Genomic DNA, 144,179 nt, shown 5'->3' with positions numbered 1-144,179 from the left:
TGATGATGGAGGTGGTTGGCCTCCCCCGAAAAAAAATCCTGGGTACGTGCCTGCCTCAAGGATCGCATTCTTTCTTTTGGTTGAGCCCAACTCAATGCCCAACTCCTCACAAATTTCGAGAAGTTCCTTCACCTTGTACTTCTCCATCGTTCACACTGTCCTCCTGCTGTTTACCCTTTTTGAATATACCTGCCGTACGCTACTATAACACTACTAGTAAGACATATGCAAGTATTTCACACACTGCCCCGTTTACCCCCTCAGCATCCCCTGGTTTTCAAAACACTCTTACTAGGCTTGAAACACACAAGGTTATCACAACGCAACACCAAATCCTTCCCTAAGCTGCTATAACCTGTGTCAGAGAAAGTCTGGTGTTTGAGGTAAACTTCAGGCACTCACCGTGCCGAGGTAGCTGATGCCGGTCAATCCCGTAGCTGCCATCCACTGTTACGACTTTGCACCGCTGCACCATTATTACGACTTTGTGGTCCCGTAGCGCTCGTCACCCGTTTCGTGACAGAGCGTTGGTAGTGAAGACTCCGAGCCAGGCGTCGATGAGAATAACGAAAGGGATTTTATACATTATATACAGGTCATTGTACAGGACAAGATCGGATCGGCACTGGGGCCGAGAGCTCACACGAACGCGACTGTTCCCGCACGGTGACGTCCGGCGAAAACGCGTGACACATCTCACCCCAGTCGGGAGCGACACGGTCTCCCGGTGGGTCGGCGGATCCGGTTTTTCAGGCGGCGTGTCGCGTCTTTTATAATCCCCGAGGAACCATTGTCACTCAAACGGCCCAATACAAAGTCAGCACTGGACGGTCGTCCGAGGGGTCCAACCAGCGACCGCGCTGGCCACCCGGTTCAAAGTTCGCGCGCGCGGTGACCTCCAGGCAAAAGGAGGTGCGGCGCCGGGCTGTCTGGCACTAGCTAACACGTCCGAACACGTTGCCTGCCGATGCTTCTCCCGCAGGACACCGCTGCCTGACGGCTCAGCATCTTGACTTTTCAAGGGAGAATTTGGGCGCTCGCAGGATAAATTCTGCATCCTGCAGATTCGGAATCCGGGCTTGTGGTAATGGCACAACAACGGCCAGTAGCAGTGGCTATGCAGTCTTCGTTTTTAAAAGAGTAATGCAGGCACTTAGCAATATATTTATTCGCATATGCAATGCACAAAATACGATTAGGATATTGGAAATGACTTTTTGGACATGTTGTAAAGCGCAGTTAACAACGCGCGCACAAACACAGGAAAGTGTAAAAGTAGAATTTGCTGCTGAATTTTATTTTTTATCGCACGTAACGCAATGCGGATATTTGCCAGCGAGTTAATGCGTTTCTGCCCCACTATTTACTTGCATACTAGGTCATACTGCACTTGCTAAGTCAACGGGCTCGTAATGCACTAAAATCAGTAATATCCACAAACTTCGGCCGTCAACATTCATGTGCGCGAATGAAGTAATAGTGCAGCTCTGTACACACAGGTGTATACATTTTATCGCACCTTTGTATCGTTGTATGTTACTTGCCTCGCATAGTGGTTCTCTTACCGACGGTTCAAACTCCATCCGTGCAATGCTGTGTAACCATACTTTTCGTCTGGTTAGGTTCTGGTTGCCGCGCGCGATGCAAAATCACTTCTTGCCATCCTTCGTCCGGTTTCGGCACCCAACCGCACAGCAACAAGGCATTTCGGGCTTCCCGCAACGAAATTATCGCAGCGATGTGCATAGCACAACAGACGAAACGCGCGCACTTCGCCCGGCGCGCAGGAACTTTCATGGCGGCAAAGGGGCGGAGCAAGGTCACATGTCACCGATCAGCCTATCGCAGGCGTTGTCGGCTGGATCAAAGCCTGGCGGTACATTTAGATGATTGAGGGACTTTAGGTTGTTGGTTTGGATTTTGTGGCGAATGGACGTGCTTTTCGGGGCTCCGTGGCGGCGACGAAATGATAAGTTTTTCTGCATGCTTTGAGCTTGCTTCTGTTTTTGATGTGCTGATTTTTTTGCCTTTAAATAGTAATTGGGTGGTTTTCTCTTTCTTTCCTTTTTTTCTTTGTCTCTTGCATTTCGGGTGAGCGGATGTATATCGTGTACATTTGGTTTTGCAGGATGCTTAAAGCGTCCTTTCGCGCCACGTGCTTGTACACGTGCGGTCGGATGTGACGTTGAGAATTTGTAGTCTTTAAAGGCACACTAAAGGTTACTATGAAGTCAAGTTAACGTGATAAAGCAATGCTATAGAACGTCTAAGGCGTCAATATAATCGCGAACAGAGCTTTAATAACCGCGAAATTGAGGTAAATGCATGACACGATTTGAGACCCCCCAGCGACATTCCGGTACTAGCCCGATGACGAAGGCACTGCTCATCATAAATTATGTCACTAGTACTCAACTACTCGTATTAAAAAGATAATTTCATTAGGTTATAAGACGGAACAAAATGCTGCTTGTCTACTTCTATTCGATTCTAAGAAAAAATAGCATATTGTAGTTACCCCTGAGTAGTATGGGTGGTCGAAAGGTTTCGTTTTCGCTCGACTCTCCGCTCTCGACTCTGCACCGCGCGCGCTTGGGAGTTCCAGTTGTTTTGTTATCGCGTCGTGCTGCGCTGGTTCTGCTGGCTGGCGAAACTTTCATTTGGAACAAGCAGCGAGAATGTCACGCCCATGTGATTTCGTGGGATGCGCGAACGGTCCGCGGAACTTGGCCAAAGGCAGTTGCAGCGGCGAATCCAACGTTACTTATCACTGTGTGCCAACGAGTGAACCTCTCCGTTCGAAGTGGTTAAGTGCCGTTCCTTTGCCACAGCGCGTTGGCAAAGAGCCGAAAAATCGAATATTGTGCTCACTGCACTTTCATCCAGAGGATTACGCGTTCAACGACGGCTTACTGAAGTCGTGTGGAGTGCCTTTCAGAGCCATGCTTTCCCGTAGCGCTGTTCCGTCGGCCGTGCCTGCATTCTCCGAAACGCAATAACAACTGCAGGTCGAAGGTGAGTGCGGCATTTGGTTTTCACGAAAGAAAAGCTACAAATGTGTGAATATGTACAGCCATAACATACAGTTGCCGTCGTAGTAGTACGCAACGACGCCGGCAGCGCGAGCCCTCAGCAGCAGGTCACGTTCATCAGTGCTTAAATCGCTGAAGTTGAGCCCAGCATCGCGAGTCAATGTCAATCGTCTATTGCAACGACCGCCAAAGTTGGCATCATAAAATAAAGAACCAGCTTATCGTCGCGCGCTTTCCCTTTCGCTAGCCACCATAGTTCCGCTTTCGCGCTGCTGTCGGCTCTGTCTTGGCTTTGTTTCTGGCCGCGCGTTTGCGTTTTGCAAACGCGCTAGGAACAGGAACGCGCTAATGAACTAGGAACAAAAAGTAAGGAAGCTCTGGTGAAAGCAGTGGAAAAAACTTTAAAAGATAGACGAATACCAGACAGTTGGTGACTAAGTAGAATGAATTTAATTTATAAAGGTAAGGGCGAGAAACATAGAATTCACTCGTATAGACCGTTGACAATTACATGGGTAATATACAGTCTAGCAATGCAGGCAATCTAATTAAAGCTTCAAGCATGGACAGAGAATAATGGCATTTTGTGAGAGCTTCACAATAGCTTCAGAATAGGTAGGCGTTTGATGATAGCTTGTTTGTTCTTACACAGTGTATTGAAATATCAAAAGTAGAAAACAGACCATTGTATGTGGCCTTTTTAGACATTACAGGAGCCTATGACAACGTAGACCGCAACATTTTGTGAGACATTCTGGAAGGGGAAGGCTTAGGTGACGATTGTCTACAGCTTTTGAGAGAGATTTACCTAGAAAATACCGTTTGCGTTGAATGGGAAGGGACGAGGAGCGAGGAGAAAGTCCATATCAACAAGGGACAGAGGAAGGGGTGCCCTTTATCCCCGCTGCTGTTTATGGTGTACATGGTGAGGGTGGAGAGGGCGCTAGAAGGAAGTAATATTGGGTTTAATCTCTTATACAAACAGGCGGGAACAGTAGTAGAGCAGCAGCTCCCAGGTTTATTTTATGCGGACGACATTGTGTTGCTAGCTAACAAGCAAAGTGATTTGCAACGTCTGGCTAATATCTGTGGACAGGAAGGCAACAATTTAGGTTTGAAATTTAGTGTTAGAAAATTAGGTGTTATGATATTAAATGAAAACAGTGAACAGACAGTGGAGATACAGGGCCAGGAAATACCTCGTGTAACAGAATATAAATACCTTGGCATATGGATAAACGAAGGCTATATATATATATATGGAAACACAGGAAAAAAAATAACAGTGAAGGGGAAGAAATATTCAGTCATAATGAAGCACATAGCGCTATGGGGATACAATAGGTGCGAGGTCCTCCGAGGTATGTGGAAAGGTGTAATGGTTACAGAACTTACTTTTGGAAATGCGGTTGTTTGCTTTAAATCAGGGGTACAATCAGGACTCGACGGGTACCAAAGGTCAGTGGGTCGCCTCGCATTGGGCGCTCAAGGGAAGACTACAAATGAAGCTGTGCAGGGTGATATGGGCTGGAGTAGTTTTGAAGTGAGGGAAGCTCGCAGTAAAATTGAGTATGAAGAACGGCTGAGGAATGTGGAAGAAAGTAAATGGGCTGGGAGAGTGTTCAGGTATCTCTACAGAAAAAACATTGATTCACAGTGGAGGAAAAGAACTAGGAAGCTTACCAGCAAGTATGCGGCCTATAGGGTGGGCAACACAGCAACAAAGAAGGTCAAGTGGAAAGTCAGAGAGGCTGAAATAATTTCATGGGTGGCGGCAATGGAAAAAAAAAAACCTGCCCTGAGTAACTACTTAAGAGGAAAAAAAGAAATCAGGAAAGAAACAATTTATGATAACGCAAAGGGAAGCTCATTACTTTTCGAAGCGAAATCGGTATGCCTTAGAACACGCACCTATAAATCGAGATATAAGAAGGAAGAAGAAGCATGTGCTCCCTGCGGTAAAGCTAGGGAAACGACGGAGCATGTTTTATTACCCAGCGGTCGATTTAGGCACCACTGGCCTCCTTGAAGCCCTTGGGTTCAGCGGGAGCAGTGCTAAAGTAATCATGTCCGCAATAGGCATTAGTAAGAGGCGATTGGAGGATTGATGGAAGAAAAGTAGGGAAACGACAAAAAACGGAGACGTACAAGAACGCAGTTCGCAATAGGGGATCAGAAAATTTGGACGTGGTAGTTCATAGTGTCTTTTTTTTCTTTTTTTATTGTTTAACCTAGGTAGGACATCAGGCAGCAAGAGCTTGGTGATGCAACCCCCCGCCCCGTTCCAAAGAAGACTCTCATAACATCCATCCATCCATCCATCCATCCATCCATCCATCCATCCATCCATCCATCCATCCATCCATCCATCCATCCATCCATCCATCCATCCATCCATCCTTTCATCCATCCATCCATCCATCCATCCATCCATCCATCCATCCATCCATCCATCCATCCATCCATCCATCCATCCATCCATCCATCCATCCATCCATCCATCCAGAAGCGCGAGAGAGAAGCCCAGTTTGCCGCATGACGAGTTTCTCGCCATTCGCCCGCAACGGCACGCTATGCATTTCGAAGCCCACGTGCAGGCTTCGCGGCGGCGGCCCTAGATGGCGCTGAGTGTTCATAAGGGATAAAGCCCCTCAATTTTCCAAAAGTAGCGCCATTCTTAGAGCTTTCCGCCACCCCACTCACCTTGGCGTTTCGTCCTCCACGCATCCTGTCGCCCCAGCCTCCTCCGCTCCCCCATTGGCTAATATGTGTCACGTGAAAGCAGGCGCAACGCTTTTGTATATTTTTTTCTTTCCAGCGCGGAGGCAGGCGCCGCGCTTTTGTATATTTGTTCTTTCCAGCGCCGAAGCAGGCGCCGCGCTTTTGTATATTTTGGAAGAAGTATTCAACTGCTTGGAAGAAGTATTCAACTATTAAACTGGGAAGCTTTAGGAGTAAGGATCGAAGGCGAATATCTCAGCAACCTTTGGTTTGCCATGACATTGTTCTATTCAGCAACAGTGCAGACGAATTACAACAAATGATTGAGGACCTTAACAGAGAGAGTGTAAGAGAGGAGTTGAAGATTAATATGCAGAAAACAAAGATAATTATGAATAACCTGGTAAGGGAACAAGAGTTCAAGATCGCCAGTCAGCGTCTAGAGTCTGTGAAGGAGTACGTTTGCCTAGTTCAACTAATCACAAGGAACCCTGATTATGAGAAGGAAACTCATAGAAGAATAAAAATGGGTTGGATCGCATACGGCAGTCATTGTCAGCTCGTGCCCAGAAGCTTACCATTATTATTGAAAAGGAAGGTTACAATCAGTGCATTTTACCGGTGCTGCCATATGGGGGCAGGGACTTGGTTATTGTCAAAGAAGCTTGAGACCAAGTTAAGGACCGTGAAAGGTGCGATGGAACGAAGAATGCTAGGCATAATGTTAACAAACAGAAATAGAGCGGTTTGGATCAGAGAGCAAACGGGTATAGACGATATTCTAATTGAGATCAAGACAAAAAAATAGAGCTGGGCAGGTCATGTAATGCGCAGGTTTGATAACCGTTGCACCATTAGGGTGACCGAATGGGTACCAAGAGAAGGGAAGCGCAATCGAGGACGTCAGAAGACTACGTGGAGCGATGAAATTGGGAAATTCGTGGCGCTAGTTGGAATCGGTGGGCGCAGGCTACCAAAATACACAAAATAGGCTGATGGTATATATATATATATATATATATATATATATATATATATATATATATATATATATATATATATATATAAAATCTGTGGCGTAATGTCCGTTCTTCCATTTTACTCTTTATTTTATTCTTTCTTCTTTTATCGCAAATCTCACGATATAAAAAGAATATAATAAACGGTCCCAAATAATAAGTGTGTGGCATGTAGGAAAGCTTAATTGCTAGTTGGCGTACGTTCACATTAGCGAACAGCGGCGAGATCAGACGAGGACTACGAAAGAGACACGCATGAGCGAAGCATCACACAACTACAAAGTTATGATGGAGCCTGAGAAACAAGAAATATATATATATATATATATATATATATATATATATATACATATATATATATATATATATATATATATATATATATATATATATATATATATATATATACTGTTGGAGGCGCGGGGTACGGTTCATCCGATGCCACAAACCCCTCCTGGTAGCAGGAGTACCAGCCCTATACTAGTGGACACCCCTGTTCACCGGGCCAGCAGGAGAATCCGAGGATTGCCTCCAGAGCTTGATCATCTCTGCGCAACAACATCGACGCCCCCACGGACCAGTATAGAAGGAGCATCGACGTCTCTATCGACCATTATGCAAGGCACGGCCACAACGGCAACTCAGTACCTGCTGCAGAATCTCCGAGTGCCGAAAGTGTTCCACGGGGATATCTTCGAGGATGTGGAAGACTGGTTAGTCCAGTTTGAACGCGTTGTCAAGATGAACGAATGGAGCTACGCGGCGAAGTTGAGAAATGTATACTTCAGCTTGGAGGATGGTGCTCGCACTTGGTACGAGAACCGAGAAGGGCTCCTCAAATCGTGGCTCGAGTTCCGCCGTGCCTTGCTAGAGACATACACCAATGCTGATCGCCATGAACGAGCCGAACGGGCGCTCCTAGCCCGCATTCGTCTCCCGAATGAGAGCGTGACGTCGTACGTAGAGGATATGACGCGCCTCTTCCGTCGGGTGGACCCTACCATGTCAGAGGAAAAGAAGCTACGCCATCTAATGCGGGGAGTTAAAGGGACACTAAAGGTTACTATTAAGTCAACGTGGACTGTTGAAACACCATCACAGAAACCTCGAAACGCTTGTTTCGTGCCAATGAGAGACTTATTTTAAGAGAAAATGCGTTCTGAAGCGTCCGCGTACCTCTAGCGCAGTTCAAATCGCCCGCCCTCCGATCGAGGAGTACTGACATCATGGTCTCATAGTGACGTTGCGCCATCGGTGAGTAGAACGGCGTTCGCAGACGACGCTACGGCTTTTCTGCGCAAAACGCAAACGCGCGGCCAGAAACAGAGCCAAGACAGAGCCGACAGCAGAGCGAAAGCGGGAGTATGGTGGCTAGCGGAAGGAGAAACGAATCACGTCCCACATTACGTCCCACGGCACAGGGAGAGTCCGTTTTCGTTAAACTATAGGCTGCGGCGAGCTCGCAGCGTGGTCGGCGTGGTCTGTGAGAAGTGACGAGCCTTTGCGCACTCGGAACAGGGCATAAAAAAGTGCGAATCGACGCAAAACTCGGCCTAGAAACGTGCTTCGCCACAGCCGGCCCAGATGTCGTTTCCCGCACCGCCACCAGGCGCCGCTACTATACCTCAAGCTCCAGCGCAAGACGCCCATAAGCTGGTACTTCATTCTATGACGCAAACTTCGACGCTCGTCGCAATGGACCCTGACACCGACAGATTGGCTCGCGATGGTGTGCTCAACTTCAGCGATTTGACCACCGACGAGCGCGACCTGCTGCTGAGGGCTCGCACTGCCGGCGTCGTTGCGTACTACGACGGCGGCCTCGACACCGGCTCTCCGGAGCGGGAAAGCCATGAGGGCTTCCCACGACATCACATGGACGTGGCATTCTCGCTGCTTGTTCCAAATGAAAGTTTCGCGAGCCAGCAGAACCCTCACAGCACGACGCGATAACGAAAGTACTGAAACTCCAAAGCATGCGCAGCGCAGAGTCGAGCGCGCAGAGTCGAGCGAAAACGAAACCTTTCGAACACCCATATTACTGAAGGGTAACGTCAAAATGTTATTTTTTTTTAGAATCGAATAGACGTAGACAAGCAGCATTTTTTCCCGTCTTATAATCGAATGAAATGATATTTTAATACGAGTAGTTGAGTATTAGTAACACAAATTATGAGGAGTCCTTTCGTCATCGGGGTAGTACCGGAATGTCGCTGGGGGGTCTCAAATCGTGTCATGCATTTACCTCAATTTCTCGGTTACTAAAGCTCTGTTCGCGATTAAATTGACGCCTTAAGCCTGTTTCACATGATGCGATTTTCTTCGCACCGGAAGTGCGATTTCCGTCGTTTGCGATGAAAATCGCAGTCGCAGTGCCGACCCCCCGATTTTCGGCTGCGACCAACCGGTTGGTCGCACAGTCGCACCGTCGCACCGATCGCTGCGATTTTCCGTCGAAATTGCGCGGAGAGCAGTCAACGGAGCTATTTCGCCGGTTTGTTTTGGAAAAAGGCGCCTCGCACGACAAGTGCAATGCGCGGAGACGTGGATCGTCGAATTCGGTACGTACGCGGAGGGAGAATAAAAAACTTGTTCCGCAGATTGCATTCTCCGATTGCTATGCGTTTGTTGACACGCTACACAGCAAATGAAGTGCATTTTCACGTTTGCTTCGTACGCCTTTGCGAGTTGTCAGTGCTAGGAGGTGTTCGATCCCCAGCAGACGACGAGGTCGTCACAATTTTCTTTTGTTGAGTAGCATGCAAAAATCGCGCTTACGGAGCAGCTTGAATTATTTCAACCTCGGCGAGGGCAAATGACAAGACAACAAAGTACCCGAAGTTTCAACGTTGCGCTGAACGCGGTACCGTTCAGTTGCATTTTCTTGTCGGTTTTCAAGCACGAATTTCCCGATGCATCTTGAAAGCTTATCTTGCCTCTTATTAAATTTGACAGAGCAAAAGTGTAGGCTATCGTAATGAATTCGCTCCGATAGCATTAAATCCGTGGCTTGAATAAAATATTACATGCACGTTAAGTTGCACCTCTTCTCTGGAGAATTTTTTTTTTCTTGCACAGAAACCAATACACATTGACTATGTTGCGGACTTTGTATCCTTACTGCATCTGTATGAACACTTGCTCAGCAAGGTAATTAACTGTACAGCTAGTAGATTAAGTAAATTGTTGCTATAGTGGCACAGTGACAACGTACCCTCCTGCACAATTATGTAGAACTCGTGCAACAATGCGAAAAGCAGGCAAACGGCCTGTTCTTGTGGGGATAAAACAGTATAAAACGACACGCTGAAGAAAAGTAAATGAAAACTGTGCAGTGAAGTCAGCCAGTACAAGCAGTTCTTGCACGTTCACAGCTGATCAAGGGTGCAGAAACATTCATGCCTTACATGTTTCTAGTAAGTTTCTAATAAGTTTGTGATCGCATATATTAGTGTGAAACCATATAACGATATCCGCTGCGATTACTATCTCTATAAGTAATGAAATACCATGCTACTTGCAAGAACATGCATCACCTGAGGATTTTAGAACAAATTTCTGCATTTCAACTATACACAATATATGTGGTTTATTCAATAAAAGACCACAAACTGGGCTTTCTTGCAATGACAAACTTATTCCAAACTTTACTTACATACAGGCAAGAAAAAATATTATAGACAGAAATATTGTTCTTCAATTTGCTCACCTGCCCCACTGTGGCTATAGCATTCTGCTGCTAACACAAGGCGAGGGATTGATCTGCCAGCCATGGAAGTCGCATTTCGATGGGAGTCATAGGTGAGAAAAAAAGCTCTTGCACTTAGATTTAGTTCATCACCTTTTATTGAACCCTTACACTTCGAGACACTACTGCATAGGGGGGGGGGGGGGGGCATGCTAATGCAAAATCTAACACCAATAGAAAGCAAAGGGCAGAATTGTAAAACAACCATCTTTCGTGATAATTCGAGTGTGTAAATATTCATTACATCAATATGTATTGTTCAACAGCACTGCACAAATAAGCATGATCAGGTATAGCAAGTACTCTGTCAGGAAGCTGGTTCTACAGATGTATAAATGTCAAGGCATGAATGCTCATACTATGTCGCACACATAGCACAAAGAAAACTTTCTTCAAGAGTTGTCCCTTCTGGCAGATATGAGTGGGCCATAAGCAGCAGAAACTTTATTGCAGGACATTGTGTAATACCGCTTATGAAAGAATGAAGAGAGTGAAGAGGCTTTTAACAGCAGTACCTCATGCTGCTCTAATAAGAGGAACGATGAGCAAAAACATTTCTGGTAGAGCACTTAAACAGTACCTTTCTGAAAGACAGAAAATTCCAGGTGAGAGTTGGAGATACATTTGGCCCACACACACCAACAACACGGGCATAGTACAAGAAACACTACAGCCTATGGTGTATTACAGTCTATGGGAAAGCTATCTTATACAGAAATCAAGAATGATGCAACAAGCCCTCGACAACACTGCAGACTTTCTTGGCCACTCTGGTCTCTCGCTTTCTGATAAGTCAGCTCATATCGACGTCGGAAAAAAAAGAAAGACTAGAATCAAGAACTACCCCAGATTGCACATCGTGATCCACATAGCCGGACAAATGTGCCCGCAAGTCAACATCCACAAATCCTCAGCTAGTGTAAGCCCATGACAGCAGAGCCAGCAAGTGGGTAAAACAATTATACAATGCCTGGACGCAACTTCCACACCTGGTAAAAAGAATAATCTCGAAATAATGGGGGTGGACGAGTGGATACTATAGAAAATCGCAGATGCTGTGCTTGTGTCCAAGGTATGGTACGGTATGAATTACCAGCAGCACACAAAAAAGACAACTCATCGAATACAGGCATCGGGCAGTAATAACAGGTCTTTCCAACTGTACCATGCTTGAAGACCTCTATGAGAAAGCACCTAGACCGAGTAGAGTTGCAGCCTGCAGCACAAATTCTTTGTCTCAAGAGCTCAGAACCTCGTCCCAAGATACTATGCCAGCTAGCATATGAGATGCAAAGACGACTACCCCTCCCTTCAGAAACACAACAGGCCCATACCGTGGAATACGGAGGCAAACAATTAGGCCAGGAGACTATATGCAACTGCCAAACACATAGAGGATGTTGCTAATCATGAAGATGCAAGCAAACATAAGGCATATATAGTACACTGATCTGGCAATAGCAGTGTAACAGCAGTATGACACTAGATAAAACTAAACCCCATATAAGTGAGTACCATTCCAGGTCATCCTACACCTATAAAAGCTGAACTGAAAGCAATCAAAGCAGCACTTGTAGTGCAGATTACACCCTGCACAACACTCTGCATGGATTCACCAGAAACTGTCTGGGCCTGCACATCACCCAAGATTGTCAGGAAAATCAGGAGATTAATTTCTAGCCATGTCAGGACATGGCCAGAAATTAAATTACAGGGTACATAGCCATGCAGATATTCCAGGACACAAGCGGGCTTATAAGCCTGACATAATAACTGAAAACTAGATGAGTTTGTGTGTATTCATTATTAACTAAAGTGCAACAGATAGACAACAGACAAGAACAAAGCGCTCTGTGTGTTCACTTCGTTCCTGTCCATCGCATTTCTGTTGCACTATAGTTAATGAATTCATAAGGCTGCACAGGAGAAGAATGATACCTCTGCCCAAGGGCCCGATCTCACATCCAAATCCATGCGTGCGCACACACACGCACGCGCACACACACACACACACACACACACACACACACACACACACACACACACACACACACACACACACACGCACACACACACACACACACACACACACACACACACACACACACACACACACACACAAACAAATGTTGCAAGAGTGCATAACATGAAGCAGTATCAACAGGTTGTCACTAGATATGGATGAGGACTAACTTTCAAATGAGGTTCATATGCAAAAATGTGGTGAGTTATATAAATTACCAGAAAAAAAAGGACGATGTGCAAAACAAGAACGAGGTGAAAGCAGGAGCCAACGTTTCGACAAATGGACTTGTCTTCTTCAAGGTCCACGTGTGGAAACGTTGGCTCCTACTTTCACCTTGTTCTCATGTTGCTCATCGTCTTGAATTTCCATCTCCTGCCTTCCCCGAGTTTTCCCCAGAAAAAGAAAGACATCTTTGAAGGATAGATAAAAATTGGTGCTTGATGCAGCCAAACATAAATAAAAATGCTACAGAAAGAAAATAGAGAAAAATTCCAAGTGCAGGAAAAAATTATTACAATTGCCAATCCTGCATGCCAGCACCTTTCAAGAAACACTGTTGTTATTCCAATAGACAGACTGACAGCTTGCTTATGCAAGCACATTCTTCCAGTTCCATGCCATTGGGAACAAAATGAATTTCCTGGAAGGTAGCCACATGCACACTTGGTGATCACAATGTTTTTTTTTTCCCTGGACTTGTATACCTATATGTATTTTCTCCCTTTCCCGATTTCATGTTTGGTTGCATCAAGCACTAGCCTTTATCAGGTTTTATTGCTGTACTACTTTGTGGTAACCTTTATATATCACTGCATTTTCACAATAAACCTTTTAATTAGAAATTAGCGTACCGTGTTCTTACTGCTTCACACTGTACATTCTTGCTACATTGGCCAAATAAAAGATTTTATAAGGTATCATGAGGGCCATTAAAGTGACTTGTTGCAGTCTAACGAAAAAAAAAAGAAACGAATAGCCTGGCTGCAAATGGCACCAGAGAACACATAGGACAAACAAGAAAACCGAGATGATCTAACAATCAAAAGTTTAATGTACACACCGAGTAAATGCTCGCTGACAAGCAATAGACTGAACATACACAAAAAGGAGAAGCAAAAATTCATGTGCGTTTCCTGACAGGAAATGCATCCATTTCTAACGGAGGCCGTGATGACAAGATTAACCCAGCATTTTTAGATCTACAGCTTCCGTAATTTCTCTAGGCAGCCGATCTGCACAGAATGCTAGCTTCTTCCTCTACAATGCACGCTCAAATGTGGAGAGTGCATTGTAAAGGAAGAAGCTATCATTCTGTGGAGATCGGCTGCCTAGAGAAATTATGGATGCTGTAGATGCAAATACACTGGGAGAATCTTGTGTCAGCATGGCCGCTGTTACACTTTCAGCGATGGATGCATTTCCTGTTGGGATCTGTATGGACACACATCAGATCTTGCTTCTGCTTTTTGTGTAAATTCGATTTATTGCTTGTCGAACAGCATTTACTCGGCATGTTCAATAAACTTTCATTTGTTAATACACCTCATGATTGTCTTGGTCTCTAGCAGAAAGGTGTTCATTCTTTTTACAGTGAAGCTGTGTATGCCTAGGCGAAACACTCATGGTCCGATCCCAAAAACCCAAGTGTAGTGGTATGAGCCATTGTTTAAGGGGGTGTGAGCCATTGCATTCGTCTTGGTTAAGAAAGATCATGATGTCATTATTATCTCACAGCAAAGGTGTGGTGGGCCATTGGCTAGACCGATAGTGACGTCGTTTTTCTCTAGCAGCAGAGCGCGCGTGCAGCAGTCTCTCTCCGACTTCCCAATAGGTGCGAAAATGTGTCCCTGTATTTAATTAAATGAAATGTGCAGCCCCGGTGTGTCACTTCGTAACTACAGTGCATAACTGAGTCATAGACATTATGATTAACACATTGCAAAACACAAGTGCGTAACATAATTCAGAAAGACTTTGATGGACCCGCTGGATTAACACAATGAACTACTCATTGCACTTTCCATGATGGTGATCTTGCGAAGTGCAATGTGTGGCATTCCAAATAAACAATGTGATAAACTCAAGCCAAACATGTGCATAACCTCATTAAGAAACACAGAGATAACCAATAATATAGAAAGACTTGAATAAACCATTGCAATTAACCCAGTGATAAACACCGGGGCTGCACATTTCAGCTTCGCTGGTTTACCGTCTGTACAGGGTGCATGGGCAGTAACTTTTTCTGTTATTGTTTGTTAAGTATTGTATAATGTTGTGCCAGTAAAACACGTTGGGCTAGTTGGTGCAACGTATTGGTACTGCTTTTTTTGCTGGTTTTTTTCTTAATGTTGTGCCCTTCTTCCTTTTGTAACAACTTTTTTATTTCCCCTTGCATAATACTCCAACCTTGCAGCCTGCGAGGTATATAAATAAATAAGTACATAAGCACGTCATTCATTCATCAGCATACACCTCGCACCATTCCTTGCTCAACAAACGTCACTGCGTTGATGTCTCGCAGCATGCATCTACATTAACTGCCGTTTGCATTTCGGTATGGTTTGTGAACAGTGTAATGCATAATGATTACATGACATTAAGGTTGTGACCTATGTGGTGCATAAGCAAACCTTGCAAAAGATAACATGTTGGATTGTTGAAAATAAGACAAAGTGTATATATCGCAGTTACATTAATAGCATTTAACTGACCACTTGACAAAAACTTCACTTCGCATAGATTCCAACACGTACACTGAATCTGCAGTTTTCTTTTTTGCTTATTAATGCAGTCGTTACTGCATGGCCACATTGTAGATTTGAAAAGAAAGTTAAATAAATTTGTTTGTTGCAACATAACAATATGTGTAGATCACTGCGATTGTAACACCAGAACTTGATACAAACATGCACACTATAGGATGCAGACAAATGCTCAGGACAAACTCCAGAATGTTTGCATCCGGATACTTATGAAAGTGAACGGTTTCATTCCATGGCTGTCAATGAGAGGGAGAGAGAAAACTTAATTGTGTTCGTGGAACTAAAATGCATTGATAAGCTTCGACATATAGTCATTGCTTAACACTTTGGAAATGAATAATTACAGCTTGCTATCGACTATCTGAACATTGAATTGCAGGAAATGCAAGCAGGCATAAAATTCTGCGAATATAATCTGTTTAGGAATACCAAATTGGAATAAACATTGAGGCTTGCATTTGTACTTTCTCTGGCTGAGCAATCTAGTTTGAAATGACTCCCATAAGCATGTTGTAACAATGTTGATCTAATACAGGTTAAATGCATGACTAGCTTAAGAAATCTGGATGATTGCTATAAATTACAGTGAAGAAACTACGATATCTAATAACATTAATAATATAATAATAATATTTATTTCCTTTAGAAATATTTAGAGAGGGCTCCCATATATATATTCGCAGCGCAAGCACGGCGATGGACGAACCAGGCTAGCGCTAAGGTTGAATTTCACAACACAATTTTCATTCCATGTCGTAATCACACAGATCGTTTGAGGCTTCGTTCAGAGGCACACACGGGCGTTCGGGTTGGTGCTTCTTGTTGCGTTTGGCGTAAGAATATGGCTAGGACCAGGCACCACATATGCGCAATGACAGCAATATACACGCATCACTTCTTCAGAAGCTGACGCCGAGCACGGGTAGCGCGAGGACCTTGTTGGGCTGACACGACAACTTCGTGGCAGCCGAATTCCGAATACCGCATATACGGTGAGGGTAGCTATATGAACTTGTCGATAGGTCATCTTGTAGATTTTTGTAGCGCAGGCAGAACGAAACGGCCATAGAAGGTAGATAAGACAACACACAGCGCTGAACCATAGAATAATCGCTGAACAGCTGTTTACCCACCCGCGAACAGCTGTTTACGTGCGCGATGTCGCACTGAACTACAGAAACCGCCGTCGCGCACCCCAAGACAAATCTTAACTAACGTTTTTAAATTAGTAAACGTACATATTATTTGCTTTTAATCGAGAGTAGTCAATAATATTATAGTGTAAACGTTTTATTCACTACAATAAAAGAATTATGCAGCGTGTGCCACGAAACCTGGCACTAAGCAACCCTGGGCGTCGCACCAGTCGCATTGTTGAAATCGCAATCATGTGAAATGAGCCCTCAAAAAATCGCATTGCGACGCGTGCGACAGCACCGATTTTCGTCGTTGCAGTAGCATCATGTGAAACAGGCTTTAGATGTTCTAGAACATTGCTCTACCACTTTAACTTGAGTTTCTGGTAACCTTTAGTGTCCCTTTAAGGAACAGCTATTTGCTGGCCTGGTTCGAAGCCCGCCGAAGACCGTGGCTGAATTCTTAGCCGAAGCCACCAGGATGGAAAAGATGCTGCAGCGCTCAGCTTTCTGTGAAAGGCAAATGAACGCTACTTCACCTTAGGACCAGCGCTCAGCTACGTACGACAGGCACGCTAATGCTGCTTCACTGACGGACGTTGTTGCCTTTGGAAGCCTGGACGTTTTCCGAGACCTTAGCCACTCGGTGGTGCGTGATGAGCTTCAACGGCTCAGCTGCCCGCGCCTCAGCCCACGCTGGGTTCCATTTCTGCCCTCGTGAGAAGTGAAGTGCAGCAAACGATCCAAGGTCCCATTCCAAGCAGCAATCCGCCGCCTGTGACAGCACAGTTGCAGCGGCCGTCGTATGCGGAAGTTTTGGGGCGAGTCCCTGTCCCCGCTCCAACCCATTTCATCCCCGCCAAGTCTTACGCCGCGTCATGCGTCCCACGGCTCCCATCAGTGCAACCGATCCAACGTATGAAGGCTCGGCGCCCGCTCGAAAGGAAATCTGACGTCTGGCGTACGCCGGACAGAAGGCCTCTGTGTTATCACTGTGGAGAAGCAGGTCACGTATACCACGAGTGGACATACTGCCGCCTCGGACTGCAAGGTTTTGCCGCGGATTCACCATGGCCCAGAAATGGCGAAATGCCTAGGATGATTGAAGATCACCTGAACCAGCAGGGTATGCCACTGTTCCCGCGGCGGCAGTCGCGCTTGCCGTCCCCGAGGCGCTCTTCCCCAGCTCCTAAAAGCCCTCCAATGGCAGCGCAGGGACGTTCGCCAAGCCCTCGCCGGGAAAACTAAGAACAGCGACGTTCGGGGGAGAGGTCACTGATAATCGCCCTTCCGAAGACCTCCCATCGACGCGAGTACGGTCTGTTCAGCACGATTCAGCGACGACAGCAGACGAACTCAGCAACATACTCTCGCTAGACATACCGGTTGTGCTCGACGGCGGCCACGTTAGTGCGTTATTGGACACCGGTGCCGACTACTCAATCTTGTGCGGAAAACCAGCGACGGAACTGAGAACAGTTTCTGGGATGCAAGTTCGTACTGCTGGCGGGCATATCGTAACACCGTTGGGCATGTGCACGGTCAGAGTACAAATTCGTTGGTGTGCGTTTCCAGCCAGCTGCCTTATACCCCGCGATTGTTCTCGGGACCTCATCTTGGGCGTCGACTTTCTGCGAGAGTATGGTGCCATTTTAGACCTCCGGGGGCGCACAGTGACTTTTTCGACAGAGAGAGCCGCGAAGAGCCGCGACAATTGCCGACGTAACGCGCTTCGGGTTTACGCCGACAGTGTAACTTTACCAACATGCGCAACTGTCCTGGTAGCAGTCGTTTGCGACGATCTGCGTGACAGCCAAGCTGTTGCAGAGGGCAATTCCTCCCTTATGCTGACTCATGGTGTATGTGCAGTGCGCAGTCTCATTATGCTTCGAGGTGGACATTCTTCGCTCCTCTTGACGAACTTCAGTCAGGAACATCGGCACCTGTTTCGTCGTACTACTATCGCTTTTGCTGAGCCCATAGCAGACGTTGCTGAATGCTTTGCGTCTATGACACTCAGCAATGCCGACATCAATTCAGACCTTTCGGAGGAAAAGCAAAAAGCTCTGCGCGAGTTGCTACTACGGTTCGAAGAGTGCTTCGCATCTTCTTCTAAGGTTCGCCAGACGCCCATCACGAGACACCGAATAATCACGTATGACGATTCTCGTCCCATACGACAACTGCCGTATCGTGTATCGGCGATAAAGCGCAACGTGATTAATGCACAAGTGAAAGAAATGCTTGACGATGACGTCATACAACCATCCCAAAGCCCTTGGTCGTCTCCAGTGGTCCTTGTCAAAAAGAAAGACGGAACGCTTCAGTTCTGTGTTGACTATAGAAAGTTGAATAACGTCACAAAAAAAGACGTTTATCCGCTTCCGCGGATCGACGATTCGTTAGATCGACTGCGGCGAACCAGGTATTTTTCATCCATAGATTTGAAGAGTGGATATTGGCAAATCGAAGTTGACGAATGAGATCGCGAAAAAAAACTTCCTGTGTCACCCCGGAGGGACTGTATGAATTTAAAGTACTTCCATTCGGCCTTTGTTCTGCACCGGCCACATTCCAGAGAATGATGGACACTTTTCTGACGGGTCTGAAGCGGCACAGTTGTTTAGTATACTTAGATGACGTCGTCGTGTTTGCGGCGACCTTCGAAGAACATCTGAAGCGTTTAGTGGCGGTACTTGAGGCGTTCCGCTCCGCTTATCTCACACTAAAGCCAGAAAAATGTCACTTCGGTTACGAAGAGTTGAAGTTTCTCGAGCATGTCGTGAACGCCGATGGCGTCCAGCCTGACCCAGACAAAACATCTGCTGTTGCTGCTTTTCCAACTCCTCATGACAAGAAAGCAGTACGCCGCTTTCTCGGTCTGTGTGCGTACTATCGTCGCTTCACCGCTAATTTCTCCCGGATCGCCGAACCACTCATACGCCTCACGCGAGAAGACACACCCTTCGTTTGGACGGATGAGCAGGACGCAGCTTTCACCGAGTTACGGCAACGCCTGCAGGAATCACCCGTCCTCGCTCACTTTGACGAGGACGCTGACCCCGAGGTACATACCGACGCAAGCAACATCGGTCTTGGCGCTGTACTCGTTCAACACCAGGAAGACGTCGAGCAAGTGATTGCTTACGCCAGTCGCACCCTTTCACGCGCCGAAATCAACTACTCCACTTCCGAGAAAGAGTGTCTAGCGGTTGTGTGGGCCATCATGAAATTTCGGCCTTATCTCTACGGTCGCCCTTTCAAGGTGGTGACAGACCACCATTCCTTGTGTTGGTTTGCCAACTTACGAGACCCGTCCGGGCGACTAGCTCGATGGAGTCTTCGTCTGCAGTAGTTCGGGCCGCAAACACGAAGATGCGGACAGGTTGTCGCGCGCTCCCGTCAAAACTTGCGATAAGGACATGGACGAAGACGGCGCATTCCTTGGGGCCCTCACCGCATCTGACCTGATCACACGGCAGCGCGAGGACGCCGAAATACGCCCTCTCATCGATCACCAAGAAGGCATGAATGTTACAATCCCACGACACATTTCTCGCAATCTATCGACCTTCTGCCGCCGAAATGGTGTCCTCTACAAGAAAAACTCGAGTGCCAGTGACAAAGAGTATCTGTTGGTCGTACCTGCCGCCCTCCGTGATGACATTTTCCAAGCCTGCCATGATGAGCCCACGTCTGGACACTTGGGATTTTCACGTACTCTTGCAAGAGTACGCCAGACGTACTACTGGCCCAGACTTTCTACTACGGTGAAGCGTTATGTGCAAAGCTGCCGTATGTGTCAACGCAGGAAATCGCCGTCTTTGAAGCCCGGGGGATTACTCCAACCCATCGCACCACCTAGCGCGCCGTTTGATCAAATCGGCATGGATTTTCTGGGACTCTATCCCTTGTCAGCCAGCGGAAACAAGTGGATTATAGTCGCCACAGACTATCTAACACGCTACGCCGAGACGAAAGCTGTACAACGTGCCACAGCCCACGAAGTTGCCCAGTTCTTTATCGATCATATAGTCCTCAGACATGGTGCCCCATAATATGCCATCACCGACAGAGGAACTACCTTTACGGCCCAACTGATAGAGGACATATTCGAGCTGAGCTGCATGCAACACCGCAAGGCCACTGCCTATCATCCGCAGACCAACGGACTGACGGAACGGCTAAACGAAACCATTGCTGACATGCTGTCTATGTATGTAGACGTCCAGCATAAAACATGGGATCAAGTCCTGCCGTGCTTTACATTCGTGTACAACACCGCCATTTAGGAAACAACACGATTCACACCGTTCCGTCTTGTCTAGGGGCACGAGGTCCAGACCACGCTAGACGCAATGCTTCCGCACGACACCGACGCATCACTTACTTCCGATGCCGAGCAACTTGCCCAACACGCAGAGGAAGCTTGTCAACTCGCGCCCGTACACATCACGAAGAAGCAGAGTACAGACGCACGACGCTACAACCTTCGACATCGGCAAGTCGAGTACCAGCCAGGTGACCAAGTCTGGGTGTGGACTTATATCCGTCGCCGGGGGTTGTCTGAGAAGTTGCTTAGTAGATACTTTGGACCCTACAAAGGGATACGCCGCGTTAGTGAAGTGAACTATGAGGTGATTCCCGACGGTGCCGCGTCGCCTCGGCGTCGACAGCACCACTCAGGATAGTGCATGTTATTCGCCTCAAACCGTATTTCGCCGTTAAGGCGGCGCCAACCCGGTGTCATACGACTTCCACACTTCCACTTTCTTTTAGTAAGCATCGTAGTTTAGTAAGCATCGGGTCGATGCTTTTCTTTTGGCGGGGGAATAATGCCGCTAGGAATGCCGCTAGGTGTCACGTGCCAGCGCCGAGGAAGAAGTGACTGGAACGCGCGCTCGGCAAGAGGTGGGCGCTGAAGAAGTAGAGGCTGGGGACGCCGGCTTGAGTTTTGTGTACGCCATCTTGTAGAACTGCCTGTCTCGCCAACGCCGGGTTTATCTTCAATTGACTTTTCGTGACAATATATATATATATATATATATATATATATATATATATATGTAAGTGAGATACGAAAGGCAGGGAGGTCAACCGGAAAATAGATATCCGATTCACTACCCTGCACTAGGGAAGAGGTAAAGGGGGACAGAACCATAAAGAAAAATGCACATACATAGAAAGAGTGGGAGATTACCGAAAAAAAAGGAAACACACACACACTGTTAGGATCGGCCTGCAGCTATTTCAACCAGCTGCACGTGTTCCGATCCAACCGGGACGGGGCGCGCTTTAGATAACTGCGGATAACCGGCAGCCACGTGGCGCGGGGTCAGCTCAGGGGAGTTCTCGAGGGGAGCTAATTGGCGGAACCTCTCCACGAGCTTTTCGAGACACCAGACAATGTGTTACCCGAACGCGCCACCCGGGACAGCTCCGTGTTCGACGAAGCAGGCTTTGTGCGCAACGCAACAACGCCGCCCTGTTCTGCTATGAGTGGGGGAGTTGCCGCGGGGACGCCGACAGGGGCACCTTCCCGCGTTCCGACCAAGACGCAAGACAATGTGCAAACCGGGACGGCTCAGAGTTCTACGAAGCCCCTTTGACGTCGGCTCCGGACCATTACACCTGTGTGCTTGTGCGGCACGTGCATGTGAGTCCTCATCCTCCTCCAAGTCGACAGTCCTCATCCTCCTCCAAAAGGGCGGATCATCTTCAATGACGTCGAACTATGACGTCAGCAGAGTTCATATAAGCAGCGATTGTCGGCTGCTAGAGTGTGCTCGTCGTCGTGCTCGTTGTCGTGCTAGAAATGTACCCGTGAGCTGTGTGCTCGTAAGCTGTTTCCTGTATGCTCGTCTTGCGGGCTCCATTTGAGAGTCACGCTAGACTGTCAATGTATGTCTTGTCTAAGATGTAAATAATGTAAGTAAATCCTGTTCACCTAGTTCCTCCCAAGTTCATCCCTACAGCCACGACTGCCAAATCTTACATCTGAATGGCAGCGGTGAGATCGGCCTACCGCTCGTAGATCGTCCGACAACTCTAACAAATGGTGGCAGCCGCGAGATCGTCCGGCGAATCTAATATCTGATTGACAGCGGTGGAATCGGCTTACGGTTCCTAGATCGGCCTACGACTCGGAGACAGCAACGGCAGCTGACGGACGTTGGCACATGGTGTCCGACCGGTATCCTGATCAAGTTTGAGGCGACTTGGGATTGACCACCTCTTGCAACTGACTGGGTACGGCGGAGAAGGAGTGGTGGTATGGTGCTGCTTCAGTGGGTAAGCGTTTCGTTTTGGCTGTAAGATTTACCAGGCTTCAATTTCTCTGTGTTTTTGGATTTGATTGGCTGGTATCTTTTACTTGTATTCTGATTTGCGTGAGTATCGCAGCAAGTATTGTGTGACAGCAGAGCCAAAACTTAATGTAGCGACCATGGTCCTAATGTGTTTGACCTGTTGTGGTTGTGTGAAGAGATCGAGGTAGACGTAGTGGAGGACTTGACGGAATCAGAAATTCGTAAGGCCATTCTGCAAAGTGGCTATGATTTGAAATTCATAGAACAAATTGGCAAACGAATTCCAAGCTAAAGACAGGAACAGGAATCAATTAGGCAAGATCGCCAAGAGCGCGAGCGAAAACGCCATGAGCGTGAGCAAAAACTGCAAGAGGTTGAAAGAGAAATTACAGCAGTGAAGAAATAGATACAGGATTTACAGCAGTTAAACGAACGAAGTCAACAGCGGCTTGAGAAATCTGTAGGCTGGACGCAGCGAAAGTGGGAAGTAGATAGCAGATTTCAGTCGAAAGCCGAGGCAAGTAGTAGTACCTGTGAGAGTAGCCACACGTTCACAGGTGAACTCGAAGTGCTAGCAGCTAACGACGCCTTTGTGGCAGCAGAGGCCGTTAAAGGCCAGAGTGAGAGCGACGAGGTGCTGTGCCAACAAAGGACTGTAGAGACAGCTAGGCCTGCTGCGAACAAATTGGCGCAGTTACCGCGCGTGTGCGTCGCATCTCATGGTAGCGAGGTCGTTAGCGAGGTACAGAATACTGCGGACTTGACAGACGCGAGCACCCATGTCGAGTCAGATCTACGTGCCAAAGTAAAATGCGAGCTGAACGATGCAGTTGAGAGCAGTTCTCAGGATGGCGAGCTCCGTAGCTCAAGGAAAGACCACTGCATGGTTCAGGGATCAGTGCCGCTCTCCACCAGTCTAGGTAGCCACGAGAGCGATGGTTTAGTTAGGAATCACTCAGACTGTGCGGGTAAGAGACCGATCCGGGCCGACGAAATGTGTAACGGCCAGCACGAGGCGCGAGAAGGCGACATGAAAGCGAGATCAAAGAGAAAGCGCCGTAGAAGGAAGCGCGGTAAAGACCGAAAGACGGTGAATAAGGTAGCGCAGCCAAACACGGCGACAGAGGCAAAAAGCCAAGGCGCGAGCAAAAGAAAGGTGCGGTCATCGTTGACGATGTTGACGCATTCAACACGTTTTAGCCACCGGTCAAAAAGACACCGAGAAGCATGTTCTGCACGGACGCGGACAAAGGGCACAGGGCAGTTAAATTCCTCGTCGTTCCGTCGTTCGTTTCGAAGCTCAGCGTGTAGAGCGAGGAAGCGCAAGGTGGCAAGACGAGAGGAGGTGATGAGGAGTCGCGACGCGGTCAATCAAGTTCGTGAGGAAAGCGTGGCGCCAGGACGCAAATTTGCATTATGCCCCAACCACTGGCACGCGCTGGAAAGCTTCGGCGCGCGCCGAAGGGTCAAATGCGTCAAAGCGTCGGTCGCAAACGCGGTGAAGCGGAACGTCGCGCAGCGATTATGTCTACTGCCGATGCTAGAAGTTTGCCGACGCGCGCCGAAGTTGCGCCGGCGTGCACCAATGAGAAGCTGCGACGCCTCGCAGGCGTCAACCAATCGGAGGCTGCGGAGTCTCCGGCTGCCTAGACCTGTAATGGCCGACCGTGGGAAGACGCCGGCACCAACGATCGTCCGAGTTTTTTGGACGCACGACGCGTCTTTCTTCATTTCGTCTGAACAAGTGGTCAGCACAGCCTGAGCCCTCATCACGCCTCTATGGCCCGACATCACAACTCCATGATTATATCTGGCATGCAGAGCTTTCTCGTCACCCCCCTGGCGATTTGGATTCTCCTTCCTTGGAACCAGACTTCATTGGCACTCCTGTGTGTTGTGCACCTGTCGAATGTGTGCGTGTGTGCCGTGCTGTGTTATTGAGCAAGTGTGTGTGCACGTGGAGGGGAAGGAAGTGTCTTCTGCATCCTGCAGATTCCTGCTTTAGATGGCTGGTAATCAGATGCTCTAACATACAGACATCAGCCTTCTTTTTAGTCTAGTGTGCCAAGTTACCACTAAGATTATTATTATTATTATTATTAGAATCATCACTTTTACCACATTGATTGTGTTGAAGCCAGCGTGACACATAATTCAAAATATTTCTGGAGCTTCGTGGGCTCTCTCTTCTAAAAGGAGTGCCAAAGATGTACGTCTTCTTCATGAAAATAGTGGTGTTGTCTCGAACACTGCTGATGCCTTTGCAGAACATTTCTGTTTGCTATATGGTGTGAAATATGCTTCAAGTAACCTTCCTCCTCAGTCTGGCGCAGTGTATGCTAACAGTCAATGAAAACCTCGTTTCCAAGTATATGAAGTGCCTTAAGCTTTGCCTTAAACTTTCCCTTTCTTGTGGTGCTGATGGTATTTCCTCCACAGAGCTTAACCCGTAGAGAAGCTGTCTACACAATTGGGCACAGCAGGAGCGTGCATCAATAGCAAAAGCACTGATGAAAGTAATGGTATTTAAGATGTGTTTCATACATCTTGAAACACTTGTTATTGGAACTGTGCTGCAATTTTGAATAACGTGCAGAATGTGTTAACAAAATGAGTGGAAGGTAGACTGCTGGGTGTTGTTACTCGGTGTCAGTATGTTGTATGTAGCGGGTTCACTTTTTTCATTGTTTTTTACAATGTCGTGCACCAGGCATAATTGTCAAGTGGCTGGATAAGTGCTTTTCAAGCTTTTCAAAACACGAAATAGTACATGTTTTCATATATTGTGTTCATGTAGTGAGTTTTCGCATGGAGTCGAAATTTTGTAAACTTGACGAAACTCGCTAAACAATTAAAAATTCTTAATATTTGCTGCAGCTGTACACTTTCTACGATTCTGAGGATGCAAGAGATGTGGTGAAAGCAACTTTTCAATCAACGGGATAAAGTGGTGTCTGAAAGGGTTAAGACGTATGGAAGCATACTTGTTCCTCGTTCTCACAAGCATCTTCAATAGTTCCCTAAAGTCTAGTACCTTTTCTAGCACTCGGATGGTAGCATGAACATTGCCCATGCACAAATCAGGTGCTAGATGTGCAGTTACTAACTGCCGACCTATATCTATCCTCTTCAGTGCGTCAGGTGTTTGAATCGATATGGGATTCCTCGCTTTCTGTTAGTGCTAAGAGCATTTTAATAAATGAACAGCATGACTTTGTGTGCCGACATTTCAGACTTCCAGACTATTTCAGACTGTCAACAGTATTCACCACTGCATCGACTTCCAAAAAGACATTTTGTCACTCTCAATCTGGTTCAGAAGCAATAAGTACTCTTAAATGCTTCCAACACTATGGCATTAAGTTATATGCACAAAACGCACCATGTGAAATTTTGATACACCCTACGTGATGCTCCACTCCTTAAGGTCGATGACATGAAAGATCTTGGTGTGTACTTCGACAAAATGCTTAGCTTCTCTTCATATAGATAATTACACAAGATGCCCTTCACGCTCTTGGAATTGCATGCCGTATATTGCATGATTTCCACTCACCTGTTGTGTTTCTGAAATTCTACTGTGTGCCTCCAACTACTAGAGTATGCCTCTGTAGGGGGGGGGGGGGGTGCAATGAGCAAATCTAATTCTGACCTCATTGAACGCATCCAGAATAAATTGATGTCTATCTTCAAGCACCACTTTTGCCATTCTGGCGACCACAGTTGAGCCTTCTCAAATATACTTCAACTCGCACCTCTAGATTCAAGTCTTAATTAATCGCACCTTTTGTTCCTGTATAAGGTGGTCCATGACATTATACATTCCTTAAAGCTTCTTGATCATATGCATTTGTTTGTGCCGCAACAGTACACCAGGTAGCATTCCACGTTCGTTGCCTGGGCTTGTTACAAGATTGTGCTAATAAGACTCGACTCCAAAACACACTTCAGAGTTCATTTCCTGTGTTTTGTGTATCTGTAGATAATCACGTAGGATTAACTCCCTTTTACTTTTCCGCGTTTCCTTTTTTCCCTATTTGTTTCTCTATCTTCCATTTTTTGTCTACTGCATTCATGTTTTCTCTACATTTTGTCTCACATAGTGCTCGTTAAGTGCACCAGTACAAAGGCTCTCTAGCTGTTCCTGGGCACTACAATAAAAATTTGAATGATTGACTATTATCGTAGTATAAAATTGTGCTTTTTAAGTATGTACTAGTATACTATTTTAGTGCAGTAGCTTTCGTGCAATTAAAAAAAAGGGCATGAATTAAGAAGAGAGAGAGAAAATGATAAATGAAAGGTAGGGAGGTTAACCAGGACTGAGCCCGGTTGGCTACCCTACACTGGGGAAAGGGAAAAGGGAACGGAAAGATTAAAAGAAGAGAAAGTCCACTGGGGATATCAGTCGGTCACTCAGTCTGGATCACAGACGCTGACTCAGTCCGGTATCTTTTAAATATCGCAGCAACACTTTTGTGGCCTTTTGTAGCTGTGATATGCGAGGCCATGGTCCCAAGATCTTGTTCAAGGTGAACGGCTTTCCATCTAGCTGATTGATTGCTCAGCAGAGGTCTTGCCTTTCATCTTCAAAAGATGGGCAGTAGCACATTAGGTGTTCTATGGTTTCCTCGACACCGCAGGCATTGCACTCGGCGCTATCAGCCATTCCAGTCAAAAATGCATATGCACTGGTGAATGCGATGCCCAAACGTAAGCGGCACAGCACTGTTTCCTCATTTCGCAGAATACCTGGTAACAGCCGCAGTTGCATAGAGGGATCGAGTGAATGCAATCGATGTTGAGTGAATTCAGGTGTGTGCCACTTTTCCAATGTCAAAAGAGTGCGCTAGCTTGCCTAAGTGTTGGGCTGCGTCGGTCCGCGATAAAGGTACAGAAACAAGGGTTGCTCCTTCGTGGGCTTTCCTAGCAGCTTCGTCGGCGAGGTCGTTGCCGGAGATACCGCAATGACCAGGCAGCCACTGAAACACGACGTCGTGTCCTTTCATGATCATGTGATGGTGCATTTCTCGTATCTCCGACACGAGTTGTTCACATGACCCGTGACGAAGAGATGACGGAAGACATTGCGAGGCCGCCTTTGAATCGCAGAATATTGCCCACCGATTAGCCGGTTGGTTATTCATATAATTAACGGCACCTCGGAGGGCAACAAGCTCCGAACCGGTCGATGTTGTCAAGTGAGAAATCTTGTATTGGATGCTTAGTGATCGTGATGGTATAACCACTGCGCTGGTGGAGCTGGTCTGAGTGGAAGAACCATCCGTATATATGTGGACTCTATCAAAGTAGAAAGTGTGCAAACAATCCAGAGCTGCTTGCTTCAAGGCCAAGGTAGGCAGGACGGTCTTCTTTCTTATCCCTGGAACCGTAAGACGCACTTGAGGTTGTTTTAAACACCACAAAGCTGAGATTGAACGTGCTGAGGGTATGAAGCCCGATGGTAAGGAGGCACGATGGATGCTGACCTTGTTGGAGAAGGACGCCTGTGGTCGTCGTTCTGGCATGAATTAAGAAAGTGCAATAATATGTTATGTGCCTGATCATATGCATTGGGCTATTAATTTCTTCTGAGTTTTAATAATGGCTGGCTACTGTATGCAGTGTCGTGCAATAAAATATTATGCCACAGCAATTATTGCGTGCCTCGCAGAACAAATTGAATATATCTTTCTCAGTCAAAACATCATAACAGGCTGAAAACAATAAACTGCAATTTTTCTTTTTGTGGTGACGAAGTGTATAAATTGTGAAAATAACCTGTTTATATATTTCTTATACTATGCAAATGAGCTGCTCCCATACATTCGAATAAGTGCTTCAATAGTACGACTTGGCAAAGGGCAACGAAAGACTCCTATTAAAACCCTCTAATTCTCAAGCTTGTATTATCTGAGAGTATGTCATTTCATTAATGTAAAGAAAGGCAAACTTGATATGTGGAAACCAGTTACAATAGAACATGGCCCTTACACTGCGAAAATGTTTTGTAGCAATACACTCAATGTGAAGGCCTCCGGATGCGGTGTTGATGCATCAAAACAACCTAGAATAATAGAGGTGCTCCATGGGCTAGATTTGGCAGAATCGAGAATTGGGGGGGAGACAAGATACGAATTACATACATTTTAGCTATTCTAGTTTCTTTCTTTTTTGTGAGTGCTACAGGTGTTTCAATTCTGGTTTGCTGATTTTCTCAGAACCCACTTTTTCACGTTTCTCTCATGCACCAACAAGCATAATTATATTGACACGGATGCTTTATCTGTATCCGGTTACCGTATTTCACCGGCTAAAAAATGTTAAACGTTATCGCTCGGTGCAGGATGCGCCTGAACGTATCGGCAGTTTCGCGAATGTTATCGATGGTTCTGTCTGTTGTCGACGAACCTTGCTAATCTGATTGCATGCGCGACACGAATTGTGTTGTAGTTTCTGGAAGGCGCGCGGGCACCACCGAATAGGCTGTAACTTTCGACGACTGCCGTATGCAAACCGAGGCGCTTGACCCGCAGATGAGATTTTCTACGATTGCCGACATTGCTCGCCGCTGTCGTTGCGATTGAGCCGGCACTATTCATTTACCGTCACTACTACGTGGCAATATTTCCAACACAGATTTTTTTCAGTTACACATTGCACGCCCAATTCTTACATAGTTGGCTGTGCAATGAGCTACCAAAAAATGAAATGGTGCAACAGTTTTTGATATATGGCATCGTCGAGCAGGTGTTTGCAAAGCGATCTTGCAGACAGACGACGCGCGAGCGCTGATGTCGATATTTTGTACACTATTGTTACTTCAAAAATAAAAAAGACTGTTGCGGCAGGTGTATATTCATTATTCAAACGTGTTTTTTATATATAAAAGCACATACAGATCACTAACTTATTGTTTCAAGCTTAGTTTACAGCAGGCTGTTTTAGGCCGGACTTTGACGGATGAAGACGGAATAGTCCAGCAACAGTGCGCCGCAGCCGAGGAGCGAGCTTCAGCGCGCGTTGGAGCTTGTCTCCAGTGGTTGCGCGCCCTTTCCCTCCAGTTGTTGTTGTTAAAAACTTTATTTAAACAGAGGTGTTCGGGCCACGTAGGCCCTTGGGCCCCCGCACGACCGTAGTCCACTCAAGTGTTTATGTTCCGTAGGTCCATAACACTGGCAGCCCGGCTGGTCGCGATGGTCTGCGTTGCCGGGTCCTCAGAGCGGAGCATGGTCTCCCAGTCCTCCCACGATGTCAGGTGCTCCAGGCCCCGCGGGGGAGGGTCCGCCGGGCAAAGCGAGAGGATGTGGATGGCGGATGCGAACGGTTCGGGACAGAGGGCGCAGGCGGGCGTGGGGAAAGAGGGATGGTAATGGGATAGGGTGACAGGGGAGGGGAGTGTTTGGGTCTGGAGTCGCCTCCACAGTGTCGCATGCCTGTTGTCTAGGGATGGGTGAGGTGGGGGGTAGATCTGATGTGCTGCCCTATAAGCCTGCGTCAGATCGCTGAAAGAGTGCATGCGCTCCTTCGTGAATCCCGGATCGGAGGCCACCTGAGCCCGGTTAATAGAACCTCGGGCTAAAAGGTTGGCAGCCTCGTTTCCGGGATTCCCGGAGTGCGCAGGCACCCATATCAGCTCCACATGGCGGGGTGGAGGTGCAACGGGCGAGTCCAGTATGCAAAAAGCAGGAACATGGACTCGGCCTCGTGCTAAATTTAGTATAGCTGTTTTTGAATCTGTTATTATGTACCGGGCTTCCGTATGGGTGATGGAAATGGCAATCGCAGCTTCCTCTGCAGCTTCTGGGGAAGTGTGTGGGGGGAGGGGTAGTGTGATGAGTGGGGAGAGGGAGGAGTCCACCACGGCGGCAACCGCTTGCTCTCCCATGCATGCGGCGTCCACCCATACGGCGTCCGGTTCGGGGCCGTAATAGCGATGGAGCGCCTTAGCTCGAGCTCGGCGGCGCGCCTCGTGGTGTTGTGGATGCATGTTCCTCGGGAGCGGCTTAATAAGCAGCTCCCGGTGGATGTGGCGTGGGGTGGCGAGTTGTGTAGGGTCGTTGGCCGGTATCCGGATCCCGAGGGAGTCCAGGATGTGCCGCCCAGTGGATGTTCGTGTCAGGCGAATGTATTGCGCCTGTCGGTGGGCTTCCACAAGTTCCCCGATAGTGTTGTGGAGGCCCAGGCCGAGTAGTCTGTCTGTGGGTGTATTAATGGGTAGTTTTAATGCTACTTTGTACGCCTTGCGTATTAATGCATCTAGGGCATTAGTATCGTGTCGGGATAAGTGTAAATATGGGGTTGTGTAAAGCACACGGCTGAGGACGAAGGCATGGATGAGGCGACATAGGTTGCGCTCCTTCATGCCTCTGTGGTGGGCTGAAACCCGGCGAATGAGGTGCGAAATCGCACCTGCAATCTGCTTGAGTTTCTTCAGGTTGGTGGTGTTTTTACCATCACTCTGGATATGGAGTCCCAGTACTCGGAGGGTTTCAACCTCCGGCACTGGGCGTCCGTCCAGCTCGATCGTGATGGGGGAGCATGGGGAGCAGCGATACGAGGTCTGATTAGTAGCAGTTCGGATTTTTCTGGGGAGCAAGAAAGACCAATACTGGCAGCGTAATTTTGGGTCAGGGTGGCTGCAGATTAGAGAGTGTCCTCTATGCCGCCGTCACTGCCGTGGGTAGTCCACAGCGTGATGTCGTCGGCATAGAGGGTGTGTTTGAGATGGGGTATGGTTGCCAATTGTCGGGCCAGGGGGATTAGGGTGATATTAAATAGAAAGGGGGACAGAACGGACCCTTGCGGGGTGCCAACACTCCGTAAAGTAAAAGAGAGGGAGGTGAGTGGGCCAAAGTGTATCTGAGCCGTGCGGTCGGTCAGGAATGCCTGAATGTAGGTGTACGTACGTGCACCCACATTCAGTGGCGAGAGGGCAGTCATGATCGCATGGTGTTCTACGCGATCAAAGGCTTTGGAGAGGTCCAAAGCCAAGACTGCCTTTGTGTGACCCGGAATAAGGGGGTCGAAAATGTCGTGCGTAAGTTGTAGCATGGCATCCTGTGCGGATAAATGGGGGCGGAAGCCCACCATGCTGTGAGGGTAAAGGTCGTTTTCCGCCATGTGTTGTGTGAGTCTCGATAATACTACATGCTCGAAAAGCTTTCCGAGGCATGAGGTTAGCGAGATCGGGCGAAGGTTTTGGAGTGTAAGTGGTTTGTTAGGTTTGGGTATGAAAATAACCTTCGCATGACGCCAGGACTGGGGGAGGGTGCCCTCCCTCCAACACTGGTTGAAGTAGTCCGTAATCTGTGTGATGGATTGATCATCCAGATTACGAAGCATAGATTTGGTTACCTGGTCGGCGCCAGGTGCGGAGCTGGTACGGAGAGTCAGGAGGGCCGCTCTGACTTCCGTCTCCGTTGTGTCCGTGTCGAGTGTGGAGTTGGGCTGCCCTGTGTAGGGAGGTAAGCGAGTCGGTGTGCCTGGGGAGGTGTAGGTTTTTTGAAGTGTATCTATAAGGCTGTCAGGGTTGTCCATGTGTGCGTGGACGAGTCTTGTTACATGGTGTTGTGTTGCTGTTTTTGTCTGCGTCGGATCTATAAGGTGGCGGAGAAGTTGCCAGGCCCGCTTGGTGGACAGGTTCCCAGCAATGCCGTCGCATATCTGGCCCCAGTTGGACCGGCAGAGCTCCTCAGAATGTTGTTGGATTTGGGTTTGCAGCGCGGCCAGCCGCTTTTTAAGTGTTCTGTTTAGCTTATTCCTCTTCCACCGTTCTAGGAGGCTGTGATAGGCCTCCCAGAGGTGGGCCAGTCGGGTGTCTAATGTAGGGGTTTCTGCAGGGGTTTCAATGAGTTTTGTGTTGCATTGGACGTCATCCTGGAGTGATTTCACCCAAGTGTCGATATCGGAAATAGGGGTGTCAGAGCGGGCCGCCCGAGTGGTGCGGAGAGAGTCCCAGTTTATGAGTTTGTGTGTCATGTAAGTGTGACGGGGTTGTTTGTATGGGACAGTGACCTGTATAATGTAATGATCGCTGCCTAGTGTGTATTGTGTTCTGGTCCAGGTGACGCCTCGGAGGGAGTGGGTCAGCACCAGGTCCGGGCTGGTGTCCATGCTGACGCTATTTCCGATCCGAGTGGGCGTCAGGAAGTTGTTGTGTACGGTGAGGTGGAGGCTCTGGAGGAGCAGCCAGAGCCTGCGACCTCGGTGTGTTGTTGTTTTGTATCCCCAGTCTGTATGTTGACTGTTGAAGTCTCCGCCGACTAACAGGGGGTGCTTTCCTGCCAGCCGGTGCACCGATCGAAGTAGGGACTCTAGAGACGCCATCGGGTGTGATGGGAGGTGATAAATGTTGACAATAAATATGGATGGTAACGTGTGTTTATGGTGTATGATTTCAGTGATCACGCAGGGCGTCTCTGAAGCGATATGGTGTACCCTGTGAGTGATGCTACGGTGTATGAGTGTGGACGCCCTGGGTTTGTCTGTGGCGTCCGAATGTACCGAGGTGTAGCTGGGAAGGGTTGCGCAATGTGCAGCGTCTTGGAGTAAAAGTATTTGGGGCTGAGGAGTAAGTGTGGGAAGTAAAAGCTGCAGAGGTGCACGCTTGCCCCGGAAGCCACGGCAATTCCAAGTTAGAATTTGTAGGTAATTATTTCCCCGCGCCGCCATACTGGAGCGTGGGGGGGCGGAGAGGGGGGGTTAGTTGCGCGTCCATTGGAATGTGTTGGACGGGAGGGGTGAATTGTGTAGGCTGAAGGGTGGGTTGCGAGGGTATGGAAGGACGCATTTGTGTGAAGCGGTGTTCTATGTTTTCGAGCATCTTGTTAAGCATAACATCCATGCGGTGCTCTAATTTCTCCGTGAGGGTTTCTACGAGGTGAGTGAGTTTAGTCTCGAGGCGTGTTTCGAGTTCTTGTAGTTTACGATCGAATTTAGCCTCAAGCGCTCCGAGTTTGGCATCTATGTCTGTCATCTGAGGGGGTGGTATTTCCTGTGTGGTTCGCTGTTTTTTCGTGGGAGGTGTGCTGGGAGATTCCGTCTCGTGGGGTGGAGTGGAGTTAGGGAGGCCTGATTGTGTCGGGGGTTGGGTATGGACGAGGGAAGCAAGGCGACCTACCTCTTCCTTGAGGGCCTGGAGCTCCCGTTCCTGTTGCAGCGCTTCGGGAGTCTTGGTGAGCGGGGGGGTATGTCTTCCGGCGACCAGGTCGGCCCATGTGAGATGTCGAGCGTCCGAAGGGCGAGAAGCTGGGCTGCCGGAGCGTCGACGCGGGCTGGGACTGGATCGATGGTGTTGTCGATGTTCTGTCTTCTTTTGAGTGGATCGCGGCTGGCGTGTAGTAGGACTTCGATTTGCTTTGCATCCACTTGTTCCGGTCATGTGTCCTCCACCGCAGAGAATGCATTGTGGAGCGCAGGTTGGGGGGTCCACTCTTTCATGAGTTTCGCCACATCTTGGGCATCGGTGGGAGCGGGGCAGGGTACATACATCTGCTCGATGTCCTGGTTTTCTGCAGTTCGCACAGGCGTCGATGTGCCCCCGGTAGACCGTGCATAGGTGGACACCGCCGCCGTAGATGATTTTCCTTGGAACTGGTCCGTAGGCGAAGGTGATAAGGATTGAGCGTGTTTTCCCCATACGTCGGGCATCAATGATGGGGACTTCGGAATTTCGGGCCTCAAGGTCTGCGATGACCTCGCTGGGGGTTTCATCCCAAAATGCGTTCGTGATCACTCCGCGCACCGCCCCGGCTGGTGGGGCGATGTAGGCTGTGATAGCATATTTTCGGTCGCGTAGTGTAATTTCCTTGAGATTGACGAGTTTGAGGGCGGTCTCTTGGCACGTGGTGGCGATGGTGCACGTGTTGTTGGTGGGATGTACTCGGATCTGGATGTCTTGTTGGCCTTGTAGCTGCGCTGCTTGCATGATTGTGGCGAGTAGCGAGCGCGGTGGGATGTCGAGAAGCGCGAGCCCTCCCTGCGATCGGTAGACAATTTTGTAAGCGTCGGCAGGCAACGGCGCGAGTTGGCGACCTTTGAACGCTGCTGCTCTCGCAGCGCGCAGCTGTTCTTGGCGAGGCTGGAACGTGGGCGGCGATGGCGTCGTGGCGTTTGCGTTTTGTGGCGTCCCCATGCTGGATCCTGGGCATGCGGGAGACGATTTGGAGGCTCCGGTTGTGTTCCGACGGGACGCGTGCATGGACAGGACATGCTTCCAGTCCCGGGGGTTGTATTCGGACGGGTTCAAGTCCTCTGCAGACACTGTGACCTGCATGCTGGAGTCTGGGAAGTGGCCGCGCGAGCCTAGTACGGCGGCTGCGCCGCTGCCAGAGAGGAAGGCTGTCGGCTCAGCCGGAGAGCGTCGGATCTCCAAAAATGTGGGGGAGCTCGGGAAGCTCTCACCTTGCTGCGTTGATTGAGGTAGGCAGTGGAGCTCCACAGCGCGTTCGCTGACCACTGAACAGGTCTGTGTGCCTGGTGTAGTCGTGCGCACTCGAGATAGCAGCGACCGGTAGTTTTCGCCGTCGCGGCGGCCGAGCGTCTCCTTTCCCTCCAGCCGAAGCGAAGCGACGCGTTCGCTTGCCAGCGCGCGCCGAAGCTTTCGGCGCGTGCCAGTGGTTGGGGCATTAGACTGTAACGTCTTGGGGGAGCTGATAGTGAGTCAGCCCTTTTGTTGTTCCTCGGTAGCCAGAGTAGCTTTCGGACCGCGATCACCTCGGGTAAGCTCAAAGTATCAGTCAGACGTAAGCGTTTGGTACGGGAGGCCAAGAGAGCTTCCGTAGAAGTAAAAAGTGCTGTTTTGTTTTATTTTGAGCATTTGAAAAATGTCGCGATTTAAGACTGCAGTTTCTTTCAGATGTAAGGTATGAGCTTTGTTTATGTTTTGTTTGAAAAGCTCCGAGAGTTGAAAGACGCGTTTTAAGTAAACCTGTAGTTTAGCGAGTTGTTAGTTAATAAGTGGATAGGCTTTCTTTTTTTTGTGTGTGTGAGTGAGTAACCTGAAGGACAAGGTTATCGTTGAGAGGCCTATGGTAACGCGCGTGTGTTTTAGTTAATCTTCTTTCTTTATAAGTGTTTTTTTATTTTCTAAGGTTAAGCGCGTAGGTTTTCAGTAAGAGCATCATTTGCACTGAGAAGCGTTCTTAGTTCCATTAGCGCATGTCCTGTATGGACGGAGCGAAGCAGAAGATTTATGACTGGGTTGCTCGTGTGTGTTGAGGGCAGCCGTATTCTGACTTCTCTGATAAGCATGCGTGGAACGAGTTATTAAAAGACGCATTATTTTAAGTGTTCTGCGGAGTGTGTAAGTCCCGCAAGTTTAATTGTTCGTTTAAGTCACGTGTCCTGTAGGGACTATCAGGGAAGAAACGTGAGTAAGCGTGATAAAAACTTTGTGTATGACGCAAGCACGTGTTCTGTATAGAGACCACAAAGCTAGCGCGTTTGTGATTGCGCACCTGTGGAGTTGGCCAGACGGTTCGGTGGCAACAATACATGAGATAAGTACGCCACTGTGATAGGGTAAGAATAGGCTGTTCGGGAACTTAGGCTGCTTAAGTTATGTTTGGGTATTGGTAGTTGAGAGCCTTCGGTTCAGTTCTGCGTAAACGTTTACTCTTGTGCAGCGCGACGGTCGGGTTTGGTCGAACTCAAGAGGAACGTGAACGCTCGCTTTGGCGGCACGAAATTTTGGGGCTAAATTTGGGGATTCTATTTGTAGACGCGGCCCAGTACGGGCGCAGCGACCGGTACGCGGCCGTCTCGGTACGCTGGGATGGTACGATCATCAACGCAGCATCGGTCAAGGGGGTAACGTCCGAGGGGGCCGAACAGGTGGCAATAGCCATGGTAATGAGGGACCCCGAACGTCCTTGCGTATACACAGATTCGCGATCGGCGGCCAGAGCATTCGCCTCGGGCTCGATATCGCGGAAAGCGGCGGCCGTCCTCGGCAGTGAGGGAGCCGCGGGTCATCACATCCTCAAATAGTTTCCCGCCCACATGGGGGCCGACGTGCACCCCGACTTTCCCAACGCCAACGAGCTGGCACACGGACGCGCGCGAGGACTCACGCACCGCGGCGATCGTGGCGAGCGAAGCGGCGGGGAGGGAGGGGAGCACCGAGACCCGCTGCTCACCTTCAACGAAATAACAACACACTATCAGCTGTCGAGGAGGACCTTCCCGCTCCCCCACGCTAAACTTACTAGACCACAGTCATCTATATTCAGAATGCTGCAAACAAGGTCGTTCCCCTCGAGAGGCAGAATGAGCCTTTATTCACCGGACGTAGAGCCGCAATGTCCGGATTGCGGCGAATCGTACTGCTCGCTATCGCACATGCTTTGGCAATGCTCCGCGTTAAGCGGCACCATGTTCAGCGAAGAAGAAGACTGGAGGGACGCCCTGCGAAGCGACGACCACCAGACCCAGCTTCGGGCCGTCCAGAGGGCTCACGAAAGGGCGGAGGCTCACGGACTTCCCGTCCCAACGTGGGTGCGGCCCGCGACCCCTGCCGACCACTAAACCAAGAGTGGGTGGGAAGGGGTTCCTCAGGACCCAATAAAGTTCTTTCCTCCTCCTCCCCAGTTGAGTGACTTGCACTGAAATTTTGATAGGAAGCCTGGTGGGTTAACAGCTAATTCCGGGCGTTTGCACGCTGAGTGGTATTGTGTTGCCGGGTCGACTCTTCTGTGCCAGTTGTTGTGAGATGGTTGAAGGCATTCCAAGTGCGCAGGGGTCGCAGAGAGCAAAGCCATCGTCTTGCTCGCCAGCCATTCTCTTCCTGCCATGCGGTTGCCAGTACTGGCCAGGCGAGATTTTCCGGGCCATGGAGGAGGTGTTAGGATCGGCCTGCAGCTATTTCAGCCAGCTGCACGTGTTCCGATCCAACCGGGATGGGGCGCACTTCAGAGAACTGCGGATAACCGGCAGCCACGTGGCGCGGGGTCAGCTCAGGGGAGTTCTCGAGGGGAGCTAATTGGCGGAACCTCTCCACGAGCTTTTCGAGACACCAGACAATGTGTTACCCGAACGCGCCACCCGGGACAGCTCCGTGTTCGACGAAGCAGGCTTTGTGCGCAACGCAACAACGCCGCCCTGTTCTGCTATGAGTGGGGGAGTTGCCGCGGGGACGCCGACAGGGGCACCTTCCCGCGTTCCGACCAAGACGCAAGACAATGTGCAAACCGGGACGGCTCAGAGTTCTACGAAGCCCCTTTGACGTCGGCTCCGGACCATTACACCTGTGTGCTTGTGCGGCACGTGCATGTGAGTCCTCATCCTCCTCCAAGTCGACAGTCCTCATCCTCCTCCAAAAGGGCGGATCATCTTCAATGACGTCGAACTATGACGTCAGCAGAGTTCATATAAGCAGCGATTGTCGGCTGCTAGAGTGTGCTCGTCGTCGTGCTCGTTGTCGTGCTAGAAATGTACTCATGAGCTGTGTGCTCGTAAGCTGTTTGCTGTATGCTCGTCTTGCGGGCTTCATTTAGGAGTCTAGCCGTGGAAACTCGCAGGTTCTTTTTTGGACGCCAAGCAACTAACACGCGGACTTAGTCGTTATCGACTGCGCAACCCCGTGGAATTAAGCACACTCTTTGTTTTACCCCTCCACTATAACCACGGGAAATCTCCTGCTGTTCAAATATAGTAGACCTGTGCGTCCCATAAAAAGACGTAGACTACACGTAAGGACATTTCCAAAACTCAAAATCTCCCTATTTTGACGAATTGGCTGCAAATGCGTGTTGTTGCAGAATGTACCTACAATGTTGCCACGCAAACAGTTAGGCGCGGAGTTCGAGATCATTGCTTTCACCGACCACGTGAAGGCCTCGTCGTCCATCTAAAATAAAGCGCCTTACTTATCAGGGGCGACTTCCCTGACTCATCAGGAAATGCATAAAATTCCCTGCAGTTCATTCAGCTCTTGAGCAACACGAGTGCACTTGCCATGTACAATAGGGACACGATAACCCGATTCAACTTGTGCGGAGACTGGCCCTCCACTATCACGATCGCACCACCGTCCGTCCTCTCCGACAACCACGTGGTGCTATCCGCGCAGTTGCGCGAGCAAGGCGGAAAAAAAAAGAGGGGGTATAGGTGTGGTGGTGGGGAGGGAAGACGTTTAGTGCGCTAGTATTCATTTTTTGGTGGGGGGGAGGGGGAGTGCATCACTGTCTCCCATGAGGATGCTACCCGACACCTGAGTGATGGGGCACACGTCCCTTTGTGCAATATACTTCGACAGCTGTTTACAGTCGAGCGCCTCTACGACGAAATTACCTGTATAACGAAAGAATAGTTCGGTCCCGGTGCTATTGTGAGCTGTGCAATGCGGGACCTTTACAACGAAGTGACCTGTATCGCTAATGATCTTGGAGACCCCAATAATTTTGTTATTGACCCTCTTCACGGCGATTCTGTGGGCGCTGCCATGTCAAAGGGGATACCCAGATATTCAACCGTTGGCTCTATTTTCATGACTTCGCAGTCACAAGGGTAACAACGGGACGTGTTGTGTTGATCCCACCACTGTATAGTGGCTGGGTTAAAGCAACTATTTTGCGTTTCTTTTTAAGCATGCCAGTTTTGTGAAGGCCTAAAAAAATGGGATATAATGGGATATAATAGGGCTCAGCGAAGCTAGGAGGCCAAAAGAAGCATATACAGTGCTAAGAAGCGGGCACGTCCTGTGCTACCGGGGCTTAGCAGAGAGAAGGGAACTAGGCGTCGGATTCCTGATTAATAAGAATATAGCTGGTAACATACAGGAATTCTATAGCATTAACGAGAGGGTGGCAGGTCTTGTTGTGAAACTTAATAAGAGGTACAAAATGAAGATTGTACAGGTCTACGCCCCTACATCCAGTCATGATGACCAGGAAGTCGAAAGCTTCTATGAAGACGTGGAATCGGCGATGGGTAGAGTGAAAACTAAATACACTATACTAATGGGTGACTTTAATGCCAAGGTAGGCAAAAAGGAGGCTGGAGACAAGGCAGTGGGGGAATATGGCATAGGCACTAGGAATATCAGGGGGGAGTTATTGGTAGAGTTTGCGGAACAGAATAATATGAGGATGATGAATACCTTCTTCCGCAAACGGGATAGCCGAAAGTGGACGTGGAGGGGCCCGAACGGTGAATTGAAATAGACTTCATACTCTGCGCTAACCCTGGCATCATAAAAGATGTGGACGTGCTCGGCAAGGTGCGCTGCAGTGACCACAGGATGGTAAGAACTCGAATTAGCCTAGACCTGAGAAGGGAACGGAAGAAACTGGTACATAAGAAGCCGATCAATGAGTTAGCGGTAAGAGGGAAAATAGAGCAATTCCAGATCAAGCTACAGAACAGGTATTCGGCTTTAACTCAGGAAGAGGACCTTAGTGTTGAAGCAATGAACGACAATCTTGTGGACATCATTAAGGAGTGTGCAATGGAAGTCGGTCGTAACGCCGGTAGGCAGGATACCAGTAAACTATCGCAGGAGACGAAAGATCTGATCAAGAAACGCCAATGTATGAAAGCCTCTAACCCTACAGCTAGAATAGAACTGGCAGAACTTTCGAAGTTAATCAACAAGCGTAAGACAGCTGATATAAGGAAGTATAATATGGATAGAATTGAACATGCTCTCAGGAACGGAGGAAGCCTAAAAAAAGTGAAGAAGAAACTAGGAATTGGCAAGAATCAGATGTATGCGTTAAGAGACAAAGCCGGCAATATCATTACTAATATGGATGAGATAGTACAAGTGGCTGAGGAGTTCTATAGAGATTTGTACAGTACCAGTGCCACCCACGATGATAATGGAAGAGAAAGTAGTCTAGAGGAATTCGAAATACCACAGGTAACGCCGGAAGAAGTAAAGAAAGCCTTGGGAGATATGCAAAGGGGGAAGGCAGCTGGGGAGGATCAGGTAACAGCAGATTTGTTGAAGGATGGTGGGCAGATTGTTCTAGAGAAACTGGCCACCCTTTATACGCAATGCCTCATAACGTCGAGCGTACCGGAGTCTTGGAAAAACGCTAACATAATCCTAATCCATAAGAAAGGGGACGCCAAAGACTTGAAAAATTATAGACCAATCAGCTTACTGTCCGTTGCCTACAAACTATTTACTAAGGTAATCGCAAATAGAATCAGGAACACCTTAGACTTCTGTCAAGCAAAGGACCAGGCAGGATTCCGTAAAGGCTACTCAACAATAGATCATATTCACACTATCAATCAGGTGATAGAAAAATGTGCGGAATATAACCAACCCTTATATATAGCTTTCATTGATTACGAGAAAGCATTTGATTCTGTCGAAACCTCAGCAGTCATGGAGGCATTACGGAATCAGGGTGTAGACGAGCCATATGTAAATATACTGAAAAATATCTATAGCGGCTCCACAGCCACCGTAGTCCTCCATAAAGAAAGCAACAAAATCCCAATAAAGAAAGGCGTCAGGCAGGGAGATACGATCTCTCCAATGCTATTCACAGCGTGTTTACAGGAGGTATTCAGAGACCTGGATTGGGAAGAAATGGGGATAAAAGTTAATGGAGAATACCTTAGTAACTTGCGATTCGCTGATGATATTGCCTTGCTTAGTAACTCAGGGGACCAACTGCAATGCATGCTCACTGACCTGGAGAGGCAAAGTAGAAGAGTGGGTCTAAAAATTAATCTGCAGAAAACTAAAGTAATGTTTAACAGTCTCGGAAGAGAACAGCAGTTTACAATAGGCAGCGAGGCACTGGAAGTCGTAAGGGAATACATATACTTAGGGCAGGTAGTGACTGCGGATCCGGATCATGAGACAGAAATAATCAGAAGAATAAGAATGGACTGGGGTGCGTTTGGCAGGCATTCTCAGATCATGAACAGCAGGTTGCCATTATCCCTCAAGAGAAAAGTGTATAATAGCTGTGTCTTACCAGTACTCACCTACGGGGCAGAAACCTGGAGGCTTACGAAAAGGGTTCTACTCAAATTGAGGACGACGCAACGAGCTATGGAAAGAAGAATGATAGGTGTAACGTTAAGGGATAAGAAAAGAGCAGATTGGGTGAGGGAACAAACGCGAGTTAATGACATCTTAGTTGAAATCAAGAAAAAGAAATGGGCATGGGCAGGACATGTAATGAGGAGGGAAGATAACCGGTGGTCATTAAGGGTTACGGACTGGATTCCAAGGGAAGGGAAGCGTAGCAGGGGACGGCAGAAAGTTAGGTGGGCGGATGAGATTAAGAAGTTTGCAGGGACGGCATGGCCACAATTAGTACATGACCGGGGTTGTTGGAGAAATATGGGAGAGGCCTTTGCCCTGCAGTGGGCGTAACCAGGCTGATGATGATGATGATGATGAAAAAAATAAAATTTTGCGAGAACCAGTCAACTGCTTTAGCTATATGTGTCTGAAACATATCAACGCCTGTACAATATTCAGTGGCTGTATCGTCAGCGTAGTGAAATATTTTTTACTTCATCTGCAATAGACTAAGATCAGACACATACAAATTAAAAAGCTGTGGGCCGAGTGTGCTTCCTTGAGGTGCAGCGTGGAACAGTCGTTACGGACGTGCCAATAACACCCAATACAAGCGTGCACTCTCGTGTGCATAATTATGCCTGCCCTCTCGAGCATATCTCGGCAAGCGTTACACGTATAGCAGCGTTGTTGCAAGAGTAAATTTATATGGCGAAAGTATGATAAGCACGGGCGTTCGCGAACAGAGTTCAGTGATGCGTATTAGTAGATGGCTGGGAGATGTTCGGAGCCCTCAGCAAAAATTGCTCGGGCAACCTCTCATCCCTGGAACGGCGTCCCTTGGACGCCCTTGACGGGGCCCCTGGGCAGTCGAGCCAACGAGGCTTGAAGCGCGCCCCTCAACTCGTCGCCCTCGAAGTGACTGCTTCTTCTGGAGCGAGTCGACATTGATGCGGGCGCCAAGACGACGCTGGGGACTCTCGGCGGCAGGTACTCCGTTGCCATGGAGGCCAGCGCCATTACGATAGCAACGACGGCGATCATGGTATCTCGGCGGTGTTCGGGAGCCAGCCGGAACACAACTTCGCCCAAAGAACCGGTCAGTCTGCCGAGTGCGAAACCCACACAAATGCCCGTACAGCGCACTTTGACCGGATAGTATCGCACGGTCACAACGAAGGCAAGCACCACAAACAGATTGGCCAGCATGCGGAGAAGCACGACGAGCACGCTGTTGAGCAGTGACTGTTCGCCGCCGTACACAGCAGTCAGGACGACGGCGAGAATGCTGAAGAGAAGCATCGCCACCATGCAAGAGCGCTTTGCGCCGTACCGCGACATAAAAAGGTATGCCACGGCGTACATTGGCAGCATTCCCAGTATACCGGCCGCGTCGATCGCCTTCTTGACGGGGAAGATGTCGTTCAGATTCACTTGGTTGAAGGCGAACGACAGCGCAGACCACATGTAGCACAACAGCAGGAAGCGCCTTTTCTGCTGCTTAAGGATCGTAGAGAGGACATTGCGCTCGGAGGGCTGCTCGCTGTGCAGACGCTCAGGCCTGAGCGCCTCGGAGGCAAACCAGGTGCGGCAGAAATCGGCGTCGGCGTTGTTCATGCGGGTGGCTTTCAGGGCGACACGCTCGGCTTCCCGGGTGTCCATCGTGGTTAGGAGCCAGGCAGGCGACTCGTCGCGCACCGTGGAAAGCACGGCTGCCAGCATGGTCGTGGGCACCATGAGGACGAGGTGGGTCGTGTCCCAGGCCAGTCGCATCCGCGAGATGCCGCGCACACAGAGGGGCATGGCGACCGAGGCTACCGCCATGGAGAGGAAGCAGTAGTAATCTCTGCTCGCTGGCGTCGAGACCTCGTAGAGGACCGAGTACTGGACGAGCCAAAGAGAGTTGCTCGTCACAGACACGACGATGCGCAGCGCCACGAAAAGCAGGTACGAGTTGGCGAAACTGGTGGTGAATCCGGCCACGAGCAGCGCAGCGAGCGAGACGTTAATGACGGCCTTTCGGCCAATGCGGTCGGCGGTGACTCCTGCAATGGGGAGGGCGATGACGCAAGCGACCATGTAGGTCAGCACGGCCAGCTCGATGAGCCACCGCCGGTCGCACACCAGGCGCCACTCGCTTACGATGTTGTTGCCGTAAGGCGCGTAGTCGAAGTCCCAGGCTTCACAGCTCACTATGTACGCCTTAGTGCCGCCGTCGGGGGGGTCGCGACGCGCGCAGTGACTCCGGCTACCGTCCTCTTCGATGGGCGTGGCCAGGTTGCGCCACTCCTCGACGCTCAAATTGGCGAATGCGTCCGGCGGCCGACACCAGTGGTCCATGATGCGCGTCGTGAGTCGAAAGCTCACCAGGTGCAACAGGAACGTAGTTCCGGCGAGCATCGAGGCCATCAGCACTTGCTTCTGGAAACGGCCGTCGCCCAACGGCACTTCTTCGTCCCGATCTGCGCCTCGCGGAAGCTGGACGGGATTCGGGCCTAGAACGTTCTTCCCGAATGAGTACGACGGCGGAGGCGCAGCACCTCTCTTCTGCGAAGTCATGGCGGTTTGGTTTGGTTCCCCCTCTATTGATGGCGCGCATACCCACTACGCAGTATTGGCCGAGCGTCGGATGGCATTGGAAGAAAAGGATGTTTATGATGATGATGATGATGATGTTGATGTCCTTGAGTTTGGCGCTTACCCACTCGCGGGGATTGGCCAAGTGTCGGGCAGACTTTGCTTATGTGTTCAGAAAATGGAGGTAAAGATCTATAATTTTTTTACATGAATTTAGGCGAGGAAAAATCGAAAGGGTTCAGTAGACTGTCATGCTATGAAGAGGAAAAAAATAATTATCTATAATATATAAATGAGGCAATAGAGGGGGAATGAAAAGAATAATACGGTCATCAATGAAATCGGTTTGATTCAATAATAATTTTTTCTAAGGTGAAGCACACATTCCTGTGTCAGTGCCCAAGCACAGACGCTCCGAAAGACAGTAGTACCGGAGTGTTCAATGGCAGGCCAAGCTGTCGCACTGTAATTTCTAATGTCATTTTCCTCATGGAGGAGAAACGCCGGCATTCCAGTAAGTAGTGCTCAATCGTCTCTAATGCATTGCAAAAATGGCACAACGGGGATATTGCCAGACCAGATCGGTGCATGTAAAAATTTAGAGGTGGGACTCGACAACGTAGTCTCGTTAATGTAACTTCCGTTTGTCTTGTTTTGCAAAAGTTCCTGCTCCAAGGGAATCGTAAGTGGTGTAGTTCCAAGGATGATTTAAGGTTTGATTGGGATGTTAAAAGGATGTATCTTCTGAACCTGGCGGACGTGATAAAACCCATCGTTGGAAGAAGGGGAAGCACTGGGCCACTGATAGGAGCCTTGGCCAAGCTGTCTGCCACCTCATTTATAAATATGCCTTTGTGCCCAGGTACCCATATTAATCGTAAACTTCTCAAATGACTTGGAGCCAGTGACTACAAAGTTTTCAATATGTGTGACTCGCCGGGAGCAGTAAGTAAGGTGCACAACGACAAAGAATCTGTGAATATTACCGCGTTTGTCCTGGAAGATTGTAGCTTTCATAAAGCTAGGACAACAACTAGGAATTCCGCTAGGTATATTGGAGTGAAGTTCCAGCGTAGGTTAGACTTTTCTCGCTCTGTCGCATTCTTTTTTTTTTCATTTCCAACCAATCTATTTCATTTCAATTTACATTCATTGACATAAACATCTTCCGCGACCCAACAATATTGTTTAATGGTTCCTAACTAGTATAACGAAAAATTATACAAAAATATATGAGCAGGATTGACAGCAACCAGGAAGGCGAGCAATTTTATTGCAGCTTAGATTTAATGAGTGACTTCTTTAGATTGTAATGTTTTAGCATCCTTAGGGTACTTTACGCACTTTCCGGGGGCTATAGGTTTGTAGCCATGTATGTTTGTATCTAACCATTTTCCCGTCTACCTGAGTCACTGGGTAGTTTATGGTCCAATGGGCAGCGCATAGGGCTGCAGTGCTGAGGGAGCAGGGCTTGAATTCAACCATCGGGTATGTGGCGTGTACATATGTGCCGATCTTCAACGAATGTCTCTAAAGCCGACGTGAGTCACTTGACGTGGGGCTGGGTAGGTATCGCTGTTCGAAGCTCTTTGTGGCCGACTTAGAGCACTGGATATGGGCCACTAGGTCTATGCCGGTCTGCAAGAAACTCCTTCAAAAAAATGATGGTGTTTTGCGTGCCAAGACCACGACCTGATTATGAGGCACGCCGTAATGGGGGAACTGCAAAAATATGGACCACCTCGGACTCTTCAACGTGCACCTAAATCTAAGTACACGGATGTTTTCGCATTTAACCCCCATCGATATGCGGCTGCCGTGGCCGGGATTCGATCGCGCGACCTCGTGCTTGCCAGCCCAACACCGTAGCCACTAAGCAACCGTGGCGGGTTAGAAACTCTTTGACGCCGACTTGGAGCTCTGGGTATGTGCCGTTGGGAATGTGACACTGTGCAATGAAGAAAAAGTTATCTTAAATTTTCCCGATGTTGAGCGGAATCCAACCCGCATCACAATAGTTCCTCAAGGACAGCAACTTGGCGCATTAGGAGGCTGCGCCACAAATGCACTGGGTATTGCCGCTTTTCTGTAAAACGATTTAGAGAACGGCGCCATGAATGCACTAGGTATTGTAAGAGTTGAGGAGGACGTCGGGATGAAAAACTTGGGAGGTGTATTTACATTATGTACAGTGAGCCGACCAAGAAATTAACAGTCATAGAAGTGATTACGGGCCGGCAGCAACTCGGACGCTGCGGCCCGTGGCAAGAAGCTCGAAAGAGATTAATCAAGGAATGCTCTAGGAGTGCTCTCGGTCTGTGTCTCGGCCAATGGGAGAGCCCGCTCAGGTGACGCCATTTTCGGCCAATCGGCGAGCCCGCTCAGGTGTCGTCATTTTCGGCGAATGGTAGGCGCCCGTGCGATGGTGTCACACCCGGCGGAGAGGGTCGCTGCTTGGTCCCCAATTGTCCGAGGGCTTACTTCTCCCTGCAGTCTTGCCTTGCTGACTTGCAATGCGCCGTCACAATAGGCGGATGGGGGCGACGCTGCCAGGGTTTCACGGTGCATTACACCCGTCTTGCCTCTTGGACCCAAGTTACCTGGAACAGTTCCAGGCTCTCGCTTCACTTTCGGGAAGAGTCAAGCAGTGAATAGCTCCACCTGCGGCGTACGAGGTGGGGTCCGCCAACTTGTTTGCACATGCCGCGCCTCGGGAATGTGGTACCCGTGCTTCTGCGCTCCTTAATTAGCTGTGGCGCGATTCGATGGGGTCTGGTGAACTCGAAGGAGGCTCAGGAAAAGGTCCCGTATCTAACAATATGTGTAGCTGTTCAATGAACCTCTCGCTAACTTAATTGGCCGACCGAATATAGTCCTCAGACTCTGCCCAGGCGGCGCTGCGGAAAAAGCCGTCACCAGCGCCCCCATCGCAGCCTTGGCGCGAACTAAGTAGTGCAAGAAGAGCTGTCCGCAAGCGAAGGTGCATAGGCCACAATGGACCCTGCTCTTTGGTTTGTGTCGAGGCACGGTTTCCTAAAAATCAAGGACCTGGAAAGCTTTTTCCACCCATACACGCCTCGGAAAGGAAGCTCAGCAGGGCGAAGTACGTGTACAATATAAAAGAAGTCTCAGGTGTTATTTCGGCGTGCTGCAACTCGCAAGTATAGAGAGCATCAGGTTTGTTTATAGGCATATCAGCATAAAAATCTAAGAATATCAAATTGGTTCATATTGAATATGTCCTGAACACAAGACTTCAGTATCTCCTATATTTTATGCATTTTATCGTAATGTTTTTTCTCGCAATTATTTACAGAGAGTAAATCCTTCCATAGCATTTTTTAGGACAGCAAACAGAAAACGTTTTCGAAGGCAGTAACCAGCGTGCGAACATAACGAAAGTAAGCTTCCTACGATGCCTGCGCACTGCATCTTTCAGTCTCGCAGGATCTACAGCATCGCTCAGTACCTCTGAACTTTTCGCAGACGCTTCAAGCAACACACGCGCACAAGTAAGTGTAAATAAACGAGACGTTCTTTTTTTTTTTCACACACGTGCGTTACTTCGCAATTACTCATCCGGTGCTCCTACAGCAACTTTATTGCTCACATTTGAAAAACGCAGTCGAGCAGGCTCAGCACATTGCGAATTGTGCTTGTTGTATCGGCGCAGGACGTACAAAATACCGAAACTAGAAATGAGCTCGCGATACAGCGCTGCTCTAAAACACGATTTCGAATTCATAAACGAACAAATGTTTGGTTAAATTGACCAGCCAAATCTCTCCGTTCCAATTGTTGAGTCAAGCGGAAGCGGACGGAAAATATCGATGGCACATACGCAGGATGGTTCGCAACGTTGTTTTTTCTGTTGCCAACGAAGTGGCGGCTGCAGATTCTTGAGTTTTCGCTTGGTTGCCACGGTCCTCCGTCAGGGCTACGCAACACAATTAAAGCAGAACAACATTATCGCGCTTTCTCATGCGAGCCACTGTGTTGTGGGGAATGCAAATAATTTGATTACCCAACACATTGACCGGCCCGTATCCAGCGCTCTCGCCTTTCTTCTTCATACGATCGCGATAGAAATCGGGAAAACTAAATATTGTTATTCAGTCCTTCACGTTCAAGGCAATTTACAACACAAGTGTAGCGTCGATTACGGTGTTTCTTCTTAGGCCGCGCAGCTATCGAGGATGCCGTCGCTTCCACCATCAGTCAGACGAGTGAGCCAGCAAACGCTTTATGGCAGTTCGGCCACAGAACACCTATACAAACTTGTTCGACGGTGCGTCCGACTAGCGGAGAAATTCATAGCTCTCAGTCTGGGTGTTAAATGCGCAGAACATTCGCAATATGGACCAAAATCTAGTTAAATCGGTGTTTCGCAGTCGCTAGCTGCATAGGCAACTTAGCAAGGGAGTCGGGCTTCGCACTACTCAATTACTGCCTGTTCGCACCGGCAGGTGGCGCTACATGTCTTGCAAAACTCCAGAGTCTGACGTCTATACGCCACTGAGCGTGCGGCAAGAGAGGGAACAATTCTCTGCGTTCGCAGGCAACGGTACGTGCGTCACGCTTCTCGTCTCGGAGGCCGCGCGCAGACTTCTCAGCAGCGCCACTAGATGACGCAGCGGGCTCAGAAAGAATAGGGAGCCTCCGTGTACCGCGTGAAAACGCGGTACATGGAGGCTCCCTAAGAAAGAAGCGCGAGAGAGAAGCCCAGGTTTGCCGCATGACGCGCTTCTCGCCATTGGCCCGCAATGGCACGCCATGCATTTCGAAAGGCCACGCGCAAGCTTCGCGGCGGCGGCCCTAGACGGCGCCGAGTGTTCGTGTGGGAGCGCGAAAGCGGAATCCCGCCGCAGTACACGCATCATGCATAACTCGTTCCGAAGGTAGTAATGCGTGGTGTCGCTATGTTGATGCAATCCGAAACGCAATACTGTCGACGGTCATCGCGATATGGGTTCTGCCGATATTCTTTTTTAAACAAGTGCAAGGAATGAAGATATCTCAAGGTAGAATTAAAGTTATTGCATATCGAAGTTCTAGAAAACTCCAAGGTAAATCAACTGTTATTACAGCGTACTTTTTTTGTAATACGAAACGATGTCTAGAACGTTCATTATTTAGTGCAGACTGACGCAGTACTTGATCCAATTTAAACAGTATTCAAACAGTATTCAAACACAATTCAAACAGTATTTAATTCAATTTTACAGCGTATATGTTCAAACAACTAGGAGGCTAGCAGCGTTATATCTGATTAGATCATAGACATTTAATGCACTGAGTGTTTTAATTACGTCTGCTGGGTTTGTGGTGGCGCGGATTGCGTTAATACACGAAAAGCCCGTTTCTATAAATTCAACATGGGTAATAAGCGTGTTTTATAGGTGATTAACTAGAATGTCTAGAATAGATTAACTAGAATGTCTTGAGCAAATGAAATGACTGCATCGAGTGCGAGAGCGTGTAGTCCATCAGAAGCCTTTTCTGTTACAGAGCGCCCATGACATGAGAATTTCAAGTTACACTCAACTAACACACCCATAAACATCGTCTGGTCTGCAGGACAGATATGATAGGGTGGCTATCATGCAGAACTACCTATAAATATGGGACTTATTTGTTGAGCGGAACACAATAAAACAGTTTTACTCGGGTTCAGTCTTACACAGCGTTTGCTTTGCACCAGTCATGCAGAACCTCTTCGTCTTTGTTAACTTTAGTAACCAGAGTTATTTGTTCATGGCTTGTAATGAGCAGGTTAGTATCTCCTGCATAAAGGACATGACGAGCATGATGTGACTGAGAGGGCAGGTCGTTAATATATATTAAGATCATACGTCCAATAATTGAGCCTGGCCAACACTTTGGTTAATAGCTTTAATATCAGACTGGCGCTTCACCAATGTCGACAAGTTGTCAACGGTCTGTTAGGTAACTCTGAAAAAGTTCCAAGGGTGTTCCCTTGATGCTGTGTTATGATACTTTAGCTGTTAGCATATCGTGATGTAATGAGTCGAACGCTTTTGCAAAATCTATGAGAACGCCTGCTACCAATATTCCAGCCTCAATAGATTTCCGAAGAAAGTTCATCACCGTTGATATTGCAGCGGTAGTAGAGAAGGCTTTCCTAAAGCCAAATTTGTGAGGTGAAGGAATGTTGTGTTTTTCTAAGAATGAGTTTAACCGAATAGTTAGCAACCTTTCAACAAACGCAATGAGGAGGGGAAGTATGGAAATTTTACGATAATTTTCTACTTTTTCCTTATCTCTACCCTGATATATTGGTAATACTTTTGCTAAATTCATTAGCGTTGGAAATATACCTGCCAAAAAATTGTGTAACAGACAGGAAAAAAGTACCCGTAAAATGATATCGTTAACTAACTTTAACATGTAAGCCGATGTATTGTCAATACCACAAGCAGCCATACGTACGCCAGATATTAATGATGGAACTTCAGGTTCGTCTGTCGGATTAAGGTAGAATGAAAACTATGAACGCGGTATACGTGAGTCACATCATACACAACTCGCATATGACTTTCAGAGCAAGAGAACTAAACACTAAGACCAGTGTTTACATTGTGAGGGGTGACATAACAAACATCACTGCACATTATTCTACCCGTTGTATATTGTTTTACTTGTATTCAAAGGTGCTTATTTTAAATATCCCGGTTATTTTCCACGTCTTCCCGCTGTGCATCTGCCCGTCTGCCGCGTTGAAGACCTCGTTCCACTGTTGCGTGCAGAGAGCGCGGCAGTGATCCTCGATCGCTCGGTTCAGCTCCGCCACCTTCTTTCTGAGTCTGCGGTGAAGCCGTTGTTTGTGCCAGCGATAGAGTATCGACTGTTTGGCTTCGATGAGATGCGCAAGCCGGCTGTCTACTTTGTCGATTTCCGCGCCCGTTTCAATTTCTTTGTTCGCGTCGCGTACGCTCTTGGTGATTTCGGCCGTCCACGAGTCGATGTCTTCGATCTCGTCGTCACCGTCGCTCTTCTGGCTTCTGGCGTCTCGAGAGGCATCCCATTCTATCCATCTGTGTGTTTTGATGCTGGTGTCGTTGTGTTCCGGTATGCCGATTTCCACGATGGTGTCGTCCATCGTCCATTCCACGATGACGTCAGTCCCCGTTTTTTTCCATGTGATCGCGCCCTGGATGTCGTTCTTGACGAACGTGAGGTCCGGAGTGGTGTCTCGGGACACGGAGTTACCGATTCTCGTCGGATGTGTCGGGTCCGTGATGAGGGTGAAGTCGAGTTCCATGGCGTCTTGGTACAGGTCGCGGCCCTTTGCTGTGTACTTGTTGTAGCCCCAGGCAGGGTTCATGGCGTTGAAGTCATCGCAACCGGCCCCACGAGGACGGCAGCGAGCGTGAGAAGCGCCGGAGCGGAACAAGCGGAGGAGGTAGCCATCGCCCTGGCCATCGCCGATGCAGACTGCCACACGGTGCTGAGTTACTCGACGCAGGCGGTGCGAAACTTCGCCAAAGGCCAAATCTGCAGGGAGGCTGAGCGCGTACTGCGAGCGGTCAAACTACAAGAACGAAAAGTACGACTCAAGTGGTTTCCGGCGCACGCGGGTGACGCGTCGGAAGGCAATGAGAACCACAATGAGACGGCACACGCAGCGGCGCGAGAGCTATCCAACCGCGCACCGGCGACAGACCATCCGACGTGGTTCGAAACCAAGGACCGCATGACGGATTACAATGAAATAACGAAGGCCTACCGCCTGGCTCGCAGGACTCTCGCACCCCCGCACCCGAGGCTGAGTCGAGCGGAGGCGGTAGTACTGAGACAGCTCCAGACCGGATCGCTACCGAGCCCAAGACTGATGAATCGCATGTGCCCCGAGATATATCCGACCGATAAGTGCAGAGTCTCCCGGAGGGAGACCGCAGACTACACGCACGTTTTGTGGGACTGCTTTAAAAATACAGAAGATGCAAAATCAAGAACGCTCCCACCACGGCTGGAGGCAGACGCGAAGAGCTACGACCTAGACGAACAGCTCTGGGCCGTCCAGCAGGTCCTCGAGGCACTCGAAAGGCAGGGACCCAGCGAGCCGGCAACGGCGAGCGGAGACCCGCGCCAAGTAACTTCTGTTAAGAATGGCGAGCTGCAAGACAAAATTGCCACCCAATTACGACAAGGGGGGCAAGACGCGCATTCCGCACTCTCCGTCGCTACAGCTAGGAGGCGTTCGAAGAAGGGGCTTTGTGCTGAAAGCCACCTCCTTCCACCCGCCCCATCGACATTGTGACGGAACAAGTTCGGTGTGTGAACAATGGTTCCGGAGTTTCCCAACGCGGAGCTGATTTGACACGCATGGACAAGCTGCCACGGGAACGACGTAATTTGGTGCTTCTCACGCTTCGGCGTGACGCAAAACAACGAGTGACCCACGATTGGCACCGATAGTTCCCGGAACGGCACCCCTCCAACGCCGTCGTTTGGGCATCGGAATGTGTGTGCCTTTGTGTATGTAAACTGATCTGCGGAGCAGCGGCGAGGTGGTGATGAGTAAACGAACAGTCTCCGCCTCGTTTGGCCGGCGGACCGAGTGTATAAAAACTGTTGTTATGCAAATGCTGGACACACTTCTCTTGAGCAGTCATGTTAGACTGAGTCACTTCTCTCATGCAGTCATGTTGGACTGATACTCTTTTTCTCAAGCAGTCATGTTAGACTGATTTAATTTCTGTAAATAAACCCATTTTCCTCGTTCTCGATGAGAAGCAGTTCTTCACTTCATCAACAACCTCAGCGTAAATAAGTTGGACGACGGCATGGGCCAGCTACGTTCGAATTCATGCCGTACTCCAATCTTGGCAAAGGACCACGAGCGATGGGATTGAGCCCCCAATCCTGACAACTGGCTGACAGCGGTGAGATGGACTTTGCGACATGGTGCTGTATCTGCGGTGAGTGCTTGGTTTTTGCTTTGACTCTCTAGGCTTCATTTTGTGGTTGTTCTGTTTAGAACAGTAGGGAAGCTAGATTGTTGTGTGTTAGCTAGGTTGTGTTTTCCTAGCTAGATTTAGAGAGCAGAATCAAGGCAGTAAAGCAGCAGTCATGGAGTTAAGGACACTGCTGAGAGACGAGTTGTTGATTGTTCGTGAGGAACTGGGCCTAGATGTACGCAAGGAAATGCTCAAATCGGAATTATTGGAGCTAATTTCCAATCAGGCCAGTGAGGAAGATATTGAAATGGGTTTGGAACTTCTCAAAAAGAGAGAGAAACGGGAAAGAGAAAGAGAAGAACGGAACAGAGAAGAACGGGAAAGAGAAAGAGAGGAACGCGATAAAGATCGCTAGTTAAGAAAAATGCAACTGGAACTTGAAAGCAAACGTTTGGAGATGTCTCAAGGAAGTGAAGGCGCTCTGGGACGATCAAGTGAGGCAGAATCATACCGCATGGACAGGCTATTAAAGCCATTTGAGGTCGGGACCGACATAGGCTTGTTCCTAAGCAATTTTGAAAGGACTTGCGACAAGATGAACTTCGGCCCGAGTACATGGCCACAGTGGTTGTTGTCTATGTTGCCGTGTGAGGCGGCGGAAGTAATCGCCAGATTGAGTGTGCAGGATGTATATGATTATGCAAAAGTTAAGGCTAGTCTCCTGAAGAAATACCGCCTTTCAGCCGAAGCTTTTCGGGAAAGGTTTAGGAGCACAGGCAAGAAAGATAGCGAGGGCTATCCGGAGTTTGCATATAGCTTAAAGGCCAACCTAGTCGAGTGGCTTAAAAGCGCGGAAGCGTACGACAGCAGAGACATGATCATTGAATGCATGTGTCTAGAGCAGTTTTACAAAACCATCCCCCAAGCTGTGAAACTGTGGGTACAAGACAGAGGTAATGTAAACACTGTGGAAAGGGCGGCTGAATTAGCCGAAGAGTACGCAACCCGAAGAAAGTTGAACGCCGAGGAGGGAAACTGGGACGGTCGAAATGGACCGCGGAAACCATTTCCGTTCAAAAAGGGTGCGCAAACTAGACAATCAGAGCCTGTAGACATGGCGGGAAAGCCCGCAGAAAAGAGCGAGGAGAAACTTAAAGGGACCCTGAAACGATTTTGGCGATTTTCTACAAACGTACTGAGTCGTTAGAGTAGGTTCTTCTGATCATTAATTGATGCATCTAAGTGCTCTGCGTAAAGCGTGTAATTTATTATAAGGTTTTAAAAATACACATCGCTGCCGATCGCAGCGCACTGCTCGGCGGAATTTTAAGCCGCCCCTACCCATATGATGCAAATAACCCATATTACGTCACATGGGCGAGCTATCTGATTGGCTGACCAGGGCGCGTGGTCGATAATTTTTCCAACTTTATGGTGAACAAATGATGCTCGTAATAGTTGGAATGTTAGTTACTTTGTTTTTGTAAAAAGAAAATAACTTAAAGAGAATACACAAGAATAGTTTTTTAGTACACTTCAGCACTTCCGGCACACAGCAAGTGTCGTCTGCTTGTGTTACAACGTACTCCCTTTTGACGAGAGCTCCGCGGTCAGAGTCGGTCTCAGTCTTTTCGCGAGCACTATGATTCGACTTTGTTGCCTCGTGGACTGCGAACCTAGAGACCTGCAAACCGCGAGTCCAGTATTAGGGCAAACGCAAGCGCAAGGGGACAGGGTCTGGCCGCTTGACTGTGCCGGGATGAGCCACGAGATGAGCAGAAGGGCAAATGTGAACGGTCTGCACGGTGCAGCCACCTGGTAGCACAGAGCTCAACCATACACAGTAGCAGCAACGAAGTGTATTCTTTGCTGCTGGTGTGTATTTTTCGCAGGAGTGTAATCATCAACACGTTGATTTATAAATGTTTAAAATGCTTTACACTTGGTTAGAGCAATATTAGCGCTCTGTTTGACTGGTTAAGTGCTGCGCCAGCAAGTGTCTGGACCGTGCAGACCGATCAGGCTGCTCACGTACGTCTACGCTAAAGTTCCTTCATCAGCTTGAGTTTATGCCTCCAGTCATTTGCCGAAATGACCAGCTTGCCTGTTTTTAGCGGAGTACCGGACACGTTCAGCGCTACGACAGAATGCTCGCAACGCACGCTGCTTCGATAGCTCTCGGTCGACGGCCAAGCGGCTAGCGGAGGTCTCGCGCGGGAGGGGGCGTGCTCCTAAACAACCGGAAGTGAGCGATGTGACGTCGCATCGTGACGCTGAACAAGTGAAGGCGGAGCTTAGCGCCGCTCGCTCGGCGAGCGAGTTGAGGAGGAAAAGCATAGCTAGGGAGGAGGGTAACTTCTAATCGCTTGCAGCTCCATTAATACGTAACGCTTCACTTAAATTGTGGTGCGAATGTTCTACTTAAGCTGTACCCTACGCGCCTACAAAATTTGTCCGAACCGTTTCAGGGGCCCTTTAACGGAGAAACCGCACAAAAAGAACAGAAAAAAAAATTCGAATCTGTTAGACCAATTCGCTGTTACAAATGCCACAAACTGGGACATATAGCTGTAAACTGCGAGAAGTCTAGCGTAGTTTTTTCCTACGTGGAGGAAAAAGATGAGAATATGGAACTTTTAAGTCCATATCTCCACGACCTGAAAGTTAATGGAAAACCATGCCGAGTGCTAAGAGACAGTGCCGCCACGCTGGACATTGTCCATCCGTCTTAAGTGACGGTAGATGACTTCACCGGAGAAGTAGCATGGATAAAACAGGTTGTAGAAGAACACAGCGCGTGTCTGCCCATGGCCAAAGTCAAAGTCAGTGGACCATTCGGGGAACTAGAAACTGAGGCTGCAGTTTCCAAATTTTTGTCACTGCAGTATCCCTACATCTTTTCGAATCGTTCGAATCAGTTACTGCGTGACAGAGGGCTCAAACTGGGAGAGGGCATAGTACAGGCATTGACCCGAGGCCAAGCTCGTAAGATCGCGGCGCTTTCGGCTGAAAATGCTCAAGCTCCTCCAGCGGAAGCAGAAAAGGGGATAGCTTCAATACCCGAATCCGAGCTAGGCCCGAGGGACAAAAGAACAGTTGAGGAGAGCCTGCCAGCTGACCAGCTCAACGAGAGCGTAGCACTAGAGTGTCAGAGTTCTAGCCTGCAGGAAGAGCAAGTAGACGCGCTCACAAGCGAGACAGGGTCGTTATTATCACCGGCCTCAAAGAACTTTGATCAACTCTTACGCGTGGATAGAGAGTCCCTGGCAGCTCAGCAAAAGAATGATGAAAGCTTAGCTAAATTACATGACACGGCTAAAGAAGGCATTGCTAGGCGCAACGTAACGATACATGAGAGAGGAGGATTGTTGTATCGGCATTACAGAGATCGAAAGGGTAGGATTTTAGATCAGTTAGTCATACCTACTAAGTATAGGGAGGACCTTTTGAGTCTTTGTCATGGAAATGGGTGGTCCGGCCACCTGGGCATAAACAAATCAAAGGAAAGATTGCTTATGGAATACTACTGGCCTGGCTGTTTCAAAGATGTAGAAAACTTTGTAAGATCATGCGACGCCTGCCAGCGTTCTGGTAAACCAGGTGAGACATGGAAAGCTCCACTGAAGGTAGTGCCCTTAATAACAGAGCCTTTCAAACGACTTGTAATAGACACGGTAGGGCCTCTTCCAAAAACAAAATCAGGCTACAGGTACTTGTTTACCATGCTGTGTCCGGCTACCAAGTTTCCAGAAGCAATCCCTTTGAAAGAGCTCAGCTCCACCGAAGTAGTAGACACGCTTTTGACAGTGTTTGCACGAGTTGGGTTTCCAGCCGAAATTCAGGCAGATCAAGGGTCAGTATTCACGAGCGCACTGACTTCCACATTCTTGCAAAAGTGCGGGGTAAAGTTAATACACAGTTCTGTCTATCACCCTCAGTCAAACAGTGTAGAGAGGTGGCATTCGGTGCTTAAGCGAGTTTTGCGTGCGCTCTGTTACGAGCACAAGGAGGACTGGGAGAACTGTCTGCCGGCAACTTTGTTTGCTTTGCGAACGGTTCCACATGAGGCGACAGGGTTCTCACCAGCAGAACTAGTGTATGAGAGGACACTCCGTTCTCCACTGAGAATGTTAAGAGAGATGTGGAAGGAAAGAGGGGAGAGTCCAACAGTGGTTGAATACGTGCCAAATTTACTGGAACGGCTAAGCGCAACCCAAGAACTAGTCGGAAAGAACATGGCAATAGCTCAAAAGAACGCCAGTCTATTACGACAAGAATGCGAGGCTTCGTACGTTTAAATTCGACTTAACGATGAAAGCGGAAAAGTGTGGGTTTGGTTGTTCGCAGGTTACTTATCTGGGCCATGTTGTCGGTCAGGACATGAGACGGCCGGCTGAGCTGAAGATAGCTACGATTGGAGAATTTTCTCAGCCGCGCACGAAAACGGACCTTCGTTCATTTTTGGGACTTGTGGGGTACTATCAACGGTACATTCCGAGTTACTCGCAATTGGCAAGTTCATTAACAGACGCCCTCCGAAAGGGAGCACCGAGTAGCGTACACTGGGATAAGGACAAAGAGAACGCTTTCCAAAGTTTGAAAACGCTATTGGTTTCTCGCCCTGTGCTTCGCGCGCCAGACTACACAAAGGAATTCATAGTTCAGTGCGACGCAAGCGACAGAGGTATGGGAGTGGTACTTAGTCAGGTCGGCGACGATAACGAGGAGCATCCTATCCTCTATGCCAGCCGTAAACTAAATGTAAGGGAGGAAGTCTACAGCGCTTCAGAGAAGGAATGCGCTTGTTTGGTTTGGGCCGCCCAGAAGTTGTCGTGTTACTTGTATGGAGCGAAGTTCATCTTTGAGACCGACCACTGTCCTCTGACGTGGCTCAATCAAATGTCACACAAAAACGGCCGCTTGCTCCGATGGAGTCTCACTCTCCAAGAGTACAACTTCTCCGTTAGATATAAGAATGGAAAGTTGCATAGCAATGCGGATGGTTTGAGCAGGCTAATTTGAATTCTGCGTTTGAGGGTCCCGCCTAAATTTTAGGGTTACTAGTGTTAACTTTTCTTTAGGCGAAGAAGATCCCCTCTCATTTAGCAGAATTCCCTCCATGATTGCTGAATTTGTCAGAAGGAATTTGCTTCAGAAATTGGCATTGCGAAATGTAGCATTTTTGTTTCTGCACTTATGTTGTTGTTGTTTTTTTTTGAAGCCTAGCGAGTCTAAAGTGAGAGCCAATGCGCGTCATCTCGGCGCAGAGCCGTGTTGTGGGGTTCATTTTGCAGTTGCCTGTCCTTGTTGGATGTTTTGGGGCGGTGACATCTGGTCGCTGCGAGCCAAGACATCAATCCCCCCCTGACCAGCAGCCGTTCTCTTCCTGCCTAGCGGTTGTCAGCGCTAGACAGTCGAGATTTTTCGGGCCATGGTGGCGCTGTTAAGAATGGCGAGCTGCAAGACAAAATTGCCACCCAATTACGACAAGGGGGGCAAGACGCGCATTCCGCACTCTCCGTCGCTACAGCTAGGAGGCGTTCGAAGAAGCGGCTTTGTGCTGAAAGCCGCCTCCTTCCACCCGCCCCATCGACATTGTGACGGAACAAGTTCGGTGTGTGAACAATGGTTCCGGAGTTCCCCAACACGGAGCTGATTTGACACGCATGGACAAGCTGCCACGGGAACGACGTATTTTGGTGCTTCTCACGCTTCGGCGTGACGCAAAACAACGAGTGACCCACGATTGGCACCGATAGTTCCCGGAACGGCACCCCTCCAACGCCGTCGTTTGGGCATCGGAATGTGTGTGCCTTTGTGTATGTAACTGATTTGCGGAGCAGCGGCGAGGTGGTGATGAGTAAACGAACAGTCTCCGCCTCGTTTGGCCGGCGGACCGAGTGTATAAAAACTGTTGTTGTGCAAATGCTGGACACACTTCTCTTGAGCAGTCATGTTAGACTGAGTCACTTCTCTCATGCAGTCATGTTGGACTGATACTCTTTTTCTCAAGCAGTCATGTTAGACTGATTGAATTTCTGTAAATAAACCCATTTTCCTCGTTCTCGATGAGAAGCAGTTCTTCACTTCATCAACAACCTCAGCGTAAATAAGTTGGACGACGGCATGGGCCAGCTACGTTCGAATTCATGCCGTACTCGAATCTTGGCGAAGGACCACGAGCGATGGGATTGAGCCCCCAATCCTGACACTTCGTAGATGACGTAGGCCCTCGTCGGGGCGCGCGAGCGCCCAACTGCAGGCATAAATAAAGTTCACTCCAATCCAATCCAATCTAGAGTCGTCCCTATTTTGACTTGCGAATTTAAAAGTAAGCTTTTGTTTTCTTTTTTTTGCCATAAAGATTACATTTTTCAACATAGAATAACACTTGGAGTACCTCTTTCGCAATAAAAGATTGAAAGGTTGCCTTTTAAGTTACTTATATATATGTTATATCTATTTTTAATGCAACTCAATATTGAGCGTATTATCCACGGTTCCTTTGAAATGTTTTAGACACCCAGTAGCAGTAACTCTAGTTGCCGCTGACGCAGCCCACCTCGGAAATAAGTTTCACAAACAAGTCATAACACTCGCTTGGAGAAACCAGTGCATAAAGAGGAGATCAATCGATGTCCCACACATTAGGGATATATAAGGATGAGTCAAACAAATTATATGTTCTATGCCCTTTTGCCTAGGTTTTAGACAATTTGACAAAACGAGCAGTACGGGATAATGATTGCACTCATCAGTTTCTAAAACCAGAGCTAATTTATACAAGGAGTCATTTGACAAAACATGATCTATGGTAGTGTTACTATGATCTATGGTTGCTATACCGTAAGTCCTAACCGGAGGAGCGTAGAAGAGAAAGAAGAAGTAGCGTGAGCTTTCGGTGATCGGCTCTTTCAGACCGTCCCACGTCTTCTCTACCCTTTTCACCGCAAATAAATCCGTTCTGCGAGAATTATTCTAACAATGGTGCTCCACTGCTGCGCGTCGGCGTACAATCACTGCGCCTTGGAGTACTTCGGGCCGTGCACGACGACTTCACATCGGGACGCCTTGGATTCGCTCGAACGCTCCACCACCTCCGACCACGTTTCCATTGCCCTCATTCGTGGAATACAGCCAAGGAGTACATCGCCAGCTGTGATGCCTGCCAACACCGCAAACAACCGACTACGGCTCCTGTTGGCACTCTGCAACCAGTTCGATCCGCCGACTTCATCTTTTGAGAAAGTGGGTATACATTTACTGGGTCCCTTCCCCAAGTCTTTCACCGGCTGCCACTGGATAATCGTATGCGTGAATTATTTAACATGTTATACTGAAACAATGACACTTGTCTCCGCCACAGCATCGATGTTTCGTGGCTTCTTCTGCATTCGATCATTTCCTCTCACGGAGCTCCTCCTGTGGTGATTAAAGATCGTGGCCGGCCGTTCAGCTTGGACGGTGACAAGGCGATAGCCGCTGTCAAAAAGAACTTCAAACCTGTGCCAGTGAAATCCGCAGAGATAAAGGGTAAGTCTGTTTACACGTTCAGGGAGTTGTAACTGCAGACACTGGCTACCTCAGTCAACAAAAGCAAAGGTGATAGATTGATCCTGGTTTTTACTGCCAAGAGAGAGAGAGAGAGAGAATTTATTTGAAAGAAGGCAGAGAAGGTCGGCCTGAGCTAACGCGTTCTAGCCTGTTACTCTGCATGGGGGGAGGGGGAACGGGGACATAAAGTTGTGATGAGGAATGATGATGACATAGAAAGAGGGATGCACAACGGTCAAACGAAGTTCAACATTCTGATGACAAACATTCAGACATCTCATCCATGAAGCCACATACCAGGTTCCGTATCCTGTCATATCTTGTGCACCTTTTGCTCCGGTCCGGTCTATCCTGAGTGAAAGAGGAACTTGCCAGAATGACGTAACCAGGTTTTTGCAGAAGTTTTTGTCGCACCCAGAAGGAAACGACTCGTTTGAAACGAAAAACTCGGAAGCTGTTACTAAGTTCATACAGTCGAACGAGGACATTGGTCATACTTTTTCATTGACATAGATTTGTTTATTCTATACTTCACGTTTCATTGTTTCAGGCTGTTCGAAAATGTATTGAAGTTAATGGCAAAGCGTCCTTTCAGAATTCTGCCGAGTTGACTTTTGATAGGTTTTTAGCGTTGCTTGAGTTTTACTTCAACTCTACCTTCGTCTAGTTTGAAGAAGAATTTTACGTACGGAAACAGAGCGTATGCATAGGTTCCTGTGTTGCTCCTATCTTGTGTAATATATTCTTACCGAAATTTGACAGAGCGGTGAACGAAGGGATCGACCGTGAACAGGCTGTTACTGTTTTGTTATGTCGTAATTTAGTAATTTAGTAATACAGCGCTGTTCTTTTTAGCTGCGGTTTATTTCTGTGAAAACCTAAGTTCATCCGCTGGCCCTCGCTCCCTGCTCGGTCGTGATGGAAGTGGACGACCCTGCACGTCTGCCGGCGACGGCGGCGTCAGCGGCGGCCGCCTCCAGGAAGCGGATCGATCAGCAGAGCGACACCGACAGCGAGGACACCCATGTCTACTCTCTCAGCGGTGAGGACACTTCCGATGACGACTTCCAGCTTGTGCGAAGCCGCAGAGCGAAGAGAAGGAACACCAGGATGTGCTCATCGTCAAGCACGCAAACAGAGAGACAGACGCAGAGGCCGGACGCCAATACCATCATATTTGTGCCCCCGCTTTCCACCATCAACATGAAGCTACTTAACAGGCAATCTGTGTCGATGTCACTGGAAGCCCTGGTGCCAAATGAAATATCGGACATTCGAGTGAACACCCGAAAAAATCTACTGGCGGTTGATGTCCAGCATGCGGCTGGTTTGACCACTCTACGGGGCGTAATGGAGCTCGACGGCATTCAGGTGCGCTCTTACGTTCCTCTGGGATCTGACGTAGTCACCAGCGTTATCTACGACGTAGACGTCGCCATCCTCAACAACGATTTGCCGATTCTTATCAAGCCAGCCAATGATGAGGTCATCGTTGATGTTAAGCGGCTAGGCAGTTCACGCTGCGGGAAAATAGCATTCAAGGGTAAATATATACCCTCGCTTGTTAAGGTGGGACACTTCAGACATGCAGTGTGGCCTTTCATTGCAAAACCTCTTCAGTGCCGCAAATGCATGAAACTGGGACACGAGCAGCGTCTGCGAAAATCAGGCAGCATGCCCCCGCTGCGGAGAGCCCCACGCTGCAGATAAATGTGGTGCGACTGTAATGAAGTGTTCAAACTGCGGAGGATCACATGAAGCTTCATCGAAGAAATGCCCACATATTAAGAAGGAAATGGCCATCTTGAAAGAGATGGCGAGAGATCATTCATCTCATCGCGAAGCCGCCGATAAAATGAGGAAGTGACATTCACGTCGCTGGCGCTCATCAAGGAAGGCTCCTCAAGGAAGGCGCATGCCACTTCCTACAACACCACCTCCTCCCCCACCGCCTAGGCCAGACAATGTGGAAAGGACCGCGAAGAGCAAGTCTACTGAGAAGACCACATCTGCCGAATATTGGCCAGCTCTACCGAAACGACAACATTCACCAACAGAATCACAGCAAACTTTTGCTGGACAACCCCCGACGTCTACTGTCGGCGATTTGTGCGACCAATACAGGCAGGTGGCTGATATGCTGCAATCGGTAATTAATACAATGCGCGTTATACTGAACAAGCTGCAAACACCAGCAGCTCGAAGCGCTCTGCAAATACTGGATGCACTAAATGCTAGCAGTGCTTGCTAGCATCGTTTAAGCATCATGGCTCAACCAATAGTCCCCTTCCGCACTGAACTTAAGAGTGCGTCGATCTTTCAGTGTAATGCCAGGGGTCTAAGGACCCGTATATCAGATTTTCGCCAATTCATTCTTACAAATCGCTTCCCCATACTGGTCATTTACGAACCAAATACATCAACTCCACTCAGTCTGTCCGGTTATGAATCTTTCGTCTCGTCCACATGCGGTGCGAGCACGAAAGTGATCATCTACATCCGCACGGACTTAACATAAGGCGTAGAGCCTCATAACGAGAACCAATATGTCTGCCTAAATGTCCAAAAGAAGAATGTGTCATTTACACTAATTGGAGCCTACATATCCCCAGCGGGTCACTTTGACGGCGAACGACTTAAGAAAATATTACTAATGAACAATGGCCCCTGGATTATCATAGGTGACTTCAACGCGCATCACCAGCTATGGGGAAGCACTAAAATTTACTCCAAAGGCAGGATTCTTGCCTCCTTTGCTGCCGACCATGATTTGTGCTGTGTGAATGACGGCAGCCCTATCATTTCTGCGAGGAACGACCTATAGTAGCTGCTTGGACTTAACTTTGGTGTCACGGCGCTTTGCCTCGAGCGTCCAATGGTTTGCGAATATAGAAACACATGGAAGCGACCATATTACAACATACATAAAGATGAGAGGAGTTGAGCAACGCTCCTCTACTGTTTTGCGTACAGTTGATTGGTCAAAGTTTAAGAAGGATATGAATGACGCATGTCGGGAAGGCCTTTCACACACTATCGAAGAAGCAATCGCAGAGGCATTCAAAACATCCATCTGCTCGCTTACAAGGTCACCAAGGCGAACAGACTTGGACATGGAACTGGAGAGGCTGCGTGCGGCACGCCGACAGGCGAAGAGGAAGTATCGGCGCACGAAGTCCGTCTTGGATCTGAGGGCTTCACGACGAATACAAATTGGAAGATAAACGATGGAAAAGTTGCTGTCAGTCACTTGATCCCCGAAAATCGCTCTCGCACATATGGAGAACGGATAGGGGTCTTCGCTCCTCTCCGCGTCAAAGGAAGCCATTCGCTGCTCTGGCCCTCTACCAACTCCGCTCGGAACTTCAAGTGGCTGAAGAGTTCTGTGCACGGGTCGCTGGGTCCGTGGCCATCATTACTGACGCAGCATTGAATGACATCCCTGAGGCACGTGTACCAGAAATGAACGTGCTATTTTCACTCGAAGAGCTCGATGCTGCGTTGGCGACCTGCAGGCGTTCTTCGTCACCAGGACCTGATGGCATCACGTATGCTGCCCTATGCCACCTTGGACATGACGCACGTGATGAGCTGCTCAACTATTACAATGAGTCTTGGCAGAACGGCGTCGTTCCTAAACAATGGAAATCGAGCCGCTTGATCCCCATTCTGAAACCTGGATAGTCTCCGCTTGAGCTCTCATCATATCGTCCGATTGCGCTTTCGAGCTGCGTCGGCAAAGTGATGGAAAGAATGATTCTTGCGCGCTTGGAATGGTACCTAAAACGATTCAACATCTATCCGGACGCCATGACAGGCTTTCGTTGAGGTCGCACGTCCATCGACAACGTCATTGACGTCGTAACATGGGTCCAAAGTCAAAAAAGCCTCAAGCGCCTATCCGCGGCACTTTTTCTAGATATAAAAGGAGCATACGACAACGTCGCCCATGAGGCCATACTGAACTCACTTGAGGCTGTTAGAGTTGGTGGCCGGATATATGAATGGATTCGGGACCATTTGACTGAGAGGCGTTTTTTCTTACAGACCGAAGGCGGCCCAACTTCAGACCATTACATCTGCCGTGATGTGCCGCAGGGTGGAGTGTTGAGCCCTATTTTGTTCAACCTCGTCCTGGTAGGACTAGCGGATTATCTACCGCAGACAGTTCATGTCTCAATATACACCGACGACATTTCCATCTGGGCCTCTGCGGTGACTCGCCCTCAGCTAAGAGCCAGGCTTCAGAGGGTGGCAACCATGACGGCGTCTTATCTCCGAGACCAAGGCCTCAGTGTGTCTACTGAAAGTGCGCACTACTTGGTTTTACGCACAAACAAATGTCATTGTATCCTGTTTCCATCAATGGTCAAGCTGTATGCTATGTTAAGACGCATCGCTTTCTGGGTGTCATCATTGACCGCAACCTCTCGTGGAGCCTTCACTGCGTCTATCTGAAGAAGTTAGTCGCCATTGCTCAGGTCTTCAAATTTCTCTGCGGGAAAAACTGGGGTACACCAGTCCATTCTATGTTGCAGCTGTACAGGGTTTTGTTTCTCGGACTCCTACGTTACAGCCTACCAGTGTTGTCAAATGCATGCAAGACGAACTTTCGCGCCTTGGAGAGCATACAAGGTCAAGACCTACGCACGTGTTTAGGGCTGCCTCGGTGCACCTCAACAGTAGCAACAATCGCCATCGCGGGAGATCATATAATCCAGACACATGTAGCTGTCGACTCTCTCAGAGCGCACATTCGCCATCTGTCAAGGATCCCCGACCATCATTTGGCCTCCCTACCAGCCGAGAGACCTCAAGCGACCTTTTCACGAGTGATTAGCGCTCATCAAGAGTGCATACCGGCATCTTTAACACCGGCGGCGAAGCCTTCCCCTCCCCTGTGGTGCCTGCGGCAGCCTCAAGTGAATTTTGCTATTCCTGAAATTACAAAAAAGTCCATTCAACCAGCGCCGGCTCTGAAGCAACTTACGTCCTATTACTGCACCAGACGTATCATGACCACATTCATATATATACCGATGGTTCGACCTCACCTACCAGCTCAACTGCCGCATTCGTCGTTCCAGCCAAGAACGTTACAGTTAAATTCAAATTGTTGCACACGACTACATCTACATCGGCAGAACTTGCAGCTCTCCATACCGCTATGATGTACATCACCGAAGAGCCAACAGAGAAATGGGTCGTATTTTGTGACTCTAAGGCAGCCCTTCACAGCATCAAGTCTGCATTACGTCACAGAACATACGAGCAGATGATATCTGACATCAAGGAACTGCACCACCATGCTCTGGAAAGAGGACACCACATTATATTTCAATGGATCCCTGCTCACTGTGGCATCGTCGGCAACAACCTAGCTGACAAGGCTGCCCGGTGTGCCCACGAATATACCAAGACGCGTCCAACTCCTTTGGCGAGGTCGGACGCTGCTAGAGAACTTCGCCTACTTGCACTCAAGAAGTCACAAGATCTCTGGATTGCAACTGCCTTCAATTGCAGATTACGTAAACTTGACCCCACGCTACGGCTACAACTGCCATCTAGCTTTTCCGCGGTGAAACAACCTTGTTGTGTCGCTTGTGGCTAGGAGTGGCGTTCACGAACGCATACTCCTACCGTATGGGAATGGCCGAGAGCCCGATGTGCGACTCCTGTGGGTGCGAGGAGACCATCGAGCACCTATTGTGTACCTGCCCTCGCTACGATGTCCAACGCCTCTCTCTGCGGGTAACTTTACGCCGACTGGACTCGAGACCGTTCACCGAGTCAAAGATACTCGGACCGTGGCCACACCGGTCACTGGCTCGAAAAGCGATTCGTGCACTAGTGCAGTACTTGAAGTGCACCGGCTTAAGAGGCCGTTTATTGTGTCCTTGTGTATGGTGTCCCTCCCACATGTACTCAGTGCTTACTCTCTCCCTATCTTCCTCTTTCTATTCCCCTTTCCCCCACCCCCAGTGTAGGGTAGCAAACCGGATGCTGTTTTGGTTGACCTCCCTGCCTTTCCTATCCTTGTTTTCTCTCTCTCTCTCTTATAGAATCTAACCAGTTCCACGTATGACGACGCCATCGCAGATGTACTACACATCTTTCAGCGACTTGGGAAAGGGTTGACCTTTACTCCTGAACTAACAAAGGATAATAATATCCAGTTTTAGACAACCTTCTGTGACAACCATGTGTGCTGAGAATATAACCCAAGTTCCCAAAAGAAATCGTTGCCCGACGAGTCGGCTCATTCGAAAACGGTGAAGCGGGCAATGGCCACCCGGTGTATCAAGTCAGCCATAAAGAAGTCATGTACACATAAAATATAGGAATGATTTGACAAGCAGATTGCAAGGCTAGAAGCTGGTTTCCCGCAATCAGTCATTTCGGCAGTATAGCGGAGGCAGTGCTTAAGAAGATAAAAACGGAAAACTATATTAGTGAAGCTGCAAGAGCATGCAAAGATAAAAAAAAACGTAAAGTTGTGCCTTATGTTCACAAGACTTCCCACAATTTAAGAAATGTTGTGAAACGATATGGAGTTGAGGTGGCGTTTCCGGCTCCCGGCAAGCTTGCCAAAATATACTCGCACGTAAAAAGAAGCACGAACAGGTCCAAGGATGCGGAATAAAGTACACCGATTGCTACGTGGATTGCAGTGTTGGGGTAGTCTGTCAGCTTCCTCTACGATGTGGCAAAGTCTACGTAGGCCAAACAGGAAGGTGCGTGAATGTACGCTTGCGTGTGCATGAACTGTCAATTAGGAACGAAGCGAGTGGGCACCTTCCTACCCACTGCTTGGCCTGCCCGTGTAAGCTTATCTTGAAAGCAGTGAAGATTTTGTGTCGGTGACGAGATAGCCGAGCGTGCCAGCTATGTCGAGCTATGCTGAGCTATGCTGAGCTATGCGAGGCGTATCATGTAACAAAGAAGGGACACGATTGTGTCAGCTGCACAACAGTGAGATGAGGCTTATTGATGAGCGTAGTTAGGTTGCGTATTGCATGAGAAGAAAGTTTTTTTGGTTATTATGTTTTTTGCCGCTCACGCGCAGTGCTGTATTTCTGGGATGTATATGTATGTGGTCTTTGTGGAATGAAGATTGTTTGCAAGTCTGCGCCTGACCTTGTGTGCTCTCTCTGTGATCGTTTATTTGCGCAGTTATAAAAATGTTTACTATCGTGGGCCAACTCGCCCAACAACAAGTTCTTCTATCTTGTGCGCGTTCGAAAAGCGGACGTTCGATTTCGCCTCACGCGATCAGCCTAGACTAGGCGTGGCGTGGACACTCGCGTGAGGCGAAACTGAACGTCCGCTTTTCGAACAAAAGTTTCGATTTTTCGGGAGGTGGGGTTATAGGGCCCGACCAGCTCCGCGAACGTCATGTATATGACCTTTCATACCAGTTGCACTTGAAGAAACTTCGTGGGATCTCGAAGAATTGTTCACTGAAGTGATGGCCTTATATGAGTATTTACGAGCCCTCATAGTGGGATACAGTTCAATTTGACAATTTACGGCTGTGCTACAGCCACAGAAGAAATGGTCTTTGAAGATATGCATACACTTGCGCATGCATATGCATATACATACGCTTCACACGTAAACCCGTAGCGTGTAGTGGATGGCGCGCGGTGTCAGGATTGGGGGCTCAATCCCATCGCTCGCGATCCGTTGTCAAGATTGGAGTCCCGCATGAATTCGAAGGTTGCTGGCCCATGCCGTCGTCCAACTTATCCACGCTGAGGACGTTGACGAAGGGAAGGACTGCTTCTCATCGAGAACGAGGAATATGGGTTTATTTACAGTATTTACATGCAGTTCATCAGTCTAGCATGACTGCGAGAGAAAGTACGTCAGTCTAACACGACTGCTGGAGAGAGTGTCTCAGTCTAACATGACTGCTTAAGAAAGTGTCTCGAGCATCCGCACAACAGCGGCTTATAAGCACTCGGTCCCCCCTTAATTCCAAGGGGACGGAAAACGTTCGTCTAATCATTGTAAACAGGCCGCCTCTCCCCGGGACGGGTTACACAGACACACGTACACACACACACACACACACACACACACACACACACACACAGGTGCAATGGTCCGGAGCCGACGTCAGAGGGGCTTCGTAGAACTCGGAGCCGTCGCGGGTAGCGCGCCCGGGTAGCACATTGTCTTGCGTCTCGGTCGGCCCATGGGACGGAGCCTTCGTCGGCGTTCCCGCGGCAACTCCCTCACTCATAGCAAAACAGGGCAGCGTTGTCGTGTTGCGCACAAAGCCTGCTTCGTCGAACTCCTTCAGTCACTACGGCGACGAGGCTAGAGCGTAACGGTGGCGGTTTCAGCACAAAGCCTGCTTCGTCGAACGCATGCTAACTGAAGCGACGGAGAGTGGAGGATGCGCGTAGTGTTCCCAACACAAAGTCGACTTAGCCAGGCCGTGACTAGAGGTTTGAGGTTTGAGGTTTATTTATTGATTTCTTTCTGTACATCAACAGAAATCGAAGCAAAAGCAAAAGGCTATACAGCCTGACAGAGGCTTTTGCTCCGAGATACAGTTCAGCAAGCAGGCATAAGCAGTTATAAGATAATCATTGAACAATCTGAATTGTCTCTAGTTATAAAAAAACAAAAAACAAATATAACAGAGTAAAGAAAACAAGCAGATCGACATACATATATTGTAACAAAAAAAAGAAAAAAAAAGAAACAATGTGTGCTATGAAATAAAACACAGTGTACATTGAGTAAGATAAAAAAAGTCAATACACATGGAGGTTGTAATCAACACTTAAACAGTAATTAAACATATTCAATGCAATTTTTAAGAAGAATTTGTTTAAACCAATTTTTGGAAATTTGTTTATTTAGGTCTAAAATGTTGCCAAGTTTATTAAGCAGGATGCAGAATATGCTGCCGACCATAGGTAGTTCTAATTTTTGGTGTTCTTATACTTTGTGGAGGTTGGCGGTGGAATCCCAAGATGAGGTTGCCACCGCTGGCGTAAATGGCTGGCAACCTTGCACTGCAGCTGGCCGTTCTTAACAGCGGCGCACAAGGTTGTTCCAAATAGGTCGCGAAGCTTCGGGCGAAAAGCGGTTCAAAACAAATTCTCACCGACATCAGCAAGGGTGGTTGTGGGAGCAATGATTGAAGAGCGATTACGTTTGGAGGGAACAAACAGTGGGAAAGAAGAAGGTGTTTTTTAATTAAAGCGAGACACGGAATAATTCAGCGGAAATAACATTCCTGGTCAATTTTATATATGCGTGGCGAGTAAGGAAAAGACAAGTTTATTTTATTTCATTATTATCAATAAATGCATTTTTTCCCCAGTGCCCATCGTAAGAGCGAACCGTTGACGCCGCTATCACTTGCAATGTAATGCAGCTTTTGAAGTTTGCTGAAATGTGCGCACGTAAAGTTGTTACAATACGCCCCCCCCCCCTCCCTCCCTAACACGTTGCATGTGCTGTTTTCCTTGTCGACGTTTTTTTCTGAATTTGGTGACGCGGGTAGCTGCATCGTCGCTTAACTTGTCAAGTCAAAAGGAGCAAGTTACGGCCGCCAGATAGTGGTGGTGGTTACAATATCTTTATTTAAAAAAATCATGGTGGGATCCCAGAGTGGCCCCTGTTGGGAGCGACTCCTTCGGCCCATGTGACAATATTCATTTGTTCCCCGAGCTCGGTGGCAGTCCTAGCTAAGGCCTCCCAGGTAAATTTAGAGGAGGCTGGCCAGAGGCTTTTTCGGCGAGGTGAACCTCTACATCCCCAGATGATGTGGTCTTGTGTTGCCAATTCGTTAAGGTTACAATTTTGACATATTCGGGTAAATTCCCCATCGGTGATAATCGCCCGTCTATGTGGGCTGAGAAAAGAGTTTGCCTGAAGCTGGCGAAATATGGTGGCCAGCGCTCTGCTAACGTCCCGATGAGGCGCCGGATAAATGCGCCTCATTCCTTTGTACAAGTTTGGGATTTCGTTATATGTGGTCACCGCCGCACCCGGAGAAACCGAGTCGGAGTGGCACGCCTCCCGGCTCGTGAACCCTCGGGCGATGCGGTGCGCTTCCTCGTTCCCAGGATTTCCGGAGTGGGTGGGGACCCACTAGATTGATAGATTGATAAGTCTGTCCGCTTGATAGAAAGTGTGGTAATAATTCTTTAAGATTTGCTGCGTAGTTTTGTTAACAGTGCCTTTACTGTAATTTAAGATCGCGCTTTTTGAATCGCTCATGATTGTATGAACGAAGTCATTCGGGATGGCTTGAGCGATCGCAGTCACCTCCGCCTCAAGGGCGGAGAAGGCCTCGGCTGTGGCGGCGTTTAAAATGCGGCCGCTGTCGGTCAATACGCTCACAACGTATTTTCGGTTAACATGCGCCGCCATATCCACCTAGGCAACAGAGTGGTCGTCCTTATACTTATCCCGCAACTGCTTTGTCCTGGCCGTACGACGACTGTCGTGCCTTCCTAGCACCATGTTTTTAGGAATAAGTTTAAGGATTAGTTGTCGTCTTGCTATTTGTGGCAATGGGGGTTTGTCCCACCGAGGAGATTGTGGGACTTAGGCCCAGCTTGCCCAGAATGTACCTGCCGGCCAGTGTACCAGATAGACGAAAAATCTGCGCCGTTTTGTGCGTCTTGATCAGTTCTTCTATAGTGTTATGTATTCCTAATCTCAAGAGTTTGTCCGAATTGGTGTACTTGGATAGAGAGAGAAGGGGTTCTTGTAGGGAAAGGAGGAAAGGCTGGCACTATCTTCTGCAACTCTTGCGGGAGCACGGCTCAGCGCCAGCAGGGGGACGAATATGGGGGTGATGGAGATAGAAGGAGGGAGAAAGGTAGAGAGTCGCCATGGCAACAGCGGAGCAGTCCGGCCTGGAAGGCCTAGTGGCTTCGACCGGAGGAGTGGATTGGTGACAGACCATAGGAGGTGGCCCAGCAAAAGCGGAGTTGAGGCGGATCAGGAGGCCCGATCCGCCTCAACTCCGCTTTTGCTGGGCCTCCTGATCCTTGATACTTGGATAGGCCCAACGCTGTTCTGTATGATAGACGGATTAAGGCGTTAATTTTATCCCTATCCGCTTGCCGTAGGCGGCATAAGGGAGGGAGTACACTAGGCGACTGATCAGAAGGGCCTGAATCAGCCGACATAGGCCTGCTTCCTTCATGCCTGCGTGCCTTGATGCGATTCTTTTTATTAATCCGCACATTTGTCGGATCATGGATTTGTTTACTTTAGTTGTTTTCGTGCAATTGCGCTGGTCGACGGGCTTGGCGTCCGACGATAGGACCAGCACTCTACACCTAAAGCTTTCGTCGGCCTCCAAAGAAAGTATGTTCTGTTCAGGAGTGCGATTTCGACACCCGTATGGCTGGCCTTTTCCTGCATCGCTTTCCGCGCTGAAAGCTCGAAACGCCCATCAAGTCGAATGGTGGGGCACTTTAAATACAGCTCTAATGGCAGGCCACGAAAGCAAATTTCGCGCCTTTGAGAACAAAATGATGTCACTTCTGTTTTTAACGGATATGGCGTCACATTACTATTTTTTTTTGCCGGAAGTGTTTCTTCGTCACACAGATGGCGCAAAGCCCCATGAACTGCCGATGAACCGCCATGCAATTCACGCAATCCGTGGTTCAGTCAGTACCCGCCATGTGGCGGCTCGTCTCGATTTCGCTGTCAGTTGAATGATTATCATTAAAAGCGACACATAACCAGTAACGCATAGCCAGTGCATACACCCTGTGACCCAAGTTGGCGTCGAATAAGTTAGGCGCGGACATACAAATCGAAAATTGGATAAGTTCCCAAGGAATGTCAATCGTATTAAAGAGATAATAGTGCGAAATGTCATAGTGCACTGCATTATAGAGAACATGTTTGGTACCCGCCGTGGTTGCTCAGTGGCTATGGGGTTAGGCTGCTGAGCACGAGGTCGCGGGATCGAATCCCGGCCACGGCGGCCGCATTTCGATGGGAGCGAAATGCGAAAACACCCGTGTACTTAGATTTAGGTGCACGTTAATGAAACCCAGGTGGTCGAAATTTCCGGAGTCCCCAACTACGGCGTGCCTCATAATCAGAAAGTGGTTTTGGCACGTAAAACCCCGTAATTTATTTTTTTAAACACGTTTGGTGTGAAGAAAAAAAAAACTAATTTATTTCAATAAGAGCCGGAAACGGTTGGCTAACGTAGACGGTCATTCCTTTATCTTTCTTCATGCGGAATTCAAAGATTCCGCGCGTTGTCTTGTTGAGCTCGCGATGTGCAACATCGGTCTTTTCTAATGAAGGCGCATGCACATGCACACTGGCAACAGTGCGCCGCAATTGTACGCCCAACTTTTGCTTCTCTCGTCACCGCTATTATCTTGACGCCAATCCTGCATCTCCGTGAACTCAGTCTCGTCGTTCCGCTCAGAAATCGCCAGTCTGTGTGTGCCATATACTACACCGAAAGTTGGTTGCGCCCATTTCGCCGTGTAGATTCCAAACTTTAGTGCAAAAAAGAAGGTTTGTGATTGTGCCTTCCCCTTGTGGTCGCCTCCAGCCACACCACGAGGCCGTGGCCTCGCGCGCCAGCTAATGCACGGCGTAGCCTCAGTTCCGTTGTAGAGGGCTCCGCTAAGTCGGAATACTGCCGCCGAGGCTGAGAAGCGATGATCAGTCACCTCGTGCTCTGAAGCGTAACGACAATGCCTTGAACTAACAACTACCGAGGGAGCTAAGTGCACCTTATCCAAGAAGGTTCCCCAGCCACTTTGAGCAAATTCTGCCGCTGAAAAGGTAAGGGGGGCAGCCGCTCTTCCTTCACGTTCCTCCTCTCTTCTTTCCTTCTCTCCGCTGCCGTTGCTCTCGCTCTCTCCCGCCGCTGAGTCAACAAAGCGACAAGTGCACGTGTCGGCCGCCGCTCGGTGGCCTTGACTCCCAATCGCCAGAAAGTTGTCCCAAGGGGCGTGTCAGTAAGCAGTGACTCGAGCAGCCGTGAAGAGCCTAGAGAACGTGCGTTCCTCCTCGAGTGTTTTGGAGCCGTAACGTGTACGTACCAGACGCGCAAGCCGACGAAGCCCGCGTGACTGCGCTCAAACCGCGCTGCTTGCTTGCTTGCATCCGAACAAGGTTCGTTGCTTTTTACATTTCTCTCACTTGGTGTATATCAGACGGCGCGCTTTACAGGAGAGTATGTGTTCCCACTCAGCGTTTTGCCTGCGGCCCAGTCAATTATGCAGCGCAGCATTGTGCTGGTCTAGTGTGCTAGGTCCAGGCTACGGAAAATTTTCGTGCACTTCCGCGGTCTCGCACCCCGTAAATTTTTTGACGTCGACTGTACGCTCGGAAAACTGAGGGACACCACCAGAGTCGAGTGTCCGCGCAATCGCAGATCCGCAGTTCCAAGAACAAGCAGTAACTGCGACCGTCGCGCATGCGTTAGCCTGTTTATACTAACCCTAGGAGGAAGCTTTATCTCGTGCGTAACTCCGATCCCACCTATTCTAATACATGTGAAACGGAGAGATGATTTTCGGACATAAACTCTGGACTGATCTTTAATGATCGAAGTTCGTTGCGTTTTAGAAAGCTACATTCTAGTGACTGTCGGAAGCTGAATTTTGATTTATGCCTAGAATATTTTATTAGACTGAAGAAAGTTTACAAGCTTTAAAAATTAGAAATACGAAGCTTACAAATCCATAACTCTGCACCAAGGACAGACATCACATTTCTTTAAATTTCCTGTGTTAGAGCAATAAATCGGGTAAATTTGACATATGTTCATTTTTATTTCGCGTGAATTTGTTACAATATTTACGAGGGTTTAGAAAAGTCGTACTTGCATATTAGTGGTGTACTGCCGTGAGCAATATGGGCGGGAACACAGGAGCGCGTACCAGATAGCCTCGAACCCTGCTATGGACGATACGCGGCGGTCGCTGTCGAAAGCAAAGTGGAAAGGAGTACGCTGGTCTAAGAACTGTTTGCACTGCCACCATGCGTCTCTTTGTATAAAGTGCGGAACTTCACATCACCAGCGCACGTCGATAAAGCTGTTTGATATTGCGGTTACTGATAAGTTTGTGCACCGAAGCGGGGTCAATGGAAGCACTGTTTTGAAGCGTAAACATTCGAGAGATGCTTCTCTTGGAAATCTGTCCGTCCGTCTGGAACGCGTGACACGATGCACTCCATAAGATATACGTTAGGTCCTATGGGGGTATATCTGAAGATACCTTACGCTAAACGCAGGCACGGGCGCCTAAGTGTTGCGCTCTCAAAAAAAAAGCATGACTGAAAAAGAAAATGAGTCGCTGTAAGTTACCGCGCACATAACCATCTTATCGGCTATCGGCGGACAGTGAAGGGCCGTAAGCTGCCGTTTTCGACAAGCGCAGGCGCCGTGTGAGTGCGAACACTTAGCGGAAGAGCATCGCCCTTTTTTCCTCTGTTTTCGACAGCGCCATCCGCGTACTTCTAACTCGGTTTCGAGGTTATTTGGCACACGCTCGCGCGTTTCCGCTAACATTTCTAACGATAGTACTCGAGAGCCATATATAATACAGTTAAACCTCGATATAACAAAGTCGGTAAAATCGGGAATTCGCTTCCTTATGTCGAAACTTCGTTGTATCGAAATTTGACCTTTTATGCAAATAAGTGCAGTCGCCGGTCGATTTTTCTCGGAGAAAGGGGCCGCATAATTTTCCGAGTTATCGGCCAAACGAAAAAACCAAATTTGAATGAGAAAACAATTCATTTTGACAAATTTGGGAGTCGGCGACCAATGATACGGTTCCATGCCACGCACGTCGACGATATCTGCTCGGCGGCACGCACTAAGCGAAGCCAGCCACACTTTCGCGTGCACTCCGCCCTCGCGGCTGACAGCGTCGCCCGCACTGGGACGACGCTATCAGGAAAAGCGCAGGGCAGCGGGGAGCGAATGCTTCGTCTGCCTCTCGCCCCAACGGGCCACCGAAACTCGACATTACGCAACCTCCAATAGTGAACGTGCGGGATGACAGCTTACAAGGTACCACGCCCACTCGGCGTGCCACGTGGCAGATTACCTCTAAATCAGGGTGCGCGGCTGCATATGCGCTCAGCCGCGCTTACAGCCATGCGCAGCTATGGCTTAGACACACGCCAGGTATCGAGACGCGCGGCGACGTACGCCCCCCCCCCCCCTCCCCGCCCCGTCGAGCGCGCTTGATCGCGATATCGCTAGCTCGTCCCCCTCCCCGTCTTTCCCTTTGCTCGCGCAGGAAGGTGGCACTCGTGAAGCCACCATCTTCGATGTCTCACCCTTGCACACTTTCACTCGCACCTAAAGCACACAGAGTGCGGGGCGCGATAGGATCTTATCGCACTTGGACTTTATTCGGTGCGTGGTGCGGCTCCACTTCGGCGGTCGCTCTTGTCGCGCGGCGCGCGATATGAGGTGTTTTTGCAAGCGGCCGCTTGTAATTAAGTCATTTCTCCATCTGCGCCCGCGAGAGTTCCCAATTAGTGTCTCGAAATTCCTTCGCGGCGCCAGTTAGATCTTGTTATAATAAAATCACATACAAACACAATTCGTTAGAATTAGGTTCTAAATACATGGTGCTCTATGGACAAGACGTTATGAAAAGTTATATACTTCGTTATATCGAGAATTTCGTAATACTGAAGTTCGCTATATCGAGGTTTAACTGCATCTCAATTTCTTCCGGATCGGATGTGCTATTAGGTGCAGTTTACAGAATTACGATATCACGTTTCATGGCTGAGTCAGTTGTAAACTTTATAGCCTTATTTTTAATATTATCATATTTAAATAATATTTGCGAAATCATATTCATGGCCTAAATCAAAAATCTGCTTGCTATACAGTCACTATATACTTTAGCTTTTTCTTTTGAATGTGGCAAAGCTGATTAAATTCGGTGTAGTAATTGCCGCGAAAAGCGATTTCTCCTTTCCCGCATACCCGAGCTAAGCTTCATCTTAACTGGGGGTGCACGACGCGAGACCTCAAGCTGGAATTCATCCGGAACTCTTAAATGCGGCGTTTCTCGTAGGCAGGTAGTCATTGTACACTGTGTAGTAGTTAATCGCTTTATTCGTGAGTGCGAAACAGCTACACATGCGCTAGGGACTTCCTCAGTGCACAGGAAGTCCAAGTCTAAACTTGGAGAAGCAGTTCAATGAATCCCAATTAAGCGCGTGAAGAGCTTACCTCATCATTTCCAATTTTGTGTTTGAGACCCGTCTATAGGTTGCTACAAACAATGCAACCTCATGTAGCGCACCACATCCGCAAGTATAATCTGCACTGCAATTGCAATGTGATTTGCGTGAATATGTAATTCACTCGCATGTGCGCGTGTGTTAAGGGCGATACCGAAGCTGATTTACATCAGGCTTAACCATTTGCCCTTCCTGCCTGTATTTTGAATGTGCTGAACTACTTTTGCATATTTTTGTATTGACTCTACAGCTGTCTAGTTTATTTTCGCTGCGAAAGAACCTTGAGTTAGGTAACCGTATACGCCGCAGTCTGATCCTCATATGTTTTCAAATTTTGACACAGCCATATACTTACACTCGCCTGAGGACAGCGGGCGCAACGACTTCTTCAATTGCAAGTGGACTGCGGATCAGCGTTGTGTGTCGTGCGCGCATTTCGTGTATTTTCGTTTACGTACTGGTATTGTAATCTATCTTAAATCTGCCCTATTCTTCCATGTCATGTTTACAGTCACGCGAAGCGGCATGAACGGCAGCGGCAGCTGCGGCACGAACGCCAAGCACGTGTTCCTTCCAGCTAGACCCTTAAACAAATGTACAACCCTTTGGGTCGTATCCTGCCACGCAACGATAATCGTCATCCGTCTTGCTTGCATTTCCTTTCGTGAAAACGCTGCGCTCGCTACTTTCCTGTCGGGAACGCTCTACCGCGCTGATAATGCGCATGCCGTTCGTGACTTGGAAGTACCGGACTGACAGCGTTAAAGGAAGGAAATGCGGGCAAGACAGATGACGATTATCGTTGTGTGGCAAGATACGACCCCAAGGGTGTAATTTTGCTTTAGAGTGTAGTTAGGCATTCATATTTTAAAATATCATTAGCGCTAATGAAACATGTCCGTCGGTCCGCGTTTTATTCTTTCTTGTCCAATTCGCGCTAATAAATTTAGTGAAAGCAGATGCACTACGGTGTGTTAGACGTATCATCGACCGTTGTGGATGCATTGTATGGATTACCAACTATAGGCTGGTCGGCCACCCTAAACGTGTACAGCGCAAGCGGCAACACAACAGGTCCCGTGTCGTTTCCGTCCCTGCGTTGCAATTACCCGGTTCAATTCAATTCATTCTTTATTTTTCTCTTGGACAGAGAAGGAGGCAGGACTAAAAGCTCGTAAGCTTGACAGAGGTGCTGCCCCCTTTATCAACTTGGCAGTACAGTACACAGGCAGAGATTTTCAATTTTCCAAATAAACACTGAAACAAAATAACAAAACACTTTGTAAAAAGCAGCGCTATGCATTGCAGCACAAACATAGGTATTAGAAAAACAAATAACTGGTCATGGGGAAGCGAAAAAAAATAACGGGTATAGGTTTAAACTGAGTGCAACATTACGTAATCTTGCTAAGAAAAAATCGCTTGATAACATCACTTGAATGCTGATCACTTGAATACGTTTAACATTGCGTCAAGTTGGAGGCGGATTGCCGCAGCTTCCGCAACGCCAGGAAGCCACGACGACCTCGATGTACCGAGCATGGGCTTGCCTTTCAGGAAAAACGCGGTGATAGGTGGCACAGAATCGCCGAGGGAAACGCCTTCAGGGAAGGCCGCCGCCGCTGCACTCGCGTTCGCCACGTGCTGAGGCAAAATGATGTCGCTGGCACCACAAATCACGGTGCAGTTTGGAGGAGGGAAAAATTGCCGCCGAACCGCGCGGGCGCGCCACGAAACAGGTTTGATGCGCTCCGGCTGAAGAAATCCTTGTAACGCACACAGACACGTGCGCGCCCATTTTATATATATATATATATATATATATATATATATATATATATATATATATATATATATATATATATATATATATATATATATATATATATATATATATATATATATCTGGCTGTTAGAGGGAGAGATTCGCGAAAGCCACCCAGCCCATCATGACAGAGGAAGGCACCATCGATAGTGCCAGTTTTACTCTTGTTAAAATGATACGAAAACTAAAGAATACACTTGGCAAAGATAGAAACCTTGGCCTTACTCAACGATCTCTTCCAGTTTGGTATAGTGTGAGCGGAAGCAAGGAATAAAGATTTTGCCAGAAACGGGCGACGAACTTCAATCAGGTATCACTAATGCTGCTATACTGCGCAGCGCCCCGAACATTGGCTCTGGCGTCGAGTTCATTCACGAGTAATCAGTTCGCTGGCAGTGCCCGAACAAGTGCGGTCAGCTGATTCCGTCAACATATAGGTTTTTTTTTTGCCTGCGTGCGTGAGCCACCGTCACAGCACCTGCCATTAACCCTTTTCCTATTGAGGACGAGCCAGGCCAATCGTTGAAATTTGTACAACTCCTGGTGAGTACAAGCTAGGCTAGTATAGCTCGATATGTAAAGACAAGTTCGGATTCATGGCGCATAGGAAAGTTCGGCTTCATTTTATACATTTTTTTTTCGATGTACGACATAAGCCACAAGAAATTATACGTCGACGAGTACACCTAATTCTGAGAGCATCATGTTCTTGTACTCGAAACCGGCTTTCCAAAATGACGTCATTGTCTTGCGGTCGTTTTTCTAGTGATAATTCTAGTCGTGAAAGAAGTCAGAAACGTAATTTTCTTGAAAGTTATATTAGGAGGAGGAAGTGGCAACAGAAAAGCAGAAGGCACGGAAGTTAACCAGTATAACGTCCGGTTGGCTACCCTACACCAGGGAATGGGAAAGGGGGAAAACAAAGATGATATGGAGAGAGAGGAGGGAAGGAAAGAAGGAAATTAACAGCGAATTCGCTGACGCGTGTGGTCTGATAGAAATTGCATTAATAGTCACCGACGTTCACACAAGCCCGTCGTCCTCAAGAAGCACAAAATCGCCTTCACCGCTTTATGGGCCGACGAGCGATGGGGGCGGTGTTCCAACAGCACCTGCCCAGAAAGCGGCCGATTGTCTAGTTTTCGGAGAGCGTTAGCAAGGTCTTGTCTTTATCGGGCATATCGTGGACAGTGGCACAGCACGTGGTGGATATTTTCTTCGGTGCTGAAGACCTCGCATGCTGCACTGTCGGTCACTCCAATTAATGTAGAGTATGCCTTTGTGAAGGAAACTCCTAACCAAAGGCGATAGAGACGCGTACCGTCACGTTGAAAAAGTTCGAGTGGAGGTCGGAGTTGCAGTGAGGGGTTTAATCGATGCAGGGCTTCATCGGAGCTATATTAGGATTCAGAAGAACAAGTGCACTTGACTGCAGGAAGTGGCAGCAAGCTCACCGATCTGTCTCCCTGTGTTGAGACACCTCGGATTCCGAAGGTTACCGTGGGAGAGCATGCATGACCGCAATGGGCGAGTATCAAGTTGTCGAACACGCCCCTTGTTCGTGTACGATTTCTGTTCACGGTAGGCCACAGAATCGACGCAACAGGTGACAGCGCGCGTTTTTGACGCAGGAAACTTGTGGTATGCTTCTTCGAGAGACGAATCGTTACGCAGTGCAGTATTTCCGGCAGAGAAATCAGAACCATACCCCGTGGAAGGAGCTGGATGTGAAAGAGCTTCGTGTATTTCTTGCAATAATTTGTCATGCAATTATCCATAATTCAAAATTTCCATGTGCTGGTCCAGGCACGCTGTCCTCTAGGCACCAATTTCCGGAAAGATCATGGGCAGGAACCGTTCTCAAATTATGAGGTTCCTCCGTTTTGTGGACAATGAAGCTGGCATCGACATAGCCTATCATCCGTATAGGCTGTGGAAAGTCTGGCCTGTGATTAAAGAAATTAAAGCACGTTTTCTTTCTGTTCGCACAACGGGATGAAGGTGTAGATGAAAACATGCTCTTGTACAAGGGACGGTTAAGCTGGAAGCGTCATAACCCTGTGAAGAGAGCATGGTTTGAGGTAAACTTATTTTTGCTTTGCGAGTCCGAAAGCGGCTATGTTTAAAACATGATTATTTACACTATAAATGAAACTCTTGGCATCGAAAATTATATGTGCATGGGCGTCAAGTGTTAGAAATTACCAGGAAGCACCTGGATCGTGGCTACTGCCTGACTGACGACAATTTCTACTGCTCCCCGGAATCATGGGCGCTTTGTTCAGCAGAAAAATTTATATTTTCGGTACAGTTCACAAAAGAAGAGTAATGCCACTTCTGCATGATGTAGGCAAAACTCTACAAAACAAAGGCCGCTGCATAGAAGTGTCAGACACAACAATGGCAATATAAAAGACGCGTGTGCCTTAGCACTGTATATGCTGCAACATCTGTACATGCGGAATCATCTCCAACGAATCTGCTTTGGTGGTTACCGTTTCATGCTTACATCTACTCTCGATTGGGAGAGCCAACAATTGTTTTTTTACAACAGAATGGCAGGCACATATTAGATCTGGCTGTTTTCACTCATCTAGAGTTCTACCGGAGTCTCGTGGAGGCTCTGGATTCCCGACTTCAACCTCACAACAAAGGATGCAAATCCTCAGCTATTCAAATGTCACGGTTTGTCGCTCGCCACTTCCCCAAGTACTTTCCGCCAACTGCCGAAATCAATTAAGCTACTAAGGAGATACTTCGTGTGCTCGGAACGATCCTCAGGTGATCGAAAGAGAAGCAGCCGAAAGGAAACCAGGACCTGGCGCCAAGACTGCGGCTTGGCGCTGTGCAATATTCCTTGTTTTAAAGTGTAATACTTAGTGGCTAAGCTTTAGAGGGGCCGAGTTAAACGGGCGTTGGCGGACGTGATACACACACTCTCAGCTAACCTTGCAATTCGGAAGCTCTGAAGTGAAACTATTACTAGGAACTGTGGTTAAGCAAACTTCGTTTTTCTTTCAGAATAGTTTTTAACGCACTTTTTAAAATAAAGATTTTGAATAATTTCTTGCTCTTTTTTGCGAATATGTTAGTTTAAACCAATAAAAGGAATCGGGGGGGGGGGGGGGGGGTCTGTTTCAGTCGCGGTTGCAGAGAGTGCTTGGCAGTGAAAGGGTTCACCCAGATCTGAATGCTGCTGCTGTGACGCTGTACTTCGTTACTGTAGACGCCGTCAAAGATATTTGACTAAGGCAATAACGCAATCGCATTGAATATACAAAATCAGTCACTGCAGTGCCCATCGTAATACTGAAGTCGTTAAACTAATTTAAACACGTACACTTTCTTTCGCTCTTTGTATTTCCATTTTACGGCGCAACACTGTGCGCTGAAGGCTACATGTATACAGACCGACCGATTCATGCTGTTCTAGTTAGCGTTAACGCTGCTGTAGCTAATGACGATGACAGCAATGCTGTCTCGCTGCGGGCCTTGCGCATGCGCGAGTGCCATGTGAGAGGTTTCAGTCAGGTTATGCAACCGGCCTTTTTTGCCTTGCAGGAATGTTGCCAGGCTTAGCTCAGCGGGTTTAGAGCGGTGTCATGTCAAACTGAGCACAGGGGAAAAAAACGCAATTTTCCATGAACTCTAATCGCGAGAAACACGTTGATAACGTTTGCACGACACGTGATATATGACCAGATGCTCCGACACGCATGACTGCAACGAAAGGCACTCAAAGTTACGTGAGCATAGGTTCTTGTGACTGCTATAACAGAGTACTTATATATATACCTCGCACCATTGTTTTTCACTGTGCACCGTCTTCGGAAGCGCACGCCTTTTATACCTATATAACTTTTCCATACAAACATCATTGACGCAATTGTGACGTAGAATTCGCACGAACACCTCTGCTTCTAAACAAATCTCCCGAGCGATATAAAAGCCTCGCCCGGTGGAACCGCCAGCTAAATTTCGGGGCCGGAAACGGAACAAAATAGCCCTCTTGAACGGGACTCGCGTTCCACAACAGTTTTAGCGTAAGAGTGAAAAGCGGTTTGCCATTATCATTTTTTCCAGCAAGATACGCGAGAATGGCATGCAGAATATGCAGTCATAGAAACATGTTTAGCACCACAATGAACAGTAGTTTCTCATGATCATTTTTCAGTAAATACACGAGAATTACATGCCGAATATGTTGCTATAAAACATGTTTAACGCCACAATGAAAAGCAGTTTCTCATTATCATTTTCGCATTGAAGCACACGAGAGTGGCACACGATAGTGGCTTATACTGCCATAAAACATCCGTTGTGCCGCACGGAACAGCAGTTTATCATTATCATTTTCCATTGAAATACACAAGAATGATACGCCGTATATGTTGCCATATAACATATCTTGCGCCACAGTGAAAGCAGTTTCTCATTATCACTTCTTCAGTGGAATACAGGATGATTACACGCAGAATTTGCCGTCGTATAAACATGTTTAACTCCAAAATGAACAGCAGCTTCTGATGGTTATTTTTTCGAGTTAAATAGAAAAGAATGAAATGCAGAATATGCAGTCATAAAAACTTATTTAGCGCCACAGTGAACGACAGTTTCTCATGATCAGTTTTTCCAGTGAAATATTTAATAATGACATGCAGAATATGCAGTCAAAAACGTTTGACACTACAGTGAACAACAGTTTCTCATTATCATTTTGCCATTGAAATACACGAAAGGAAAGAAAAACTGTAGTTCATAAGTGTTAGCTGGGGGGATTAGGCGTGGTTTCTTCAGGCGGGCCAGATCGCCGTCAAGCGACGTTTGATGACGACCGCTTCAGCTCGTTCTACGACCTGGAGCTGGCTGTCCAGGCTAGATATGAGTAGCATCGCCTCCCATGCTTCAGACGAGGAAAAGGCCATGGGGTTGAGGAGGAGATTTGTCCTCATCGCAGTCCCATATTACGTGATTCAGTGTTGCTAGTTCCCCACAGCATCTACAGAGTGGGTTCACTTGCTCGAGGTATATGTGTGCATATATGTGCGGGTTCGGGTAAGAGTTGGCTTGTAGTTGCCGCCACGCGATTTCTTGGTGTTTGGTGAGCGACTCGTGTGTGTGTGTGGCGGGTTGAAAGGGGGGTCTATTTGGACGATAATATAGTGTGATGCCATGGTATAGGCCTACACTGGGCTGTCATTGGTTGTCTGACGGGCTCATCGCTCCGCTGACGGATCCTAGAGCGTGTTGATGTTTCGCTTAGTTCCCGGGCTTCTCCGCGTGTGCCGGGGCACGTACCAACCCTATTGTTCTTCCTTCCGTGTGGGAGTGCTGTCCTTGGAGGACTCGCATGACTTGTGTCGCTATTCGGCCTTTTGCGAAGTTGCTTATAGCCGCTTTGGAGTCACTGAAGATGATCCGAGAGCTTGTTGAGACAATAGCTATAGGGCTTTAGCTGCCTCTGCCACTTCAGCCCTTTTGGTTCGTATCTTCCCTGCCACGGCGATTTTCGCAGTGTTGTCCGAGGTTGGGCCTGTTGTGGCGCAGATGGCATATGCTTCCCGTGTGTTTGCTATTGTGCTATGTCTGTGTCGATGGCCGATGGGTTTTACCCGTTGGCTTTCGGAGGCGCTTTTGCTCTTGCTCTCTTTCTGCCTCCGTGGTGGCCCGAAAGCATGTTCTTGGGCAGTTGGTTTCATGATGATCATTTTCCTTATTTCATGCGGTATTGTTGTGGATCTGTCCACGTCCCAGCTGACATGGCATCCCATTTTTTCCAATATCCACCGTCCTATTTCGCTATGTTTAGTCGGTGGACTTGTGCCGTTGTATGTACTTCAGTGACTTCGTCTATGGTGCTGTGGAGGCCGAGTAGCGTGAGTTTCTTGGTGGCTGTGTTGCGTGGTAGCCCGAGCGCTATTTTGTATGCTTGGTAGATTAGGCAGTCCATATTTACTTTTTCGCTCGTTTGTAGATGTAGGTATAGCAGAGCGTATGCGAGGAGGCTATAATGAAAAAGGCATAGATGAGTCGACCCATATCTTTTTCTGTCATGCCTTGTGCACGTGCGCTTATTCTCGGCAGTAGCCGTGTGGTTTGGTTGACCACGGAGTGTAGTAGTTTTTCAATGGCGTGCCCATTTATTGTGTTGTTTTGAATGAGCATGCCTAATATGCTCGTCGCATCCACTTCCATGACTCATGACTTCGATTGTTTGGGGCGGGGGGAGGGGGGGAGGGTTACTTTTGACCGTTCCCGTGTTTGTGAGTATCAGAAGTATTGGTTTGCTCTGTGAGCATTCCAGGCCAGCACGGCTTACGTGTTTTTCTGTTACCTCGGTGGCTTATTGGAGTATTTCTTCAATCTCTACTACCGATCCTTCGCACGCCCGCAGCGCAATATCATCCGCATATAGGGTGTGCTGTATCCATGTGATGTTGGCTAGTTTTGGTGGTAATGTGATGAGCGCAAGGATACATAAGACGTGTGCTAGTACAGTTCTTTGTGGAATACCTCTGTCACCCATCTTGAAGGGGTTGGGTTTGAGTTCACTAACGGTGAGTTCTACTGTTCTTTCGGAAAGAATGCACTTGATGCAGTTGTAGATGAGCTTGCCTAGGTTTAGGTCTGGCTAGATTCTCAAGGATGGTTGGGTGTACCACGTCATCAGAGGCCTTGTTGATGTCAAGGTTAAGTACGGCTTTTGTGTGCGTGCCACTTTCCGGGTGTTGTAGGGTATTATACATTTGTATTCGGACATCTCGTGTTTAGAGGTGTGCTCGGAACCCCAGCATGGTGTGTGGTAGAAGATTTGGTCCTCTGCAAAATTTTGCAGCTTCTTTATTACCATGTGCTCCATGAGTTTTCTGAGGCAGGATGTAAGTGATATCTGGCATAGGTTCTCCATATGGAGAGTTTTATTGGGTTTGGGGTTGAAGGTAACGTCACGGGTTTCCACTCCGGGGATGTTTGTCCTTACTTCCAGCATGTCTTCATAAACTCTGATTGCTGTCACAGATTTGGGGTCGAAGTTTTTCAGCGCCTTGTTTATGACCTCTAATATGCTGCTATAGAACATATGTTTAGCGGCACAATAAAAAGGAGTTTCTTATCATTTTCCAGTTAAATACACGAGAATGACGCGACGAATATATAGCCATAAAACCTATTTAGCATCACAGTGAACAGTAGTTTTTCATGATCATTTTTCTATTTATTTACAGGAGAATTACACGCCGAATATGCTGCCATAAAACATATTTTGTGCCGCACCGAACAGCAATTTCTCATGATCATTTTTTTCCAGTGAGATACACAAAGGGAGAGATAAGATAATGCAGAGAAAGGCAGGGAGGTTAACCAGAGGTAGTTCCGGTTGGCTACCCTGCGCAGGGGGAAGGAGTAAGGGGGATAAAAAGAGGAACAAAGCGGAAGAGGGAGATAGAAAGAAAGAGAGACAAGCACGAACGAAGCGCGTACAGTAAAGAGCGGTAGGGGGTGGCATTCTTAGTCTGTCGTGAAGCCCCCATGTCATGCCGACTATGCAACCATAAAGCATGTTTTGCACCGCAATGAAAGCAGTTTCTCATAATCAATTTTATAAGTGAAATACGCGAGAATTACATGCAGAATATGCAGTTATTTAAAGATTTTTAGCACTACGATCAACAGCAGTTTGTCATTATCATTTCTGCAGTAAAAAAAAAACACTGCCAATTTACTCACGTGAAGGTGGTCAGCGAAGCTGTAGATATGTTGTGGGTAATTAAGGGCAACCTTGTCAAACAACTACGCCATGGTGTGCGCCCATTAACTCACATTGCTGTTCAAATGTCATCCATGACTGATATGTGATACACACGTTTGAATGGGGTTTACAACCACCTTTATTTTACGTCGAAATGACTGCTATAACTTCTTCGCGATCGCTATGATACACACTAGTGGTTTACGTTCCTATTTGAGAAATGTCTTTGTCCAAAGTTATATCGATGCTTAACCCGTGTACGGCAGTTGTTTGAATGGGATCGTTGAAGTAACCGAGGCCGAAAACTTACACAAAGTGGACGAACCACTGCTTTGTTTCCTGTTTATAGATGTTTACGTTGATATCTCTGACGAAGGCCATCTGCATTCTGTTATGTGACCCAAGATGAATGTGTACGGATGAAACGCTTAATATCTGCTTTCAATCTGCTGGGTGATATGTATACCGTGAAGATGAGGATTTCGTCTACAGTCTTCGCGCCACACACATCTCCACAGTTGTTGTTTTCCGACTGAAGTATTTCTGATTGAAGCGCGTATGCATGAACACGTGTTTCGACCTTCGCGCAGATGGCAACGCCTGCGGCGCGAATCTTCGTTCGCTTTTCACGCACTATACAGGTCTATCCTTTAAACACTTGAAACGTGTCGAACCACATCTCGGAAAGACATAGCACGGGTATCTCGCTGAGAAAGTAGTCGTGAGACAGATCTCTCGAGTGCAGTCTGAGGGATCAAACACTCAAGGTGGCAAGTTCAAATTGTGTGTGGTCGTTTGAGTATTGCCCTGCACGTCTTGGTAATGGTCGTAAGGTATGATGCTTTTCCAGCCCTCTAAACTGGTCTTTCATTGCCCGATCAATGGTTTCTTTGCCATGGCAGAACGTGAAGTCGTTCTTTACGTTGGTAAAATGTAGTAGGTCGAGATCCATGCACCGAATCACAGCGACGTACACCAACTTTTCGTAATCGTAGACCACCTCCGAGTACGTTGCCCTCCTGTGACTTGTTCACGGCCACCGCAATAGCCTGAACGACGTCATTCTTCGTCAATCATCACAGGAATCATTGCTACGTTTTGCCTAGCTTGAGCCCGGCGCCGTTGTGTAAGGTTACTCTTCCTTCATTCATAAAAACAGATCCCTGCAAGTTTTGGAATTACCTTGGTCATCAAAAAGAGGTCATAAGAGAAATTAAAAGTGATGATGGGAACCTCGTTACTAATGAGAAGGAAATAGCTCATCTCTTTAATGGATAATATCAAAATATTTTTGGGACCTTTCAGATATGGTTTTTGATGCATCGAAACGATCCATCGATCCTGGCGAGGTTGCTGTCTTACCATAGAAGGGGTTTTGTCTTTGCTTCGTAAAATAAATATTCGGAAAGGTCATGATCTTGACGGGCATTCCAAATGATTTTTTTAAAGCGTTATGCGGACCAGATCTCGGAGCATCTTGCTAAAATTTTCACTTTATCTCTACAAACCTGTGAGTTGCCTAAGGAATGGAGGAAGGCTCGTGTTGTACCGATCCATAAGAAAGGGAATAATTTACTCGTGACTAATTACCGACCGGTATCAATTATTTCTACATCCTGCGAACTCCTAGAGAACATCGTGACCCGCTTTATAAATGACTTTTTAAAGGAAAAGGACATCCTATCACCTTTTCAGCATGGATTCAGGAAGGGCATGTCAACCACTACTCAACTAATTACGACGGTTCATGATTTCTCAGCGTACCGGATAACTCAGGACAGATCGATGTTCTTTTTCTAGATATGGCGAAAGCTTTTCACAAGGTACCGCATTCAAAACTTCTTTATAAATTGCAGTTGATTGGTCTTCCGCTGTATCTTGTAGAATGGGTCAGAGCATACTTAAGTGGTAGAACGCAGTCTGTTGATGTGAATGCCGCCCTTTCTGAATCGCTTGCTGTTACTTCCGGTGTTCCCGAGGGTAGTGTTTTAGGACCTTTGCTGTTTTTAATATATAGAAATTATTTAGTAAATGTAATTCCACGGTCAGCGTCAATAAGATTTTTCGCAGATGACTGCGTTGTATATAAAGAAATAACATCAATAGAAGACCATCAATTGCTCCAAGAATATTTGCTTAAAATATGTCACTGGTGCGAGGAATGCAATATGGATTTAAACATTGCTAAGAGTGTGCTTCTCCGGGTTACACGAAAAAGAAATCTTAGCTATTACCAATATTGCCTCCACAACAGTCACATTAGCGCGGTCTCACAATATAAATATCTAGGAATAACTCTTAACCGATTAACCTGGGGCACTCATATCTCTGAGATCTGTTCAACTGCATTCTCGAAGCTCTGTTTCTTGAGACGAAAATTAAAACATACTCCTAGCCATATTAAGCTCTTGGCTTATAAAGCTTTCATCAGGTCCAAACTTGAATACTTGTCCGTAATTTGGGACTCCCACGCTAACAAAGACATCTATCAATTAGAGCTCGTTCAGAGAAAGGCAGTACGTTTCATTTTTCATAAATACAGATCAAACTCCCCAACACAGCTTATGAAGGACAATAATATCCCGTTGCTTAGTACGCGTAGAAAACTGAACCGCATTTCTTCCCTTCATAAAATTTTGGCAGGAAAGCTTAGCATTGCTGCCCCCTCATTCCTCACACTCCACTACTCGAAGGACCCGCAATTATAGCGAACACTCATTACAGCTTATATTTGCTAAAACAAACTCATTTAAGCAGTTTCTTCCCTCAAACAATAGCTGATTGGAACGCGGTTCCTGAATCGGTTTTTCGATCTCCTGGCGTGGAACAGGCCCTTCAAATTTTGTTTCTTAAGTAGAAAGGAAACAATTTTCTTATGGGAAATTTCAATGTTCATTGCTTTCGTTTCTGCTCTGTCATCTTTTAATTTTTGATACTGTTGTATGTCTTATGCAATGTTTTTTTTTTTCTTTTTTTGCTTGTACGTGCTGTTATTTGTGTTTTCATGCCCCTCCTGCTTGGGCCAATTCTGGCCTGCAGTATTGTGAAATAAAATGCATAAAAATAAATGAATAATAAAATACTGACGTGCTGGGGTTAGCCTCACATTACGGGGGCTCCAGCCATGTCTCTGCCATGCACATCCGCCGGGATCAGCCCACCATTTATTTCGGTCGATGTTGCACCACAAAGAAACCCTGGGATCCCAGTCATAGGCAGCTTCGCTGTAATAAATGAGAATGACACGCTGAATGTGCTGTCATAAAACATGTTTTTCGCCACTACGAAAGGAGTCGGTGAAAACCATTTTCCAGTGAAGTACACGAGAATGACATGCAGAATATGTGGTCATAAAAACATGTTTCGCACGATGGGGAAGAGCGGTTTCTCAATATCACTTTTCCAGTGGAATAAGTGAGAATGACCCGCCGAATGTGCTGCCATAAAGCATATATAGCGCCACAATGAACAGCAGTTTCTTATGCTGATTTTTTTCCCCAGTTAGATGCACAAGAAGGACACGCCGAATATGCTGCCATAATACATGTCTCTTTTGTGGAAAGATTACAATAGTAAATGTGCTTCTTATTAAACACAGTGCATGGCACATTTTTGTATTTCTGCTGAATCCTGCTTCGTCACAAAAAATTACTGACAAAGCGCGGATCTCCGAAGAATATACAAATTACCGCAACCTGACTTCTTCGAGAGTGCTCCGAGTGTTCTCAATCCGCATGACCTAAGATATATTGTGATCGCCATTTTCTTTGGCACCGAAGATTTGTGTGTGTGTGTGTTGTGTTGTGTGTTGTGTGTGTTGTGTGTGTGTGTTGTGTGTTGTGTGTGTGCGCGCGCCTCACTGGCCACATTTTACTGCGTCCGACAGCAGTTAAAACATCTCGGGGCGGCGTCCTCATGCCACTTGCTGAACTTGATCCTCGCCATATAGGGCAAATGAATACAAAACTTTGTATGCCCCTTTCACAGGAGACTTACCTCATGCTTCTGTATGGGAATGCTCACTTGGGAACCTGGGGCGATACATCCGGCAACATTCGCACTTGCCAATTTCTTCAGTTTCTTTATATAAAAGCGAGCAAATGCGGTTTTTTTTGCTCTCGATAACACGTGTGACACGTTCCTATATGCAAAGCGCTTGGGTATTTCGTCGGGCTACCGAGTATATGTATAATCTGAACAAGGTACATTAGCATACGGCCATACAAACAGCGTATAACTTGCTGTTAAGTTGCATTTTGCTGAAGACGGTGCGTGTCGGGCATTTGTAAGAACTGTACGCAGTGCGTATAATACTGTTCATGGAAATTATCGCCGACATTCACCGTGGTATTGCATCACCACCTTATTAAGTTGCCCCCTCTTCCTTCCCTGTCTTTACCTAATCCTTTAGCTCAGTTGAGGGGTAGCAAGTCAGAGACTAGCCTCTCCGGCCGACCAGTGCACATTTCATTCCTATTTATTTGCACTACCATGGGTTCAAATATGTGCACGTCGCAAAGATCTTCTTGGAAAGATGGCGGTGTCCGGCAGTGCATACCCGCGGTTGTCAACAGTAGACGAATTCAGAGCTAGATGAATTGCATTTTAGTGAGCGTTGGGGGACATTCTTGTGGTGGTGGTGTTTTTCTCGCGATTGCCCGGTTTCTCAGAGTATGACATCAACGATCACTTCGTCTTGGTTCTCGGCGCAGGTACCCAGGTGACTCGAGTGAAATCGTGCCGCCATGCCATCTTCGTGGAACCCGGCAGAAGAGGAAACCAGTAAAAAAGCCCTCGAAGAGGTTCGTTTCACGCCTTATCATGTCTCACAGAACAAACTTCGAAGGCGGAGCAATCCGCCTAAGAAAGCAGTCGCGCACCTCTGAGGTGAACACCATCGTGTTAACGTACGCAGGACGGGCGCAAGCACCCGTCCTGTGTGCGTTCCTTTTGTTGTCCTTCTTTTTCGCGCTGCCCTGTTATGTGTTCAAGAATGCACCAACTAGCCCAAACAACAGCTTTACTACCATTACGCACACTTTGTGTACGTGCCTGTGTGTGTTTAGGTTTTTCTGTTTCTTTTTGTCCTTCTCTCTCTCACCTATTGCATCCCCTTGCCCCTCCCCCAGTATAGGGTAGCCAACCGGAGATAATCTCGGGTTAGCCTCCCTCTCTTTTCTTTGCCTTTCTCTCTCTCTCTCTTGTGAGGAGATGGATTCGAACTTTCCGCAATGATTTACCATATGTGATTGTAGCCAACGCATTTAAGACCCTCTTTAGTTTAGTAATTATTTTATTATCGGTGCACTAAAATATATCGATCTACTTCACGCGTATGCCTCTACACAACTTTCCTTTCCTACACAATTATGGAGTGCGTGTCGCACTCCATAATTAGAGCCCTTTCCTTTTAAATCAGTTTTAAACTAGCAATTCTGCAGAATCATGGCACATGTCCTGGCGCTCTTTGGCCTTACATGTCTTGTCGCCAATAAAATCTCGCAATCAATCACTCGAATTTGTAATGTACGTTTGCCAAGCGCTTCCTGTAATATCTCACAACAGCTTCCGAAATTGTGCGATACGCACACATAGAGTGGCGTTATCTGTATCTGAGCTAGGCATGTCTGAAAATTTGTTCCCGCAGGAAATAGTGCAGAGAAATGCCCAGACCAAAAGGAAGAATTACGAGAGAAGAACGTGAAATGAGAACAGGATTAGGAAGTAATTTGTGCGTGCATATTGTTACGAACAAAATTGGCATTAGTAAACAGACAAAAACCTGTAGTTATTCGTTTAAGTATGCAAAACCCGCGATTAACTTGCATATTTGGTTTGGTTTTCTTCTAGTGTAAAAGTCTCTGCCACCTCCCATTTTGTTTTCCTAAATACTGAAGTGCGACATAGTCACGCATTCTAGATTACTAAAACGGAAGTTCGTATTTTGCGGTAAGATAGCAGTTGTTTTGGCTGCTCTAAGTGTAGCTTCATGAATTTATCAAACCAATTGTGGAAGCGCTGCTGATCTGCCATTTCGATAAACGACATATCTGCATTATAGCATATTTTTGCATGGTGAACATCATTTCATTCTTGTGGATACGCTAAAGGCAGTCACTGTCAATGACTGCAATTTTGCGTGATAATCGGCGTGTGACAGTTTAGAGTCAAGGAGCCCTCATTCAATTGCTTATTCATGTTATCACTTATTCCCTTGCGCAAAACTTATATTTTGAGTGACGTTTCCGACCGTGGATCTCCCGGGAAAGCATAAACAAGACGATCGAAACAGAGTAATTAATGTTGGCATAACTGGACGAAGTGCGAGAAGCAGTAAGGCTAGTATCCTCCTCAGAACTAGAAAAATCCCAGTGAAACACCTCTTAAAGTCTGTTCTTGTTGTCAACCTGTTTGTTATGATTCTGTAAAGGATCTTGCCTGATCACATTGCTCGGGCACCTCCTCGCATCAGGATCTCTTGCATGTGTGTGGATAAAAAGTAAATTCCACCAGTGTGTTCAGCTAAAAACGTCTTTTGTTTTCCTAAACACAACCACACAGCTTTAACATGGCAGTTCTTCACCTTCCCTTTTCCATCCGGGATTGCCACGTCCTCTGGTGGAAGTCGATATGTACGTTTATTTTGAGTCGTTGGTTGCAATGCAGCAGCACGTCTCCACACAAAGCACAAAGCAAAAACGAGTGGCAACATAATTATTACACGCTTGACATATGGTATCACCTGCATTTATTGCTTAAAGTTACAACAAAATATTTTAGCTTATCCCTTTGGTTTAACTTTCTAAGTGATTAAAGCTGTTGTCCAGGGGAACAGACACAGGGCCTGAAGAGACTGTGAATGGTACAATAGTGTTATCATTTTCCAATAGAGCGGTTGTGTGGCTGCACGCAGCTGACATCACTAATTACACGCGTGTATTTTAAAACTTCGATCTCGTTCTGGTCTAATGTGTATGCATAGGCAAAGTATAAATAATAGCTCATTTCATGAGATACTTACTTTACTCCATGCACTCCATAATTAGTTCTAAGTCGATATTTACTTGCATACTCGCAAGTTACAATTTGAAGATTGAAATATTATTAATAAATTATTAAAGTAAATCATTAAAAAGTTCATGTTCATTCGAGCAATTGCGAGGGTGAATCAGAAAGTCCTTGCTCCATTTTTTTATTTAGCCCAATTACGGTTGTAAATGTGCAGTCAACATGCCCATTCCCAGCGGTGGACCTTTCTTGGACCTGCCCGGCCTTATCTGCCGGTAGCTCCGCGGTACGGCACTGCTGTCAGTTGCTGAAGATGGCAGTTGTGCTTCACACGTTCACGGCGTACGAGTAACGAAGCGTGATTCGTTTTCTATGGAACAAGGAACGAACGCCCATAGAAATCCACAGGGAAATGCAGCCCACGTGTGGGTAAAGCTCTAGCTTTGAGAAGTGCGAGGTGGGGGTGGTGGTGTTTTGAGTTCGCGAAAGGCCGTTAAGACTTGCATGGCAATGAGCTTGGTTCCACAGTCAGCCGGACGAATTCTACCACAGGGTCATCTCAAATTTAGTGCTGCGATGGGGCAAATGTCTGAACTGGTTTGGGGACTATGTTTAAAAATAGTGTAAGGTACGTAAAATAGAACGTACATTTGTAGTTACCTGTATAAGCCTAATTTGGCTAACAAAAAATATGGTCAGACTTTCTGATTCGCCCTCGCATTCTTTTTTTATTGAAATGAAATATAAAAGAAAGAGACGTGGTCACCTTATAATGGCGATGGCTACACCCTTTCTCATAGCGGAAACAACCCTATAAATAAAAGAATATATCTACGAAAATGAGAAGAAATCACATCATACGATCACAAATCCACAGCACAGTTCTAAACACCTATGATCTTAACAATACAGTCAATGAAGTTGCATCACAATGAGTTTGTAATCAGTCACAAACCCGCACAAACGTAGGGGATGTAGATTGCGATGCGCATATAAACAGATGAGGAATTAGTGTATTCTGAGTATTCAAGTAGGTATTCTGATCCCTCGTAGTAGTAATGGATGCCTCATCGATCAAAAGGAAAAAATTGTGCTATCTGCCATAGGCATTTTTTTTTACTTTGCTGCGGCTAAAAAGCGTGCCTTGTATTCTATAGCCATTTCTTACGTTATACGGTCATGTGCTTTCGCTGCAGGCGTGCAAGCCCGGACCTGCGTACAAGAATGCCTACAGAGATTTCGAAGGTCTGTACCTCAGCAATACTTTCACGGATAGAAACATGCGCTCTACTCTGTCCTACAAACCGCTCGATGGGGACGTCTTTGTCGTGAGCTACCCGAAGTGTGGCACAACATGGATGCAATACATTGTTTACGGCATATTCCGTGATGGTGTGCCCCCTGCGAACCTCATGGAGTTCATGAACATGGCTCCGTACTTGGAGCTTGTGGGAGCCGAGGTCGCACATTCTATGCCACGACCAAATGCCATGAAGACTCACCTGCCGTTCAACAAGCAACCTTACTCGGCCAAGGCCAAGTACGTCTACATCACCCGCAACCCTTACGACTGCTGCGTGTCGTTCTACTACCACACGAGGAACATGCCGATGTACCTCTTCGAGGACGGCACGTTCGACCAGTTCTTCGACATGTTCGTCGAAGGAAAAGTGGACTACGGCGACTACTTCGACCACCTCTTGTCCTGGTACGAACATCGAGGGGACAGCAACGTTCTTTTCATCACTTACGAAGACCTCAAGAAGGACACTCGCGGTTGGGTGCTCAAGATCGCCGACTTCCTGGGTAAGGAGTACGGAGACAAGTTGAGGCAGAGCCCAGATATCTTCGAGAAGATTATGGCTATGATTAGCGTCGACTCCATGAAGAAGATTAACGCCGACATGAACAACTGGAGCAAGGATTTGGCCAGCGTTCCCCTGGAGACGCTGCCTGAAGGGATGAAGTCTTTAGTGGCAGCCATGGGGAACCTGCTGGACAAGCCAATCAAGGGAGACTTCGTGAGGAAAGGCATCGTGGGGGACTGGCGGAACCATTTCTCGCCGGAGCAGGTCGCCAGGATGAAAGAACGAATTGCACTCAAGACCGCTGGCAGCGATGTCATGGAGCTGTGGAAAGACGCGGGCTTGCCCTGAGTATGAGCGCAAATGGGCGATTTTGCGTTCTGGCTGACGAAACCTCTGCAGCACGAGTTGACGGGTCATTTATGAGTTCTTTCTTCGATGAGCCGTAGCTATAGTGAATAAAAAAACGGATGCTTCAGCAAGCACGAATTTTTAACATAGGCTAAGGATACTGGTGCAACGCGAAGCAGTTGTGTGGACTTTGTGCTCACATTCCACGTACTATATCACGACTGCTTATACGATCACGGATATAGCAAACTAGAGGGCAAATTATTTCTGAGGTGACGCGCATGGGAGCATTTGCAATCCAGTGAATTAAGTATAGTCAACATGATTGCGGCTTCATCAGATTTTGTGAGTGGCATCTTTGCGGTAACTAAGTTCGCAACGCACGGCTAACTTAAGTTTCTTCTGTTAAGCTTTCTTTACAGTCTTTCTGTGTATTCATGCGCAAAATTAGTTAACGTCGTTGAAGAAGAAAATAAACTTTATTAAAAGAATGGTCCGGCAGTTTTGATTGTGGTGGCATCAGGTGGCGGCTCGAAGTCCTTGAACTCGGGCGGCATCTTCGGCTTGCCGGACTGCCCAGAGCTGGTCTTCCTGCTACGAACTTTTGAGAGCCGCCTCTCAGCAGCGGCGACGTTGGTGGAGAAGGTTCGCGGCGGCAAGTAGCACTACAACATTTGTCTATTTCTTACTGTCGCGGATGTTTCGTTACGCAAACCGGCTGACTGGCTTCCGCCAACGTGTGTTCTCACCTTTTTCTTTCATGAATAAGACCACTGTCTTTAGTTTCCAATTATCTCCGTTTTCCGTATTGTCACTCTTTACAAAGCAGACACAGCTACACGAGAAGTACGCTGCTCCAGCATTCGCGAACGCTCGCTATTATAACTGAAGCATTACTGAAGCAGTGAATGGTCCTTCTGGTCCCTGAAACACTTTTTGATCATAATAGCAAAACGTTGCCCATTTGTAGACGAGGCTGCTTCGAACATGTGAGCCAAATATTCCTACACTGCATGCAGCAAGAAATTTACAACTCGCCATGGTTGCTCAGTGGCTATGGTGTTAGTCTGCTGAGCACGCGGTCGCGGGATCGAATCCCGGTAACGGCGGCCGCATTTCGATGGGGGCGAAATGCGAAAACACCCGTGTACTTAGATTTAGGTACACGTTAAAGAACCCCAGGAGGTCGAAATTTCCGGAGTCCTCCACTACGGCGTGCCTCATAAGCAGAAAGTGGTTTTGTCACGTAAAACATCCTTAATTTAATTTTCTTACAGAAATTTACAACCTCATGTCAAAAGCCTCCAGGAAGCGCTCGCTCTCTCCTTCGCAACGTTGTCGTAAAACTACGTCGCCAGCAGCCAAGCCAACCAATGGATTTTGGCTGAGTACGTGATCGCGAGAACAGCGTCATTAATACTACATTTGCTCATTATCTGTTAAATAAATTACTATGCAAGTCTGCAGTCTTTAAAAAAAAGTATTTCATCTTTGCCCTTCCAGTCTACACTCACGTCATTTTCGCGTAGCTGCGTCGGCCGAGTGTGACCTCCGAGATCGCATCGTCGTAGATCGATCGTCGTAGATACTGCGTAGAACACATGATTGCGTCGCATTCAGAAGTTAACGGCGTTTTCCTTTCTAAGCCACATCACTTCGGAAAAGGCGCTCATTGTACGTCCTTTGTTCAACGGTGCGCTAGACTACGTTTGCACAATATAACACGTCTTTCTTTTTTATCTCTGACCTCGGGACATGCTTCACATATTAGTGTTCACAAGAATATAACGTTTTTTTTTTCCCCTGGTGCTTCAAACTTCAGTGTGAGTGAGCCAAACCACAATCGCTACCGCGTACAGAGCCATGCTCAAAACTTGGTGGCATGGAATACTACGCTAGTTGCATTGCATTCCATGGTCGTGCCACGAGGGGTCGCGACCAGCCCTCTCGTCTTCGAGATGATCAAACAACCACGTGCGCCGACTGGCATGTGTAAGTGACGTAGATCCGGGCGCCCGAGCTCTCCCACACCGCATCGAGAGAACGCCCCACATGCCTAAACCGGATGTATCGTCGTAAAAAAAATTACCTTACGAAAATGTCCGCTTTCTTGCCGGGGCATTGCCCCCTTGCCATTCTCCCTGTACGTGTAGCTTCCAGCGCGCTAGTGGACTTGAAAGAGATAATAAACTACAAATAATTTCACGACCGCAATAAAAACACCTCACGGGTGGTTGCGGCATGCATTTTGCTCTAAATGTTCTGCAGAGAAAAAAAAAAGATTGAGGAAACTTCAAAGAAGACAGCGCGGTGATCACAGAAATGATGTGACGCGTTCGCGCAAGCGTACAGATAAATATTTGTTCATTCACTGATATGGTGCTCTCTGACCATACCTGGCCCTTGCGCCACTAAAGAACATTCATTCATTCATTCATTCATTCATTCATTCATTCATTCATTCATTCATTCATTCATTCACTGAGAAGTGTAGACATCTCAGGCAAGAGAAAAAAGAATAGAGCGGGTATACGATGGATTTATTACAAATGACTCATTCAAGCCACACGCTTCAGATTTTGCCTATAGATTGTCCATCACCTTGTTACATTCAGCGAATGTAAACAAGAAGCCTCGTTTGTTTCACCGAGGGTGCCGGGAAAAGCTCATGTAACGCATAACAAAAAACGAAAAAACAAGGCTTCAATAAATATTTGTAACACTCCTAACTTACCCAGAAATGTTAAAACTTCGCGACACATTGCACTTAATATGGCCCCAATTTCAACTGAATATGAATTTTCTGCAACAGTTTTCTGGTGACGTTGGGAAATGTAGCTTATAACAGCTGCGTGGCACATTCTAAGACTTGCTTAAGAAATGTTTCGCGAACGCTGTATTTGATTAAATGGCATTTAACATTGAACACAGATTTGCCATTTTTCTTCGTTTGATCTTTGTGTTGTGTGTAATTATACCAGGGCAGCGAGCTCAATCTTGCGGCGCTCGTAAAATACACTCCTAGCACTCCGTATATGCCACTTGCATGCGTATTTTATCGTAAAACCCTCATTTAATCCACACACTTTGAACTTGGCCGGCATGTTTTTCAAGCTATGCCCGTTATTTTCTTTTACCTCCTATTTTCTTTCAAGTGTTTAAGTGTTTAAATGAAGTTTGTTGTTTAGTTAACCGATGACACAAGGAAAACCAATTGCGAGCCCCTTATGACGCGTAAAATAAGGAAGAAACGAGAGTTCAGCAATTATTTGCAACATCTTAAATTAAGCCAGGAACATGAAAGTTTCTGTACACGCTAAACTTGACATTCTCCATATGTTTCTTGAATTTGAAGTTCGTGCCTTCTATAGTTATGTAAGGACTGCGCAAGGTATTGCGCGTAGCGGCAATATGACACCTTGAAGTAATTGATTAAGAATTTTTAAAAAATGTGTTTGATCTACGCACATTTAACTGAGCACTGCGATTGCAAGCACAACCTTTTATTTCTTTCTTGGGGACTCTCACGTCTTGCATTGCATTAGTGGTGGTGATTGCAGTGAGGTTAATGGGTGCTTTGGTTGCGCCATGGTTACATTCGAAAAAATGCGGGCGTTCTTGCGCCGCATGCCGCATCGCGGGGTCCTTGACTTCGATTCACGGAAGATAATGCACTCAGCCTATAGTCTTTTCCTTTTCTTAGTACACTTTGCTTTCAGGTATCTTTATCTCTGCCAGCCTCTGGGGGCGTGACGTTCACTCGAGCTGTCCGTCTTGTCCGTAGCTCCTGTACGTATTGAAGTACGGTGCTGCAGGTTTCGCCGGCCGACAGAACACGGTCGCTTATTGACGCGGCAGTGGTTCGCCGTCTTCGTCTAAGGTTTGTTCTTTTGTCATTCTCCGCGGTCCTTTAACTTCTGGGCGCTAAGTTTTTCTTGGTTTGCACGACCTATGAAATATCGGAGAGCTTTAGATGAGTGCGCCCATCGTTGGGGGATGCAAAGCGTCTGGCGTACAAAAAAAAAAAAAAATATCACGAAAGCCCGCAAAAGGCCTACAATGGAGATTGCGGCCTCCCCAACGCTTCAGGTATGCGCCCTGATATCTATATCTCTATTATGATTGCCCCTTTTCTTTCAATTTGAAGGCATTCTTTGTGCCGACCTAACTGGTTACATTTTATTGCACGGCAGTTGTTAAGGAGCTCGGGACTCTGTCCGTTGGACTTATCCGCCCTGCCGTCGTGGTGTGTGAAACCAACTCCTCGCAATAACTTGGCCCTCGCCATGTGGCAAATAAAATGAAACCTGCTACCCCCTGTAACTGCTGGCTTATTTCTAACAATGTGGGAACGCGCTGTTGAGGACTAGAGGTGATATAACCACTAAGGCATATCAAACAACATTCGCTCTTGTAAATTCGTGCGTCTTTTTTTTTTTTTTTTGCGACCACGCAGACTCAGAGAGTGGTGGAAACTGTGCGGGTATTTCAGAGGCCACAGTAGGCACCACTGTAGCAGTCGACAATGATGTGTATTTATTAACGTGATAGCGTTAAGGCCCCGGCCGTGTCGCAGAAAATCCTGTGTCGGCGTCGTCCTTGAGAGAAAACTGCCGCATATATTTAGGTATATGTATATGGCACGCGTTGCTATATGACCTATGCGGTGTACGCGGGTTATATTGCCACACCATTCTATCACACTAAAGTCGCTCATATCTTGTTTTACATTCTTGACAAAATTATTCTTCGGAATTTTGAGAAGCACAGTCAAAAAACAAATGTCATGAAACAAAACACCGACAGTGCATTCCTTTTACGTTAACTCTTCTCAGACTTAAATACTAAACGTGTAAACAATAACAGTAACCTGAAAATGATGCAATTTTTTGACGCGGCTGTGAACTACCTCCGGGATCGGCCCAGCCAAGAGACCGCGTTTCTACCAGAAAGGTCTCCTTCATGCATAGCGTTCGCCGCCAGCGTCTTGTGGTAAACATTACGGTTACGTAAGGTGCAGTTGCCGGCAATCGTGAGAAGCAGTCGGGGATTTTTGTAATTCTATCGTGTTCCACTCTTAAAGGCGAAGATTAGGCGTCCTCAAAGTAGGATTACCGATAGGCGGCGTCGAGGTGTGCAGCAGCACCCGTTTCGAGCTCCGCAATATCCATGTTTTTCGTTGGTTACAGTTCCAGTAACCAACCGGAATTGTGTATCATCAGAACCGTGAACGTCTACGGAACCCAAGGACACCATCCTCTTGGTCCTAGGCCCATTTCCGGCGGCTCCACAATATCAAGAAGCTATCAGGTATGCGGCGTCGGAGCTAGCATGCATCAGAGCTAAGGCGCGGCGGCGGCCGCCGCGTCGCGTCGGTGCAGCGTCTGGCACAAGACACCGACGCATATGGCGTCTCAAGGGATCGCTTCTGTTGCGGCGGGCGCCTCAAATGGCGCGCCGTCCCAACCGAAACCCGGTACGGAGGTTAAGGAGTTAAGGCTTTTCCGAAGCCTTAACTCCTCGTAAAGATGAAACTAATACAACGATTCTCACGGACGCTGAGGACCTGCGGCGGTTTACGAGAGAACCCGACGAAGATGGATGGCAGACGGTGCTCACGCTGCGCCAAAAACGGCAACAAGCGAAGGAACGCCTGCAGGCAAAACGGAACGAGCCTTCGCAGAAGGAACAGAACTCGCCCCCCATCCGCCGACGCAAGGTGCGACGGAACAAGTTACCACCACTGCCGCGGGATGACTTCAAGATCATTCTCCGCCCACACCAAGGACTCCCGTTGAAAACTCTAACCAGTCCGATGCTCGCAGAAGCAGTGATCGCGGCCTGCCACAACAAAGTAAAGGGTGAGCAGTTTATACTGCGCATAAAACAGGGCTCAAACATCGCAATAGTCTCAACGTCTGAGGAAGAGACAGCCAATCTCCTACGCAAGATCACAGCTCTCACAGTCAATGGCAAGACGCACGCGTTCAATGCGTACGCTGCCACAGGAGAAGGCGCCGTCAGAGGTGTCATTCATGGACTACCGCCGCACACGCCCGGAGAGACAATCAAGGCAAACCTCTGAGTCCGTACCCAGGGCATCGAGATAATCCAGGCAAGAATGCTAGGGGACTCGAAGAGCGCAGTCATCACATTCCTCGGCACGGTCCTACCGCGGTTCGTCTACTATTGCGGTGGGGAAATGGCGTGTCGTCCATACCGCAACTCGGTGCAGGTTTGCAAGATTTGTCACAGCGTCGGCCACCGCACGGATGTTTGCCCGCAACCGGACACAAAAGTGTGTAGAATCTGTGGGGCGCTCGAGCCCGAAGGCGGACACGAGTGCTCACCGCGATGTGCCGCTTGCGGGGGGCTGCACCTCACGGGCGACCGAAGCTGCAAAAAACACCTGAAGCAAACACGACCGCAAGGCCGACCGAGAAGCGGAGGGCACAAAGCTGCTCAACAACACCGACCCCGGTGGTTTGCAACAGAAGACGAAGAATTGGAGCTCAGTGACTTTTCGGAGCTCCCTCAACGGCAAGAGGGGACCCCCTCCAAATTCAGACAAGAAGGAACCTCGAGATCCAGATCGAGATCGCGTACCAGACGGCGGAGTCGTCAGAGATCTAGGTCAACATCCTTGGCACGCAATGTCAAGCCTCTAGCCCCCAAACAGGAGAGGGCTCCGCAGGCTAAACATCAGACGGCGGCCTTCGCGTCACAGCAGGTAAGCTGGGCGCGAATAGTGTCTCCCACTGCCGATCCAGTAACTCAGAGTCCAGCCTATCAAAAAATATTAGAGGAGAACAGAATTTTAAAGAACAGCCTTGCAGAAATTCGAAGGGAGCTAGCTCATTTGAAACAAAGGAATGAGCCCCACACGAACCAAGCCAAGCCAGGAGAAACCAAGAGCGCGAACACACAGGTGACAGGAAAAGACGATAAACTGGATACTATATCCCGACAAATCCAACTTCTTTTCGCAGAGCTGTACAATCTCAAACGACAGGTAGAGGACTCCTCTTCTCATGCCACGAAAGAGGGACCGAACAAACGTAAATGTGCCAGCCCGGGAGCTCCTCCACGCAGACCTAAAGAGAGAGAGCTGACCGACAGCGAAAGTACTATAGATGGCTAATCGCCACACGAGAGTAGCCGAAAACCTCGAGGTCTGGCAGTGGAACTGCACGACTCTTAGAACTAAACTCGCAGCACTTTTGAGTTTTATAGATGCGACGCCTGTTCCCGCGGATATAATATGCATACAAGAACCAGGCAAGAACATACCGAACCTCAGAGGATACAAGATGCACACGCACCCTGACCATCCTCAGATAGCAGCACTGACACGGGCGGACATAGCGGTGAGCGTGGACTACGTCCCTAACTGCGGTGTCCAACATCACGTTCTCACGGTCTGGCCATGTAGACGCTGCAAGCCAAAAACAGTTATTGCCAACGTCTACAGCCCACCTAGAGATAGGAAGGCAAAGTTCGACGTGCTAGTGACGGCCGCATTGCACAAAGTGAAAAGCAACGACCGGGCAATTATCCTAGGGGACTTTAACGCTCCGCACTCTGATTGGGGCTATGATCGAGGCACTCCTAAGTGCCAAAGGCTAGCCGACCTCGCGGAGGAGCATAAGCTGTTCCAGCTGACGCGCCCGGATGAACCAACCAGAACAGGAAACAGTGTAGTCAAAGATACCACGCCAGACCTAACTTTCAGCAACAATGACAGAGGTGTTACCTGGACCAACCTAGGCGAAGACCATGGCAGTGATCACTGCATTATTAGTGTCTCAGTTAACACGACGCGGGTTCGCCATAGATTAGGAAAAGCCACCATAACCGATTGGACAGCTTATAGACAGAAGCAAAGGCAGGCCACACCGTGCGATAGCGCTACAGAATGGACGGAATTCATCAGGAGAATACACAGAAGCACTACACGGGAAATATCGACAACAGTCGAAACACCGGCAGTAGACAGGCATCCACTACACCTGTGGGAAGCGCGGAGAAGTCTGACCAAACGTTGGAAGAGACAGAGACACAAAAGAAAACTCAGGATCAGGATAGCCAGACTTGCGCAGGAAGCCAGTGAGTACGCGCAGCAGCTGCAAGACACCAATTTCCTTCAGTTTTGTGATGCACTCAAAGGAACGCTTAGCACAAAGCGAACATGGGCTATTCTGCGCAGTATGATAGATCCGACAGGAACACGGACCACCGCAAACAGAACACTGAAATTAATTGAAAATGAATACGATGGCACGGCCGATGCCCTCATTGAGGACCTTAAGAGCGTCTACATAGGAGTACCGGACACAACATCAGTGCAATACAACTACACTCTAAAAATTTTCACACCCTTATGGGTGTAATGCGGGTGTATTATATCTTTTCACCCTTGTAAACACCCTTGAAACACCCTTTTTTAACGGAAAAGGGCGTTCAACAAGAAAACACCCTTGGAACACCCCACTCTTTCTAATTTACACCCTAATTATAAGGGCGTAAGTGAACAAGCTTACAGTATATGATAAATGAACATTGCCAGTTAAGGCGTTGATATTGGCTATACATGAAACGCGCGCTACCTGCGCTTGAATCAGGTAGCTGGAATGATTAGATCGGGGCACCTAGGCAGCAGCGCACTGGCTCCGAACAGTGGTCAAAAATGAAGTTTCCCACGAATGTTGATATCGAACGGATGACACTAACGCGCAGACTTTGCATAGCCAGATATCTGCAAAAGGCTTCATATGATCAATGGCAAAATATTTACAATGCTATCACTGAATACTTAAAGGTGTGCAACCAGTTAGACTGGGAATGGTTAGGAGTGAAGGCTAACGGTAAATAGCTCACCAACTTACGGTTTGTATATGACATTGGCATACTCAGCAACGCTGCAGCCTATTTGCAATAAACGTTTGAGGAACTTGTCGAAGAAAGTGTAAGTCTGATTGAGAGTTAGTATGCAGAAGAGAAAAGTAATGTTCCGCAGCCTGGTGAGAGAACGAATGTCATGGCCGGCAGTCAGCCTCTAGAACCTGCGCAGAAATACGTTTATTGAGGGTAATTACTCGCAGGGGCCTCTGATCAAGGAATTTAACAAAAATAAAACATTAGCTGGAGAGCTTACGGCAGGCTTTACTAAATCATGACCAGGGAGCTTACTGCTAACCATTGCTTTCTACCGTTACTAACGTATGGGGCCGAAACTTGGAAGTTACCAAAGAAGCTTGGGAAGACGTTGAGGACCGCGCAACGAGCGATGGAATGGAAATTATTAGGCATGATGATAATAGACTAGAAGACAGCGATGTGTATTAGAGAGCAAACGGGGAGAGCTGATATTCTGGTTGACATTAAGAGGAAGAAGTCGTGCTGGGCAGACACTGCAATGCGTAAGGGAGAGAACTGCTGGTCTATTGGAGTTGCAGAATGGGTGCTAAGGGAAGGGAAGCACAGCCGAGGACGGCAGAGAATAATGTGGACGTGATGGAATCGGCAAACCTGAAGACACGTGGAACCAGTTAGCACAAGACAGGGGTATTGGAGATCACTGGAGAAGCTTTCGTCCTGCGATGGACGTCAAGATAAGCTGCTGCTGATGATGATGATGTGACGACATCCATTTCATTTTTTTTCGACATTTCATATTATGTCATGTATGCTTGTCATGCACGTTCTGATAGCTCGATTTGCGTCTATTGCGGAGGGGGGGGGGGGGGGGAGGCTAGTAGCGGCGTAGCCAAGTGGGGCACGCCGGGCACTTGTAACGCTCACTAACAGTAAAATTTTCGCTGCTATGGCAATGGCCCCGGTCCTTTGCCCTCCACGGTCAATTGGGACCCCCCCCCCCCTCACACGAAAAAATTTTCTGGTTACGACACTGTGGGCAGGGGGGTGTAAGATTGCTCTAGACCCCCCCCCCCTCCCTAACTTGTCAACGGAAACGGGGGACGGGAGGGCAGCTGCCGCCGCGCAGCAAACCTTAGGCAGCCCAATTACCGGCTGCATTTCCCTTTGGACGTGAATACTGCTCTAATGCCATTACACTGCAGGATTTGTGGCGGTTCGAGGGCATGCAACAATAAAAAAAAACACATACAGCCATCAGCAAGTCTTAGCTTGAGCAGATCTTTGGGAGCTGGGCAAGACTCTCACAAAAAAAAAAAAAGCTTGGCACCCCTCTTACAGGCATTGTCAACTCTTGGTCCTACCGCTGACTGTACATTTCCGGTAAAAAAAAATCACACAGGAACTCCTCTCGGATTTGTCTAAGTGTGCGTAAGCATTGTGACTCTTCCTCATCGACACGCAGTCCATGTCGTCATCAATGCTATGAGACTTGATCCGACAAGTATAAGCGACAGCGCTGCGGCGACATGAGCTGCTCTGGTCGGCGGCGCAAGCGAAGTACTGCAGGTGGCGGGGCCAGGCGCGCTTGTGACGTTCCGTTCGTTTTGAGCCGTTATCACTCTTTAGCCCTCCTCGTCCGCGACGAACCATTATCAACCGTTCTCCGGCGGCGGCTGCTTGTGGCACGGCCGCGCGAACCGTGTCTTGAAAGCGAACTTCATTGTGGACAGAGTGTGCCCACTGCTGAAAACTTCACTCGCTGTGTTCTCACCGTTTACTTCGCTTTGAAAACAGACGCGCGTACATCTATCTTGAAAGTGATCTGCGAAAAGCGCATAGTGCGGCATAAGCTGAAAGCTTCGTGAGCGCAGTGTTCTCGCCGCTTCGGTCGCGTTGAAGCGAGAGCTAGCACGAAGGTGAATTCACTCGCTGCGGCGGGTTCTATTTTGAAAGATATCGTGCGGTACGGACTGACGGGCGGATGGTTTTTCTTGTTGGGGAAGTATAGAAATGCTTCCGTTATAAAAAAATATCGCAGGGTTCGCGAATTTCGCGATAAGAACCATCACCAATCTACTCCCCCGCCCCCCGCTGAGCGATGCCGTCTTGATCGCCCCCTCCCAACCCCGGGAAAAGGGACACTACCTTTCTATCTCAGTTGAAGAAAAGATGATGAAACGTTAACAACGACAATAACGGCATTTGCTAACGAGTTGTCTTCTCTAACGAGTGGCCTCTGAGATTTGCGCGCGAAGCTGGCGCGCGCGAACCTGAGAGGCCATAATTGGCCGCTTAAAAGCATAAAAAGACAAAGATAATGCCAAACGACACAGCTAAAAATTCAAACAAAGAACTGATCTTAGCTATACTGATTGGGGAAAAGAAATAAAAAAAATTAGACAACCGCAACACACGCCACTAAAGCCACCACCGCCGGCATAACGCGGAAGCAACAGTTGGCAACATTCACTCGCGCCTCATTGCGTCGTCCGCTTCGTCTACGCAACGACAGCCGCCATCTTCTCGCGCCTAACGTTTTGTATGGTTTTGTTCTCTGCAATCCGCGCACACAGCTCATCGGTGGCTGCACGTCTGCTCGGCTTCGCAATGCGGCCTGCGTCATTTTCTGGTGCTCGCGCAATCGGTGTGAAACATGTCGCATGTGAAATGTTTGATAGAAGTGGCTCACGTCCAAGTAAAGCCGCCGTACGGGTGTATGGCTGTGCGCCCCGTTCTCGGAAGCGTCGACGGGTTTCCGGCATGCGGATTTCAGGTACGTGCAAATGCTTTTCGCCCTCCTATTGAGCTCCGGAGCAAAGCGTGCAATATTTCATGTGAAAGATGCAGTGCCCGTCATGATGGTGTGAATTTCGAGCGGCAAACGAGAACTTTGGCACTTAGAGCACACCGCGGCTGCTGAGTCAGCGTGGAAATTGTTTTACGTTACCGTGATATGTTGCTCTCAGTCTAATCTGCGGCTTGTGGACAGCTAGCCCACTGACTTTTGCTTGTGGCAGCGATAGGTATATAAATGGAAGCGGTATTAATTTTCGAGAGCAGAGAGTATTTTCGCTCGATGTTTAGTCGTGTTCATGGCGTTATGAAAGCTGGAAAACTAACTGGCTTGATCGTGCTTAGTTCCAACTCCAAGGGGCGTAACGTTGGCGCTGTATATGTTTGTTTTCGGTGTCATATGAGTACCACTTTCATGCTTTTGTTGCATGAGAGTGGTTGCTGCTACATGCCTTCTGGGCAGAACACAACAAAAGCAATTTCCTCACTCATACGTATGCAATGTGACGTAACAAAATTTTCAGCGTTTTATTCGGAGCGTAAATATCCAGTATAGTTTGGTAAGAAACTCAAATTCTGTCTTAGCTTAGTAGGCGTGAAACAAGTGAAACTCTCATTCCTTTTCGAATTATTCGCCCGAACCGCACCGCCCGCAGATGCGTCATCGGGTAATTGACAGTAGCTTCGCTACGTGAGTTGTTTTATGCGCCAATATTGCCCGGTTAATTATCCTGTTAATTTATGCCGACGCTCGTTCGTCTTGATTTTAAGCGGTTACTATCCCCGAGTACCGAACGATGCCAAACTTGTGAGGTGTAGCAAACGCGGGAAATTCAAAGTGGCGTGGCTGCAAGTTCCTATTTTTACGTTTCTTGCATTCAACGCCAACAGACACAGTATCACTGATTTATTTTCAATTTCTGCTGTACTTGATCAATCTAATGTGACAACTGCGTTTGCTCTTTAATGTTCTCCATTTACTGTGTATTCAGCTTGGCTGCCGCCCTCTCTTCAGAGGATGCCGCTGTGATAGCTCTTTCGTATAGCACATGCCTCTAGGCCCTTGTGTTTCAAGGGCTCTGGCGAGGCAGCAGTGCTCCAAGTAATTTTACCATCCTATATATTTTCTATTTTGCATCATTCTTCCACGATGGATTTTAATGTTCATAATATTCGTCATTTGTCATCACCATAATTTTATAGCACGTAGATTTTACGCACTTTACAGCGACAATTTTTAGGCCAATTCACAGCCAAGTCACATCTTCCATAATACATCGTCAACATTACCACTTGTCATGGCGCTCTTTGGTCAAACCTGGCCCTTGCGCCATAAAACACCACGCATCATCATCATCAGCTTGGCTGCCAGAAAATGCTTGAATTTCTTTCAGTATCAAAGTGACGAAATATTTCACTGACGGCCGTGTGTGAAACACGCAAGATGACAAAACTGATAGCAAAATGATGAGATATTTCTTTTATAGCGTTTGGACTCGACTTTTGGTGAGGATGTCGATCGACCTTGGGCCTGGTGACAGCACACCCGACATCGCCAAAGTGCAGCCTATCAGTTGAGTGCCCCCGAATGGACCATCAACATCGGAAAATGAAGCAGAGCCAGGTAGGGGCAATTTTTACTTTGGAACAGAATACTGACAGCTGCCTCTTTTTTTAAGAATTAAATAACATATTTACAAACCAATCCTTTCTCTTTGTGCAGCCTATATAGAATTGTTTTTTGCTTGTTATACAGACCTTCAGAAAGCAGTTCTTCTGAACCCTTTTTACATGCACAAATAAATAAAGAGGAGTGCGCTTTCTGAAGAAATTGATGCACTGAAATGTGCGTTCGACACACAGTGAGATGTAAAATAACCAACTTTAAAGCGGTAAAAAAAAAGTTTGAAACATGTTCTAACATCATAACCCGCCTTGGCATACGGATCTAAATATAACAGCAACAGAAGTGCACGCAGAGAAGTGTTTGTAAATGTTTGCAAGATATGTACATTGTCTAAGCAATTGTTTTTATTTACTTGGAGCTTCTTGGTGCCATGGCAGTGCAGTAAAAGCTCAAAATGATGCCCCTGCTCCTAATAAAGCACCTTGAAATTTTAAAATTAAATTATGGGCTTTTACATTACAAAACCTAAAGTTTTGGGAACCTGGCTTCTTTAATATACACCTGAATCTAACTGCATAAGCGTTATTGCATTTTACCCTCATTGGAGGGCAGCTGCCATGGCCTAGATTGAAGCTGGGACCAGCATGACTGAGCAGCATGGCATCATAGTAAGTGGGCTATAACACCAGGTCAAAATGAGAAATACCGCTTAGAACTACCAACTTCTTGGCTCACAAGCACTTTGCACTAAGTTAGAGGAGTATGGAGTACTGACAGCGACCGTTTATGTACCAATTTCTTTTTAGGCTGACTCCATTATTAGGGTGCGAAGCTTCAATTAGTCAAAACTAGCCTAAATTACAGAACCAGCTCAAAACACGCACCATGTATAGCTGGATTTGGATGGAGTCAATTCATGTCGCCGAAAATGGAAGTGGCAGTCACACTATTTCATGCATTTTGCCTAAAACATAGTCAATAATAATTAATCAATTTCTAAAATATTCTTTTCAAAAAGTTTTTTTCAAGCACGAAAGGAGGAGCCAAATGGTGTTCAGGTGCAGGAGCGGTTAGTTGCACGGCACTTCTTGCATGTCGTCACTGGCTTCTGTCAAGCTTGAAAAAAAAATTTGTTGCACCTACTGAGCAGTAGAAAGCTGGATTGGGAATTTTTCAGGATGCTCTACAATTTTCACACTGACACTTTTGCTTTGAATAGAATATCTGAGCAGTTAAATAATTGTTAATAACTAATTACCTAATTAGAAAAGATGCAAGAATTGGTTTCACTTCCCCAAAACCATGGCAAACTACATTACCTTGGTGCTGTCCAGCTACGTGGCACTTGTACATATTTAAAGCTTGCACATGTCATACAGACAACCTGGTAATTACAAGGCATATATAGATGTGGCTAAGTTGTGTGAGCCAGCCATGTCTAGCGAATCATCAGAAACAGCCATGTTTCTTTGACTTAAGGGCATGATAAGATTTACATGCTCGACACCTTGTATCAGTGTGCTCTAGGCCTGTTCGTAGTTCTGCTGATACATAAACAATATTTCTCCACGTGTAAGCTCATATGCATCTTTCAAGTATATTGCCTCGTGTGTCCAAAATAAACCATCTTCGCGCTTCCTTCATTATATCTTCATATGTTGCTGTGCTAAATTTTTAACATGCAACTGCACAAATTTTCATCTAGTTTTCATATTTCCTCGTTGTTTGGTGGCTTTATTTCTGAACAAGTTGTTTTCGTTAAACCCTCTTGCACACAGCAGTACTCAGCATTTCAGCTTAGAATAGTTTTTTTTTTCAGATTGACATTAATACACCTTGCCTGGGCAATGTAAGGCATTCTACATAACACGGCCCTGCAATAATGTTTTATAATGCATTCCAGCATCATGCAAAACTGTTTACTTACCAGATTAGAATATTTATAAGTGTTGGAAGTAACAGAACTGGAAAAAGCCAGCAGATAATGAGGCCAAGGAAAGCATACAGGAACATGTTCTAAGTTTTTTTATATGAAGTATAGAAATGATAAATTCTAGGTAAGTTAAAGTGAATTAAAAGATATCCACCTGTGGGTGGGGAACGGACCCATAACCTTCACATTACGCATGTGATATACTAACCACTGTGGTACTACGGCCGTGTTCGAGCGTCGACAATCTGAGGGGCCATTGTGGACGGTTGAATGCTGCCTCGGTGGCACAGTGGTTAGTGCATCGCATGCCTAATGCAAAGGCTGCAGGTTCGTTCTCCCCCCATGCCTGGTTGTTTTTTTACCATTTTCATTTCCCTTTATCATTTCTACATTTAAATAGAAAATTACAAATAAGTTTCCACGTGCCTTCCCTGGCATCTTCCAGCTGTGATTCAGAAAAATTTTGACCCTCAGTATCCTTTCTTCTCGTTTGGAAGAACAGGAGCTTCATTTTAAAAATAATGAATTCACCTTGTTCAGTATCTCAATGTGGTCTCAAATCTTATCACAGCATGTGTATTACTAAGTGAAGTTTTTGGTAAGGTGATGATATAGCATGGGACCTAATTAGTAGCGTTTGTGTACAGATATATGACTAGTCTGTGCTACTCGATCATAAACAATTTACCATAGTGAACATTCATCACAGTTGGCTTTGCAATGTTTATGAAAAATACCACAATTGCCTACTAGACATGTGACTGCACTAAAACTTGGAATTAATGAGCAGTAAGATTTATAGGACAGCAAAACTTAGTTTATTACTCCTGTTTCTGCCATAGTTTCTTACAGTAATTACTAGAGGGAACTCTGGTGCTAGAGTCGTACCACCATGAGAATGATGGGAAGCGCATGAATTTGTCTGATATTCGTGCTTGTGAATTCAGACGTTCTTTTGGCTTCGTATATTATACGCTATATAAATCTTATTGTCGTAAATTTCAGCGCAGTCTGTACTCTTCGAAGTGCAGAAGACGGCGCCAGCACGCACAATTGCTATTAATTGCAACGATTGAGCTTGTCCACGTGGCCAAATCGAAAGGCGCCAAGCGTCTCCAGGCACTGGTATGCCCGCGATAAATTTATCATGGCGTTGCACTCGCTTGTCGTTACATGCCTCCGTGGCTTAATGGTTTCAATATCAGACTTCTGTTCTAGAGTTCCTGTGTTTGAATCCTGTCGTCGGACGATTTTAATGTTTATTTATTTATTACACAGTTTATTGTTGAAAATGACTAGTTTACAAAATCACAAAGGCGTTTGAAGCCAAACAGACGAAGTTTAGGCAAATCCATGTACTTCCCATAATTTCCATGCTGGTACAGCCGTTCTTGTTGGATCTCCTGTGGACACTAACGTCAGAGTTCCCTCTAGTAATTATTGTATGAAACTCTTATTTCTCCACCTCACTCGTGTAGAAGCGGCACCACACCTGCTGCGTAAACATGCACTACCTTTTGGCCAAGTGCAGGGAATGCTGTGAACTCGCCCTGTACAAAGCCTGCACTAAGTAAAACAAATCACAACATGCAGTTGCTGCCACGTTGAACCGGTGGAATGAGTAGTGAAATGCAGCACCTCCTGAACTAGTTCAGAAAGTGCAGGTTAATCAAGTGGAGATTATATAGTAACAGAAGTTGGTTGATTCTGCATTACATTCACGAAATATACTTCATGATACTTTTCCATTTATTTCCTCAGTTATTAAGAATCCCTTTTGCATTGTTGGACAAAACTACAGAATGCCAACATATTTTCTAGCATTGACTGGTAGCAAACACGTCAAAACTTGTTCTAGTTTCTGGATTGCCTCTTTAGCCGTTAACCCCCAAGTTAATTCCGGAAGAATGTACCAAATTTTTTACGTACTCAATTTTTCGGTGTCATTCTCATTCTAAAAATATATTACTTCATTGGTCTCTGGTTAGAAATAACACAAAAATAAGAGCTGCCCTTGAGGGCAGCTTTCCCTCAATGCCGACTGTAACTCATCTTTGACAATAAGAGCAGCATATCATCGGGCAGACAGAGTGCGACTCGTCATTGGCGATATTGGTACTACCTCCAGTCACTAGTACAGCTTGGGATCAATGGTTAAAGGTTGCGACTTTGTTGCTGCCTAATTTTAATTCTGCAGCTGTTACACTTGGGTGTAGCCTGTGTATGTACGTGTGCATGCATTAAAATGAATTCACGCTAGAGCAAAGCAACTGCAGTGCAGAGAGGCATTAGTCATCTTTATATATTTGCTTTGTAAAGATGCACTAAGTTTATCTTTTGCAGTATAGACTTGGCGCTCATTGGCCAAAGATGCCCTTGTGCTACTAAAACCTATCAATTATTTCGCTTTCGGTCTGTGAGTTTTAATTTGTTTTTCTTGAACTGTGCAATTCCCACTCACAGGAGTGCATGTCATCTGAGGTGTTCCTTTTTCAATCAAGAATGTTTAGGTTGTGTTTGTGAAACTCGATTTCTTGCCTCAAACGAGCTTGTGCAAACTGACCAAGCTGATAATTCTTCCTGCTTATATATTAAATATGTTGCACTTATGAACCCTCATAATGAATGACACATAGTATAAAAATTTTATCTAATAAAACAATTTAACGAAATTTTTCATGTTTTTCGTGTTCATGTTCACTTCTCTACTCTAGTGTCCTGTCTGCATGCCTCACTTCGTTTTTTTTCCATATTAAATATCGTATAAACGTAACCATGCTTTTTTACCACAATGCAGGGGGAAAAGGTTCCGGTAACACCATGCATTCAGTATGGTGGCCCAGATGTGTATGCAAGCAACCTCCTTCATCTGGACCAAGAACTACTCTGCAGCGTCTCGCAGACTTCCATGCGAAGCCCTCAACATTCTCGTCTCAGTGGAATGGCTGCTCATCTATCTGCGTGTCGATCACCAAGACGGCCAGTTGTAAAGCTCCTGTACCCGTTTAAGAAAGCTTAATGATTTTTTTATTTAGTTTTCATGGTTGGCCGTAGAATCTTAACATTTTTGATGTTTCTAACATTTTTACCTGGCACAAAGTGGTGAAATAACTTTAAACCAGTGTAATGTATTTAAGTGATGCTCACTCTAATGCCTATCTGGTTTTGTTTGTGTTTAAGAAATTTGAATGTCTAATAAGGTAACGGCATTTGAATTTGTCATCATGGCTCGTTTCAGTGAGCTGCTAGGAAATAAGACGCGAAGATTATCACACGCCAGTTGTAGCATTTTTGTTTTCATGAGTAAAGTATACACGTTTCAAAAGATGGAAAGTGAGGAAAAAGCCTCAAGAACATAATCAACCTAGGATTGTCATGTCCTTACAACTCTGCAATGACTAATGCCTCATACATCTTGGGAGTACATTGGTCGCAATGCCTACAGGTATACTTGATAAGAGAATAGCTTGCACTCAGATTTGCCACGCAGTTGATGGCTGATGGCTTTTGTTTGTCGTCGTCATGTTACTACTATGTATTGAATATTCATTTAGATGTGCTGCGGTTTTTTGCAGTCACCTATATATATGTTCTTCGTTTCAATAAACATTTAGTTGAGAGTTAGCACTCATCCTCTCTGCTTCTAGTCTGTGTCCGTATCACTTCGCGCTACAATCCAAGATCATGTTACTGTACCAACTCGCCCAACTTTCTATCCTTGTGTTAAAGACAGACTCTGACTTGTTCTTACTTATGTGACCGGTTATTTTTGTGCTTTATAATAAGATGCAGTGCTTTTCGAATGAAAACATGTAATAGTTCGTAATCAGGTTAATTAAAAAAACTGTTCTGCTTAAAATTTAATTGAGCAAGCCTGTGCCATTATTCGGTGCTTATGTCTTTGTATTGGTATGGTTTTACTCCTTATTTTCCTTCTTACACTTAAAATGTGCAAACATTATTATGTAACCGTTTCTCTTTAATGAAATAAATACTGCCATTTCGTCACAAATTATACAATGATTTTGTTCAATTACATAACCTTAGACTAGCTGATTGTTATTCTGGTAGCTTAACTTACCGTGCCTGTGGAATATTCTATGCAAGCACATGGTGAAAAATAAACTAAATTATTGGGTATAAGCAGGTCACTGGCAGTAAATGGAGCATACATATATATCAGGAAATAGTGCATGCTTATATATTGAGCAGCATGCACAGCTACACATGCTGTTTTGTTTGTAAATGCTGAAACATTATTCGGCGTGGAAGCACTTTGTTCTTTGGCTTTCAGTGCTACCTTTAAGTCATATGTGTGAAAGTACTAGTAGAAGCATCCCGTGGAGATAAATGACAACTTCGATGAATAGAGGTATAACATGTGTGCTTAAAACGGCAAAAAACTTCTTGACAGGCAAACGTATGCTTCTCTAGTACTGCACTTGTTACCGTCGCCAATCCGTGCATTGCTTGCGCTCTATTGCATTCAATATGAGCTACAACGAGCTGTGTTCTCTTTCCCTCCTGGTCGAGCTGGTGTTGCGAAAATTTTTGACCAAGAAAAGTGGAGGTTTTTAATTATTTCTGAAATGCATGTAACCATGCTTTTGGCTGTGTGCTGTTTCCACGGGGTTATAAGTACTGGTGCACCAAGGTGCGGGAGATCCTGTGTCCTTAGTGCAGCGCGCATTGTTATTGCGCTCTGCATCCTGCCGGCAGTATACTATCACTGCAGAGGAATATTACGAAAAGCATGGCCTGTGTGCCTTGCTGCAATGGCGAAACCTTGAATTGTTTGCCTGAAAGGGTCACACGTTATGCTACCACATGACGGACCAGAAGCGCAATATGAGGACGCCTCACAGATTCTGGCTCATACTGAACAAGGTAGTACCATAGCTAAGGCTAGGCAGCGTTCACAACAGCTAGTCTGCCCATTAACTACATGGCTGTAGTGAATGCTAAAATACTTGCAGGGATAACACCCTTTTGGAAGGGTGTTGTCTATGCTACACCCATATTGAAAGGGGTGTGTCTGTGTTACACCCCATATAGAAAGGGTGTTTGTTTGTTTTACACCCATAGGCGAGGTGACGTCATATTAACACCCCTTCTTTTGTGGGGTGTTAATTTGCATCCCGTTGCTTGGGGTGTAGCAATACACCCAAAAAGGGTGTCACCCATGGGACAAGGCATTTACACCCTTAAGGGTGTTAAAATTTTTAGAGTGTATGAGGGACCAGATAACGCGGAGCTGGACGAACCCATAACAACGGCAGAGCTCTATGCAGCCGCACAATCTTTCCGTAAGAACACCGCACCGGGTCCGGACCACATTACAAATGCGATGCTGCGCAACCTCAGTCAGGAATCACTGCGGCAGCTTGCGACCTATTTCAACGATAATGTATGGTCCGACGACGGGGAACTGCCAGACGAATGGAAAGAGGCTACTGTAATACTCATACCGAAACCGGCTAAACCCAGAGATCTGCAAAACTTGAGACCAATATCGCTCACGTCGTGTGCAGGGAAGCTTTTTGAGAAGGTGATCCAAACACGACTGAGCAACTACATCGAGCGGAATGAACTTTTTCCCCACTCTATGCTTGGCTTTAGGCCACAAGTCTCGGCACAGGACGCCTTTCTTATGCTTCGCGACGAAGTTTTGGACCCGCCACGAAGCAAAGAAGCCAGGATAGTTGTGGCGCTCGATGTCAAAAAAGCGTTTGACACGATCTCTCACGAAGCAATCCTCGAAGGTCTGGAAGACATAGGTTACGGAAGAAGGGTGTTTCGGTACGTCCTTACCTTCCTTCGCGACAGGAAGGCAGCGATTGGGTTGGGCAGTACGCGCTCTGACGTCTTCGCGATGCCCAACCGAGGAACTCCACAGGGCTCAATCTTGTCGCCTCTTCTTTTCAATGTCGGGATGAGGCGACTGGCCCTAGAACTCGCGCAAGCATGGGACCTCGGATGTACGATCTATGCCGATGACATAACGTTGTGGGCACACCGGGGTTCCTACGGAGAAAAACAAGACCTATTACATGAGGCCATTAACAAGGTAGTGAACTTCACCAAGCACGCGGGTATGACGTGCGCACCCGAAAAATCAGAGTTCATGTGCGTACGCAGCAAGCGTCATAAGAAAACTACCACACCAAGGATCGACTTACATCTCGACGGCAAGGCCATTCGTGAAGTCGCCCAAATGAGAGTGCTTGGCCTGCTTATCCAAGAGAATGGCAACGTCGATGCCACAATTCGGAGCTTAACACCAACCGTTAAGAGTGTGGCACGTATGATATGGCGAGTTGGACGCAGCCGCAACGGGCTCGCGGAAGAAGAAACTATTAGGCTGGTGCAAGCATTTGCGATTAGCCGCATTACTTACGGCCTGCCGTTCCAAAAACTTAACCAAACTGAAACGAAGAAGGTGGACACCCTTATCAGAACGGCATACAAGTCTGCTCTGGGACTCCCGAACACAGTCAGCACGGAGCGCCTCGAGCGATTGGGTATTTACAACAAATATGAAGAGCATGCCTCTGCAGTTCTGATATCGCAAAGAGAAAGGCTGAGCTCTACGCCCCAGGGCCGCTCTATTCTCCAAAGACTGGGATACAACGCTCGACCCTTGTTCTGCGGAGACGAAACAGACTTGTTGTCACGAGATTTGAGGGAGCACGTCCATGTCTCACCTATACCACGAAATATGAGTGCCAGGTACCACGCAGGCCGCAGACAGGCCAGGACGAGGACTCTGCAGAAGCGATTCGGCAAGGATCCGGCCGTCTACTACACGGACGCGAGTGCAACCACTCGCAGGCACTTCTACGCGATCGCCGCAACCAATAGAGTCACCACGATAACCGCTACGGTTAAGACTACCTCGGTATGCACAGCAGAGGCAGCGGCAATAGCGCTGGCGATACGAGACGCCGACTTTACGGGTCAGTCGGCTCACGTGCTTACAGACTCGCAGGCAGCGTGTCGACTCTTTATGCGGGGAATGCTACCGCGCAGCGCCCAAAGAATACTCGGCTCACGACTGGACCTGGACCACGGCATTACATGGTGCCCCGCGCACAACGGACTCGACGGGAACGAAAGGGCAGACCGCATAGCTCTAGGAAGCAACGACGGAGCAGCGGCCAGAACCCTAGAGGAACCACTGTCCGCAGTGCGCGACATATTAGAGAATCAGAGGAGGGAGAGACGGACCTACGGCCCTCCGCACTGCAAACTAAATAGAAGACAAGCCCAAGACTGGCGTCGCATACAAACCAATTCATACCCGCACCTAAACCTCTTACACAAGCAGCACCCGACATATTACACCGACACCTGCCCGTGGTGCGGCGCGAAACCCACGCTGGCCCACATAACGTGGGAATGTACGGCTCGGCCAAGCAACGTCAATTCACCTTTTCTAAGCGTCACAGACTTCGTACGGCAGTGGGAGGCACTACTCGCAAGCGAGGATCAGGGGAGCCAGTTGGCCCTCCTGGACCAAGCTCAGCGAGCCGCAAGAGCCAGTGGAGCCCTGGACTGAGGGCCCCACCCAGACCTGCCATAACTCCGATTAACAGAGCAATAAAGTTTTTTTTTTCTCTCTCTCTCTCCTCAAAGTATTTATTTATTTATTTATTTATCGCCGGCTATGCTCGAAGCACTGAGCGATAGGGGAATAATACAACAAAATATATAAACAGAATGAATAAGAACTAACAGAAGTATCTATTAGTAGCGAAAAAATTGCATCATTATTCATATTTAGTACAATATATGTGCATACAATATGTTCACGGCAAAGTTATCGGTTAGTAATTGAGACAGTGGTATCTGTAAGGTAACTCCAAAGTGCGATCGCTCGTAGCAAAGCTGAAGAAGTGAGTGAGCCGTCATTTCTGTACCGAATATACGTTTGATTCTGTGGCGATTATGAATGCGGCTGGACGTTTGCGATGCTTTACGAGTTGCCATCGGGATGGCATTAGGCTACGCATCCTCTAAAACAACTACGGCGCAACTCCTCTCACAATGAATTCCGCCGTTAATGCGATTAGCATTGAGGCAAACTAGTGACACAGCTGATTTGCCTAGTTACATGCGCCGTTAGCCTTACGCATGACGAGGCGTCATGCGTAAGGCTAACGGCGCATGTAACCCAACGGCGCCGCCGCAAAGTCCGCGCGTGTGATGTGTGAACGTGTATTCACACAAGATTATGTGAACTTATCTGACGCTGTTTTGATTCCATGCAGAACTATATAAAAAAAACTGACAGAACTTTTTTTTTTTTTGCCATCGAAGAGTGGCACTGCGACAGATATCCTGGTGACGTCAGAGAAGTTAATCGAAGAGCAGCATATACCTATAGGGACCAGTTGATGGGAAAACGGTTAGAGACGGAGCCCGACAGAATGATAAACAGACAATCCACTAAAAGTGCGTGAAGTTCCCCAAAAATGCTGATTGCATTAAAAGAAGCAATATCATTTATGACTGTGACATCTGCGAAAACCTAAAAACGTGGCGCTAGTGGGCCTAGTCGAAGAGCAGATAAAGCAGTTAGCGACGCGATCCAATGCATTGGAGCAGTCCTTGAAGGTTATAATCCAGTGCAAGTTAGTGGTAAATTCCCCTAACTTCCTATCAGATAATAAAGATGATCGGAACGCATGTTGATTAAAAAGAAGGAAGTAATTAGAATTGAGGTGGTCATATACATGCAATAATATGTTCCATTGCAAGTTATGTGGAGTGCAATAATATGTGCACTCAGATTAGCTTGTTCCACAGAACAACGACAAGCAGCAGCAGCAGCAACAACACCAACAAACTTTTTCTTAGGCGATTTGGCTTATAATTGTAGCCCTTGAAACGCTAATAAAGTAAAAACAGAAAAAAATGCGGTGGAACACATCTCACGATGACTGCCGATGGTAATGACATTTATTTCACAGCGACACAACGTATTGCCACCACCGAAACGACTTATGTATGAGGCGTGAACTGCAGTGGGATTTCTATTTCGCGCTTCCCTGAGAACACCCGGCGCCATCTAGAGCCACCTCCGCGAAGCCTGCGCGTGGCCTGCGAAACGCATGGTGCGCCCGAGCGTGCGAACGCTGAGAAATGCGTTATGCTGCAACTGGGGCTTCTCTCTCGCGCTTCTTTTTTGACACGTTGCGCCATCTAGAGGCACCGCCGAGAAGTCCGCGTGAGACCTCCGTGACGAGAAGCGCGGCGCGCCGGTTCCTGTGGAGGCTGAGAATTGTTCCTCAGTGGCCCGTACTCGGTGACCCAAGTTGGCGAGAAGTTAATTGAAGAGCGGCACATGTTTAGTGTATTCATAACACCAGCTTGCTATTGCGTCAAGTTGCTGTCTTTGAAGAACCCTTGTGACGTGGGCTCCATTCCGCACACCATCGACGAGGTATATTTTTCGTTACTGTAAAGTGGTACTTTCCCCTAGTTATTAAAGTTATCACCAAATAGGCTCATCGAAGAGTAGCTACACACTGAGTGACACATACCCAGTGCTCAAGTTTCGGTAAAGTGTTTATTCGAACAACTACCGTAGTAAGCCGGCGCCAATCAGTCCCGCATCTACAGTGACCCATGTCGGCATGAAAGAGATTAGTTGAAGAGCGGCACGTATGTTCGCAATGGCGTTTACTCAGTGATCGAAGTTGGTCCGATGCTTGGTTTCGAACCCTGTTAGCTCGGCACATAAGCCCTATGCGCTAGCCATTCTACCACGAACTACCCAGTGACCCACGTAGTGGGCAAAACGGTCAGATACATTGATACAAACATGCATAGATAGATACTGTGGTCTTCTCCCGCGACGCTCACGGCGCGCACGCTCCGATTCCGCGCGCGCCGGACGACCACCGCGGGTTCGAGCACTCCGAACCGCCACGCGTGCAGGGCACCGCGCGCCCGCGCCTGCTCCGGCTCGCTCCGTGTGCCGACGCGCAGCTGCGCGCGTACGCGCCCCGCCAGGCCCACAGCTTAGGGGAAGGCGAGACCGCGCGCGCGCAGCAAGGGAGACCCTAGGCAAAGCTCTCGAGAAGACAGAAAGTACATTTATTACACTTGGAGTCAATACAAACACACGTTTAACATCACGTCCGAATATGAATCTGATTAGACAAAACAAAGCCGAATGGTCGCCGGTGGCCGCTAGAATGGCGCGCCACGACAGAGAGAGAACAAAGAACAAAGAACCCCCAGCAGTAAGAATTTGCCTATCCTTCGGTCAGCGCCTGCCATCGTGCTCCCCACAGCAGAGAAAAGGGAAATAGAGAGAAACGACAGACGAACAGCCGGGGGCACGATGGGCAGACGCTGCCTCAGGACATCGAGACGACGGAAGAGTGCGCGCACGCCCGCCGAGGCCGGGACCCCGACGAGCCGAAGTAACCATCGGCCGGCGGCGGACAAAGGGGGCCGCCGCCGGCAGAGAGGAACACGTACGCACCTTCCGACGCCCCGATGTGGTCTCCCCCGGGACCCGTCTTGCGCGCGCTTACCCGGAGTGCACGCAAGCGGGGCCCGAATCCCGCCAAAATCTTAGCCAATGGCGAAAGCCTGTTGACCTTCGCGTGGGCGGGATGACAGCAGAGTGACAGTGTTTTATGACCCGCTGCCACCCCGTCCTGGCGGGGAGGAGAGGGACACGGAGCCCCCGGCAACACAACGCAACGGCTCCACACAACCACTGCGAGAGCCGGAAACCCCACAATACATAGCTCTCGGAAAGTGCGTGAAGTACCCTAGATGTACCAGCGAGTTAAAACAGGAAACCAGCATCCATCGTGTCCGTTTTTTTTTTCTTTTTTTAGCTTTTATTTTCGCAACGATGCCTTCACAATGCTTGCGTCGCAGAGAAGCTGAGAAGTCGGCGTGCGCTGTGAATGCCCGCTGTTGTCACAGTAATCGAGTTCAGTGTTCGAGAAATTGATGAAGTCCGCGATTTCATTCTTTAGAGCTGTTTTTACTGGGCCGGACATTCCTTCGTGGCGTGAGTGCTGTTCTCACAAATAGCCTAATTCACACGATAACATGCACGATCGCTTCCTCTCGGTGTTTCATGCAGTTATCGGTGACGAAATCGAAATCAGCCTGCCATGGCGTCATCGAAGAAGCCCACAGAAGAAGAAACGCAGAATAAAGACCTCGAAGAGGTATGTTTGAGACGTTATCATGCGTCTCACAGAGAAAAGTTCGAAGGCTGTACAAAGTCACAATCCGCCTTAAGACAGCAGTCGTTCCCTCTGATGCGAACGCCATTACACACACTTTGTTTGGTAGATATTTCCAAGTTCTTCCGAGTATATCGCACAATAGCCTCCAAAACAGTATGATATACAAGCATACGTTGGACTTACTTCGCCTTGAAAAAGGCACGTCTATGACAATCTGTTCACGCTTGAAATCAAGCCCTCTAGACTTTTTTTTTCCTTTCTTTTTTTTCTGCCAACTTCATTTCAACGATACTGGTGTAAATTGACCCAGCCCAACGGGAAGAATGACGAGAGAAGAATGTGAAATAAATACATTATTAGAACGTAAATTAAACGTGTATATTGTCACAAACAAAACGAGCATCAGTCAACAAATACAGTGAGAAGAACTGCAGTTATTCGCATAAAGATGTAGAACCCGCCGTTAATGCATGTATTTGGTTTGGTTGCCCTCTACCTTATGAATCTCGGCCATATGAAATTTTAATTTCCAAATTATTGAAGGGCGATAAAATCACGGGTTAATAATTTTGTAAAAGAGAGGTGGGCATTCTGTGGTAAGATGGCAGTTGCTTCGCCTGCACTGGAAGTAGCTTCATGAACTTCGTGAACCAGTCGTGGTAGCGCTGCTGATCTGTCACTTCGACTCACGACACATTCCCGTTATTCTTGTTCGATGAACATCACTTCACTGCTATGCTTACTCGAACAGCAGTCGCCCTCACTTATTTTAATTTTGAGTGATAATTTGCATGCCGCGGTTCTGTAGAGCAAAAAAAGCACCAATAAACCTCTTTTGATATCATAGCTTTTTTTTCATTTCCGCAACACTGCAAATTTTGGTGATGTTTCCTACCGCGGCTCCTCCGGGGAAGTATTACATAAGACCATCGAAACAGAGTTACGCCAGAATAATTGGATGAAGTGACAAATGTAGTACGGCTGCTACCCTTCTCGGAAACCAAAACAATCCGCCGTGGTTGCTTAGTGGCTATGGTGTTGAGCTGCTAAGCACGAGGTCGCGGGATCGAGTCCGGGCCACGGCGGCCGCATTTCGATGGGCGTGAAATGCGAGAACACCCGTGTACTTAGATTTAGGTGCACGTTAAAGCACCTCAGATGATACAAATTCCATGAGTCGCCCACTACGGTGTGCTTCACAATCATATCGTCGTTTTGGCGCGTAATACCCCATAATTTAATTAAAACCAAAACAAACTCATAGTCAAATACATTTTAAGATCATTTGTTATAATGAAGCGGTCTTATACGATTCCGGAAAAAGTACCTTCTTAATCACATTTCACGGGCACCTGCTCGCATCAGTATATCGTGCGTACGTGTGGATAGAGAGTCCATTTCTCCGGTTCGTTGAGATGAAAGCGTCTTTTGTTTTACTGCAAACGCACAAGTATACAGGTTTAGCGCCTCGTGGCAGTTCTTCACCGTCCTTTTTCATCTGGGATTGCCGCGTCATCTGTTGGAATTTGAAATGCACAAAACATTGATTTTTCAGTCCTCGTTTGCAATGTAGCCCTACACGTCTCACACAAATCATCGATTTTCTTGAGAACGATAGGCAAAATAATCATTAAACGCTTGACGTGTGGTATCGCCCGCATATATTTCTTAATGTTGCAAGAAAATATTTTAGCTATCACTTTTGATCAAAAGTTTTGAGTTAACTTCGATCAAAGCTATTGTTCACGGGATTGGACACAGGGCCTGAAGAAGCTGGGAAATGGTATACAACAGTGTTTTCAGCTTGCAGTAGATCGGGTACCACTGTTGTGTGGCTGTGCATCGCTTGCATCAGTAATCACACGCGTTTACTTATTTTTTGAACACTTCCAGATCGTTCTGGTCTAACGCGTATGCGGAGGCAAAGTTCAAATATTAGTGCATTTTATGGAATACGTACTTCACTTTATGCACATTAATGAAGCTCCCAATAGTTGTAATCTTATACAGGGTGTTTAGCTGCACAGAATTTTAAAGAACTGCCTGTGGCTGCGAGCACAATTCTAACCCTTGATCTAATTTACTCGATGAGGCGGCGATCACTCCTACGAGGAATAACAATGGTTACTTGAATATTAAACGTAATCGTGTTAATTACCGCTTCAGTTAATTACTTTGCGGGACATATTTCAACCAAGGAATTGCACCTAATGCGTGTGCAAGGCATATCGACTTCGAATGAATTCTGAGGATGGCACAGGTTTCGGAATATTCGCCGTCAAACAAATGCAATGCAATGCAAAAATGCAATGTTGTGTGGCCTGACGCTGCCATGGCTGCGCTCGGTCTTCCGGTTCACCAATTCGTGGGAAGCAGCGCAAAGCGGCAGCCGGCTTATAACCACGGTCTACTTAAGCCGGCCAGCCATGGTGCAGCAGGATCTCGGAAGCGGCCGATACCGCGGCCGCTCAGGTCGAGGGCGCTAACGAGTTCTGTTTTCGCGCTACCTGCGCGTGGGCCCGTCTTCTTCTTCGCCCACTTTTGAGGCGACAGTCGCGCCGTTTCAGTTCTTGCACTTTTCTAAAAAAACGCTGCTTTGTGCATTGAAGCGCAAAAGTAACTGGAACGCCAAAGCGTTTCATCGGACACTTTGTTGAAATACAATAGCTAAATACTGGCGCAGTCGTGATAGTTCGTTCTAAGTCGATGTGACTTGCGTACTCACAAGTTACAATTGGTAGGTTGAAATATGTACCGTAACGTAAATAATTAAGACGTTCATTAGCATACTTATGTTCATTATTCAAGTAGGTGTTTTGATTTCTCGTAGTGGTAATAATTTAGATCAAGGGTAAGAATTGTGCTATCTGCCATAGGCATAAGTTTTTTACTTCGCTGCAGCTAAAACACAAACCTTGTATTCTATAGCACTTTCTTACATTATGCGATCATGTGCCTTCCCTGCAGGCGTGCAAGCCCGGACCTCCGTACAAGAATGCCTACAGATATTTCGAAGGTCTGTACGTCAGCTATAGTTTCACGGATCGAAACCTGCGCTCTGCTCTGTCCTACAAACCGCTCGACGGGGACGTCTTTGTCGTGAGCTACCCGAAGTGTGGCACAACATGGATGCAATACATTGTGTACGGCGTATTCCGCGACGGTGTTCCCCCTGCGAACGTCATAGAGTTCATGAACATGGCTCCGTTCTTAGAGCTTGTGGGAGCCGAGGTCGCACAGGCTATGCCGCGACCTAATTCCATCAAGACTCACCTGCCGTTCAACAAGCAGCCCTACTCGGACAAGGCCAAGTACGTCTACATCACCCGCAACCCATACGACTGCTGCGTGTCGTTCTACTACCACACGAGGAACGCGCCGATGTACCGCTTCGAGGACGGCACGTTCGACCAGTTCTTCGACATGTTCGTCGAAGGAAAAGTGGACTACGGCGACTACTTCGACCACCTCTTGTCCTGGTACGAACATCGAGGGGACAGCAACGTTCTTTTCATCACTTACGAAGACCTCAAGAAGGACACTCGCGGTTGGGTGCTCAAGATCGCCGACTTCCTGGGTAAGGAGTACGGAGACAAGTTGAGGCAGAGCCCAGATATCTTCGAGAAGATTATGGCTATGATTAGCGTCGACTCCATGAAGAAGATTAACGCCGACATGAACAACTGGAGCAAGGATTTGGCCAGCGTTCCCCTGGAGACGCTGCCTGAAGGGATGAAGTCTTTTATGGAAGCCATGGGGAATATGGTGGAGAAACCATTTAAGGGAGAGTTCGTGAGGAAAGGCATCGTGGGGGACTGGAAGAACCACCTTTCGCCAGAGCAGGTCTCCAGGATGAAAGAACGAATCGCACTCAAGACCGCCGGCAGTGATGTCATGGAGCTGTGGAAAGACGCGGGCTTGCCCTGAGTATGAGCGCAAATGGGCGATTTTGCCTTCTGAGGGACGAAACCTCTGCAGCACGACGAGATTGGTCATCTATGCCTTCTTTCCTCGATAGTGCATGCAGTAGCTGGCCATTAAAGAAACGTAATCTTCCGCACTTGTGAATTGTTAATCTAAGTTATAAGGTTACTGGCACAAAGCGAAGCAGTTTTGTGGACTTTGTGCCCACATTCCACGTACCATATCACGGTTACTTATGCTGTCAGTGATATAGTAAGCAAGAGAGCAAATTACTCCTATGGTGACGGATGGGACTATTTGCAACCACAGCGAAGCAAGTACAGTCAACGCAATCGCGGCTTCGTCATATTTTATGATGGACCTCTTTTTGGGAATCAAGTTGGAAACCCATGGCTAACTTTGTTCTGTTAAGCTCGTTTTACTGTGTTTTTACGTATGCATACGTGCATACGCAAAGTTCATCGCCTCGTGGTCGCATATTCTTTTAACGTCCTTGAAGAAATAAGGCTGTTCGCTTAAGAGGCCGGAATTTGTTGCGAAACAGAAAGCGCTAGCAAGTAGCGCTATGTGATTTGACTATGCTCATTGTCCCCGATGTTTCGTTTCGCAGACCAATTGACTCGATTTTCGGCCAGCTTGTGATCTCACCTTATCTTTCTTTTCCTGAATAAGGTCACTGTATTTTCTATTTTATTAATTCCTCATGTTTATTTTTATCATTGTCAATCTGGTACAAAGGATGCATAGCTGCCTGAAAAGTATGCCACTCCAACGACACGAACATGCGCCATTATAGCGCCTGTTGCTGAAGCAGTTAAGGAGACTTTATGTCATAACAAGCTCTGAAAGGGCTGATAGCCTTGTTGTTATCCAGAAAAGGAAAATGTTACTTATAACCATAATGATATATTGGCCAAGAAATTGATGGATTGTTCCAAAGACGATCGTAAATAAATTTTCAGGACTGATATAGGGTAAAATACGTGGAGATGCGAAAATAAATGTTATCCTTATATGAATAACACTAGGAATGAATAATCATTACTTGAAAAGTGCTAAATAAGAAAATAAATACAAATATATCTAGGCGATCGGTCCGCTGGACTAAGTAAGGTCGAATTCCTATGTGGTAGAGCGAACATCGCTGTGGCTTAATCCAAAGGTCGAGGCACCAAAAGAAGGAATAACATCATCTGTCAAGGCCAGAGCAAGTCTTTGAAAAGACAGCTCCAATATCCTTCTTTTTTTTTTTGGCAACAGCGAGGCGGCGATAAGATGGAAATATTGTGTCTTACTCAGTATACAAAGAGCAAAGAGGGGAGTTCACGAAACCTGACCTGTGTATGGTGAAAGTATAAAGGCAGCCTTGACGAGATTCCCAATCTTATTCCTCACCAGTCTTTAATGGTCATGTCCAACGCACCCAGTACATGCAATGGTAAGTTTGCAATGGCAGCCGAGTGCTGCTGCCTACAAAATGAGAAACATATTTTGGTTCAGAATTGTGTTCACTTAGGCTATAGTTACGCAGCGCGAATGCGGAACAAAGAGAGCAAGAAATACAAACAAAAGGAGGCGCCCAAATTCACTGCTTTCTTTACAGTCTCTTTACCCTGCAGTCGCGCTGTCTGCGATTGATCCTTCGATTCGTTATCGAAAAAGAAAAAAAAATGTTAAACCTGCCAAAAAGCGGCACCGGGCCCCCTGCTTTTACATCTATAGAGCGGTACGAGAAAGCACCCGTTGTTTTGTGTTCGGCGTTAGCTTATGTGGTGTTGCAAAGGTAGCGGTGTTGCTCATCGCTTGCAGAGAGAATCCCCTTCAACATCTCCAAAGCACAAGCCCTTGCGCGATGGTGCAAATGTAGTGTCACTTTCGAGGCGGCGTGTGACCGTTTCTTGAGCAGGAACAGAGCTACATAGCCCAAGAACCATGCCGTGAGACAGCGACAGGTAACGGCGCTGACATTTCATCATCCTTGTCCGTCCGCTTTCTCACGTCCTGTATCTGTTCTGTCGCGCTTTTTATGCTCAAGCCATGAACCAATGAGCGCGTATGCGCGCGCTTCTGTGATCCCTTGTTACGTTCTAGTTAACGAAGAGGACGAAAATGCGCGCGACAGCTCACTGGTTAGCGTGGCCAGCTCCTAACCGCCCAGTGACGCTATAGCTCCATCCCTGGAGGTGAGTGAGTAGCTTTCCGGGACATCAAGTGAGGCACAATATGGTATCACGGAAAGGACGAACACAGCAAATCCAGTTTCAAGGTTTGAACTGTAGTCTAGCTGTGTATGAAAACACCGTAGAAATACGAAGCACACAGGGTGCGCTTGCGGATATATATATATATATATATATATATATATATATATATATATATATATATATATATATATATATATATATATATATATATATATATATATATATATATATCTTGTGAGACGAGGTTTAGGCAGCCAGTCTCTTCTTTATTCTGCCGAGACAGAGCCCCACCACCAAGCCCCAAAACGGTGATGATGAGTATGTACAGGTGAGAATATGAAGCGTATGAATAATGCTCACACTAATTTCCCCGCACGCGCAAGCGGCCAGCCAGGCCGCGACTTAGCCAGGAGGGGAACGCCGAACGAATCGTTTTAGGCGCGAAACGTGAACGATCTCCGAACCACGACAACGATGGTCGGAAGAAACGTCTACGGGAGTAACGCGATAGTTCACGGGGGATGTTTGTTCGTTATTAATATAGGGTCCAAGAAAGCGGGATTCAAACTTCTCGCACAAACCGGGTGCACGAATGGGCGTCCAAAGAAGCACTTCCTCTCCGGGACGAAAGGAGACGTCGCGACGAGAGATGTCGTAACGTTGCTTGCGATCTAGCTGACTGACTTCTGTGTTGAAACGAGCACGTTGACGGCATTCCTCAAGTCTCGAAACGAACTGTTCGGGTGTACTGTCTGAGGTGTTAGTTGGAGCATTGAAGAAAGCGGCGTCGATGGTGAATGTCGGTGAACGGCCGAAAACTAGGTAGAAAGGTGAGTATCCCGTAGTTCGTTGGATAGCGGTGTTGTGAGCAAAAGTCACGAAAGGTAAAAGTTTGTCCCAATTGTCGTGGTTGGGCCCGATATACATCGATATCATATCTATTAGTGTGCGATGAAATCGCTCGGTTAAGCCATTTGTTTGTGGGTGATATGCGGATGTCGTCTTATGAACTGTGCCACAAGCTCCGAGTACTTCTGCGAGCATTGTGGACATGAAAGTCTTGCCGCGGTCGCTTAACAGTACACGAGGGGCACCATGGCGCAGCACAATGGCATCTAGAAAGAAGGTGGCGACGTCGGAGGCTGAACTAGAGCGTAGAGGAGCGGTCTCTGCGTAACGTGTGAGCTGGTCAACAGCTGTCACGACCCATCGATGACCCGCTGGCGTTATGGGCAGAGGGCCGACTAGGTCTATCCCAACGATGGCAAACGGTGTCTCGGGACATGGGATGGGCTGTAAAAGCCCAGCAGGAGGCGACGTCGGTCGTTTCCGCCGTTGACACTGAACGCAAGAAGCGACGTACTTGGCCACAAAGGTAGACATGCCTGGCCAAAAGAAACGGCTCCTAACGCGGTGGTATGTTTTGTGGAATCCCAAATGGCCAGCAGATGGGTCGTCGTGCAAGGCTTCAAGGACTTGTGTGCGCATCGAGCGTGGAAGAATAGGTACCCAGCTGTTTCCGTCGGAGTTGTATATGTAGCGGTACAGCACATTGTTGTCAAGCTTAAATAGTCGCAGCTGTCGACGTAATCTGGCATTTGGTGCAGATGTAGTTCCGCACAGGCGTTGGATGATGCTGTCGCAGTAGGGGTCAGAACGTTGACATGAGGCGAGGTGAGTGAGGTGATTGGAAGATAACACGTCAGTAACCGTGAGAGGTAATAACGGGAGTGACGACTTAGTCTCATCATCAAGTGGCGAGCAATGGAGAGGTGTACTCGAAGCTAATAATGGCAGCGGGCAGCGAGAGAGAGCGTCGGCATCTTGATGCTTTTTCCCAGACTTGTAGACAACATCAAAGTCGTACTCTTGTAAGCGTACCACCCAGCGACCAAGTCGTCCGGACAAATTTTTGATTGACGACAACCAGCATAAGGCGTGGTGGTCGGTTATGACCGTGAAATGGCGTCCGTAAAGATATGGTCGAAATTTTTGGATCGCCCAAACTACTGCGAGACATTCCTGTTCTGTGATCGAGTAATTCGTTTCGGCAGGTGTTAGTGCGCGACTGGCATAGGCAACAACTCTCTCTCGTGAGGTGGTATCACGCTGTAAAAGTACAGCACCGATCCCATGGCCACTAGCGTCGGTATGCAAGCAAGTCGGTGCGTTGTCATCGAAGTGACAGAGGACAGGGTCGCTGGTTAATGCCTGCTTGAGGGCTTGGAAAGAAAGTTCGCATTCATCTGTCCAAAGGAAAGCAGAGCCCGACGTGAGCAACTTGTGTAGCGGCGACGCCATGGCTGCAAAATGACTGATGAAGCGGCGGAAGTAGGATGCCAGGCCTAAGAAACTTCTTAATTGCTTTTGATTTTCAGGGCGAGGGAAGCGATGCACGGCAGCAACCTTTTCAGGATCTGGTCGAATGCCATCTTTGCTGATAAGATGGCCCAATACTTTGATGCTCTTTCTGGTAAAATGGCATTTGTTTGTGTTGAGTTGGAGTCCAGCGTTGGAAATGCAAGTGAAAACTTCGTCCAAGCGCTCAAGGTGCTGACTAAAAGTTGTAGAAAAAATAACGATGTCATCTAAATAGCACAGACAGGTCTTCCACTTAAGGCCACGTAAAACTGTGTCGATCATGCGTTCAAATGTTGCAGGGGCATTACATAAACCGAACGGCATGACGTTGAACTCGTAAAGTCCGTCTGGCGTTGCAAAGGCTGTCTTGTCCTTGTCCGCTTCGTGCATGGGGATTTGCCAGTATCCGGATCGGAGGTCTAGACTAGAGAAATATTCTGCACCCTGGAGGGAGTCAATGGCATCGTCAATTCTTGGCATCGGATATACGTCTTTGCGCGTGATCTTATTAAGGGCTCGATAATCGACGCAGAATCGTACGGAGCCGTCTTTCTTGCGAACCAGCACGACAGGAGACGACCAAGAACTGGAGGAAGGCCGAATGATGTCTCTTTTGAGCATGTCATCAACGTTATCCGCAATGATTTTCCGTTCTGCGGAAGACACGCGATACGGGCGGCGGCGTACAACCGAACTGCCTTCGGTTTCGATGCGATGTACTGCGACGGAAGTGCGCCCCAGAAGCTTGGAGTGGACGTCAAATAAGGCTCTGTGTTTGTGCAGGAGTGCCAGAAGGTCTTCGTTCTGCGCAGTGGTCAAATCGGGATTTATCGCGGCCGTTAAAGCAGCGGCAGCAGTGTGATAATCAGTTGTGGTAGACAAAGGTGGTGATTCGGTGTGAAGCGGTACCAGCGAAAGAGGTTCGGTGTCAGTAAAGCATGTCACAGTAGAGCCCTGGGAGAGCACAACTGGCGAAGAAGTAGGGTTATGAACAGCGACTGAGGCTCTACCGTCCTGAAACCGTACTAGGCTAGGAATAAGGCTAAGCCCACCAGAAATGCAGTAACCACTCGGTGCAAGGAACACATCACCATTAATAATAGTGTCGGAAGTCAGCGTCAGAATATGCTCAGTGCCCGCGGGAATGAAACAGTCGGTAGACGTGACAAAACGCAGGCTGTGATCATTGACAGAGGACGAAGATTCAGTGTCTGTCATATGAATAGTGCGCTGACGGCAAGAGATTAAAGCTGAGGCGGAGGACAGGAAGTCCCATCCCAAAATCATCGCGTAAGTGCACGAAGACAGCACGACGAACTGAATGTGATGGAGGATGCCATCAATGAAAACGCGCGCAGTGCAAACACTGGAGGGCTGAACAAGAACTGCATTAGCACAACGAAGGGGAGGGCCATTATACGGTGTCTTCACTTTTCGCAATCGAGAACACAAATCAGCACTAATAACAGAAAGCGATGCACCTGTGTCAACCAAGGCTTCGATGCGGACACCTTCAACAAACACCAAAAGTACATTTGACGGGCGCTCCGGAGGCGTTTCACGTTGTCCAAAAGATGCAGCTTTCCCTCCTGAAGCTGCACCATTTAGTTTTCCGGGCGGTGATCGGAGGACGAAGTAGCCGGTCGTAGAGGGGAAGAAGAGCGCCGCATCGGTGATGGAGAGCGACGACGCGGGAAACGCGATGAACTGGCAGTGTTGAAGTCCTGTGGAGATGGGGAACGTGGCGGATAATAAACGTAGTCAGAACGCCGACGTCGTGGTACAGGGCCAGAAAACTGATCCCTTTCAAAGCCGTCATAGCCACGTCTTTCATCTTGCTGACGGCGTCGGCAAAACCTGGAAATGTGGCCACGGATGCCGCAGTAGTAACAAACTGGTCGAGGTGGGCTCCATGCGTTATAAGACGGAACAGGCGATGGTCTTGCAGTGATAGGATTCAGGGACATGTGCGGTGCAGGTGCCTGTTGTGGTGGCTGCTGGGGGGGTGGCGCTATAGAGGCAACCTGAGCGTACGTTGGCGTATGGATAGGGTGCGGGCTCGTGATTTGCAGGCAGGTCACGGCAGCTAGCTCTTCCCTCACGATATGGCGTAGGCCGCCACCAGGAGGCGTCAGATGGACTTCAGGAGGGTTTGACGAAGCTTGGGCGTGCAGTTCCTCACGGATGATGGAGCGAATCAAAGCACGTAGCTCGCTGTCGTTGGACGCCTTGAAATCAGATGTGTCAGGGTGTAAGCGGAGCATATGAAGGTCATCGAGACGCTGACACGTACTGATGATGTCGGCGACGGTAGTGGGATTCAGCACTACAAGAGCATTGAATGCCGCAGTCCCAATACCCTTGAGCAGGTGGCGTACACGGTCACTCTCTGCCATCGAGGTGTTCACGCGGCGGCAGAGGGCGAGGACGTCCTCTATGTACGAAGTGTAGGACTCCCCTGAGTGCTGTACACGCTCAGCAAGCTTCTTCTTAGCGATATCGGAGTGGAGAGACGAGTTCGCGAAAATCTGGCGTAGCTGGTGTTTAAAGATGCTCCAGTTGACCAAATCGAGCTCATGATTGTAAAACCATGTTTTCGCAACTCCGGTTAGGTAGAAGGCGACGTGAGCAAGTTTTGCTGATTCGTTCCAGTGGTTAAAGTCACTCACGCGCTCGTATAGCTCCAACCAGTCTTCAACGTCGTCACCTGGAAGCCCAGCAAATACCGGTGGGTCCTTCTGAGGGGTGGTGACTGTCCAAGAAGGGGTTCCCGCAGGAGTCGGCAAGGTGGATGTCGTGGTACTGGTCTGCTGGTCTTGCGACATGGTGGAGTGCAGTTGGTAGAGGCGGCGACCCGAGCGGAGCTCCAGGGATGTAGCGTAGGTGAAGCTGGAGAGAGACCGGGAGCGAGAGGGCGAAGGGACCGGACAGCACACTCCACCACTTGTGAGACGAGGTTTAGGCAGCCAGTCTCTTCTTTATTCTGCCGAGACAGAGCCCCACCACCAAGCCCCAAAACGGTGATGATGAGTATGTACAGGTGAGAATATGAAGCGTATGAATAATGCTCACAATATATATATATATATATATATATATATATATATATATATATATATATATATATATATATATATATATATTGGTGTCAGTGTTTGTTGGCTTCTCATTATATGACTAATAATTAACTAATAATTATCGGGTCCCTCGGTTAACCCCCTTTCTTCTCGTTTATTACTTAACGAGGGTCTCGAATCCGGCAACATTGATGCCTTCAGGTAGCATATGTGGGTTTATTGACCAGTTGCCTTCACCCGAAAAGATCACGTTCTCGTGACGCCTGCGGCAAAAAAGACGTTCCACGTCCGCCGCCAAGGTCTGTGAGTGGGGGCGCTGGCTAACACTCCCAGGGTTCTACTAGTACACATAAATACCCAAGAAAGTGGATGGGGAAAACGCCTCCGCGGTAGCTCAATTGGTAGAGCATCGCACGCGACATGCGAGGGTTGTGGGTTCGGTTCCCACCTGCGGCAAGTTGTTTTTTCATCCACTTTAATTTCCATTAATTTATCATTACTTTATTTCATTTATTAAGCACATGCAATTTCCCCTATGTTGTACTTGGTGTCAGTGTTTGTTGGCTTCTCATTATATGACTATATATATACATATATATATATATATATATATATATATATATATATATATATATATAAATTGTTGTTATTATTCTTATTAATTAGGTTATTTACTGCTGCATCAATAATCGCTGATAAACTTCAGAGGGATCTGCGTCGCATAGAAGAACAGTGCGACACGTGGTTCACGTCCGTCAACACAACGGAAACTCTGCTCACTTCCTTCCACCGTGGGTCCCCGTGTTCCACACCACGTTACACCATTTATACACTTCTCGAATGTATATTTCTTTTCGCCCTCATATAAATAGCTGGGCGCCTGCATATCTCATGATCTAGCATGGTCATCCCACAACGGTAACATCGTCAATGATGCTAACCGCGTCCTTGCCTATTTACGTCAAATACTTGTGTCACGCCCCGTCCTCAGAAAAGAAAGAATGCTGGCTTATCAAACGCTCGTGCGGCCGAAGCTCGAGTATGTGCACTTGCGGCGATTTGTGGTCCCCACCAGTTTAACCTTTCGAACGAATTGGAATCATTGCAAAATCACGTTTCGATGTAAATTTATTCCAATTGCTACATGTGTAACAAGCGTCGCGGCACTAAAATTCCGGGCCAACCTTCCCTGTCCTGAACGCCGCTGCGAAATCTTCACACTTGCCGTTTTTCACAACTTTTTATCACTCGTCCATTAATCACTCCGTAATCACCCTCGCTCACCTACCATCGCTTCGTATAAGTCTCCGAAAGCCCACCTTCCACATGCCCGTACTTCTGCGCATCTAGTATCGTATATTGGAAAAACTTGGCAGCCGATGCTGTGAACATCACCGCACCTGATATATTTAAAGCGGTTCTGGCGGACATATTAATCACATAGCTTATGCCTCGCTCGTTTTTCTTTTTTCTTTCCCAGGTTGTGACTCGCTATTTCGATATCATTATATCTATATGATATAGAACTATATGTCAAGTGAATTGACTTCCTTTAGTATGTACTATATATACAAGTTGTACTTCTCGTATGTTTTCGCCGATACCGCCCATACTTGCCGTGTCGAATTCTCGCTTTTGTACGTACTTTTCTCTCTCGTGCTAATTCTTTAACGTGTTCATGTTTATATTTTTTCTTTTCTATATTCTGTATGCATTTGCTGCGTATATGCATTCATTGTTATTCTTACTTATTCTTGCCTTTCCTGTTTTCCCATTAATTCCCCATCGTTGATTTGTTTCTGCGTGTACGCTTGACCATTCTTCTTGCAAAACCTCAGAATAGTGGTATTTGAGGTACTCAAATTAATTAATTAATTTATTTATTGTTATTATTATTATTATTCCTTAATCAGGCTTTATTAGTTTCAAAAAGAAAAAGCAAATGTGAGTGAATTAAGCCGCCGGCTCCTGCCCCCACACTCAAAACACGCTTCCAGAGCCCCTGTTAAAGGATACGTTTCGAGAAGGGGAAAGAGGTTCCCCCACAATGCGCGTCCGGTACGCCGGAGCCGGGAACGCGTGCGACCCCGTCAATGACGTCATATCGTGCCTGTCAACATGCGTCACAGTCTGAGTGCACAAACCTGGCACAAACAACGGAGTCCGTACCGTGTGACACGTCCTCGCACCGCGAGAGTCCCGTCGTCAGTCGTTCTTGGCGAGCCCGCGACAGCTGTCGTTGCGAAAAGATAAACGCGGCAACCTTCTTCGGCATGGGCGGCAGCTCTCTCGTGCTGAGCGTGCTTTTTTTCTTTTAACTTGTGGAAAGTGGCACGAGCATTGCAGTTTCAGTCGACGCCGCATACTGTCTCACTTGGTGTTTAAAGAGCATGGCGGCTGTGGGCTTGTTGGCTGTTCAACTTGAAACGAGCGAGGGTGTGACACGGACGAGCACAAGAAACGCTGCGTGTGTGTATTCTTGATGTGCGTTCTCGTCTTTCATCATACTGGGACTGCACGGTGTCAGGATTGGGGGCTCAATCCCTTCGTCCGTTTCGTCCGTGTTTGGCCCAAACCAAACAAGCGCATTCCTTCTCTGAAGCGCTGTAGGCTTCCTCTCTTACATTTAGTTTACGGCTGGCGTAGAGGATAGGATGCTCCTCGTTATCGTCGCCGACTTGACTAAGTACCACGCCCATACCTCTTACGAGCTTGGCCTCTGGTCAATGCCTGTACTATGCCCTCTCCTAGTTTGAGCCCTCTGTCACGCAGTAACTGATTCGAACGATTCGAAAAGATGTAGGGATACTGCAGTGACAAAAATTTGGAAACTGCAGCCTCAGTCTCTAGCTCCCCGAATGGTCCACTGATTTTGACTTTGGCCATGGGCAGACATACGCTGTGTTCTTCTACAACCTGTTTTATCCATGCTACTTCTCCGGTGAAGTCCTCTACCATCACGTAAGACGGATGGACAATGTCCAGCGTGGCGGCACTGTCTCTTAGCACTCGGCATGGTTTTCCATTAACTTGCAGGTTGTGGAGATACGGACTTAAAAGTTCCATATTCTCATCTTTTTCCTCCACGTAGGAAAAAACTACGCTAGGCTTCTCGCAGTTTACAGCTATATGTCCCAGTTTGTGGCATTTGTAACAGCGAATTGGTCTAACAGATTCGAATTTTCTTTTCTGTTCTTTTTGTGCGGTTTCTCCGTTAAGTTTCTCCTCGCTCTTTTCTGTGGGCTTTTCCGCCAGGTCTACAGGCTCTGATCGTCTAGTTTGCGCACCCTTTTTGAACGGAAATGGTTTCCGCGGTCCATTTCGACCGTCCCAGTTTCCCTCCTCGGCGTTCAACTTTCTACGGGTTGCGTACTCTTCGGCTAATTCAGCCGCCCTTTCCACAGTGTTTACATTACCTCTGTCTTGCACCCACAGTTTCACAGCTTGGGAGATGGTTTTGTAAAACTGCTCTAGACACATGCATTCAATGATCATGTCTCTGCTGTCGTACGCTTCCGCGCTTTTAAGCCACTCGACTAGGTTGGCCTTTAAGCTATATGCAAACTCCGGATAGCCCTCGCTATCTTTCTTGCCTGTGCTCCTAAACCTTTGCCGAAAAGCTTCGGCTGAAAGGCGGTATTTCTTCAGGAGACTAGCCTTAACTTTTGCATAATCATATGCATCCTGCGCACTCAATCTGGCGATTACTTCCGCCGCCTCACACGGCAACATAGACAGCAACCGCTGTGGCCATGTACTCGGGCCGAAGTTCATCTTCTCGCAAGTCCTTTCAAAATTGCTTAGGAACAAGCCTATGTCGGTCCCGACCTCAAATGGCTTTAATAGCCTGTCCATGCGGTACGATTCTGCCTCACTTGATCGTCCCAGAGCGCCTTCACTTCCTTGAGACATCTCCAAACGTTTGCTTTCAAGTTCGAGTTGCATTTTCCTTAACTGAAACTCGCGATCTTTATCGCGTTCCTCTCTCTCTTGCTTTTCTCTGTCCCTTTCTTCTCTTTCTCGGTCCCGTTCTTCTCTTTCTCTTTCCCGTTTCTCTCTCTTTTTGAGAAGTTCCATTCCTATTTCAATATCTTCCTCACTGGCCTGATTGGAAATTAGCTCCAATAATTCCGATTTGAGCATTTCCTTGCGTACATCTAGGCCCAGTTCCTCACCAACAATCAACAACTCGTCTCTCAGCAATGTCCTTAACTCCATGACTGCTGCTTTACTGCCTTGATTCTGCTCTCTAAATCTAGCTAGGAAAACGCAACCTAGCTAACACACAACAATCTAGCTTCCCTACTGTTCTAAACAGAACAACCACAAAATGAAGCCTAGAGAGTCAAAGCAAAAACCAAGCACTCACCGCAGATACAGCACCATGTCGCAAAGTCCATCCCACCGCTGTCAGCCAGTTGTCAGGATTGGGGGCTCAATCCCTTCGTCCGTGGTCCTTTGCCAAGACTGGAGTACGGCATGAATTCGAAGGTAGCTGGCCCATGCCGTCGTCCAACTTATTTACGCTGAGATCGTTGAAGAAGTGAAGAACTGCTTCTCATCGAGAACGGGGAAAAGGGTTTATTTACAGAAATTAACTCAGTCTAACATGACTGCTTGAGAAAAAGAGTATTAGTCCAACAGGACTGCATGAGAGAAGTGAACCAGTCTAACATGACTGCTCAAGAGGAGTGCCTCAGTCTAACATGACTGCTCAAGAGAAGTGTGTCCAACATTCGCACAACCACAGTTTTTATACACTCGATCCGCCGGTCCTACGACGCGGCGGCTGTTCGTTTACACATCACCAACTCGCAGCTGCTCTGAAGACCAGTTTACAGACACAAAGGCACACACATTCCGAAGCCCAAGCGATGGCGTTGAAGGTGGTGCCGTTCCGGAAAATCGACGCCGCTCGAGGGTCGCTCGTTGTTTTGCAACATGCAGAACCGTGAGAGCGCAAAAATAAGACGTTCCCGCGGTAGCTTCTTCAGGCGTGTCAGATCAGCTCCGCGTTGAGGAACTCTGGAATCATTGTCCCCACACCAAACTTGTCCCGTCACAATGTCGAAGGGGCTGGAGGAAGGCGGCGGATTCCAGCGCAAAGGTCGCTTCTTTGAACGCCTCGCAGCTGCAGCGACGGAGAGGGGGAGGTGCGCGTCTTGCACCCCTTGTCGTAATCGGGTGGCAAGGTGGCAATCTTGTTGCGCAACTCGCCGTTCTTTACAACGGATAGACGCGGAACAGCAACGATCGAGGGCGCTACCTTTTAGCCCATAATTTCTGCTGTGCCTAGATGCATGAAACGATGTGTTGTTCGTGAAGGTAACTGGAACGCCAATGGACTTCGCCGCAAAGTTAGCAAATGGATATCTCGAAACTGGTGTCACCCTGAGAATTCGTTCCATGTGGATCCGCCTCGCGAACTCCACGGCTAGATTTTGTAAATTGCAGCATGGGCCGTAAGTTGATTAGTTAAAAAAACTTAATGTTGCAATGTTTGTTAAGCAGTCAATTATGCGTTTCAGTTATCTTGAAATGTAGCGCGAAGTGACACAGACAGAGACTAGAAGCAAACAGGACGTGCCAACTCGCCGTACCGTACCAACTCGCCCGACTTTCTATCCTTTTGCGTTTCAGTTTTCTGGTGTAAGTATATAACGTCCGCCTCTTCGAGTAGACCTCCTCTTGAACTAGAATTGTGCTATCTGCCACTGGCAACTTTTAAAAAATTTTGAAAGTGTTCGCTGAAACTCCCGGTATACCCGCCATGGTGTCGTATAGTGGCTTTGACGTCGCTGCTAAAAACCCAGTCATGGCGGCCGCATTTCGATGGAGGCGAAATGCAAAAACGCCCGTGTACCGCGCACTGGCTGCCCGTTGAGGAACCCCGGGCGGTCTCAATGAGTCCCCCACTACGCAGTGCATGTCTAATAATCAGATCGTGCTTCTGGCCCGTAAGCCCCCAGAATTTAATGTTTTATTTTATTTCCGTATGAGAAGAGAGCCGGCACACGGCACACTGGCAGGGGCACACGTGGCTATGTGGCTATATGTGTGCTGTCCTGTGCTGAGCCAACTCCTCAGAACCATTCTAGGAGATGGTGGTTGGGCCGTTGTTAGATATGGCGCCGTTTCCTGAGGCTACTTCGAGTTCCCCAAACCACTTCGAATCGCAGCACAGCTAATTGAGGAATGCAGAAGCAGGACAGCACATTCCAGAGGAGCACCAGACAAGTGAAAACAAGTTTGCGGCCCCCAGGTCGTGCGCCGCCGGGATTAGAAGGGGCCGTCGGACAATAGAGCCCAATCATGACCCCTCTTCACCTTTGAAGAAGGCATTTGCCACCACTGCGGAGCCGAGCCACCGGGAGCAGGTGGGCCCTCGTGCAATGGAGCATGAGCGCCCCCCCTCCTTCTCCACCTTAGAAGAAGTGGATTGCAATTCTGCGAGGCAAGAGCGCAGGGAGATCAAGTGATCAAGAGAGGAGGACCAGGCGCCGACTCTCTTCGCCGGGTATGACACCATCGCACGGGCGCCTACCATTGGCTGAAAGTGGCGTCATCTGAGCGGACTCTCCCATTGGTCGAACATGACGCGACTTCCAGTGCTCGAAGGGTTTATAAGAAGCGTTCCAGAGAGACCAGAGCATTCCCTGATTCCCTGATTCACCTCTCTCGAACTTCTTGCCGCGGGCCGCAGCGTCCGAGTTGCTGCCGGCCCGTAATGACTGTACGACCTGTTACTTGTCTCTCACCTCTCTGTATATAATGTAAAATAAATACTCCCAAGTTTGGGTTTTCATCCCGAAGTCCGTCCTTCAACCCCTACATCTGGTTGGCAGCGGTGAGATCGCCTCCGAACGCATCAGCTGGTGGCAGCGCTACGGATAAACCTTCGTCGAGAGAGATCCTAAGGAACCGGGAAGAGCGAAGAAGAGAGAGCCTTCGTTAAAAGAGGTCCGAAGAAACTGGGAGTAGCGAAGAAGGAGCGAGCCTTCGACCTAGGGAGTCCGGAGAAACCGGGAACAGCGGACGAACGAACCGGATGGCAGGGTGCTGCAACCGTAAGTGAGCGCGTGGTTTTTTACCTTATGATTCACCAGACTCAAATGTTGTCTGTTCATTTTGATAGTTCTGGGAATCGGGAGTTTGATGCATTGTGTGTTTGCACAAATTAATTAAGGAAAACAGTTTTAACCACCTGTCGGGGCAACTGCCATGGATCTTAGAAGGTTGATGAGGTTAGACTTGTTGTTGGTGTGCGACGATTTGGGAGTTGAGGCGAACGAACGGATGAAAACGCCAGCTATCATAAAGGCGATTAACGATAGTGGCAATGATGACAAAAGCATTGAGCTTGCTTGGGAGGTGATACAGGAACCACGAGAGCGTGAGCGTCGTGTACGTGTGCGAGAGCGTCGTGAACTTAAGAGTGAGAGTAAGCGTGAAGAACTCGAGAATGAGCGGAAGCATGAGCTTCAAGAACTTACTCTTAGGTGTGAGCGTCGCGAACGTGAGTATCAGGAACGTAAGCATGAGCGGGAGCAAAAGTATGAGAGAGAGAAGGCAGCACTGATCAAAGAGATACAGTATTGTGATCAGTTATTGGCACAGAGACAACGGCTGTATGAGAATTCTGTAGGTAATACAGAGCGAAAGAATGAGGCAGCATCGAGCGGATTTTCACCAAAAGCTGACGAGAAGAGTAGCGCCTGTGAGATTGGCTGCAGATTCATCGGAAAAGGGAAAAGGCTAGCTGCTAACACTGCCTTAGTGGCAACAGAGGCCGTTAAAGGCCGTAGTGAGAGCGACGAGGTGCTGTGCCAACAGATGACTGTGGAGACAGCTAGGCCAGCTGCGAACAAATTGGCACAGTTACCGAGCGTGTGCGTCGCTGGTAATGTTAGCGAGGTTGCTAGCGAAGAAAAGGGTGCTGCTGACCCGACAGACGCGAGCACCCATGTAGAGCCAGATGTGCGTGCAGAAGTGAAGTGCGAACTGGACGATGCAGTTGAGAGTAGTTCTCGGGATGGCGAGCTCCGTACCTCACGAGAGAACAACTGCATTGTCCAGGGATCGGTGCGGCTCTCCGCCAGTCGAGGCAGAGAGAATGTTGAGTTAAATGAAAATCAATCGGACTGTGCGGGTAAGAGACCGATCTGGGCCGACGAGATGTGTAACGGCCAGCACGAGGCGCGAGATGACGACATGAAAGAGAATGCCAAGAGAAAGCGCCGCAGAAAGAAGCGCCGAAAAGATCGGAATGCGGTGGCTAATGTAGCGAAGCCAAAGACGGCGACAAGCGCGAAAAGGCAGGGCGCGGAGAAAAGAAAGGTGCGGCCGTCACGGACGATGTTGACGCATCAAACAGGTTCGAGCCACCGGTCAAAGGGGGACCGAGAAGCTTGTTCTGCACGGACGCGGACAAAGGGCACGGGGCAGTCAAATTCCTCGTCGTTCCGTCGTTCTCTGCGAATCTCAGCGTGGAGTACAAAGAAGCGGAAGGTGGCAAGACGAGACCGGGTGGCGAGTAGCGACGCGGTCAGTCAAGGTCATGTTGAAAGCGGGGCGCGGGGACGCAAATTGGCAGGGGACTGTAACGTCTTGGGGGAGCTGATAGTGAGTCAGCCCTTTTGTTGTTCCTCCGTAGCCAGAGTAGCTTGTAAACCGCGACGACCTCGCGTCCGGCTGAAAGCACGAGTCAGTCGTAAGCAATCGGGAAAGGGAGGCCAGGAGCGCTTCCGTAGAAATGAAGTGTCTTGTTTTTTATTTTAAGCATCGGAAAGTTTTCGCGATTTGAGACTAGGATTTCTTTCAAGGTGTAAGGTTTGAGCTTTGTTTGTCTTATCGTTTGAGAAGCTCGAGATTTGAAAGATGCGTTTTAAGTAAACATGTAGTCTCGCGAGATGCTCATTAATAAGTAGATAGGCTTTTTTTATTGTGTGTGTGTGTGAGTAACCTGAAGGTCAAGGTTATCGTCGAAAGGCCTATGGTAAAGCGCGTGTGTTATTTAACCTTCTTTCTTTTTAAGTGTTTTTGAATTTTCTAAGGTTAAGCGCGTAGTTTTCAGTGAGTGCATGATTTGCACGGAGAAGCGTTCTTAGTTCTATTAGCGCGTGTCCTGTGTGGACGGAAGGAAGCAGACTTTATGACTGGGTTGCTAGTGTGTGTGGAGGGCAGCCGTATTCTGACTTCTTTACTGAGCGTGCGTGGAAAGAGTTAGTAGAAGACGCATTATTTTAAGAGTTCTGCGGAGTGTGTAAGTCCCGCGAGTTTAATTGTTCGTTTAAGTCACGTGTCCTGTAGGGCTTTCAGGGAAGAAACGCGAGTAAGCGAAATGAAAAGTTTGCCTACAACGCAAGTACGCGTTTTGTTTAGTGACCACAAGGCTAGTGCGCTTGTGATTACGTACTTGTGAGGTTGACCAGATTGTTCAGGGGCACCAATACGTGTGATAAGTACGCCACTGCGATATATTGGAAACATGCTGTTCATGTAGTTAGGCCACTTAAGTTATGTTCGGCTGTTTTCATTTGTTGTTTGCATCGTCAACGACACTTTGTTTTGCAACAACAATAGTACTCTGGTCTTGTCGGCAATCGAGGAGAAATGCATAGCTGTTTGGAAGGGTGGTTGGAACTGTTTTGTCAAAATTGGGGAAATAAAAGATCCGGGTTCATTTTGACTCACTAATAGCCTGGCGAGTCAGGGGTGAAGAGCCTGCGCTTGCACGTGGTGCAGCGCTGTGTTGTTTTGTTTGTTTGACGTATGTTCTCCAGGGCCTAGGATCCCGAAGTTCGTCAAACGAGGCTCGACCCCAGTACCCTGCAGCTTCTATCAGCGTTCCTCATGGCCGGCGAATTGAGTTCACCGGCCATTCAGAACAACCGGAGCGAGGACGAGCTGTTAGATAAGGCGCCGTTTCCTGAGGCTACTTCGAGTTCCCCAAACCACTTCGAATCGCAGCACAGCTAATTGAGGAATGCAGAAGCAGGAAAGCACATTCCAGAGGAGCACCAGACAAGTGCAAACAAGTTTGCGGCCCCCAGGTCGTGCGCCGCCGGTGTTAGAAGGGGCCGTCGGACAATAGAGCCCAATCATCGCCCCTCTTCGCCTTTGAAGAAGGCATTTGCCACCACTGCGGAGCCGAGCCACGGGGAGCAGGTGGGCCCTTGTGCAATGGAGCATGAGCGCCCCCCCCCCCTCCTTCTCCACCTTAGAAGAAGTGGATTGCAATTCTGCGAGGCAAGAGCGCAGGGAGATCAAGTGATCAAGAGAGGAGGACCAGGCGCCGACTCTCTTCGCCGGGTATGACACCATCGCACGGGCGCCTACCATTGGCTGAAAGTGGCGTCATCTGAGCGGACTCTCCCATTGGTCGA

General features: G+C 47.6%; 3 protein-coding genes and 1 long non-coding RNA gene across 5 annotated transcripts; 3 read left to right on the top strand and 1 right to left on the bottom strand.

Moving 5' to 3' along the window:
* Positions 1-42,568: 42,568 nt before the first annotated feature.
* LOC135897622 (solute carrier family 22 member 6-like) lies at positions 42,569-44,308 on the bottom strand. The gene has a single exon (XM_065426309.1). It carries the CDS (start codon positions 44,306-44,308, stop codon positions 42,569-42,571), a length of 1,740 nt encoding a protein of 579 aa, XP_065282381.1.
* A 29,397-nt stretch (positions 44,309-73,705) lies between these two features.
* LOC135897214 (sulfotransferase 1C2-like) lies at positions 73,706-96,267 on the top strand. Its single transcript, XM_065425800.2, has 3 exons — positions 73,706-73,935; positions 91,325-91,414; positions 94,817-96,267. Exons 2-3 carry the CDS (start codon positions 91,358-91,360, stop codon positions 95,774-95,776), a joined length of 1,017 nt encoding a protein of 338 aa, XP_065281872.1. The 5' UTR covers positions 73,706-73,935; positions 91,325-91,357; the 3' UTR covers positions 95,777-96,267.
* Positions 96,268-99,501: 3,234 nt separating this feature from the next.
* LOC135897198 (sulfotransferase ssu-1-like) lies at positions 99,502-126,288 on the top strand. Of its 2 annotated transcripts, XM_065425789.2 has the most exons (4): positions 99,516-99,656; positions 100,966-101,086; positions 122,120-122,207; positions 125,196-126,288. In XM_065425789.2, the coding sequence occupies exons 3-4, from the start codon at positions 122,151-122,153 to the stop codon at positions 126,153-126,155; spliced, it is 1,017 nt and encodes a 338-aa protein (XP_065281861.1). In that variant the 5' UTR covers positions 99,516-99,656; positions 100,966-101,086; positions 122,120-122,150; the 3' UTR covers positions 126,156-126,288. The 2 variants fall into 2 exon arrangements, with proteins under 2 accessions (XP_065281855.1, XP_065281861.1); XM_065425783.2 differs by lacking the exon at positions 100,966-101,086 and having other exon boundaries at positions 99,502-99,656.
* Positions 107,152-115,026, top strand: LOC135897192 (uncharacterized). The gene is made up of 3 exons (XR_011513785.1): positions 107,152-107,426; positions 108,934-109,070; positions 113,804-115,026. It is a non-coding gene; the product is annotated as an uncharacterized lncRNA (long non-coding RNA).
* Positions 126,289-144,179: the final 17,891 nt, after the last annotated feature.

The sequence above is a fragment of the Dermacentor albipictus genome, chromosome 1 (genome assembly GCF_038994185.2).
Source record: "Dermacentor albipictus isolate Rhodes 1998 colony chromosome 1, USDA_Dalb.pri_finalv2, whole genome shotgun sequence".
Lineage (NCBI taxonomy): Eukaryota > Metazoa > Arthropoda > Arachnida > Ixodida > Ixodidae > Dermacentor > Dermacentor albipictus.
Note: the sequence above shows the minus strand (reverse complement) of the source record. Positions and strands in the feature narration are given on the sequence as shown.

What these genes read in the sequence shown, in the direction of transcription:
- LOC135897198 (XM_065425783.2), top strand. Translation starts at nt 122,151, where the DNA reads ATGGCGTCATCGAAGAAGCCCACAGAAGAAGAAACGCAGAATAAAGAC. An exon ending in AGAATAAAGACCTCGAAGAG is followed by an intron (nt 122,208 to 125,195) that starts GTATGTTTGAGA and finishes CCTTCCCTGCAG; the next exon opens with GCGTGCAAGCCCGGACCTCC.
- LOC135897214 (XM_065425800.2), top strand. Translation starts at nt 91,358, where the DNA reads ATGCCATCTTCGTGGAACCCGGCAGAAGAGGAAACCAGTAAAAAAGCC. An exon ending in GTAAAAAAGCCCTCGAAGAG is followed by an intron (nt 91,415 to 94,816) that starts GTTCGTTTCACG and finishes CTTTCGCTGCAG; the next exon opens with GCGTGCAAGCCCGGACCTGC.
- LOC135897622 (XM_065426309.1), bottom strand. Translation starts at nt 44,308, where the DNA reads ATGACTTCGCAGAAGAGAGGTGCTGCGCCTCCGCCGTCGTACTCATTC.